Source organism: Ahaetulla prasina, chromosome 4 (genome assembly GCF_028640845.1).
Source record: "Ahaetulla prasina isolate Xishuangbanna chromosome 4, ASM2864084v1, whole genome shotgun sequence".
NCBI lineage: Eukaryota > Metazoa > Chordata > Lepidosauria > Squamata > Colubridae > Ahaetulla > Ahaetulla prasina.
The window spans coordinates 79182871-79327049 of record NC_080542.1 but is presented as its reverse complement, the minus strand read 5'-3'; the positions used below and the strand labels follow the sequence as shown (position 1 = coordinate 79327049).

The window sequence follows — 144179 nt, the reverse complement described above, 5'->3', positions numbered from 1 at the left end:
GTGAGATCTTGACTAATAAGCACTTCCAAGAATTTAAAAGAGGAAACTCTCTCCACATAGCCCCCCTCGATATACAGCGGGACGGTTTCCTCTCTGTGCTTTCGGAAATCTAGCACCATCTCCTTTCTCTTACTAGTATTTAGATGTAAGTTGTTTTTTGAGCACCATGCGAATACCTTCTGGCCTTCTTCCCTTTATGCTGATTCGTCCCCTCCAGTTATGAGACCCAGCACTGTTGTGTCGTCTGCAAACTTTATTATGATGTTGGATGGATGTGCAGTCACGTGTACATAGTGAGTACAGGTAGGGGCTGAGCACACAGCCCTGAGGGGATCCTGTGCTGAGCTTCAGGGTGGAAGATGTAAGGGAACCAACCCTTACATGGTTGGTGATCATGTTGGTGATCCTATATTTATCAGCAGCCGCACAAAAAAGTGCTGCTGAATTTTGTTTAAACCAAGCCCTTAGATTTTTTTTATTGAAAAAGTTTTACAAGGTTTTAACAAATATCCCCCCTCCTTCGCCCCTCCCCCACTCTCAGCCCCCCACCCCCCGAGACTTCCCAGAGCAAAATACAGGGTGTAGTAAACTTTTAACAATCATAAACTAAACTTATGCTAACTGTCCATAAACTCTCATCCCTCCATAGAGCCTTAATTTCCATTACACTTTGTTCATTCAAAAGCTATTTGATATTTCTTAGTCTGATATTTATTCCGAACATAGTCAATCCATCTTCTCCATTTCACTATGTATTTCTCTTGTGACCAGTCTTTCAAATATGCTGAGATTTTTGCCATTTCCGCCAGGTTAGCAACTTTTAATATCCATTCATCAATCGTAGGCAAATATTCCTTCTTCCAGTACTGCGCTACCAATAGTCTGGCTGCTGCTATTAAATTTAAGATCAGTTTAGTCTCTATTACCGTACAATCTAGAGTTATACCCAATAAAAACAATTGCGGAGTAAACTTTATCTTCTTTTTCAAAACATTTTGCATAACCCACCATATCCTTATCCAAAACAATTTAATTTTTTTACAATATATGGTAATAAGTAGCATCTTCACAGTCACATCTCCAACATTTAGCTTGCAAGTTCGGATACATGCATGCTAATTTCTTAGGGTCTAAATGCCATCTGTAAATCATTTTATAAAAATTTTCTCTTAAATTTTGAGCTTGCATAAATTTGACATTTCTAACCCAAATTTTTTCCCAAGTTTCCATCATTTTTGGTTCCTGTATATTTTGTGCCCATTTCACCATACAATTCTTAACTAATTCTGTTTCTGAATCTATTTCTAACAATGCATTATACAACCTTTTAATATGCGATTGGCCTTGATCTCTAATCTGTTTTACCAAATTTTCTTCACTTTGCATACCACCAATTTTCTGGTCTTCTTTCCATCTAGCTTGGAGCTGTCCATACTGAAACCAAGTATGAATTATCCTTTCCTCTTTCATTTATTTAAAGATTTCAATTGCAATTTGCCCTTTTCCATAAATAAAAGCTCTTTATAAGTAATCACCTCCTGCTTTTGTTCTATAGTTATATTTTCTGTTGTATGCCTAGGACTAGCCCATATAGGTATTTTGTAATTTAATTTATGTTGATATTTTTTCCACACCCGCAGCAAAGCATTTCTGAGTATATGTGCTTTAAAAGCTCTATCCACTTTTTTGTCATAAACTAAATAAGCATGCCATCCATATAACAAATCATAACCCTCTATGTTCAATATTTTTTCTTCTGTTAAATTAAACCAATCACTAATTAATAATAAGGCAGCTGCTTCATAATATAACCTTAAGTTAGGCTTTTTAGACCCCCTCTTTCACGTGTATCTTGTATTATTTTCAGTTTTACTCTAGGTCTTTTACCCATCCATATAAATTTATTAATTCCATTCTGCCATTCCTTCAAATTTGCATCTTTTTAAAATATTGGTATCGTTTGAAACAGAAATAAAAACCTAGGCAAAACATTCATTTTTATCACTGCTATTCTTCCCAGTAAGGATAACTGCAACTTTTTCCAATTCTCCATTTCCTTATAAACTTTTTGCCATGATACTTCATAATTATTTTTATATAATTTCACATTTGAAGCTGCAATATAGACTCCTAAATATTTAACCTTTTTGACTATTTCAAATCCCATTATTCTCTCTCTCTTTTTTTTTTGTAATTAGTCATATTTTTGATTATTATTTTTGTCTTTTGTTGATTTACTTTAAATCCAGATACCTTACCATATTGATTAATTATATCTATCAAATATGTAACCGATTGTGCTGGCTGAGATAGAGTAACAACCAGGTCGTCTGCAAATGCCCTTAATCTATAATCCTGATGTCTAATTTTGATTCCTTTTATTTTATCTGAGCCTCGTATTTTGGTTAATAATGGTTCTAATGTTAAAATAAACAATAATGGTGATAAAGGGCATCCCTGCCTTGTCCCTTTTTCAATTCTAACAACTTCTGTCAAGCTACCGTTAACTATTATTTGAGCTGTTTGTCGCTGATATATTGCCCTAATTGTTTGTATAAAACATTCCCCAAACTGCATTTTTTCTATTATTTTAAATAAAAGTTGCCAATTCAATCGATCAAATGCCTTCTCTGCATCCAAGAAAAAAAGCGCTGCTGGGACCTGGTTGTTTCTCTCCAAATATTTCAATAAATTCACAATTTGTCTTATATTATTTCTCAGTTGTCTCCCTTTTATAAATCCTGATTGATCGTTATGAATCTTTTTTTGCAGAACCAACATTAATCTGTTTGCTAATATTTTAGCAAAAATCTTGTAATCAGTATTCAAAAGTGATATTGGCCTATAATTTTCTGGTTTAGTACTATTTTGATCTTCCTTTGGTATCAATGAGATAAAAGCCGTTCTCCAAGAAGGAGGTACCCCTCCTCCATGTTGAACTTCATTAAATAACTCTTTAAGCGGATCCACCATTTCAAATTGTAAATTTTTATAATAAACAGCCGTTAACCCGTCTGTTCCTGGGGCTTTACCTATTTTTAATTGTTTGATTGCTAAAAGAATTTCTTCTGAGGTTATTAACTGATTCAATACTTCCCTTTGTTCTAATGTGAGTTCGGAAATATTTTCTTCCTGCAAATATTTATCTATTTCTATATCTTGAATTGTATCACTAGCATATAATTTTGTATAAAATTCTAAAAAAGCTTTTTTAATCATATTCTGTTGGTATACTTCTTTACCTTTATATTCTATCTTTCCAATAGTACAAGATTTCTGTTTTTTCCTTATTGAATATGCTAGCCACCTGCCTGGTTTATTTGTGTTACAAAATGTATTATGCTTGTAAGTTCATTGATACTTGATCTGCCATCAACATATTGAACTCTCCCTGTAATATGTTAATTGTTTCTTTAGCTTTTTTATCTTCTGGATTAAGTATAAGTAATTGCTCTTTCTTTTTCATTTCCTCTTCTAAATCCCTATGCTTCTGCTGCTGTTTAAATCTATGTTTAGTGTTCATATATATTAAAATTCCCCTCATATGCTTTATTGGCATCCCAAACAATTTCTATCGGTGTACCCTTATTTATATTCATAAAAAAAAACCTCCATTATTTGTCTTTGACATTCCTTTACATTTTCTTCACATCTAAACAAATTTTCATTTAACCTCCATGATCTCCTTTTTCCTGGTCAAATTCCACCCATACTGGACTATGATCAGACAAAGTTCTTGAACATATCTTCACCTTCTTAACCCTGGAAAGAAAATCAGTAGAGATTAGCATAAAATCAATCCTAGAGAAAGATTGGTGTCTATCAGAAAAGAAGGTAAAATCTTTTCCCTCAACATTCCGTTCTCACCCAATGTCTCTCAACTCCAGATCTTTCATCATATAAAAAAAGGCTTTAGGTAATTTCGCACGACTTGAAATAGTTTGGGAGATATTCTTTTTGTCTTTTTGAGTATCAAGTACTCCATTCCAATCCCCCATTAATACAAACGATTTATAATTCCACTGTATTAATTTGGCATGCAAAGATTTATAAAAAATTTCTTGCTGTTGATTAGGTGCATATAATCCAATTAAAAATATTTTCTTCCCATCTATTAAAAGTTCAATAGCAATATATCTTCCTTGAGCATCTGCTTCAATTAATTTGGCTGTTAATTCTTTCTTCAGGTATACAACTATACCATTCTTTTTCTCTGGAGCAGATGCAACAAAATGTTCACCTAATTTATTTATTTATTTTATTTACATTTATATCCCGCCCTTCTCCGAAGACTCAGGGCGGCTTACACTATGTTAGCAATAGTCTTCATTCTAAATATTTGTATATTTATATACAAAGTCAACTTATTGCCCTCAACAATCTGGGTCCTCATTTTACCTACCTTATAAAGGATGGAAGGCTGAGTCAACCTTGGGCCTGGTGGGACTAGAACCTGCAGTAATTGCAGGCTGCTGCTGTTAATAACATTAATAGCATTAGCAGCCTGAGCCACAGAGGCCCCTTGAGTTTATCAGATCTTTTTGGTCTGATATTTTGATATGTGTTTCCTGCAGGCAAATTACATCATTTTAAAATATCTTTTTTCTTTTTTGTGGTGAATTTAACCCATTGACATTCCAAGTTAGGAATATAGTTGCCATTCTTGGCACCTTGAAGTATTTGGAGCATCAGCTGAAAATCTTCATCATCCTTCCTCTTCGGTCTAGCCCCTCCCACAGCTTCTGTTCTAGTAGTTTCTTGAGATTTTTGAGATTGTTGCATTTTTTCTTGTTCCTTACGTTTAGTAGCTGCTCTGGTCAATCTTTGCTTTTTTGCATCTCCTGTTTTTTCTAATTCTGGAATTTGAGAGACAACCAGTGATTGCAGTAAATCTTCTTCAGTAATTACAACTTCAACTTGTGATTGTAACTGCTGTCCTTACTTCTCAGGCTTTTTTCACATCTCTATTTCTCTTCTCCTCCTGGCATCTGGGGACGGTGGACTTCCCGCCTTTAAAACATTAGTGTAAAAATCTCTTGCCTTCCAGACTGTATTAAGGTGATATCTTACTCCTGCATAAATTAATGATATTCTGGTTGGAACCTCCCATCTATATTGCAGCTGTCCAAGCCCTTAGATTTTGAAGCCATGATGTTCTTTTGCCTGGACCTCATTTGCCTTCAATTTTTCTTTGGAGGATTGTGAAGTATGCCGTATTTTTCCAGGCTATTGACTTTGCAGGCTATTTTTTTCGCTTACAAATGTCCTCTACCTTGCTGTACATTTAGAGCTAGCAGATTTCTGGATATGTATGGATATGTATACCACCTATGGAGGACATTCCTTTTATTCAGAGTTCTTTAATTCTTCATTTTTTTAAAAGATGTACTTATTTCTTAGTCTCTAGGATGACACAGGATGATCTATACTTCCTGCATATATCGCATATCCCTCCACACAATGCTCATTTTTGTTGGGAATATGACATTCTGAATTTGGACTTTTAGTGTGTCTGCTGTGTTGAAACACCACAATACCTCCAAAAGATTATTAATTTTGAATATTTGGGCCTGCTGTTTATACTGTGTTATGTTATGCATGACATTTGCCTGGTTTGAGGCTCTTCAGTTGGCATGGCCTCCCTCCTCATTTCTGCATTACTTGTAATCTATGCCCATATTAGTGTCAATGCCATTAAGATACTATCTACTGGAGTCTTCCCTGTGTCTCTAATTGCTATTTGGCCTCACACGGCCCTAGCTTTTTATCAGCAAACTTATAAGGTGTATGTGCATTCACTACTTCTGATTGTTATGTCCACTGTCATGCACAGGCTATATTTTATAATATATGTGTTGATGCCTATTTTCTTCTTCATTTTTAAAAGACATTTACTCCTTCCTAGCTATCTGTCTAATTGACACCATTTTTTGGTGTTTGTTATTGTGATTGATACATTAAGGATTTTGCTTTCTTTTTTTCCTCAGGGTGCCGGGCCAGTACAATGTGATTTTTGTGCACTGGTTTCTACCAGGCTTTTATTCCTTTTTTTCCTGAATGGACTCTTCTGCGCATTTGGTTCCTGATCCTGTTGGTCAAAACTTCCTTCTTTTTGGTGATGCTGAAAGGGCATCTTTTATTTACCCTTTAGCATCAAAGGGGGGAATATGAGAGGCAAATAATTTTGGTTTTGTTATTTGTTAACTAACATAGCCTTGCATTTTAATTTTATTTATTTTCTCTCTTTTAAAATGATGTTCATATTTATTAGCTTTTAACATTCCTAAACTGATAAACAACCTGGAAATTACCTCCAGATAAGAAAGGTTTGCTAGTACAACTTAGGGACTGGCTTATCTCTTTTGTGAACTCTAAACAACCTTTTTCCTTACAATTAAGCCCCTTCTGACGTCAGACCTCATTTTAATGAACATGTGTGCTATTATGGGATACAAATATGTAATATGTTTGACTGCATGTAAATGATTTCCTATGCAAAGAGGATGTTACTTTTATTCTGTCCAACTTTCCTCTTGCATTTTCTCTGTTATGTTAATTATAAAAAGGAGGGAAATATGGGGCTGGAGGTTCTCTTTCCCTTTTTTCATAGAGACCCACTTTATTAGGGTACCCTAATAAACAGCTTTTAAATGAGCTTCCAACTCAGTTGCTTATTGGAAAGGTAAACTGAGCCAGAATCTTGAGCCAGATTTGGCTTTCACTAGACAAATGTAGTTTTCTTGGCAAGGTTTGCCATTGCCTCACTCCTAGGGTAAAAGAGAATGACTAGCCAAGAACACCTAACTGGCTTTGTGCTTAAGGCGGGACTAGAATTCATGGTCTCCCAGTTTTTAACCTGGTGCCTTAATCACTGCACCAAACTAGTTTTTAATTCTACAGAATTAAATATAACGTTCTATCTTGATCTTTTGGAGAAGTGTGGTGTGATAGCCTCCCACTAGGACGGTTCAGAGTTCAATCCTATATAGCAGGAGATGTTTCTCTCCAAGGGTGCAAAGAAAAAATATCTGCTGTGAACTTCATGTAGGCTTCAGGAAGGGCATCCATCCAATAAACTCTCAGCTCCATCCAGTTTTCTATCCTGAATATGAACTATAGGGTCATAGAAACAGAGTTTTAATCTGTCAGAGGCAAGAAATTATAATGATATATTTTTTAAAATGTGTCTTTTTGCTATTAAATTGAGCGTTGAATATAACGGGTGGAAAGTACCTTAGAGATCATCTAATCCCTGCCCTTTGAGAAATATGCTACTCCTTGATATTAGACCACTCAAGTTTGTTTAAACCTAACAGCCCATAATCTTCTGAAGCAGTCTGTCACACAAATAGCTCTTACAATTATGAAGATATAGTTAATCTCCAAACCAATCTATTTTTTTTTGTAATTTAAACTAATTTTAAAGCTACTTTTGTAATTTAAACTAATTTTTAAGATGCCGCTAGAACAGCCTTGAACAATTCTGTTCCGTATGATGACCTTTGATCATAGATGGTCTATGTTGCTAGCTATTTGAAAACCGCTGTTATGACTCCTCATGGTTTTCTCCAGTCTAAAGGTACTCGGTATCTCCAGTTGTTCCTATGCTTTGTCTTTCAAGCCCTCCATTATCTTGCTTACACTCCCTTGAACATGTTCCATTTTGCCAAATGCCCTGAACTGGATGCAATATTTTAAGTGCGAGCTGTCCAACACACAACACAGAGAAATGACTTTTTCTGATTTTGTATCATACTTCTATTTATAGGGCCCAGGACATGTTCTAGTTCAATATTATGATAAAGAACATACTGATTTTTGCCAAGCATTTTTTTAAAAAAATGTTTGTATCCAGAGCATTTTGTTCTGTTCCAGAGTTTTGCCTGATATTGATATCAAATTAATTTGTCTGTTCCCTGTTATTCTTTTTTGACTTTTATGATAGCAGAAACAAGTATCTTTCTCCAGTTTTTTGGCCATCCCCTGCAAGTCCTCAAAAATCATGGATCACATCATTGTTCTAGCCCTGAAGAATTAAACTTCTTCATAATAACTAGGTGCTTTTTAATAATCTTTTTACTTACCTTAAATTGGCACTCCCTCTTTCTGTCAATTGTTCTATTTAGCTCTGTTGGAAGACATGGGAGAAGATAGATACAAAATAGCTAAGCATCTCTGACCTTTCCTGTTATTATCTTATCTTCTCCTAACAATAGGTTACTCTTATTACTGACAAAAAAAGGTTTTTATTGCTTTCAGTTTCTCCAGGAAGCCTAAGTTTCTTTAATTTTGGGGTTAATTTTCTGTCATAGATATTAGCTATTTGTGGCACCACATCCTGGTGATTACACCCATCTTCCATTTTCTATTTTCTTTATAAATTCCTTGTAATTATTACCCGAGTCAGGACCTTTGCAAGCTCCAAAATTATTTCTTACCTTATTCATTACTTTTTTCGCTAAAATTGCATGTCATCGTACTTCCAGCATTTTATTTTTGAGAATTTCCTAATCTTCCTGTACTTCCACTGACTGGAAAGTTTCCATCCATCCTGTATCTATCTATAGAGGAAGATTTTCTTCTGATTTCTTACACTTCATAAGAAACTAGACTAAAATTATTTTTTCATAAAATTTGAGAAAGCAATGAAGTTTTTCCTTAATAAAAGGAAGTACTAGTAAATTAAAGTTTGCAATTATGCTCTAATAGCCATACTAACTGCCTAATATATGGTTGTCTTCACTTGGAATCTACAGCTTGTTCACTTCCAGCAATTTACGTAGGAGAGGAGAGGCAGGCTGGGGAGATGAGTTAAAGCAATGGTAGTCAACCTGGTCCCTATGCCCACTAGTGGGCGTTCCAGCTTTCATGGTGGGCAGTAGGGGTTTTGCCCGATACTGAAACACTTTCTTTTTTAATTTAATTGACTTTTAAAAAAAATTTCAAAGCATTATTTAAAAACTTTTCATTAGGTTTTCATAAAATCCCCCGTGACAATTTAAATTTCTGAAAATATACTATTTGTATCACCTGCGCATAAGTTTAGTTCACATTACGTAAGTGAAAATAAATGGTGCTATAGTGCGACTGCAAACAAAAGAGCCTCATCCCAGAATAGCTCACACATCTCCCTGCACACCACCCAGCTGTAACAGACAAACAGAGCTGGTTGCTGCCCCCCCGCAAACCCAATCCACAATGCGCAAGAGGCATGCACAGATGACAATACACTTTATAAATCCCCGTTACTGTGGAACTGGTGGGCGGTTAGAAAATTTTACTACTGTGAGATTTAAAACCCAAATGTGATACTCACAACTCCAAGACAAGTCTGATTAACAAAATCAAAGATTTATTGTAAAAAAACTATGAAAATAAAAAAAAAGAAAAGCAGTTGCAAGTGCGGCCTCTTAATAATAATAATATTTTAATAATAATAATATTTTAATTTTTATACCGCCCTTCTCACGAAGGACTCAGGGCGGTGAACAGCCAGATAAAAAAACAGTACAATACACTACAATAAAATCACTATTTAAAAAACTTATTCAATATGGCCTATAAGTTAAATATAAAATACATAATATAATATAAAACCCCATTTAAAATCCAATTAAAAAACCCATTTTAAGCCAGTCCTGCTCGTAAGAATAAATACGTCTTCAGCTCGCGGCGAAAGGTCCGGAAGTCAGGAAGTTGACGAAGTCCTGGGGGAAGCTCATTCCAGAGGGTAGGTGCCCCCACCGAGAAGGGTCTCCCCCTGGGGGTCGCCAGCCGACACTGTTTGGCTGACGGCACCCTGAGGAGACCCTCTCTATGGGAGTGTACCAGTTGGTGGGAGGCATGTGGTAACAGAAGGCGGTCCCGAAGGTATCCCGGTCCTATGCCATGGAGCGCTTTAAAGGTGGTAACCAGCACCTTGAAGTGCACCCGGAAGACCACAGGCAGCCAGTGCAGCCTGTGCAGGATAGGTGTTGTATGAGAGCCACGAATGGCTCCCTCTATCACCTGCGCAGCTGCGTTCTGGACCAACTGGAGCCTCCGGGTGCTCCTCAAGGGGAGCCCCATGTAGAGAGCATTGCAGTAGTCCAGGCGAGAAGTGACGAGGGCATCTTAGACTCTTCCCAAATGGATTGAGTTCAAAGAGCGCAAGAAGCAGTTTTCAAGCTACACATTTTATATTCCTACACAGTGCACGCCACACCTAAGAAATTCCCCCCTTACCCCCTTTGTCCTTTTAGTTGTTTTACACCTTTAAGGGTCATCTTGGCAATTTCTGTCCATCCTCTGATATCTTTTCTTATTTACTTGTAATTTTCACCTTGGGCCGATGTTCCTGTCTCCTGATAGGATTTTTGGCTCAGGCGTAAATTTCTGTCTCCTGGGGAGCTCTTATCAAGTCATAATACATTGTCTCCACAGTTGACTACATTACCAATTGTAGTCACTTTGCATAGTCAGAAAACAGCAAACAGATAGTCTCACATTTTGGTATTACATTTGTTACAATTTATAAAAGAATAACCTTTATTTCCTTTAATTCCATTCTTTTTCTCTTCTACCTGAATTATTCTTTTATACTTTTAATAATTCATAACTCCCTATGTCTTCTTTAGGTTCCTGTGGAAGCAAGTTTTTATATTCTGAATCTTCTTTCCCCAACCAGTTTTTCTACCTTCATTATTAACATTGTTTCTTTCCTTCCACTCTTTATTGAAGTTGTTATTAAAGTCATACTTTTCATTATTCCTTTTATTATTATTTGTATGAGAGGAATCAAACATGGTAAAAACACAATAGCCAAGAATCCTAATATTGCAAATTTTGCTAATTCTTTCCAATTTGCAAACCATCCCCCGAACCAGTTATTTACCCCATCTAAGGTCAATCCTCTCCAGGTTTGGACTGGGATATGAGCTAATTTTATCATCTTATCTGTAATTTCCTTTACTACCTTTCCACTCTCATCTATTTCAATGCAGCAATTACTCAAATTAAAATTTCCACACACACCTCCTTCTTGGGATAATAAGTAATCCAAGGCTAACCAATTTTGCATGATGTAAGTTCGAGACTTTACACTTTCCTTGGCTAAATGTGTCATAGTACTTACAGTGTCGTTGGTAATTACTTCAAGCACTGCTTGTAGCCGAATTACCCTGTTTAAAATATAAATGGGCTGTCTGGTACCTAAAGTGCCATCTTCGGCCCATGTAGCAGGTCCATAATAGTTGATGATCTTCTCTGGAGGCCAATCATCATCCTTCCAACTTCCGATTTTTATATTGCTTGATTGTATGGCTCTTTTTGCTCAGACTTTATCTGATAAATCATCATACACAGTTAGTCCCAGCAATTGTTTCTGTTCAATGGGGAGGAGGAAAAAACTTGGCTTTATTATTCCTAGGATGCAAGATCCGTATCACCCCTTGGGTAGATACCCATAGGCATATTCCCCATATATCCAATACATACCTTCTGGGGCTACCCAGTCCAGGGTGTCGTTTTCAGGATCCTTTAAAAAAGCCATCTCAGTTATTTCACTTAATATCTCTTCCTTTGATATTCCACTTCCTCCCCACCGTCGTTGTTCCATACAGTCAAGCAAATCATGTCCCCTACTGCTATTCTCCTATTTTTCCTTTTTCTTTCATAACATACTTTCCCTACTAAATTTGTAATTAATGCCCAAGTCCACTCTTTTCCTTTAGTGAACTTGAGAGTTTTATTTTTCCACATATTTATCACAATATCATGTGATAAGCTCAATTCTTAAGCTTTCCATGGCCATTGTTCTCCCATATTTGTTCCTCCACACACAAAACAATTGCTTTTTGTTAAAGTCTTAGCAATTTCTTCAGCCAGTTGCACAAACATATTCACTGCTTTCTTAGGAAATTCAGGCAATTCTAATTTCTCGAATTCCTGGTAATATGACCAAAAGATACTTTTGTGTATTGGTTTTACCTTGGTTGTTTCTAATTTTAATACTAGCCACCTCCATGGATCCTTTCCGGTTCTGTCTATTCCTATTCCAAATTCTTTATATTGGATTCCTTATTCTAGTGACTGATTTTGTATATATACAAACAGGGTTACATTTTCCTTGAGTGCAATCAGTTCTGGTACTACCCATACTGATGTTCATTCCTTTTGGTCCTATACTTCTCTCATTTGGGACTGTAGTAGTGTACCAGTAATCATAGCTTGGAGCAAAAGCTACATATCCTGTGCTTAATGTAGACACTCTCCGAAGTAGATACTTCCTTTCTTTCATATAACTTCTTTCCCACTCCAAGTTTCCACATCTTACCCCAAACAAGTTATTGAATCCTTGTCCATTATTAATAGCTTGGCATGCACCAAAACACACAGCCACACTAGTTTCACCCCTAGTTTCATTATGAGCTTTATAACCTTGTCTACTTTGGCTTAATGAGAACATTTGAAATGCATTTTCCCCTCCTTTATAAGCATGTACCCACATTCTTACTGTTACTGGTCCTATTGCTTTTGGGTCATAACATTCTATCCCTGTACTGGTGTTGCAGCGTTTGTATTGAGTTTCATTTTGAATGCAATCTATTAAGTCAGTCTGCAAACAATCAGGAATCATAGTGTGGTATATCATTGTGTTCTCAATCTTCCCCTCTCTCTTCGTCATTTTTACGCATTGTATACACGGCTCTAATGATTGGGCAGGTTTTAAGAGTATAATAAAAAGGCTTCTCCACACGTACCACCTTGTAATGTGCCAATACATCTATGATCTTAATATCACACTCTATCTTATACCCTCTATACAGAACACAATCAATACAGTGAAAACAACAACACCCACAAAGGCACCTTCAAAACCAGCACATCCGGGAGGTAGTGGATTTTCTCACTCTTTATTTCCTTTGATTGAGGCAGAAATATAAACAACAATATAGTTCTGGATAGAAAAATTTGCAAAGTTTTGCTCCTTATGCCTCTATTACCCCTCCTTCTTTCAAGAAGCTCGACTATTGGTATGTTAAGTCCTTCGAAACTTTAACTTCAGTGGGTCTCCTTGGTGAGACTCCACCTCCCACCTTTCTCTGGGGCTGGCATGGGTCCTTTCACTCGAGTGTAGTGAGTCCAACCCTTCTCGGCTGTCTGGACTGCAGTTTCGGAAGTGAGTAGTACTTGGAATGGTCCCTCCCACTTCGGGGTTAACTTTTCTTCCTTCCAGCTCCAGATCAGCATCCAATCACCGCGGTGGAATTTGTGGACTGGAAACTCCAAAGATGGTGTTTGAGCCAATAGTCCTTTTTCCTAAGAAAATCAAAATATCTGGACAGTTTATGCACATGTTGTTTCAACACTTTGTCTCTGGTTTTCAGGGAATCCATGCATATGCTTCCTGGAGTGAAAGCTACTCCAAACAACAATTCATATGGTGATAATCCAATATTCTTTCTAGGTTCAGTGTAACAAAATTCTTGACACCACTGCTTCAGGGAAAATCTTCAACCCACCCTGTGAGGTAGTCCACTATGACCAATAAATATTTTACTCTCCCCACTTTTGGTAATTTTGTAAAATACACTTGAATACATTAAACATTTGTCTATAATTGACTTTGCTACAGGATATATTCCAATACAACCATAGCATTTTAAAAGTTCATCTATAATAGCTTGAATTCCCCAATGAGTCCCTTCATGAAGTTTTTCTATTTATTCTGGTGCTATTGGTTTACTTATTACTTGCCTCCCATCTGGGAAGAACCATTTTCCCTTCCTATTATTATTATTATATTTGGCCAAAGACACACACTATCTCAAATGCACATCTGGAATCTGTGTATATTGTCCCAATTTTCCCCTCCAAAATACATAATAGCTGTCTATCTAGACCCGTTCCAGTCCGGCTTCCGACCCGGTTATAGTACGGAGACGGCTTTGGTCGCGTTGGTGGATGACCTCTGGAGGGCCAGGGATAGGGGTTGCTCCTCTGCCCTGGTCCTATTAGATCTCTCAGCGGCTTTTGGTATCATCGACCATGGTATCCTGCTGCACCGGTTGGAGAGATTGGGAGTGGGAGGCACCGTTTATTGGTGGTTCTCCTCCTATCTCTCTGACCGGTCGCAGACGGTGTTGACAGGGGGGCAGAGGTCGTCCGCGAGGCGCCTTACTTGTGGGGTGCCTCAGGGGTCAATTCTCTCGCCTCTCCTGTTCAACATCTATATGAAGCCGCTGGGGGAGGTTATCAGTGGTTTCGCGGTGAGTTACCATCTGTACGCTGAGATACTCAGCTGTACTTTTCCACCCCGGACCACCCCAACAAAGCTGTCAAAGTGCTGTCCCGGTGCCTGGAAGCCGTACGCGTGTGGATGGAGAGAAACAGACTCAAGCTCAATCCCTCCAAGACAGAGTGGCTGTGGATGCCGGCACCCCGGTACAGTCAACTGCAACCGTGGCTGGCTGTTGGGGGCGAGTTACTGGCCCCAAGGGAGGGGGTACGCAACTTGGGCGTCCTCCTGGATGGGCGGCTGTCTTTTGATGAACACCTGGCGGCCGTCTCCAGGAGGGCTTTCTATCAAGTACGCTTGGTTCGCCAGTTGCGTCCCTTCCTTGACCGGGATGCCTTATGCACGGTCACTCACGCTCTTGTCACTTCTTGTTTGGATTATTGCAATGCTCTCTACATGGGGCTGCCCTTGAGGTGCACCCGGAGGCTGCAGTTAGTCCAGAATGTGGCTGCGCGAGTAGTAACGGGAGCCACTCGTTGCTCCCACGTAACACCACTGCTACGCAGTCTGCACTGGCTTCCTGTAGTCTTTCGGGTGCGCTTCAAGATTTTGGTTACCACCTTTAAAGCGCTCCATGGCTTAGGACCCAGGTACTTACGGGACTGCCTGCTATTACCTTATGCCTCCCACCGACCCGTACGCTCACACAGAGAGGGTCTTCTCAGGGTGCCGTCCGCCAAACAATGTCGGCTGGCGGCCCCCAGGGGCAGGGCCTTCTCTGTTGGAGCTCCTACGCTCTGGAACAAACTTCCCCCTGGCCTACGCCAAGTGCCTGATCTTCGAACCTTTCGCCGTGAGCTAAAAACATACTTATTTATTCAAGCGGGACTGGCTTAATAGTTTTATTAATTTTAATTGGGGTTTTATTGTGTTAGGGTTTTAAAATTTTTAAATTTTTAAATTTTTAATGTCGGCCTTTTTCTAATATGCTCTGTTTTAAATTTTTGTTTTAATTGTATATATATTGAGTTTTTATCTTTTTGGCTGTACACCACCCTGAGTCCTTCGGGAGAAGGGCAGTATAAAAATCTAATAAATAAATAAAATAAATAAATAAGAGTTTGATTTAGTGCATACAATTCACAAGTTTGAGCAGACCAATTTTGAGGCAAACCCCTTGCTTCCAGGATCTCTTTACTATGCCCATTTATTTCCTTTCTCCAGGGGTTTTTCCTCCAATTCAGGCATTATTTTAGTTTGTAAGTTCATTACTCCAGAACAATAATTTTCTAATCCATATTGATCCATTGATCTGGTGTTGGTTAAGAACTATGCTGGATTCAAATTGTGATCTGTAATTAAAACCCAATCTGTCTGTTGCATCACATTTTAGATGGGGTGCTCACAATGAGGGCTCTCCCAAAGGTCAATTTCCTACTTTCTTAGACCAATATTGCGGTAGCAGCAATTGTTTGAATACATATTGGCCATCCCCTTATTATTGGATCTATTATTTTTGACAAGAATGCCACAGACTTCTTTTGTCCTGCCCAGTCCTGAGCCAACACCCCTTGTGCTACTCCAAATTTGGTAAACTTAATACAGGAGCCTAGGTTAAAGCTTGTTTCAAATTTTCAAAGCTTTCTTTTTCCGTATCCCTCCCATTTCAAATTCCAAGGTTCAGATTCCATTAACTTTGCATACAGGGGTTTGGTGAGATCAGCATACCCATCAATCAATCCAGAGTCTTCTATTCTATCAGGAGTGATTTTCCTACTTCCTTCACTAATTGTGTAATCTAATGCTTTGTCCACTTAATCTCATCTCTGCAGTTAATACTGATATCAAAGCACACTGCCCCGGTGTCAATTAAAAACACCACTTCCTCTTCCTTACGTCCCACTACTAAATCTATCATGGGCTCTCCGTGGAATCCAAAAAGGAATCGCCCCTGACACCACTACTATTGACTTTCATCTTCTACCATCATATTGTACACTTATGCCTCCCTTCTTCTGATCGGGCAGTCTTACTCTGTTCTCCCTGCCCGTACCACCACGTCTTCTTCCCATTATCACTTGGTTCCACCCTCGCATTCCTTTATTCCTTCCCTGTCTGAAGGTTCCCTGTGATAGCTAGCTGGGGTTTCAGATTTCCCTCTACCACTTCCTTACCGTTGCTACCATCTACCACCTACAACATCCATAAGTTTCCAAAAACAAATCACATTGACTTATTCAACATCTGCCTTCCATCCGGTCCTACTTTCTCTAACTCCTTCTTCTCATAACATTCCTACTACTACTGCCATCCTGGCTTCCAAGTCAGCTAAGTCTATGCAGACCAACTTCCTGGCTTCCATCAAAACTTCCTCTCCTACTATTGCATATCCATTACTTTCGTTCCCCTTCTCCCACTCGGGAGGATCCATCTATAAACAAATTAGCTCTTTCTCCCAAGGAAAAATCCATTAAATCAAGTTTAACCTTAGACTATAATACAACTACCCCAACACAGTAATGTTCAAGATCCAATCCTCAACTCCTTCAGGTGTTATTTTTGTACTTCTTTCATTAATCAAATGTATTTTGATTAATGTAAGATCCTAGTATTTTATCTTTCTTTCTACATATTGTAATTGCTAACTCATGTCTGAAACAATTCCTAAAAGGGCAACAATTTGTGGTGCTAACGAACAATGCTAGTACCTAAGATGGAGGTACTTAGGATGGAGTACCTAAGCATTCAAAATCAGTGTATCCCACACAGAGACATTTGAAGTAAAAAGAACAGCTTCAAAAAGAAAACACAAAATCTAAACGAGGTATTTTGGATCAATGCTCTGAAATATATTCGGGTCAAACTTTAATATCAATCTTCTGTTTTAAGTAAAATGTGAGTCAGATTCAGATTCCATTCAGATGGAACCATATTCTCATTGAATAGGTTAAAACATTTGCAAATATAAGCAAAGTCTTTCAAAATAATTTCTTTTATATATAGGTTTAATTAAGCATTCTAAAACTCAAAAATTTCCAGAAAAGAAATAAAATCAAAATTGTATTCAGAGCAGAAAAGAAAATATATCTGCATAGTTTTTGTATGCAAATGAAAGAGACCAAAAAGAGACCAAACAGAGAAAGGTATAGCTGCACCAGCGGGTGGCCTTTCTCAGACAGGCTCTGAGGGAAGGGGGTAAGGGAAAGAAAAAAAAAGGTTTAAAAGGAGCAGAAAAACCTCACTCCCCCTTCCCCCATCTGCTGCTGTCATTGCTGTTGTTTTTTTTTCAAGGCAAAAAGTCCTTGAGTTAACAACCAGCGAGGACAAGATTTTTTTTAATTTTATTTTTAAACTACACAGAAATCTCACCCTTTTCTCCACTCAGCATTCTCTCAACAAAATAATTTTCTTCGTTTCTCACTCTCTTTCTAGCTTTAGTAAATCCCACATTTTTCCCATATTCCCATACTCACAACTCCAAGACAAGTCTGATTAACAAAATCAAAGATTTATTGTAAAAAAAATATGAAAATAAAAAAAAGAAAAGTGGTTGCAAGTTAGACTCTTTCCAAATGGATTGAGTTCAAAGAGCGCAAAAAGCAGTTTTCGAGCTACACATTTTATACTCCTACACAACGCACGCCACGCCTAAGAAATTCCCCCCTTACCCCCTTTGTCCTTTTAGTTGTTTTACACCTTTAAGGGTCATCTTGGCAATTTCCGTCCATCCTCTGATATCTTTTCTTATTTACTTGTAATTTTCACCTTGGGCCGATGTTCCTGTCTCCTGATAGGATTTTTGGCTCAGGCGTAAATTTCTGTCTCCTGGGGAGCTCTTATCAAGTCATAATACATTGTCTCCACAGTTGATTACATTACCAATTGTAGTCACTTTGCATAGTCAGAAAAGAGCAAACAGATAGTCTCACACTTTGGTATTACATTTGTTAAAATTTATAAAAGAATAACCTTTATTTATTTCCTTTACTACTAACAGAGATACAAAAGTGGGCAGTAGGTATAAAAAGGTTGACTACCCCTGATCTATATAATACAAATTAAGCTTTGCATAATTATGTATGATTCTTTTCATTTAATACTTATTCTGCAAAGTTATCATTAAGTTCTTAATAATTTGCACCACTCAGGTGACCCTGATGTCACAGATAAATCTCTAGGTGACCTTAATGACCTGCTAAAAGAATGCAAATGTCCAGCTGTCTGCAAGGAGTATAAAATCCTTCCATTCCCCACCATCCAGTCGGAGCTGAAGAAGCTTCTTGGATGAGAAGCAAAATGCCTTCGAAGAAAAACCAAAAAGTCCACTTGACTCTTGAGCTTTGGGACAACCATGACCTGGATGACTGAGAATTTCCATAGACATTCTAGTGGAAAATATGGGAAATAGAAGTTCTCCTGGAAATATTTTTTTAAAGACTAGTTTGTCAAGCAATGTTATTTTTTTTATTTGTTCACATTTTACTGACATTTAGACATTATCAAGAATATATATATTTAAATTAGGAGCATAGTATTATAATATTTAAATGTTTGCAAAGACATAATCAGAATCTGAGGAAATTCTACTGATTAATAGATTCTCTGATAAAGACCAGTATTACAACAGCGAAGCACTAAATTTAAGTTAAATGACTCCAACAGGTATTTCTAACCTGAATTTCATACTAAACCTGTTTATTGTGCACACACCCAAACTATGCTAGAACATTAACTACTACAACTGTACTACAAAAGTAGCATCATGTACTAAAATACTCAGTAAATGAGGAAAACAAATGGGAACTGCAATTCAGTAGAGTTTACTCTTAACTCCTTAAAAGAATGTACCTGTTCAGGAAAAGTTTCACAAACAGAAATGGATTAAAGCAGTGTTTATTAAAGTATGGTGCAAGTCCTTCTGTAAGTCATAGCTTGTTTTTGACAATAAGCCATTTTATGCTGAAAGCCAGCAGTGTGTGATCAAGTGAATTGATAAAAAAACAAACTAAGTTATTAACAAAATATCAAAAGGAAGAAAACCTTATTTATAAATAGATTATTTTCTGTTTTGAAAATAAATCAAAAGAGGCAGTAAACCTTTTTAAAAAAACAAGGAAAAATATTTAGTTTTAGTTTACTATTATAAATATAAATCTAGGTTGTTCACAGTAGCTGCCTGGAGGTCCCCACACCAGTCCTGACCCAATGCTGGCCTCTTGCTCATCCCTGGCTAGGAGCTGGACACAAAACAAAGGGATATGCAGCAACTGAAAGTAAAATATGTGGATCAAAGGGAGGCCCACTCCCTCATGTGAGGAGACCCAGCTTTGTAAACAAAGCATCCTCAACTATGGGATGGGAGACCACCAGGAGAGGCCAATAGGACAGGACAAAAGGATGATAAAAGAGGAGCAGGGCTGCTGGTGGCCAAGTGTTAAGACCGGATTTCCCTCAGATCCTCCCTCCTTCTCATTCCAATCTCCCTCCCTCAGATCCTCCCTCCTCCTCATTTCAATCTCCCTCTCACATCCTCCCTCCTTCTCATTCCAATCTCCTTCCCTCTTTCCTTCCATCCTTCCTTCCTCCCTCCTTCCCTTCCTCCCTCCTTCTCATTTCCATCTTCCCATTCCTATTTCCTTGCTTGCTTTCTTCCCTGCCTCTCTCCTTCTCATTTCCATCTCCTTTCTCCCTTCCTCCCTTCTTCTCATTCCCATCTCCCTCCCTCCTTCCTCCCATGCCTCCCTCCTTCTCATTCTCTTTTCCTTCCTTCCTTCCCTGCCTCCTTCCTTCTCATTCCCATCTTCCTTCCTCCCCCCTCCCATTACCATCTATCTCCTTCCTTTTTCTCATTCCCATGTCCCTCCCTCCTCCATTTTTTCCACTCTCCCCATTTCCATCTTCCTTCCTCTCTTCCTCCCTCCCACTCCCATCTCCTTCCTTCCTTCCTTCCCTCCCTCTGTGCCCAGGAAGGAATGAGGCGAGGGGTGAGGGCGACAGGGCTGGTGGTCAGGGAGGCCCCTAGGACCTATGATGGGAGACCACCAAGACAGGCCAAGGGGGAGGTGAGAGGGTGGCAGCACTGCCTGTGGCTGTGGCTTTCCCACACAGGAGCGGGGGCCATTCTGGTGGAAAGGAAGCACTTGCGGGTTACAGGTCCAGCAGGCGAGGCTGGGCCAGAGACCAGACCATGGAGGTGGTGGAGGCGCTGGTGATGGGCACGGTGCTTTACTGGGGCTCTGCACACTGCCCTACTACAACTTTGTGGTGGCCTCCTGGTGCCAGAACATGGTCAGCCTTCAGGGCAAGACAGTGCTCATCACATATATGTCAGCTGCATGCCAGCCCCCAAGGTCTTGGCACCTCCTTTGTGCATGGAGTGGGCCGGGGCCGAGATGGTGGGGGCCAGCCCCTTGCCATCTGCAGGGCCAGATCTAACCACATTATGGGCCGGAGCTCGCCAATGGTCCTTGAGTTTGACATGTCTGTATTAGAATATCAGATGTACCAATGATCAAGTAACAATGAAGATGACAAATGTTGGAAGAACATTTCAATGTATTATTTTGCTTAGTCTGGAAGAAATAATGAGTATAAGCTGGCATAACTATATGAATTAACATACTGACATGCATTTAAGCTGACAATTCCTGGACACCTACATGTCAGTATGTTTTGTTTTGTTTTTAAAGCATATATTTCATTTTTTTCCCTGACTGATCTGGAGCACCCTCTGGTGGCTTGGATAGGTATTTTTTAAAGCCTAATACAATAAACCTCTAAAAAATAAATTATGTCTCCTTCATTCTTTTTATAAATCACTCAACTCAAAGAAGGAAATAATATCTCCCTTCTGCTATTTTTTCACAACAAATCATCCAGTAATGGGAGTTGGGCTGAGAGAGATTTGGCAGCCAGTTTTCATGTCAGACGGGATGGGAACACTTTCCTAGTTTTTAGCCTGGTCACTTTACCACCAAAACAATATGGCTCTATTGCATTTAAGGGACATAATAATAATAATAGAATTAGTGGGACAAAGTAGTAGAGTCAGTAAAATTGGTTTGACTTGCTGTTTTGCTTCTGTAAGAATTACTTTGCCATGTGTTTCTACCAGTGATCTCACCTCTGTGTTATCTTGTTTTTCTGTACCACTCCATGCCTGGTGTATATCTCAAGAAGCAGGGTTGCTAAATACCAGCCCCTCTGTTGCTAGGTACTCAGCCCTCCTGTCCCTGCTCCTTGTTGCACAACCAATGCAGGGCTATAAGAAAGGTATGGGCCAGGGGGCCAGAACTGAGTACTAAGCTGAAGTCTCTGAGGGTATAAAAGGATGCCATACCTTCCCCAAGGTGTGGCTATTTTCTCACATGCATTGTATCTGTATGTTCTGGATATAGTCCCACCCAGTATTTTGTTTTGGCCATAAATAAAATCTGCTTCTTTTTGCAAACCTCTTGAGTTTGGCATTCTGGTGACTCAAGTACATTTTGGGACCTTACAGTATTAAGATACTGCTAAGCATTCATTGCACCATAATTTATTTATTTTTTGTCACAACATCATACAAAAAGATTATATAGTATATACACATATAAACATATATAGGAAGAAGAAAAGAAAAACAATAGGACAGGAACGGTAGGCACGTTTGTGCGCTTATGGTCCTCTTAGGAATGGGGTGAGGTCAATAGTAGAAAGTTTTTGGTTAAAACTTTTAGGATTATGGGAAGAGACCACAGAGTCAGGTAAAGTATTCCAAGCACTGATGATTCTGTTGCAGAAGTCATATTTTCTGCAATCTAGATTAAAGCGGTTCACATTAAGTTTAAATCTATTGGTTGCCCTTGTATTATTGCAATTAAAGCTGAAGTAGTCTTTGACAGGAAGGACATTACAATAGATGATTCTGTGAGTTAAACTTAGGTCTTGTCGAAGGCGACGGAGTTCCAAGTTTTCTAAGCCTAGGATTTCAAGTCTGGTGGGATAAGGTATTTTGTTGTTTTCAGAGGAATGGAGAACTCTTCTTGTAAAATATTTCTGGACACGTTCAATTGTATTGATGTCAGAGATGTGGTGAGGGTTCCAAACAGGTGAGCTGTATTCTAGAATTGGTCTAGCAAATGTTTTATATGCTCTGGTTAGTAGTGTGGTGTTTTTGGAAAAGAAGCTACGCAAAATTAGGTTTACAACTCTTAGAGCTTTTTAGCTATGTAGTTGCAGTGGGCTTTGGCACTTAGATCATTTGACATGAAAACTCCAAGGTCTTTAACGGGATGGGGTCGTCTGTAAGGTAATGTCCATCTAGTATGTACTTAGTTTTAGGGTTCTTTTTTCCTATATGTAAGACTGAGCATTTGCTGGTTGAAATTTGGAGCTGCCAATTTTTAGACCAAGCGGTTAGATGGTCAAGGTCCTTTTGAATGATAGAAGTGTTGTCTGTGGTGTTAAATAGTTTGACATCGTCAGCAAAGAGAACACAATTACTTGAGATATGGTCACAAAGATCATTAATGTATAGAATAAAGAGTGTTGGTCCAAGGACGCTGCCTTGAGGAACGCCACTCTTGACAGGAACAGGATTTGATAAAGCATTGCCAATTTTGACCACTTGTTGTCTGTTAGACAGAAAAGCAGATATCCATTTGTGGAGGGGTCCTGAGATGCCATAGGATGTTAGTTTAAGGAGAAGTTTATCGTGTACTACTGAGTCGAAAGCTTTGCAGAAGTCTATGTAGATTGCATCTATTGATTTCTAGAATAGCACCTTGACCCAGATGCTTTCCTAACATTTGGTATGTTGGATTTTCTATTTTTAAAAAATACTAGCTTAAATAAAAGAAATGGTCCAAGGTGGCAATACCAAAAAACTACCATTGCTGTGAATATGGAGCATGTCTGCATGTAGTTTTCTCTAAGTAACTGTTGAAATATTTTGGAATCAACCAAATCTGTAGTTGGCTGTTTTACACAGTAGAACATTAAATTGCTATTTTTAAAACACGCAAAAGAAACTATCTGAAGACAAATTATCATTCTTATTAAATTTTATTAAGTAAATTATTTATAGTTTAAGTAAGCAGTGGAGGACAATGTGAGAATTATAAAGCCAGATAATGGATTTTAGATGGCCAGCAATTGGATTGCAATGGGATCAGAATTCATGGGAATTGACACAGAATTAATTTTTCAGGGAGCTATGTATCCACTTAATTGCCATGCTATACCTGTAACCCATACATATTTTCTAGATTCTGAAAAATTCTGAGCAGAGCTATTTTGTTTGGACCTGGAGAAGCCCTGTCCCTCTTTTTCTTCTTTTTTGTCTTTTGTGAACATCCTTAATAAGCATGTTATTATTTGTAAATGAAAACTTTATATTAATAATTATTATATTAATTGAACATATATAGAACAAAGATGACTTACTGAAACATTACTGAAATTTTTTCTGAAATATATGTAAAATATTTAAAGATTGCAGGATTGCATATAAAACAGAAACATGCAACATTTTATCACATTAGATTCTAACTACATCCTAATATCAGCCAAGTACATAAGTTTCAAACACTCTATTAACAGATTCTACCCAAATGAAATATTACCAGCTTGTTTGGATCAATGTATCATATATTAATGTAATATATTGTAATATACTAAGAAAGAGATCCGCCTTTCTTAGATTGAAACAAATGTAGGAAAACTGATTAAACACTATGATATATAAGATAAAATTTTCATACAATCTCTCTTGCTGCTTCTTTTGTTCAGAAAGATTCTGAAAATCTCTAACCTGGTTTCCCTTATTATGCTTCCTATCATTCCCAAGCTTTAGTCACAGTGATTTGGATAATGGGAAATGACAATTGGGGATCATCAGATATAGGAGATCATTATGATAAGATCTGAAGAACTTGTAGCTATCAAAATATCATATAGGGCCTCTTGTGGCTCAACAGACTAATACAATCTGTTATTAACACAGCTGCCTGTCGCAATCTTAATAACTTCTGTCAGACTACCATTTATTATAATCTGAGCTGTTTGCTCTCCATAAATCGCTTTAATTATTCTAACAAAACAATCTCCAAATTGCATTTTCTCTATTAATTTAAATAAAAAATCCCAATGCAATCGATCAAAGGCCTTCTCCGCATCCAAAAAAATAAGTGCTGCTGAAGTATTCTTCTTTTCCAAATATTCCAATATATTAATAATCTGTCTAACATTATTCCTCATCTGCCTCCCTTTTATAAAACCAGACTGATCAGTATGAATTATTTGTTGTAAAACTAACATTAATCTATTTGCTATTATTTAAACAAAAATCTTATAATCATTATTTAAAAGTGAGTTCGGCCTGTAATTACCGGGTTTAGAGCAATCTTGCTCCTCTTTTGGTATCAGTGAAATAAAAGATGTTTTCCATGACGGGGGATTCCCCCTCCTAGTTGTATCTGATTAAATAATTCTTTAAGTGGGCCTAGTATTTCATCCTGTAGTTTTTTATAATAACTTGCTGTAAGACCATCTGTACCGGGGGTTTTCCCCATTTTTAATTGTTTAATTGCCTCCACTATTTCTCCAGTAGCTATCGGCCGATTCAACTCCTCCCTTTGTTTTAATGTTAGAGTATTAACCTTATAATCTTCCAAATAATCATAAATGTCCCTATTCGATATTTTATCTTTTGCATATAGTGTAGTGTAAAATTCTGAGAAGGCCTTTTTAATTTTATCCTGTTGATATATCTCTTTACCTTTATATTCTATTTTTTGTATGACACGTGCTTTCTGTTTTTTCCTTAAGTTATATGCCAGCCATCTCCCAGGTTTATTTGCATTACAGAAGGTATTATGTTTAGCATATTGTATATTCGTTGCCACCTGGTCTGCCATTAACATATTAAATTGACTCTGTAATATTCTTATAGCCTCTTTAAGTGTGTGATCTTGTGGGTTTTGAATTAATAATTGTTGTTTCTTTTGAATTTCTTCTTCCAAGTACCTACGCTGCCTTTGTTTATTATTCCTCTGCCTATTGTCCAAATATATCAATATACCTCTAATAAAAGCTTTACTCGCCTCCCACACAGTTCCTATAGGTGTCCCCTTGTGCATATTAAAAACAAAAAATTCCTTCATCTGTTTCTTACAATGATTTACATTATCTTCATATCTAAACAGATTTTCATTCAGCCTCCATGTTCTACCACCTTTTTTCCCTTGTAATAATTCCATCCCTACTGGGCTATGGTCAGTTAAACACCTCGGAAATATCTTCATTTTCTTCATCCTAGAAAGCAAGTCATTAGAAATTAAAATAAAGTCAATACGTGAGAAAGATTGATGCCTATCGGGAAAAAAAGTAAAATCTCTCTCATCTGGATTCCGTAACCTCCATATATCTCTAAACTCAAAGTCTTCCATCATTTCAAAGAAGGATTTTGGTAGTTTTGCATGTATAGGTATCTTCTTGGAAGAAGTTCTCTTATCATTTCTTGTATCAATTACTCCATTTCAGTCTCCTAATAAAATAAATGAACTGTAATCCCAGAGGATCAACCTCTCGTGTAACATTTTATAAAACTTTTCTTGTTGCTGATTAGGTGCATAAATACCTATCAGCAAAGTCTTTTTTGCATCTATCACCAGTTCAATAGCAATAAATCTTCCTTGAATATCTGCCTCAATTAACTTAGCTGGTATATTCTTCCTGATATATACAACGATTCCATTTTGCTTCTTATCCAAAGCTGATGCAACAAAATGTTTACCTAATTTTGAGTTTATTAAGTATTTTTGGTCTGATAATTTGATATGTGTCTCTTGCAGGCAAATCACATCATTTTTAAATTGTTTCAAGTAGTGAAATATTTTCCTTCTTTTCTGAGCTGAATTCAAACCATTAACATTCCATGACAAAATTCTATTTGCCATTACTGGCCTCCTGAAGCTTTGAAGCAAACAACGGAAGATCCTCCTCCGGTATCTTCCGTCTAGCTCCTCCCACAACTTCCATACTGGGGTCCTGACTTTTACTTTGAAGCTGTTGCTCTTCTTTACGCTTAAGAGCTCCTCTTCTCACCCTTTGCTTTTGTGGTTCCTCTGATGCTGGCAGCAATGAAGCCTCTTGGATCACCACGACTTCTTGGATCTCTTGAAGTTTTTCTATCACTTCTATTTCAACTTTCAAAACTGTAGAAAGAAAATCCTTTGCCTTTAAAACAGTGTCAATTCTATATCTCCTTCCTTGATAAAATACTGTCAGACCAACTGGCACCTCCCATCTGAATTGAATCTGATGTTTTTTAAGTTCTTGTGTAAAAAAAACAAATTCCTTCCTATCTCTTAACATCTTGGAAGGAATCTCTTTCAGGACCTTCAGCTCCTGTTCTCCAATTTTCAAAGTTGTCTGATATGCAACTTGCAAAATCTGATTTCTCATAGTTCTTTTCACAAAATAAACCACAATGTCCCGAGGAAGCTTTCTCTGTCTTGCGACCCAGGAATTAACTCTATATATTTTATCAATTTGGTAAGCTACCTCTTGGGGTTCCACTTCAATAAATTCAGCCAATGCTTCTGATATGATTTTTCATAGGTCCTCTCCTCTATGTTCCTGCATGCCACGGATTCTAAGAGCTCCTTCCATAAGTCTGTATTGCAATATCACAACCTGATCTTCATTTTGATCCACTTTTTTCTGAACACCTTGCATTTTGTCTTCTAAATGCTTATTTGACTGAGAGATCTGTTGCATCTCTTCTTCCAATCCCTCAATTTTTTTACTCAAACCTTGAACAGCCATCATAATATCTTCTCTTATTTTTGCATTAAAATTTTCCATCATCTCTTTTTGCCTATCTTCAGAAAGTTTTAATTGTTCTTTCAATATATCCTCAAGATTTGCTTCAGATCCCCTTCTTTCAGAAGGCTTTAAAGGTTTAACTGCCATTCTGTCTTCAAAAGAATCAAAAATTTAAACTTAAAAACTTTCCTTTACTCCTTTCAGTATAAGAGAGCTCCGTTTATAACAATCCACAAATAACGCTACTTTGTTGTACTAAAAAATTCACTTCGCTTTCAGACGCCATTTTAAAAGTCAATTAATCAGAGACAAAGAGAAGTTTCAAATTTCAAAAGGGGGAGTCAGTGTACTTGCCGTGTTGTTTCTACTTCAAAGATTGAACGCTTGTGAAATCCGCATCTGCTTAGAAAATCAATCAATTTGACAAGTCCTTTTGAGCAGAAGTGACTCCTACTCCTTTTTCCTGAAAAACAGGAGCACGTTTGAAGTCAGAGTATAATGAGGTTCGATGGGACCTGAAATCCAGAAAAATTTGCTGTTAAGAGCAAACCCCCTAGAGAGATCTACCACTCCCCCACAACTCTGCACACCCCGTTTGCCCAAGGGGCATGCTAAGGTCAGTGAACAGTGATTTATACTGTTTCACTGACTTTTACGATCTTCTAATGCGGAGCGCCCTGTTAGAGCACCCTGCAAGAGCGGTGATGTCACTGGAATAAGACAGGGATGTCCTTTATCACCATTATTGTTTTGACTCTGGAACCATTATTGGATAAAATACAAGAGTTAATGAAAATAGAGGGAATTAAAATTAGACAATATGAGTACAAAGTTAGAGCTTTTGCAGATGACGTAGTGGTTACTTTAACAAATCCTATAAATTCAAGTAGATTTTTGTTGGAAACAATTGATAAATATGGAAAGGTATCAGGATTTAAAATAAATCAGAATAAAACAAAAGTGATAATCAAAAATATGTCTATACAACAGAAACAAAAACTAGAGGAAATAATGGGATTTGAGGTGGTAAAAAAGGTTAAATACTTAGGGGTTTATATTAGTTCATTGAACAAGAAACTTTATAAGAATAATTATGGCAAAAAGTTCAGAATGATGTGAGTGTCTGGAAAAAATTGCAGTTATCGCTATTGGGGAGGATTGCGGCTATCAAAATGAATGTGTTACCTAGATTTTTGTTTCTGTTCCACATGATTCCAATAATTAAGAAATAAAAATTTGGAGGATTGGCAGATTGGGATTAATACATTTATATGGCAAGGTAAAAAGGCGAGGGTTAAAATGAAAATAATTCAGGACTCAAGGGAAAGAGGTGGCCTTAAAATGCCTAATTTTAAACTATATTATGAAGCAGTAGCCCTTTCAATAATAAGTGACTGGTTTAATTTAACGGAGGAAAGAATTTTGAATATAGAAGGTTATGACTTGTTATATGGATGGCATGCGTATTTATTTTATGAAAAAAAAGTGGATAGGGCTTTTAAGAATCATGTATTGAGAAATGCTCTTTTGCGGGTCTGGAAAAAATATTCTTATAAATTAGACTATAAGATTCCTATATGGGTGAGCCTAGACATGCAATAGAGAATATAAATATAGAACAGAAACAGGAAATGATTACTTTTGAAAAGAACTTTTGTATGCTGAAGGAGGTGGATTGCAATTAAAATCATTTCAGGTATTAAATGAAGAAGGGAGGAATTATACTTGGTTTCAATATGGGCAACTAAGTGCTAGATGGAAAGAAGATCAAAAAATTGGTATAATGCAAAGGGAGGAAAATTTAATAAAGCAAATTAGAAATCAGACCCAAGAGCATATAAAGAGATTGTATAATGTGTTGCTTGAAATAGATTCGGAAAAGGATTTGGTAAAGGACTGTATGATAAAATGGGCACAGAATATTCAGGAACCAATAATGTTGGAAACATGGGAGAAAATCTGGGTTAGAAATGTTAAGTTTACACAAGCACAGAATTTAAGGGAAAATTTTTATAAGATGTTTTATAGATGGCACTTAGATCCCAAAAAATTATCATGTATGTATCCTAATATCCAAGCGAAATGTTGGAGGTGTGACTGTGATGACGCTACATATTTTCATATTTGGTGGACTTGCAAGAAAATTAAGGCCTTTTGGATAAGAATTTGGTGGATTATTCAAAATGTCCTGAAGAAGAAGATAAAGTTCCTGCCGCAATTTTTCCTTTTGGGAATTATAACGGATTGTACAGGGATTGAGACTAAATTGATTCTGAATTTAATAACAGCAGCAAGGCTGTTGATTGGACAATATTGGAAGAAAAAAGAGTTACCTACAATAGAAGAATGGATATTGAAAGTTACTAATTTGGCTGAGATGGCTAAAATCTCAGCTTTTTTGAAAGACAATACGCAGGAAAGATATTTAATTGAATGGAAAAAATGGATTGATTATTTACAAAACAGATATTAGATTAAGAAATATCAGATTGCCTTTGAATAATTAGGAAGTATTATTTTATGTAATGGGGAGGTTGGGAAATGAAAAGATTTGGATGAGGTTAATTGGATTAGAAGCGAAAATTTTACTCTATGTTTGGTTTATGTATAACAATACCTTGTGATTGACCCGGGAAGCCGGGGGGGGGGGAAGGGAGGGGGGAAGGGGGTTTTGTGGGGGGCAGGGGAGAAAAAGGGGGGGAAATGTTTTTGTTTGTTAAAACTTTTTCAATTAAAAAAAAAACACAGCTGCTTGCAATTACTGCAGGTTCTAGTCCCACCAGGCCCAAGGTTGGCTCAGCCTTCCATCCTTTATAAGGTAGGTAAAATGAGGACCCAGATTGTTGGGGGCAATAAATTGACTTTGTATATAAATATACAAATAGGATGAAGACTATTGCTAACATAGTGTAAGCCGCCCTGAGTCTTCGGAAAAGGGCGGGATATAAATGCGAATAAAAAAAAATTGAAGAGGATGTATTCTGACTAAATTCCCCTTTAATAAGACATGACATAACAAACTGAATCTCAGCTCATACCTTCAGCAAGTATTTTAATCTTGCTGCTTAAAACACTTGAACTAATTAATGCAATGATTGAATAAAAATGTTAACTAAGCAATAAGTACCATAAATTTATAAGAATAGAACTGAATATGTTTGATGTAATCTTATTTATTTATTACGGTTTATAAGGCTATCCAACTCTTTGGGCAGTGTACAGCATGAAAAACAAGCAATAAATTAAAAAACCCACCACTTAACGTTAAACAAATATAAATTATAAATGCAATATATAATACCATTCTAGATTATCATATGCAACTAAAGATTAATTTGAAGACGTGCTCAGAACAACGTTACATAATAATCATAATTTTAACAGAAACAATCCTTCCTTACTGGATTCAAACTTGCTGATAGATTTCTAATAGATAACCATGTGACTTCTTTGAGAGAAAAGTAAGTCTGTGTGGTGTGACTGAAATAAATTTTAGGCTGACCACATTTTTTACACCAATGCTGGACAGTCTTTTGATATTCTAAGATCATCTTTATTTATTTATTTATTTATTTATTTATTTATTTATTGAATTTCTAGACCGCCCTTCTCCCGAAGGACTCAGGGCGGTGTACAGCCAGGCTAAAAACATACAATATTAAAAACTAAATTAAGACACTTATTACACAATTGGCCGAAAAATTAAAATAATTAAAATCTAAAAAACCCCAATTTAAAACATAAATAGAATTTAAAATTTAAAAGCTAAACCGTTTAAAAATGTTTAAGCTAGCCCCGCGCGAATAAACAAATATGTTTTCAATTCGCGGCGAAAGGTCCGAAGGTCAGGTATTTGACGTAATCCAGGGGGAAGTTCATTCCAAAGAGTAGGAGCCCCCACATAGAAGGATCTTCCCCTGGGGGCCGCCAGCCGACATTGTTTGGCTGATGGCACCCTGAGAAGTCCCTCTCTGTGAGAACGTACGGGACGGTGGGAGGCATGAGGTAACAGCAGGCAGTCCCGTAAGTACCCAGGTCCCAAGCCATGGAGCGCTTTAAAGGTGGTAACCAAAACCTTGAAATGCACCCGGAAGGCAACAGGTAGCCAGTGCAGCCTGCGCAGGAGAGGTGTTACATGGGAGTTACATGGAACTCCCTCTATCACCCGCGCAGCTGCATTCTGGACCAACTGAAGCCTCCGAGTGCATCTCAAGGGGAGCCCCATGTAGAGAGCATTGCAATAATCCAGGCGAGAGGTAACAAGAGCATGAGTGACGTGCATAAGGCATCCCGATCAAGGAAGGGGCGCAACTGGCGAACCAGGCGAACCTGGTGAAAGGCTCTCCTGGAGACGGCAGTCAGATGATCTTCAAACGACAGCCGTGCATCCAGAAGAACACCCAAGTTGCGCACCCTTTCCCTTGGGGCCAATAACTCGCCCCCAACAGCCAGCTGCGGCTGCAGCTGACTGTATCGGGGTGCCGGCATCCACAGCTACTCCGTCTTGGAGGGATTGAGCTTGAGCCTGTTCCTCCCCATCCAGACCCGTACGGCCTCCAAACACCGGGACAGCACTTCGACAGCTTCATTGGGGTGGCCCGGGGTGGAAAAGTACAGCTGAGTGTCATCAGCATACTGCTGATATCTCACCCCGAAGCCACTGATGATCTCACCCAACGGCTTCATATAGATGTTGAACAGGAGAGGCGAGAGAATCGACCCCTGCGGCACCCCACAAGTAAGGTGCCTCGCAGTCAACCTCTGCCCCCCTGTCAACACCGTCTGCGACAGGTCAGAGAGGTAGGAGGAGAACCACCGATAAACGGTGCCTCCCACTCCCAACCCCCCCAACCGGCGCAGCAGGATACCATGGTCGATGGTATCGAAAACCGCCGAGAGGTCTAACAGGACCAGAGCAGAGGAATAACCCCTGTCTCTGGCCCTCCAGAGATTTATTTATTTATTTATTTATTTGATTTGATTTTTATACCGCCCTTCTCCCGAAGGACTCAGGGCGGTGTACAGGCATAATAAAACCGACAATACAATATACAAGTTTAAAATACGATTTAAAAAACTTATTTAAATTAGCCCAGTGATTAAAATTTACCATACTAAAATCCCGTTTAAAATTAATAAATATAACATTAAAATCCCAATTTAAGCCAGCCCCGCGCGGATAAAAAGATGAGTCTTGAGTTCGCGACGAAATGTCCGAAGGTCAGGTATTTGGCGTAAACCCGGGGGAAGCTCGTTCCAGAGTGTGGGAGCCCCCACAGAGAAGGCCCTTCCTGGGGCCGCCAGCCGACATTGTTTGGCGGACGGCACCCTGAGAAGTCCCTCTCTGTGGGAGCGTACGGGTCGGTGGGAGGCGTGTGGTAACAGCAGGCGGTCCCGTAAGTACCCAGGTCCTAAGCCATGGAGTGCTTTAAAGGTCATAACCAACACCTTAAAGTGCACCCGGAAGGCCACAGGCAGCCAGTGCAGTCTGCGCAGGAGCGGTGTTACATAGGAGCTACGCGTAGCTCCCTCTATAAACCGCGCAGCTGCATTCTGGACTAACTGAAGCCTCCGAGCGCACTTCAAGGGGAGCCCCATGTAGAGAGCATTACAGTAATCCAAGCGAGAGGTAACGAGCGCATGAGTGACTGTGCATAAGGCATCCCGATCAAGGAAGGGGCGCAACTGCCGAACCAGGCGAACCTGGTGGAAGGCCCTCCTGGAGACGGCCGTCAAATGGTCTTCAAACGACAGCCGATCATCCAGGAGGACACCCAAGTTGCGCACCCTATCCTTTGGGGCCAGTAACTCGCCACCAACAGCCAGCCGCGGCTGCAGCTGACTGAATCGGGGTGCCGGCATCCACAGCCACTCCGTCTTGGAGGGATTAAGCTTGAGCCTGTTTCTCCCCATCCAGACCCGTACGGCTTCCAAACACCGGGACAGCACTTCAACAACTTCATTGGGGTGGCCCGGGGTGGAAAAGTACAGCTGGGTGTCGTCAGCGTACTGCTGGTATCTCACCCCGAAACCACTGATGATCTCACCCAACGGCTTCATGTAGATGTTGAACAGCAGGGTGAGAGAATCGACCCCTGTGGGACCCCACAAGTGAGGCCCCTCGCAGTCGACCTCTGCCCCCCTGTCAACACCGTCTGCGACCGGTCGGAGAGATAGGAGGAGAACCACCGATATACGGTGCCTCCCACTCCCAATCCCCCCAACCGGCGCAGCAGGATACCATGATCGATGGTATCGAACGCCGCTGAGAGGTCTAATAGGACCAGGGCAGAGGAATATCCCCTGTCCCTGGCCCTCCAGAGATCATCAACCAATGCGACCAAAGCTGTCTCCGTGCTGTATCCGGGTCGGAAGCCGGACTGGAACGGGTCTAGATAGACATCTTCATCCAGGTGTTGGGGCAGCTGTCGCCACGGCACTCTCTACAACCTTCGCAACAAAGCGAAGGTTGGAGACTGGACGATAATTACCCAAAATAGCTGGGTCCAAAGAGGGCTTCTTAAGGAGGGGTCTCACCACCGCCTCTTTCAAGGCGGCAGGGAAAACCCCGTCCAACAAAGAAGCGTTGATAATCCTCGAGCCAGCCTCGTGTCACCGCCTGAGTGGCCAGTACCAGCCAGGAAGGGCACGGGTCCAGTAAACATGTCGTGCCGTGAAGCCTCCCCAACAACCTGTCCACGTCCTCGGGAGCCACAGGGTCAAACTCATCCCAAATGTGCTCAACAACACGTGCCTCCTCTCCTCGCTTGGATCATCCCAAATTCGGTCCAGACCGTCCCTCAGCTGAGCGATTTTATCGATAGATAACCACTAAACTCCTCGGCTCGTCCCTGCAAGGGTCATCCCGCACCTCCTGATGTAGGAGAGAGCGGGTCACCAAACAGGGCGGCCGGGCGGTTATCTGCCGACGCAATGAGGGTGGAGGCGAGGAGCACCTCACTTCCTCATTGCCACTAGGTAGGTCCTAGAATAGGTCCTAACTAGTGTCCGATCAGCTCGGAGCGACTGGACCTCCAGGTGCTCTCTAGGCGTCTTCTCCGGCGTTTCATCTCCCTCAGCCTCGGAGAACCAAGGGCGGACGAGATCACGCCGGGTCAGAGGTCGCAAAGGCGCGACACGGTCCAGGGCCCGGCCGCCTGCTCCCAGGCCACGACCAGTTCCTCAGTCGTGCCGTGGGCCAGATCCTCAGGGAATGGCCCAAGCTCCGTCTGGAACCTCTCAGGGTCCATCAGGCGCCTGGGACGGAACCACCGTATAGGTTCCGTCTCCCTGCGGTGGTGAATGGCGGTTCGGAAGTCTAGGCAAAGGAGAAAATGATCCGACCATGACATTGGTTCTGTTACTAAATCATCTAATACCAGATCATTTAACCACTGTCCAGAGATATAAATCAGATCCAGCATACCTCCCCCTGTGTGCGTAGGGCCATCATTTACTCGAATCAGGTCCAAGGCCGTCATGGAAGCCTGGAACTCCCGAGCTGCCGTCGATGACAAGCCAACTGATGGCAAGTTGAAATCCCCCATGACTATAAGTTTGGGGGTCTCAACCGCCACAGCAGCCAGTACCTCCAACAGCTCGGGCAGGGCTGTGGTCACGCAGCAAGGAGCCAGGTACGCGATCACCAAGCCCAACTGATTCCTATAGCCCCAATGCACACAGAGGGATTCGCAGCCGGCAATCTGAGGAACAGTAGTCTCCCTCGGCTCTAGATCTTCCTTAATAACAACCGCCACCCCCCCACCCCTACCTTGGACCCTCGGCTGATGAAATGCTCGGAAGCCTGGAGGGCACATCTCAACAAGGGGGACCCCCCCCTCAGGGCCCAACCAGGTCTCCGTAATGCCCATGAGGTCCGCGGACCCCCCCTGAATAAGGTCACAAATCAGGGGAGCCTTATTAACCACGGACCGGGCATTACATAACATCAGCCGAAGATCCAAGCTCTGAGGATCATGGCCACCCGAGGAACGGGTAGGGACTGAGGGGCCGGAGCACGTGATCGCTCTCAGACATCGAACACGTGCCCCCACAACTCGATACGGCCCCTCCCCCCCGCCATATCTGCCTCTCCCACTTACCGTACAGATCGAACAGCCGTCTAAACCTGGAACGTCCTCCCCCCCTGCCTTCAGACAAGATGGCGTAATGTCGCGAACTAGCACAGGGGCTGGATCCCTCCCCGACGGGTCCTCCCCCCACCCGTCAAATCCCTCCCCCCCTTAAAAAACCCTTATTTAAAAAACTATTTAAAAAACCCCACAAATTCTTCTTGGCCGCATGCCACCTCTCTGGGTCCCAAGACCCTTCATTAAGGTAAGCCCTCGATAGCTTGGAGGGCCATTCCTGCGAGGCGGGGGAACCTCGCAGTCGTAGTAGTTCGGCAAATGAATATCTCATGGAGAGATAGTCCCTAAAGTCGTGGAAAAATGTCCATCCTTAGCCGCCAAGATGTTACCGTCGTATCCATCGATCGCCAGGACCCAACATTAGATAATCAGCCATGTGGGTCATAGTCCGTAGGAGTCCGTGGGATCACAAGAATAAAAAGATCTCCCTCGAGTTCCCGGCAACGCACCATCACGGGAGAGAGACCCGTGCGGTGTGATAGTTGAACCGACGCTGCAGTGCCCTTACGCCGTCCATGCCTCCACCCCTAAGTCGGCAGATTATACCTCTGGGCCCAATATGGCCCCACTTGCCGCTCTGCTGCTGTTAAAGTTGTCCAAGCCAACCACCTCTCCGTCGCTGATGGAAAGAGTGGCTCAAAGAGAGGTGAACCGCTGATGACGGTTGCGGTATGTTGGCAGGCCATATCAAAAGTCAGAGTAGGGGACAAAGCGATGTTCCAGTCCATGACCATGAAGGGGGGGGAGGGGGGGAGGGGGCGCTGTTCATGCCCATACGAGTCCCGTCCCAGCACCAAAAATTAATAGCGACCCGAACACCCGGTGTCCAGCATACCACCATTAACATCCTCCGTCGGTGTTCGGGCGCCTCAGCCATTGTTAGTGTCCTTTGTTGATGTCCAATTGGTATCTGCGGCCACAACGGCCCGAAAGCTGCTGATTCATGCCGGGCGTCTCCGCAGACCCCCCCCAACATGGCCGCCGCCGTTCGCTGCCTGAGGGCAAACTCCGGCTCCGTACTCGGCAGCCGAGAGTTCAATGAGGCCCGAAGACCTCGCTCTCGGTGGCCGAGAAGATGACAAGACCAGGGCCCGAAGACAAGCAGCTGGGCGAGCGGCTGAACAGCATCGTGGCCGAGGACTTCCAGCCGCTGTCCAACCCCCCCCAACATGGCCGCCGCCGTTCGCTGCCTGAGGGCAAACTCCGGCTCCATACTCGGCAGCTGAGAGTTCAATGAGGCCCGAAGACCTCGCTCTCGGTGGCCGAGAAGATGACAAGACCGGGGCCCGAAGACAAGCAGCTGGGCGAGCGGCTGAACGGCATCGTGGCCGAGGACTTCCAGCCGCCGACTCCACAAGATTTCAGAAAGCCGCCATAACGCGCATGCGCAGAAAAAGACATGAGATCATCCACCAACGCGACCAAAGCTGTCTCCGTGCTATATCCGGGTCAGAAGCCGGACTGGAACGGGTCTAGATAGACGGCTTCATCCAGGTACTGGGGTAGCTGCCATGCCACCGCACTCTCTACAACCTTCGCAATAAAGCAAAGGTTGGAGACTGGACGGTAATTTCCTAAAACAGCTGGGTCCAGGGACGGCTTCTTGAGGAGGGGTCTCACCACCGCCTCCTTCAAGGCGGCAGGGAAAACCCCTTCCAGCAAAGAAGTGTTAATAATCCCCTGGAGCCAGCCTCGTGTCACTTCCTGAGAGGCCAGCACCAGCCAGGAAGGGCACGGGTCCAGTAAACATGTCGTGGCATGTAGCCTCCCCAGCAACCTGTCTACGTCCTCAGGAGCCACAGGGTCAAACTCATCCCAAACAATCTCCACAAGACGCAACTCGGCCCTCTCATCCGGATCATCCCAATTTCGGTCCAAGCCATCCCGGAGCTGAACGATTTTATCGTATAGATAACCGCTAAACTCCTCGGTGCGTCCCTGTAACGGGTCATCCCGCACCTCCTGATGCAGGAGAGAGCGGATCACCCGAAACAGGGCGGCCGGGCGGTTATCTGCCGACGCAATGAGGGTGGAAGCGTAAGAACGCTTCGCCTCCCTCATTGCCACTAGGTAGGTCCTAGAATAGGACCTAACTAGTGTTCGGTCAGCTTCGGAATGGCTGGACCTCCAAACACTCTCTAGGCATCTTCTCCGGCGTTTCATCTCCCTCAGCCCCTCGGAGAACCAGGGGGCCGGTCGAGATTTACGCCAGGTCAGAGGCCACAAGGGCATGACACGGTCCAAAGCTCCAGCCGCGGCCTTCAGTCGTGCCGTGGGCCAGGTCCTCAGGAAACGGCCCAAGCTCCGTCAGGAACCTCTCCGGGTCCATCAGGCGCCTGGGACGGAACCAACGCATTGGTTCCGTCTCCCTGCAGTGGTGGGTAGCGGTCTGAAAATCTAGGCAAAGGAGAAAATGATCTGACCATGACACTGGTTCTGTTTCTAACTTATCTAGTTTCAGATCATTTAACCACTGTCCAGAGATATAAATTAAGTCCAGTGTGCCTCCCCCTATGTGCATAGGGCCATCACTTACTTGAATCAGGTCCAAGGCCATCATGGAAGCCTGGAACTCCCGAGCCGTTGTTGATGACAAGCCCGTCGATGGCAGGTTAAAGTCCCCCATGACTATAAGTCTAGGGGTCTCAACCGCCACCCCGGCAAGCACCTCCAACAACTCGGGTAGGGCTGTAGTCACGCAGCAAGGAGCCAGGTACGCGATCAACAAGCCCAACTGATTCCGGTGGCCCCACTTCACAAAGAGGGATTCACAACCAGCAATCTGAGGTACAGTGGCTTCCCTCGGCTCTAGACTTTCCCTAATAACAACCGCTACCCCCCCACCCCTACCTTGGGCTCTCGGTTGATGAAATGCTCGGAAACCTGGAGGGCACATCTCCACAAGGGGAACCCCCCCTTCTAGACCCAACCAGGTCTCCGTAATGCCCATAAGGTCCGCGGCTTCCCCCTGAATAAGATCACATATCAGGGGGGCCTTATTCACCACGGACCGGGCATTACATAACATCAACCGGAAACCCAAGCTCTGAGGACCATGACCTCCCGGGGAACGGGTGAAGACTGAGGGGCCGGAGCACATGATCGCTTTATAACAGCGAGCACGTGCTCCCAACACTCGATGCAGCCCCCCGCTTCCGCCATATCTGCCTCTCCCACTTACCGTACAGATTGAACAACTCTCTACTCTTGGAATGGACCCCTCCACCTCTGCCTTCAGACCAGATGGCGTAGTGCCGCGAACGGGCACGGGAGCTAGACCCCTCCCCGACGGGTTATTCCCCCCACCCGTTGTATCCCTCCCCCCCCTTAAAAGACCCCTCCTTAAAAACCTATTTAAAAAACCCCAAAAATTCTTCTTGGCCGCATGCCACCTCTCTGGGTCCCAAGACCCTTCGTTAAGGTAGGCTCTCGATAACCCAGAAGGCCATTCCTGCGAGGCGGGGGAACCTCGCAGTCATAATAGCTCGGTGGACGAATATCTCATGAAAGAATATCAATTAGGACAGCAAAAGTGTACATCCCAGGCCGGCGAAGATGTTAAACGTGTTCTAATAGTCCATCAAGAACCTGCAATAAGATGGTAAAATCGGGTCTTGGGAACATAGACCACCAGATTGTCCGCTTCGCTCCTGTCCTCATCACAGACGGAGAAGGGAGGCTGAATGCCAACCCATAATCCGTTGAATTCCGGGGAGTCAGAGAACCAGCCCAAGTCCAGATGATCCAGGAGACAACCAAAGGGTCCAGAGGTCTGGCCAAGTCCAATGGCCTCCCCCCAAAGATGGTACAATAATATCCACTTCGGTGCCGAGCGCTTAGATAGAAAGATCTCCCTCGGAATCCCGGGTTAACTCCATCCTGAAGAAGGAGCTCATGCCACTTGATGGTCAGATGGAATACCACACGCCCCAATACCGCCATTGCCGTCAATGCCGCCGCCGCTTCTAAGGCCGCCATTAATCTCGGTGGAACCGTATTAACTTCATGTTCCAGCTTGCCGCTGATGAAAAAACAAGCCAGACCGCCAATGTGCTGCTGATGAAAACGCGGCCCAAAGAATCCTGCCGCTGATGGAAATTGCGGCAGGGGCTAAGCCTAACCTGAAAGTCAGCTGAGGGGAGGGGGGCGATCTTCGGGCCCTCCAAAACTCCGAAACCAAACAGCCCTCCACGCTGCCACCGACCTTGTGCACAGCCGGGGATCACGCCGAGAGTCACCCTAAGGCCGAATCTTCGGGCCCTCCAACTCCAGCCCGAACGGCCCTCCACGCTGCCACCGACATCGCACACGGCCAGGAATCGCGCCAAGGCCCATCTGGAACGGCAACCCCACCCCCATAATGGCCACCGGCATCCACTGCTCACCCAAGTCTCAACCAAGACTCCGGCCCCGTTCTCAGCAGCCGAGAGCTCGTCGAGGTCCAAAGACCTCGTTCTCGGCTGCTGGCACGTTGAACAACCCGGGGCAGGAGTCCACGCAGCCCGGCGGACGGCCAAACGACATCTTGGCTGGGAGCACCAGCTGTCCTTGCCACGAGAGTCAAAACGCCACCGCCATTACGCGCATGCGCAGAAGAATCTATATATGATAAACAGAAAAATAATTATATTAGCAAATGAACTTTTAATAAGTCAGTATTTACTTATCTAAACACATGAACAGAATGACCGTGGGCAGGCAAAAAAAGCAATAGGAACTGGAGCAACTTCTGACTTCCTGCCAGCTTCCCCATTGGCTATTTCTGGGAAGCAGACAGGGAGCATTGGAAATTGCAATCACGTGACCACAATGAAGGTCAGTGGACATAATGTTACAAATAAAATATGTTTGAAATTGTGGAAATTTCAACTTGAAAAGACTATTGGGTCTTCGATTTTTATGTATTATTTAAGTCAGTGGAGTTTGGGTATATTGATTCAAAAATTGTTGCAGTATAATGTATCATTTGTACTAATTAGAGTACAAAGAGACAAACAGAATGAGAATTTTAAGACTATTACTAGACATTCAATAAGGCTACTCATTGTAACAAATGGAAGAGATGGTTGTCAATATAAAGAATATTTAGACAGAAAAATATTTTTTTAATTCTGATGAGTCATAAACTCATTCACACCCTATTTTTTTAAGCTTCTGAAGAGGATATAATCTTTGATAGAAAACAAAAACGAAGGCATTGCGAAGTAGAAGCCTTCTCTATTGATGCGCTGATGGTTTGGAACACTTTAGCCCAGAATAAAGATGTGTTTTATATTTGCACTAGCTGATTACCTGGCGTTGCCCCGGTATTTATCCCAATCTTGTATTAGACAGGAAAAGGAATGAATTATATCTTTAGTGTCAAATCAAAGCAATTTTATTTACATGGTTTTAAAAGTATAAGCACATTATACAAATTATAAAGTAAAACATTATTCAAATTAATAATATTAATTTAAGACAAAACTTGATTATAAACAACATTTTTAGTTTCAGCACCAGGAACAAGAATAAATAAATTCTGTGGTGAACCTACCCTTGAGCAAGCAACATAAAGTTATCCATGGGAGAAACATGATCATCTCAAATCTACTCCACAGTACTTAATAGACTGATCTTGTGACTTATTGATCGTGATTGAGAATGCAAGTCTCAATTTTTTTCCAAAAATTTTTCAAATTTTCAAATTTTTTTCCAGAGAGTAAGTCATCTGTGTACCAAGCTTGGTTAAAACTGCTCAAGGCGTTCCATAGTTATGGTGGAACACACACACACACACACACACACACACACACACACACAGAGAGAGAGAGAGAGAGAGAGAGAGGTGTTAGGGGTGTGTTACCCCCCACAGTATTTTTTCCAGAGAGTAAGTCATCTGTGTACCAAATTTGGAGAACTCCCCCTCTGCCCGGGAAATGTGTCTGGGACTGAAACAAGGCCGGGGGAGTGGTAAATCAGCGGCAAGTGGTGACAGGCCTGGCCAGCCAGGCTGAAAATGGCGACGGCGGCGGCCGAGGAGCTGACAGGGCAGCACCTCCGAATGGTGTTTTTCCTGCAGCCGTTCCTATTCTGCGGCCGTTTCTTTTTATCCACGGCCGTAGGGGAGGCAGAAATAACTAGCGGTGGGGTGGCAGTGGGGAGGAAGCGGGGAGGTTTCCTCACAGAACCCTACGAGTCCATCATGGGCCCCCCCCATGAAGCCCCCACGAAGATGACTGGCGTTTTTTCTGCGGTGGGGTGGCAGTGGGTGAAGAAGTGGGGAGGTTTCCCCGCGGAGTCCTACGAATCCATCATGCCCCCCCACGAAACCCCCCTCGAAGCTGACTGACGTGTTTTCTCCGGTGGGGTGGCAGTGGGTGAGGAAGCGGGGAGATTTCCCCGCGGAGCCCTACGAGTCCGTCATGCCCCCTCCACGAAACCCCCCTCGAAGCTGACTGGCATTTTTTCTGTGGTGGGGTGGCAGTGGGTGAGGAAGCGGGGAGGTTTCCCCACGGAGCCCTACGAGTCCATCATGACCCTCCCCATGAAGCCTCCATGAAGCTGACTGGCATTTTTTCTGCAGCTGTTCCTGTCTTCGGCCGTTTCTATTCATCTACGGCCGTGGTAGAGGCAGAAGTGACTAGTGGTGGGGGTGGCAGCGTTGAGGAAGCGGTGAAGTTTCCCCGCGGAGCCCTACGGATCCATCATGCCCCCCCCACAAAGCCCCCATGAAGCCCCCACGAATGACCAAGTCCTCCCACGAAGCCCCACGGAACCACCATGGAGCCTTACAAACATCAGGGCCCCCCAAAGACACCATAGACCTCATCCCAAAGTCATCGCAGACCCCCCACAGAGCCCTACAAAGCCCCACAGAGCCCTATGAAGCTCCACAGAGATCTTGGGGGGCTATTACATCTGGGCGGTGGCGATGACTGGTGATATTCCTCTAGAATGAAGGCCTCGCCTCCACCTCCCTGGGGCCTGCGGGGGCTTTCTTCTTTTTTGGAGGCCCTTGGAGCCCTTTGGAGACTTGGAGACCTCAAAGCCCATTGGAGACCACCTGGAGCTCCCCCCCCCGGGAGTTATGAGGGGCTTGGTCTGAATGGAAATACAGCTGCTGTGATGGCGTTGGCGACGTCTTCTGATGACGGCAGCATCATGCAGCGGCGACGGCGGTGACATTGGCTGCGATGTTTTCTCCTTTGAGGGTTTGCTGAACATTGTTGACCCCAACATCATTTTCCATCGTGGACTGACTTCTTCCATCTGTTCCTAGTCGGAAACTTGTCTGTATAACATCTGGATTGGCCGGGAGGAGACCACTCTCCATACTCTGCAATATACATGTATTCCCTAGCGACTCTTCTTGGTCTGCAAGATTCCCCCCTCTCGCAGAAGTGGCCCTCCACTCTATCGAGGGCCTACCTCGATGACGGATTTTGGAATCCCAAGAGGTGGCATGCAGCTAAGAAAGATCTTAGGGGTTTTTTAAAAGAGTGTTTTAATCGGTTTTAAGGGGAGGGAGGGTTAGGGTGGGTTTGGGGGAAAACCCACCAGGGGGAGGGACGGGGATACGGCCAGATCCTGCGAAGGCTCACATCGTTACTAGCTTGGGTTCAGGGATGGGGGTGGAGGCGGACGCTCGGTTCCATGAGGGTCATTTCATTAGCACGGTAACTGGGAGGGGCAGATATGGCAGAAGCAAGGGACCATATCATGTTAGGGGAGTGCATGAGCGTTATCTGCGAATGATCTCGCGCTCTGGTCCCTCTGTCTTTTCCCGTTCCCCGAATGGTCAGGATCCTCAGAGTCTGGACCTTCAGCTGATGTTGTGCAATGCCAGGTCCATTGTGAATAAAGCCCCCCTTATTCACGATCTTAAATGGGAGGAGGGTGTGGACCTGTTAGGCATTTCGGAGACCTGGCTGGGCACGGAAGGGGGGATGCCCCTGGTTGAAATGTGCCCACCAGGTTTCCATGCATTTCATCAGCTGAGGGCCCAGGGTAGGGGTGGTGGGGTGGCGGTTATTATTAACAAAGGTCTTCGACCGAGGGAGGTCACTGTTCCACAGATAGCCCGATGTGAATCCCTCTTTCTGAGGTGGGGTCAGGGGATACAGGTGAGTTTGCTGATTACATACCTGGCTCCCTGCGGCGTGACAGCAGCCCTGCCTGAGCTGTTGGAGGTGATAGCCGAGTTGGCGGTTGATACCCCCAGACTTATGGTTATGGGGGACTTCAATCTACCATCGCTCGGTGAGTCATCTGCTGTAGCTCGGGAGTTCATGGCTTCCATGACGGCCTTGGACCTGACCCAGTTAGTTGATGGTCCCACTCACATTGGGGAAAACACCCTGGACTTAATTTTTATCTCTGGACAGTGGTTGAATGATCTAGAATCAAGGGACTTAGTCACTCTACCCTTGTCATGGTCGGATCATTCTCTACTTCGGTTGGACGTTCGAACCACTATCCCGCACCGCAGAGAGATGGAACCGACACGTTGGTTCCATCCCAGGCGCCTGATGGACCCGGAGAGGTTTCTGACAGAGCTTTGGCCACTTCCTGAGGACCTAGCCCATGACTCGGCTGAAGAACTCGTCGCCGCCTGGGAAAGGGTGGCGGCGGGGGCCTTGGACCACGTCGTGCCTTTGCAGCCTCTAACCCAGCACCAATCTCGACTGGCTCCTTGGTATTCCGAGGAGTTGAGAGAGATGAAGCTCCGGAAAAGACGCCTAGAGAGTAATTGGAGGGCCAGCCGTTCTGAACCTGATCAAACACTAGTAAGGTCTCATATTCAGACCTATCTAGTGGCGATAGGAGCGGCGAAATGTATTACTCCGCTCTTATTGCATCGGCAGATAACCGCCAAGCAGCCTTGTTTAGGGTGACCCGCTCCCTTCTTGCTCAGGGAGTTAGGGAAGACCCCTTGCAAGGCCATGCTGAGGACTTTGGACAATATCTGCACGATAAAATCGCTCAGATTCGGGATGTGTTGGACACAGATTGGGTAGTCTCAGATGGGATGATGGAGGCAGTTCTTGAGGCTGTCATCTGGGAGGAGTTTGACACTGTGGCTCCCAATGACATTGACAGTATACTGAGGAAGCTGAATGCAACCACATGTTTATTGGACCCGTGTCCCTCCTGGCTGGTACTGGCCACACAGGAGGTTACACGAGGCTGGCTCCAGGGAATTGTTAATGCTTCTCTGAGAGAGGGTGTCTTCCCTACAGCCTTCAAAGAGGCTGTGGTGAGACCCCTCCTCAAGAAGCCCTCCCTGGATCCAGCTGTTTTATCGAACTACCGTCCGGTCTCCAACCTTCGTTTTGTGGCGATGGTTGTTGAGAGTGTGGTAGCGCATCAGCTCCCTCAGTACCTGGATGAAACTATCTATCTGAACCCATTCCAGTCCAGCTTCCGGCCTGGGTACAGCACTGAAACAGCTTTGGTCATGTTGGTGGATGATCTCTGGAGGGCCCGGGACAGAGGCTGTTCTTCAGTCCTGGTCCTGTTAGATCTTTCAGCGGCTTTTGATACCATCGACCATGGTATCTTGCTGGGCGGCTAGAGGGGCTGGGAGTGGGGGAGCACCGTTTTTCGGTGGTTCTCCTCCTTCCTCTCTGACCAGTCGCAGACGGTGTTAGCAGGGGGGCAGAGATCGACTGCGAGGCGCCTCTTATGTGGGGTGCCCCAGGGGTCGGTTCTCTCGCCTCTCCTGTTCAATATCTATATGAAGCTGCTGGGCAAGATCATCCGTGATTTTGGGGTGCGATGTCATCTGTACGCTGATGATATGCAGTTGTACCCCTAACCATCCCAGGGAAGCCATTGAGGTGATGTCCCGTTGTCTGGAGGCCGTGCGGGTCTGGATGGGGAAAACAGGCTCCGACTCAACCCCTCCAAGACTGAGTGGCTGTGGATGCCAGCGTCCCGATATAATCAGCTGAGGCCATCACTGTCTGTGGAGGATGAGTCATTGGCCCCCACAGAGAAGGTCTGCAATCTGGGCGTCCTTCTGGATACAGGACTGTCATTGGAAGAGCATTTGACGGCCGTCGCCAGGGGAGCTTTTTATCAGGTCCGCCTGATACGCCAGTTGCGTCCCTTCTTACACCGGGATTCCTTGTGCACAGTCACTCACGCCCTCGTCACTTCCTGTCTGGACTACTGCAATGCTCTCTATATGGGGCTTCCCTTGAAGAGCACCCAAAGACTCCAATTAGTTAAGAATGCGGCCGCGCAGGTGATAGAGGGAGCAACTCATTGCTCCCATATAACACCTCTCCTGTGCAGGCTGCACTGGATTCCAGTGGTCTTTTGGGTGCAATTCAAGGTGTTAGTTACCACCTTTAAAGAGCTCCATGGCATAGGACCGGGTTACTTACAGGACCGCCTGCTGCTACCGGCGACCTCCCATCGACCAGTGCACTCCCATAGGGAGGGTCTCCTCAGGGTGCCGTCGGCCAGTCAATGTCGGCTGGCGGCGCCCAGGGGGAGGGCCTTCTCTGTGGGGGTACCAACCCTCTGGAACAAGTTACCACCAGGTATCCATCAACTCCCTGATCTTCAGACCTTTCGACGCGAGCTGAAAACATTTCTGTTTCACCATGCAGGACTGGCCTAGTGGGGTTTTAATAAGGGGTTTTATTGGTTTTAAGTTCTTCAACCAACTCTAAATTTTCCTTTTAAACTGGTTTTAAAGATTGTACTAATTGTTTTTACTTTGGCTGTAAACCGCCCTGAGTCCTTTGGGAGAAGGGCAGTATAGAAATTGAAACAATAAATATACATATCATATATACATATTCCAATTCTGAGGTTTTCACGGGTGTTTGTATGTAGGTCTTTGGTTATTCGGGTTTTCTCCCGCGTAAAATTGGAAGTGTCTTGGCAACGTTTCAACGAAGTCTCATTCGTCATCTTCAGGCTTCAGCTTCGTGCTTCTGGGAGCAATGTGTGATTGCAGCTGTTTCTTCCTTTTTAACTGTTACTGGGGTTTGAACTGATTGGGTGGGAGTTTTGTCCGTTATAGATGAGGTATGTGTTGGATAGGCAGTGGTTGGTCAGATCTAGGATCTTGGGGGTGTTATTTTTGTTTTGGATGGCTGTTAAGGCTTCTTTGATTGGCACTTGGGTGAAGAGAGATATGACATCGAAGCTCACGAGTAGATCGCTGGGCTGTAAGTTTTGTTTCTTTATGATCTCTATGAACTCGAATGAGTTTTTTACGTGTGAGGTGATGGATACATAGGGCTGTAGTTGTTTGGCAAGAAATTTGGCTAGGTTTTGTAGAGGTGAGCCTATGGAGCTGACTATGGGTCTAAGTGGGATTCCTTCTTTGTGTATCTTGGGGAGACCATAGAGCTTAGGGCATCTGGAGGATTTCTCTCTGGGAATGATTCTTTGCTGGATTTCTTCGCTGATGGGGGAGGCTTTTATTTTGGATCTAGTGGTTTTTTCTAGGTAGGTGGTGGGGTCTGTGTTTAGGGGTTTGTATGTGGAGTCTTGGAGTAGGTTGGTTAATTTGGTTTGGTAGTCAGATGTGTTCATAACCACCGTGGTGTCCCTTGTCTGCTGGTAGGATTATTATGCTGGTGTCTTCTTTCAGATTAAGTAGTCTGTTCCTCTTTGGGTAAGTTGTTTTTAGGTGGCTTGTTGGTGCAGAGGATGTTGGTTATTTTGAGTCTGATTCCAGGCTGGTTTCAAGTCCACATATAATGGTTTCAGTGGGGATGTGTTTGGGAGTGACTGCAAAGTTGAATCCTTTGGAAAGGACATTGGTTTCGGCTTTGGTGAGGATCCTATCTGAGATGTTAAACCCCTCCAATCCATAGATGCAGCAGACTGACACCCACCATGAAGATGTAGCACGACCACAAACACGAAGCCAAACAACAGCAATGCAGCTTACCAACTCAAATCCTCCTGCATCTCGGACCAACCTGAGCACAACCAAGCCCCCCCCAAACAGAACACACCCCCATCCAATCAGAGCATAGCCAACCCCACCATCCAATCAGAGCACAGCCAAACCCCCAACCAATCAGAACATACCTCCACCCAATCAGAACACAGCCAAGCTCCCAACCAATCAGTTCAAACCCCCATTAGCAGTTAAAAGGAAGAAACAGCTGCGATCACACATTTCTCCTAGAAGCACAAAGCTGTAAATACCTAGCCTGAAGATGACAAATGAGATTTCATCGAAACGTCGCCAAGACACTTCCAATTTTACGTGGGAGAAAACCCAAATAACCAAAGACCTACATATATATATATATATATATATATATATATATATATATATATGCACACACACATATATATATACCTATATATATCCTTTTTTAGATAGATAGATGAAGATATAAGATATATAAGATAGATAGATGAAGATATGATATATATAAACCACCTGAATTCTGATGATGGTGCGAATAGACAAATGCTGTTAACAAAACAGAAAATTGTAGCCAAATTGTTACCAATCTCAACATTATTTTTTGAGACGTTTTATTTTGCAGTTGTATTTGTTGCTTATAATTATCCATTGTCTTTTCCTCTGAATTCTGGCTTAACCCTTTTCATTTAGAATGGAAACCAATAAAAATAAATAATAAAAATAGACCAAACAAGTAGAAAAATATATAATATTCATAATATAAGAAATTCATAAGACACACTTCTACATACTGGTGGTGTATACAACATTTTGTCCCACAGCCTAAGGAAAATTAAAATGTAATCCTAGATTTTTTTCCCCATTTGCCCCCAAGCATGATATGAATACATCACAGTCACATTTTTTTTCTATTTGCATTTCCTTAACATTATTTTTATCTTGCCCCATAATATAAGGGACCTTAATTTATTGTTAACAATACTGGTGTTAAAGTGTTTTCTTCCTAAAGCTGAAATAATTCAACAGTTGCACAAGGTACAAAATCATGAATGGGATCGGAATAGGCTTATTAATATATACTCCCCTCCAGGCCCTGTTCAGTTATACATTCACTCTTCTTCAATTTTTCTTATGTAGTGGAGCAAGATGAGCTGGTAGCATTTTAGAATTGTGCAATAGCTATAAATAGCTCACTCAGCAGCACAGTAAGTACTTTGCGGTCTTTCCTAGCTTAGTGCAAAAGAGAATAATGAAAAGCAGAATAGTAGTAGAATACAAGTAGACTAGTTACAACCATAATAGAAACTGCCCATCATTGTCATAACTCATGACAGTCATAATTTGGGTCACCCATGTGGGAAGCCCCCCCCCCCGAATGAAATATTTTGAGGAATATTAAAAAAGGCAGAAATTATATTTTCCTAAATGAAATGAGAAATGGAGAAATATGTTTTTAGAGGCAGGAAGCAGCCCCCAAGTCTTTCTTAATAGCCCATAGGAGATGCTTAAGAGCTTATTGAAAGAAGCCATCTATCTAGATGGCTCTATTTATAACAAACCAAATACTATAGGCAGAAATCCATTCAAAACAGGATATTTCGAAACTGTTTGCTGCAAAGGGTTGACAGCTAACAAAAGTAGAATGATAGGATTAAAAGCAGCCCCTCACCCAAGATCCAATACAAGACAAAAGCCATTAACCACAATAGGAATTGCCCAAAACCCTTTTAGAACACAAGCCCCTTCACTGCACCCCCAGAGCAGTTCAAACTTCAAAGTCACAGAAACTTGGGAGCTCAGATAAACAATAAACCAGAGGTTGATCATATTAGATCAGACAAGCACCTAAGATTTGCATTTCCTCTTTTGCCTATAGAGCCAGCTATGACCCCCATAGGAATCTGGTAACAGCTAATAGAATATTAAAAGACATTGTTCTTGTAAAGGAACCTCAAATACAAAGAAGGTATAAAACCCACCCACTCTCAACTATTTTGTTAGCTGCCTAGAATCAATCACATGTGGTTCTGCTTTATCAATAAACCATCTTTCCAACCAGCCTCCATGTTTCCAGTGTCTTTCTCCCAGCTTGGAACTGAACCAGATGGATATTATTATTATTATTATTATTATTATTATTATTATTATTATTATTATTATTATTAATTAATTAATTAATTAATTAAATTTTTATACCGCCCTTCTCCCGAAGGACTCAGGGCGGTTTACAGCCATAATAAAAAACAACAGCAATATACACATAAAACCAAAATTAAAAAACTTATTATACAAATGGCCGAATTAAAACATTTAGAATAAAACCTCCGATTATAAAATGTTAAAACATTAAAACTAATTAAAATCCTATTAAAATCCTATGCCAGTCCTGCGTGAACAAACAGATAGGTCTTCAGCTCTCGGCGGAAAGTCCGAAGGTCCGGCAGTTGCTGAAGTCCAGGGGGAAGTTCGTTCCAAAGGGTGGGAGCCCCCACAGTGAAGGCCCTCCCCCTGGGGGCCGCCAGCCGACATTGCTTGGCGGACGGCACCCTAAGGAGTCCCTCTCTGTGCGAGCATACAGGTCGGTGGGAGGCATTCGGTAACAGCAGGCGGTCCCGTAAGTACCCTGGCCCTAAGCCATGGAGCGCTTTAAAGGTAGTCACCAACACCTTGAAGTGCACCCGAAAGACCACAGGTAGCCAGTGCAGACTGCGCAGGAGAGGTGTTACATGGGAGCAACGTGTGGCTCCCACTATCACCCGCGCAGCTGCATTCTGAACCAACTGGAGCCTCCGGGTACTCTTCAAGGGGAGCCCCATGTAGAGAGCATTGCAGTAGTCCAAGCGAGAGGTAACCAGAGCATGAGTGACCGTGCATAAGGCATCCCGGTCAAGGAAGGGGTGCAACTGGTGAACCAGGCGAACCTGGTAAAAAGCCCTCCTGGCGACGGTTGTCAAATGATCTTCGAAAGACAACCATCCATCCAGGAGGATGCCCAAGTTGCGCACCCTTTCCACTGGGGCCAATGATTCGCCCCCAACAGTCAGCCGCGGTTGCAGCTGACTGTACCGGGGTGCCAGCATCCACAGCCACTCCGTCTTGGAGGGATTGAGTTTGAGCCTGTTTCTCCCCATCCAGACCCGTACAGCTTCCAAACACCGGGACAGCACTTCGATGGCTTGGTTGGGATGGCCTGGGGTGGAAAAGTACAGCTGCGTATCGTCAGCGTACAGTTGGTACCTCACCCCAAAGCCACTGGATATATTTTCTTCCAACACCCACACAGCCAATTTGATTCTATTGTCGTTACGGTTAAGTGAACCAATGTTTGCTATGATTAAGGCTCTGCTGAAAAGTAGAAATGCCAGTTTTCAGCAAAACCATCACGGGTTCTGCAAAACTATCATGGGATTGCAGGATGCTTGTGGCCACAAATGCGAATTCAGGCAATTGCCAGGACTCATCATTGATTGGCTCAATCAATTCATCAATAACAAGAACCTCAAGGTACAAACTATAATGGCACATCTTACCTAGTTATAATATATAGAGAGACTATTTCATCGAATGTGTACATTGGAAAAAATGAGCATGCCAGTTACAATAAAGCAGCTGTGCAATCCTTTCTGTAATCATTCCAAAGCCCCATCCATAAGATTTCTTCCTGGATTAATAGATGTAACATAGTAGTCTTATTTACTCTCTTTAAGATAAGACAGTATGCGGTTGCTTACTCAATAAATCAATAGAGATGTGCTATGTTCCTTCTTGCTTCAAACGCTCTATCATCATCCCAGTGCCGAAGAAGCCCACCATCAAGGAACTGAATGACTACAGACCAGTTGCTTTAAACTTATTTATTCCACCTTGCTGGACTGGCTTGAATTTTTAAAATTTTAAATTGATTTTATGGGTTTTAAATTTTTGTAAATTTTATAGGGTGATATTGTATTTTAAATGTGGCCAATTGAATATGTTTTTAAGGGTTGTTCTTAGTATTGTATGTGTTGTTTTTTGTATTTTATTCTGGCTGTACACCGCCCTGAGTCCTTCGGGAGAAGGGCGGTATACAAATTAAATAATAATAATAACTATTATTATTATTATTATTATTATTATTATTATTATTATTATTATTATTATTATTATTATTATTATTATTATTAACATCTGTAGTCATGAAAACCTTTGAAAGACTAGTGCTTTCCTACTTAAAAACCATCACGGATCCTCTGTTAGACCCCTTGCAATTTGCATATTGAGCAAATAGATCAACAGATAATGCTGTTAATATGGCTCTGCACTACATCCTACAACATCTTGAGACCTATGCAAGAGTCCTCTTTGTAGACTTTAGTTCAGCATTCAATACCATCATTTCAGACACTCTTCTAACTAAGCTAAACCAGCTACAGGTACCGAAACAGACTTGTAAGAGGATCACAAGCTTCCTAACAAACAGGAAGCAGCAGGTGAAGCTAAGCAAGATCACATCAAATACCTGTACAATTAGCATAGGGCCCCCCCAAGGCTGTGTGCTCTCCCCACTTCTCTTCTCTCTGTATACCAATGACTGCATCTCCAACAATCCATCTGTTAAGCTACTGAAGTTCGCAGATGACACAACAGTGATTGGTCTCATTCAAGACGATGATGAATCCGCATATAGACGAGAGATCGACCGACTAGCCTTGTGGTGGAACCAAAACAATCTGGAACTGAGCACACTCAAAACCGTAGAAATGGTGGTAGACTTTAGGATGTAGGAATTTAGCACCCACCCCCCTCCTAGAAGAATGAAATATTCTAGGAAATATTTTAAAAAGCAGAATATTATACCTTCCTGGATGAGAAAAGGAGAAACATGCTCTTGGAAAGCGGCCCCCACCTTTGTTAATAGCCCCAGAAAGACAAAAGACATCTTATCTACAACACAGAAGACCTTCAGCTCCAGGGTGATGGGATTAAGACATGGCCCTCAGGACATGATAGGATTAGCCTCTACCCATCTCACCACATGGCACCTGGGAAGATTACATCAGCCAGCAAGACTCAGGCAAGCTTGAGGGACAACCTACTATGTTAGCTAAGACCCCCACCCCATGGGAGTCTGACAACCAATCAGGATACTCTTCCTGTGCCCCAGAAAGTTCAGAGCTCAGAAAAAGCATAAAGCCAGGGAGCACACAGGATCTCGGCCCTTTTTCTGTTCAGGAACTCAAGCCATGTGATCCTGACCACCATTAAACCATCTTTCCAAGCAGCCTCCATGTTTCCAGTGTCTTTGTCCCCACTTGGAACTGAACCCAGATGGATATTTCTTCCAACAATTGGCACCCACAGATGGGACTCCAAGCTAACCTAACCAATGGACCTGGCCCAGGTAAGCCTCCCTTGCTAGCAACAGACCCATTGAGTCTGTGGGTAAGTTTTCCTGGACCTTGGCCATTTGGAACTAGGTTTTAAAGGGGTTTTGAGTGTTGAGCTCAAAGACTGCTTGGAAAGAAGGTGAGTACCTCTAAATTTTAATTTTAAGCATGGAAAAGTATGGGAAATATGTGTATGCCTGCATGTGTGTGAATGAGAGAGCCAATCATAGCTGGATCTTGCATCCTCTGTGCATTTCCTAACCGCAGAAAGACCAAATGTCTGGAGAGCATGGGGGGTTTGCCAGAGCACAGGACCTTCTGTTAGGGAAGGAAGAAGTGTGTGATAGTGGGATTCCACCTAAGGAAACAGTCTGATTCCACCTCTTTGAGCAACCTCTAGCCGCACCTCTGCCTACTGCTAGCTCCACCGAGCCGTGACCAGTAGGATAGAGAAAGCAAGGGGGGGAAGCCAAACGTGGAACTTTGTGTTTATTGGGAACGGAAGCCGAGCGAGAGGAAAGTAAGTGTGAATGAAGCAATTAAGAGAGTAAAAAAGGAGAAAAGGAGAAAAAAAAAGGAAGCAGGAAATCTGCTTGGGGCCCTGGATGCCCGGAGGCTGCCAGCTCTGCCTGGTATGCTAAAAAGGAAGCAGGAAGCAGTGTTGAAGAGGTGCTCGTACCTACTGGCAGGGCAGTAGGTCCTCTGGGATCACCTTTTGATCCAAAACGAAGCTCCCTTAACAGGAAGGTGCTCATACTTGACAGAAGGAGTCAAGTCCTTCCCAGAACTTTTTTCTGAAAACTGTAGGAGGATCCACCGGCTAAGCCAAAGTGAAAATAAAACCTCACATCGGAGAGGAAACATGGGAAGCAGTAGCTCGAGGGTGGAGGGAAATCCCTGGAAAACCTGCTGGGGCCTGGAGTGCCCGGAGGCTGCCAGTTTTACCTGGTATGCGGAAAAGAAATTGAGGAAATTGTGTAATAAAGATGAGAATAGGAAACAAATTTGGCTAAATAAAGGTACTTAAAAGAAAAGGAAATATATAAATAGGAATGTTTGGGTTTTGTTTTGTTTTGTTTTGTTTTGTTTGTCTCTTTCTCTGTCTTCTATGGAACCACGTGGTCTGTCTGTTAAGATTTGTGCCTTCCTAATTTAACTGAGATTTATGGCGGAATGATCAGTGTGTGTAAATCTCAGAGTTTTGTTTTCCTCTCTGTCCTCCTTGTTTTTATGTGTGTATGTCTGTCTTTGTGGGCCCTTGAAGTAATTGTAACTGTAAAATGTATCTGATCTCTAGAGACAAGAATTTTAAATTGTTAGGAAAAACAAAACAAAAGGTTGAAGCAATAAAATAGGGAAAAGAGAGAGAGAGAAAAAGAAAGAAAGCCTTTGCCCTATTTTCGTGTGGCCACCGAATAGGGTACAGAACTTTTCATTTCTGCTTTTTTCTCCTCCTCTTTATCTTAAAGTAACAACTCAAGTTTATAAGGAAACATTTTAAGTTCACTTACAAGATAAGTTTATGAGGAAACGTTTTAAGTTCACTTACAAGAGAAAAAAAAAATTCAGTCTTGCATTTACTGTGTGTTTAAATGATTTTACCTGTTCCTGAAGCATGTGAATCCAGTTTTTTCTTTCTCATCAGTTGTTGAAACTGCATTTTGTTGAAACTGCATTATCTTTTAGTAACTGCAATATTGATGTGTTGTTTCTTTTCAAACTCTGCCTGCAAGATATCTACCCCCCTCCTTTTTTAATCCTGTTACAATGCCTTTCCTGAGATTACCCACAAAAGTGGGGAGGAGATCCTGTTCTAATGTCTTTCAGCCCTGAAAAGATGACTCTGCAACTGTGGAAGCAGAGCACATGGTTCCAGATGCTGCCCCCAGAGGAGACCTTCTATTTGTTGGAGCCAGGAACTGAGTTTGAATCCAGCCCCCACTGAAAGTCATCACAGCAATCAGATTGGAGCAGACCTTTCCAAACCTGACTGGCCAACAAGCATGCCACCCAAAAGATATGAAAGAAAGGACCCTGAGTTGTACAAGTAAAGACTAAAAGACTCTTTTCAATTCCCAGAAGACAACTGGAAAGACTATGGGGGAGGTGGAAAATTCATTGTAAGGTTTTCTGTCTTGTCTCATTTACATTGTAATCAGTCTAAAGTACTCATGTAAGGATTGTATTTGAGTGGCTACCACAGCAAGTTCTGAACACCTTAGATTTCTGTCTAATGGTAGGGAAATTTGTCCAGCATGTTTGTATTGTTTGTATTGCCTGTATTGTAAAGGTAGCTGCATACACACACACACACAGAGAGACACACCATTCAGAATTAGTCTATTCCCTTCACTTACCTCCACACAAGACTCCTAAGTTGATTTTGCTCTGTGGCACTAAAAGCCCAAGGAATCAGATCTCCCTGCTAATTCCATGGGGGAGGGGCATTCCCCTCAGGCAATTCCTCACTTGAAGAGATAGCAGAAAAAGTGATATCCAAAACCCAAGCCCTGACTGACTCACAAATGATGCTGCCCAGTTGCCCAGTAAAGCAAGATATATTGCACTGGTGGTCTCATGAGTAGAAGTCCCAGGGCTCATTGTGTAATTTATTTTGTTAAGAAAGGAAAAAGCCTGGATTGCACACTGATTAACCTCAATTTGGACTGGAAAAAAAATCTTGGATAGACTAAAGTAAGAGCTAGGGCAGGTTTAGTAACCAACCCTTGGAAATGGGCAGCCTGTAATTTAAAGGAAAACCATGGCTGTGAAAATTTTGGGATGTGTGCTTGCTTGACCTGATTGGAAGCTCTCAGAAAGTGATATCTAACAGCTGAAATTAATTGGCATAGAAAATTGGATACTGTAAAATTCTTACCAGAACTTTTCCCCTGGCTGCTAGACCTTCATGGTTGAAAGCTTTTGGGAGCCACTGAAGGAATCTTTTTTTTCTGTTGTCTCTATCAATGGCTTCCTTTGCATCAGGAAAATTAAAAGCACCCACTGATTTGATCAATTTTAATTTTTGCCAAGAGCATGTTCCAAAACTCACATTTTGAAAAAAAAAAAAAAGTAGGGATTGTAGGAATTTAGCACCCACCCCCCTCCTAGAAGAATGAAATATTCTAGGAAATATTTTAAAAAGCAGAATATTATACCTTCCTGGATGAGAAAAGGAGAAACATGCTCTTGGAAAGCGGCCCCCACCTTTGTTAATAGCCCCAGAAAGACAAAAGACATCTTATCTACAATACAGAAGACCTTCAGCTCCAGGGTGATGGGATTAAGACATGGCCCTCAGGACATGATAGGATTAGCCTCTACCCATCTCACCACATGGCACCTGGGAAGATTACATCAGCCAGCAAGACTCAGGCAAGCTTGAGGGACAACCTACTATGTTAGCTAAGACCCCCACCCCATGGGAGTCTGACAACCAATCAGGATACTCTTCCTGTGCCCCAGAAAGTTCAGAGCTCAGAAAAAGCATAAAGCCAGGGAGCACACAGGATCTCGGCCCTTTTTTCTGTTCAGGAACTCAAGCCATGTGATCCTGACCACCATTAAACCATCTTTCCAAGCAGCCTCCATGTTTCCAGTGTCTTTGTCCCCACTTGGAACTGAACCCAGATGGATATTTCTTCCAACAAGGAGAAACTCTTCCATACTTCCATCCCTCACAATACTAGACAATACAGTATCAACAGTAGAAACCTTTAAATTTCTAGGTTCTATCATATCGCAAGATCTAAAATGAACAGCTAACATCAAAAAAGGACAACAAAGAATGTTCTTTCTGTGCCAACTCAGTAAGCTCAAACTGCCAAAGGAGCTGCTGATTCAGTTCTGCAGAGGAATTATTAAGTCTGTCATTTGCACCTCTATAACTGTCTGGTTCGGTTCTGCAACCCAAAAGAAACACAGACTTCAGAGGATAATTAGAACTGCAGAAAAAATAATGGCTACCAACCTGCCTTCCATTGAGGACCTGTATACTGCACAAATCAAGAAGAGGGCCATGAAAATATTTAGAGATCCCTCACTTCCAGGACATAAACTGTTTTTACTCCTACCCTCAAAACGACGCTATAGAGCACTGCACAACAGAACAATTAGATACAAGAACAGTTTTTTCCCAAAGGCCATCACTCTGCTAAACAAATAATTCCCTCAACACTGTCAAACTATTTACTAAATCTGCACTACTATTAATCTTCTCATTGTCCCCATCACCAATCTCTTTCCACTTATGACTGTAACTTTGTTGCTGGCAATCCTTATGATTTATATTGATATATTGACCATCATTTGTGTTGTAAATGTTGTACCTTGATGAACGTATATTTTCTTTTATGTACACTGAGAGCATATGCACCAAAACAAATTCCTTGTGTGTCCAATCACACTTGGCCAATAAAAATTCTATTCTATTCTATTCTATTCTATTCGCAAACTTTCCTCGGCTTTACAGATTATATGAAATAGGTCACCAACAGCGTTATTTGCAAGAGAAACATCTTTCCTTTATCTGCTTCCTACACCTCCTTGCATTTATAAGTACCAGGAAGTTTCACAAAGTGAAACATTTCGAAATACTGGGCAAATCCGGAGAAATAAGTAAAAGGAGACTGGGTGGAGCTACGGTAAAAACCTTCAGAATAGGCGGAGCCAGGTCACTGCGACTGCGGGCGCGTGAGCATGACGTAGATGATCCGAGAGTACCATAGAGACTCGGAACTTTTACGTAGAATCAGGAAGTGAGTTGCGGACAACGGTTAGGCAGTATCTGGTGCAGCGTCGAATCGAGGTAGAAAATAAATAGTGGGGGGTGGGAACGAGAAGTGAACGAAGAAGATGGCGTCATTCATTACCGTGCAACTAAAGAAAACATCGGAGGTAGACTTGGCAAAGCCTCTCTGCAAGTTCATCCAGCAGACCTACCCGGGTGGAGAATCTCAGGCCGAACATTGCCGAGCCGCCGAAGAACTCAGTAAGCTGCGCAAGATCGCGCTCGGGCGCTCGCTCGACAAGCACGAGAGCTCGCTGGAGACCCTCCTTAGGTGAGGCACGCGGATGACGGGAGGGGGAGGGCGCGCGCGCTGGCAAGCCCGCAATGAGGCTGCGCGTGGGCCGCACCCTTGCCTGCTGAGTTGCAAGCAAGTAAACCGAGCCAGCTGGCGGCGAAGAACTGACCATCACGCTACCAGTGGGTGGGTGAATGTAGAGGTGATGGCTTGGATGTTTTCCAAACAGCCCTCTTATCTGCCTTTAAAAAGAAAAATGACAACAACGAGAATTACATCGGTTTTGTGTAGTTGAGTGTGGATTAGTAGACTGAGAGTTAATATAAAGGAGCCGACGCTCTACCTGCCATCCTTGAGCGTCTTCACTGGACATCTTGAATAAAAGAGACGAGCTCATTCCTGGTGCTTTGGCGATCCTTAGGGCAGTAGAGGCAGATGCTGGCAGCGTGACACCCCCCCCCTTCTTCTAGGTTATGTTTTCTTCCTCCTGTTTATTTTGTGACATGGACACAACCTTCTCCCGCCCCCTTCTCCCCACACATATATTGGGCATTCCGGGAACCAGTTCATTCTTGATTCTTCGCAGTTGGATTATGTACATAAATTTGTTGAAGGATATATGAGTTCGCCAAAAGACTTAAAGATGAATAGAGAACTGGAGTGGCCCTCTTATACTACAATGTAGGGAAACTGAGCTGGAAATTTATGCGATTGTAGATTTCTTTATGATATTTATATCATAAAGAAATTTGCACATATGTGTTTTCCATATGTGCAAATTTCCTTTATCTTTAATGGCTGTTCTGTGAAATTTTAGATTGTAGTTCCATTTATTAGTTTATCTTGTTTGAAAGCATTCACAGGACATGTAGTTTATAGAATTACATGGTATATTTAATGAACCAGAAATTAAATCTGTTTTTGAAATTGTTACTCCAATTTCTTGAATTGTCTTTAATTTGGCAAATGTTAGTTTCCTGGATGATGATTTTACAAGGAGGCCAAGTATAATGTTTCTGCAATTGTATAGTATGTGTAATATATTTACTTCTTGTAACTTGACATCCACATTGTAATCCTCAGATGTGGACAAGAAGAGCTTTTATGCCTTATATTGCCTTTATGTTACAGCCAAAAAAGTGAAATAATTTCTGTAGTAGCACTTCCTGGTTGTATTCCATATAATCATGGATAAGTTTCATCTCTTTCTTTCTCTTTCTCCCTTGGTGGATAAACTGGTTGCACATTACAAATCAAGCTTCATTTTTTAAAAAAAATATTTAAAAAAAAATTAACAAAATGCAAGAGGTTCAGTGTGGAAAAAAATAATTATTGAACTGTTCAAACCATGATGTATGTATATATGTATATATATGTGTATATATGTATATATGTATACATATATATATATATATATATATATATGTATATGTATATGTATATATGTAGGTCTTTGGTTATTCGGGTTTTCTCCCGCGTAAAATTGGAAGTGTCTTGGCGACGTTTCGACGAAGTCTCATTCGTCATCTTCAGGCTTCAGCTTTGTGCTTCTGGGAGCAATGTGTTCACGAAGCTGAAGCCTGAAGATGACGAATGAGACTTCGTCGAAACGTCGCCAAGACACTTCCAATTTTACACGGGAGAAAACCTGAATAACCAAAGACCTACATACAAACACCCGCGAAAACCTCAGAAAACAAATATGTATATATATATATATATACATATACATGTATATGTATATGTGTATATACATACATACACACACAGAGAGAGAGAGAGAGAGAGGTGGGGAGAGGAAAGGAAAGTCAAACTATATGTTCATATAGAGATAGAGAGCCATCTCATTTCTGGGTTTGTGGTATATTTACAAACATCTGGTACATTTGCAACAACATATACACTTACAGTGGTATTTGTTTATTTCAGATACTATGATCAACTGTGTTCCATAGAACCAAAATTTCCATTTTCTGAAAACCAGGTAATATATTAAAACTTTTAAATATTGTTTTAAAATGCAGTATATTGTGTAAGAGCAGTCTTTTGTATATTGTATATTTTTTATATTGGAAAATATATTATTGGAATAAAAAGTTGCTTTTGAATGAATTCCACACTTTTAAGTCATACTTTTCTAATTAAGTGAGGTCGTGAAGACATCCTTGGACAGGCATCTATTATACAGCGTGACAATACTCTTTTGGATCACAAGGATATATATCAAACACAGTTTTGGAATATATTAGTTTCCCAAGAAAATTTCAATATGTACTTAACGCAACAAATATTAAGAATAGTCTAATTAATTAAAAACAAAGACTGTACATCCAATTCTGGTTATAATAATAAAATAAAAATATAACATTTTTCGTATTTTTCAGAGTATAAGACACACCTTTTCCCCCTGAAAAAGAGGGTGAAAATCTGGGTGCATCTTATACTCCAAATGTAGCCCCATCCATCCTCTCAAACGGAGGTTTCAGAGGTTCAGGAACTAAGTTTCAGAGAGGTTTTTTTTTTTTTGGAAAAAAAGCCTTCGGAGGCTTTTTTTCTGAAGCTCTGTTTCAGAGGCAGAAAAAAAGTTTTTTCTGAAACACAGTTCCAGAAGTTTCAGAGGCAGAAAAAAAAAAAAAACAAGGCACAGAGCTCACAACCAACCGCCAATCAGCTTTTTTCTTATTTTCATCCCCAAAAACTAAGGTGCGTCTTATACTCCAGTGCGTCTTATACTCCAGTGCATCACTGCGAAAAATATGGTAATTGATATAAAAGGAACTTTAAATATGCCCATTTCTTTATCATATATCAAATTTTCTCATAAAACTTCCTTGTATCTATACGTATTATCAGATAATGATAAGGTGCAGATTTTTATTGTTTTTGACATTTGTATTTCTGCTTAAAGAATATTTTTGGAATATTTACATCTATCTTAAGGCTAAAAAAATTTTTTTTTTTTTATTGAAAGAGTTTTAAAAAAACAAAAACATTTTTCCCCCTTTTTTCCCCCTCCCTCCCAAAAAAAAACAAAAAACACCCCCCTCCCTCCCCCACCCCCCCGGCTTCCCGGGTCAATCACAAGGTAAAGTTATACATAAACCAAACATAGAATAAAATTTTCCCTTCCAATCCAAATAACCACATCCAAAGCTTTTCGTCTCCCAACCCCCTCCCCATTACATAAAATAACTTTCTAATTATTCAAAGGCAATCTGATATTTCTTAATCTGATATCTGTTTTGTAGATAATCAATCCATTTTTTCCATTCAATTAAATATCTTTCCTGCGTATTGTCTTTTAAAAACGCTGAGATTTTAGCCATCTCAGCCAAATTAATAACTTTCAATATCCATTCTTCTATTGTAGGTATCTCTTCTTTCTTCCAGTATTGTCCAATCAACAGTCTTGCTGCTGTTATTAAGTTCAGAATCAATTTAGTCTCAATCCCTGTACAATCCGTTATAATTCCCAAAAGGAAAAATTGTGGCAGGAACTTTATCTTCTTCTTCAGTACATTTTGAATAATCCACCAGATTCTTATCCAAAAGACCTTAATTTTCTTGCAAGTCCACCAAATATGAAAATACGTAGCGTCATCACAGTCACACCTCCAACATTTCGCTTGGATATTAGGATACATACATGATAATTTTTTGGGATCTAAGTGCCATCTATAAAACATCTTATAAAAATTTTCCCTTAAATTCTGTGCTTGTGTAAACTTAACATTTCTAACCCAGATTTTCTCCCATGTTTCCAACATTATTGGTTCCTGAATATTCTGTGCCCATTTTATCATACAATCCTTTACCAAATCCTTTTCCGAATCTATTTCAAGCAACACATTATACAATCTCTATATGCTCCTGGGTCTGATTTCTAATTTGCTTTATTAAATTTTCCTCCCTTTGCATTATACCAATTTTTTGATCTTCTTTCCATCTAGCACTTATTTGCCCATATTGAAACCAAGTATAATTCCTCCCTTCTTCATTTAATACCTGTAATGATTTTAATTGCAATCTACCTCCTTCAGCATACAAAAGTTCTTTATATGTAATCATTTCCTGTTTCTGTTCTATATTTATATTCTCTATTGCATGTCTAGGGCTCACCCATATAGGAATCTTGTAATCTAATTTATAGGAATATTTTTTCCAGACCATAAAGAGCACTTCTCAACACATGATTCTTAAAAGCCCTATCCACTTTTTTCCCATAAAATAAGTACGCATGCCATCCATATAACAAGTCATAACCTTCTATATTCAAAATTCTTTCCTCTGTTAAGTTAAACCAGTCACTTATTACTGAAAGGGTTACTGCTTCATAATATAGTTTAAAGTTAGGCATTCTTAAACCACCTCTTTCCCGTGAGTCCTGTATTATTTTCATTTTAACCCTCGCCTTTTTACCCTGCCATATAAATTTATTAATCCCACTCTGCCAATCTTCCAAATTTTTATCCTTTTTAATTATAGGTATCATCTGGAACAGAAACAAAAATCTAGGTAACACATTCATTTTAATAGCCGCAATCCTTCCCAATAGGGATAACTGCAATTTCTTCCAGCCACTCATATCATTCTGAACTTTTTGCCATAGCAAGTCATAATTATTCTTATAAAGTTTCTTGTTCGATGAGCTAATATAGACCCCTAAATATTTAACCTTTTTTACTACCTCAAATCCTGTCATTTCCTCTAGTTTTTGTTTCTGTTGTATAGACATATTTTTAATTATCACTTTTGTTTTATTCTGATTTATTTTAAATCCTGATACCTTTCCATATTTATCAATTACTTCCAACAAAAATCTACTTGAATTTATAGGATTCGTTAACGTAACCACTACATCATCTGCAAAAGCTCTAACTTTGTACTCATATTGTCTAATCTTAATTCCTCTATTTTCATTAATTCTCGTATTTTATCTAATAATGGTTCCAGAGTCAAAACAAACAATAATGGTGATAAGGGACATCCCTGTCTTGTTCCTTTCGCAATCTTAATAACTTCTGTCAAACTACCATTTACTATAATCTGTGCTGTTTGCTCTCCATAAATCGCTTTAATTATTCTAATAAAACAGTCTCCAAATTGCATTTTCTATTAATTTAAATAAAAAATCCCAATGCAATCGATCAAAGGCTTTCTCTGCATCCAAAAAAATAAGTGAAGTATTCTTCTTTTCCAAATATTCCAATATATTAATAAACTGTCTAACATTATTCCTCATCTGCCTCCCTTTTATAAAACCAGATTGATCAGTATGAATGCTTTGTTGTAAAACTAACATTAATCTATTTGCTATTATTTTACAAAATCTTATAATCATTATTTAAAAGTGAAATCGGCCTGTAGTTACCAGGTTTAGAGCAGTCTTGCTCCTCTTCGGTATCAGTGAAATAAAAGATGTTTTCCATGACGGGGTATTCCCACCCTAATTGTATCTGATTAAATAATTCTTTAAGTGGGCCTAATATTTCATCCTGTGTTTTTATAATAAGTTGCTGTAAGACCATCTGTACCAGGGTTTTCCCATTTTAATTGTTTAATTGCCTCCACTATTTCTCCAGTAGCTATCGGCCGATTCAGCTCCTCCCTCTGTTCTAATGTTAGAATATTAACCTTATAATCTTTCAAATAATCATAAATGTCCCTATCCAATATCTTGTCTTTTGCATATAGTGCAGTATAAAATTCTGAGAATGCCTTTTAATTTTATCCTGTTGATATCTCTTTACCTTTATATTCTATTTTTGTATGACACGTGCTTTCTGTTTCTTCCTTAAATTATATGCGAACCATCTCCCAGGTTTATTTGCATTACAAAAGGTATTATGTTTAGCATATTGTATATTCGTTGCCACCTGATCTGCCATTAACATATTAAATTGACTCTGTAATATTTTTATAGCCTCTTTAAGTTTATGATCTTGTGGGTTTTGAATTAATAACTGTTGCTTCCTTGAATTTCTTCTTCCAAATATCTACGCTGCCTTTGTTTATTATTCCTTTGCCTGTTGTCCAAATAAAATCAATATCCTCTAATAAACGCTTTGCTCGCTTCCCACACAGTTCCTATAGGTGTCCCTTTGTACATATTAAAATCAAAAAATTCTTTTAACTGTTTCTTACAATAAGTTACATTATCCTCATATCTAAACAGATTTTCATTCAACCTCCATGTTCTACCACCTTTTTTCCCTTGTAATAATTCCATCCATACTGGGCTATGGTCAGTTAAACACCTCGGAAATATCTTCGTTTTCTTCACCCTAGAAAGCAAGTCATTAGAAATTAAAATAAAATCAATGCGTGAAAAAGATTGATGCCTATCAGAAAAAAGTAAAATCTCTCTCATCTGGATTCCGTAACCTCCATATATCTCTAAACTCAAAGTCTTCCATCATTTCAAAAAGGATTTTGGTAATTTTGCATGTATAGGTATCTTCTTGGAGGAGGTTCTCTTATCCTTCTTGTATCAATTACTCCATTCCAGTCTCCTAATAAAATAAACGAACTATAATCCCAGAGGGTCAACCTCTCATGTAACATTTTGTAAAACTTTTCTTGTTGCTGATTAGGTGCATAAATACCTATCAACAAAGTCTTTTTTGCATCTATCACCAGTTCAATAGCAATAAATCTTCCTTGAATATCTGCCTCAATTAACTTAGCTGGTATATCCTTCCTGATATATACAACAATTCCATGCTTCTTTTCCAAAGCTGATGCAACAAAATGGTTACCCAATTTTGAATTAATTAAATATTTTTGGTCTGATAATTTTATATGTGTCTCTTGCAAACAAATCACATCATTTTTAAATTGTTTCAAGTAGTGAAATATTTTCCTTCTTTTCTGAGCTGAATTCAAGCCATTAACATTCCATGACAAGATTCTATTTGCCATTACTGGCCTCCTGAAGCTTTGAAGCAGACAACGGAAGCTCCTCCTCCGTATCTTCCGTCTAGCTCCTCCCACAGCTTCCATAATGGGATCCTGACTTTTACTTTGAGACTGTTGCTCTTCTTTACGCTTAAGGGCTCCTCTTGTCACCCTTTGCTCTTGTGGTTCCTCTAATACTGGCAGCAATAAAGGCTCTTGGATCACCACGCCTTCTTGAGTCTCTTGAAGTTTTCTATCACTTCTATTTCGACTTTCAAAACTGTAGAAAGAAAATCCTTTGCCTTTAAAACAGTGTCAATTCTATATCTCCTTCCTTGATAGAATAGTGTCAGTCCAACTGGCACCTCCCATCTGAATTGAATCTGATGTTTTTTAAGTTCTTGTGTAAAAAAAGCAAATTCCTTCCTGTCTCTTAACATCTTTGAAGGAATCTCTTTCAACACCTTCAACTCCTGTTCTCCAATTTTTAAAGTTGTCTGATATGAAACTTGCAGAATTTGATTTCTCATAGTCCTTTTCACAAAATAAACCACAATGTCCCGAGGAAGCTTTCTCCGTCTTGCAATCCAAGAATTAACTCTATATATTTTATCAATTTGGTAAGCTACCTCTTGGGGGTCCACTTCAATAAATTCAGCCAATGCTTCTGATATAATTTTTCTTAAGTCTTCTCCACGCTCTTCTTGCATACCACGAATTCTAAGAGCTCCTTCCATAAGTTTATATTGTAATATCACAACCTGATCTTCATTTTGATCCACTTTTTTCTGAACACCTTGCATTTTGTCTTGTAAATGCTTATTTGACTGAGAGATCTGTTGCATCTCTTCTTCCAATCCCTCAATTTTTTTACTCAAACCTTGAACAGCCATCATAATATCTTCTCTTATTTTTGCATTAAAATTTTCCATCATCTCTTTTTGCCTATCTTCAGAAAGTTTTAATTGTTCTTTCAATATATTGAATAATATATTCCTAATATATTGAATATATTGATTGATATTCCAAGCAGACGGGAATTTCACAAGCGTTCGATCTTTGATGCAGAATCAGCACGGCAAGTACCGACTCCCTTTTTGAAACTTGAAACCTTTCTTTGTCTTTGATTAATTGACTTTTAAAATGGCGTCTAAAAGTGAAAGTAAAAATTTTTTAGTACGATGAAGCAGCGTTATTTGTGGATTGTTACAAACGGAGTTTTTTTATACTGAAAGGAGGGAAGGAGAGTTATTAAGTCTGAATTCCTGATTCTTTTGAAGACAGAATGGCAGCTAAACCTTTAAAGCCTTCTGGAAGAAGGGGATCTGAACCAAGTCTTGAGGAAATATTGAAAGAACAATTAAAACTTTCTGAAGATAGGCAAAAAGAGATGATGGAGAATTTTAATGCAAAAATAAGAGAAGATATTCTTATGGCAGTTCAAGGACTGAGTAAAAAAATTGAAGGATTGGAAGTGGAAATGCAACAGATCTCTCAGTCAAATAAGCATTTAGAAGACGAAATGAAAGGTGTTAAGGCTAAAAATTAATTCACTGTTTTTATTTTTATTTTTAGATCTGTGTAACTTTTACCTGGAAAGATGCCTTTGACAAGGGGTCACTGTTTGGAGGATCTGTTAAACTTGGTAATTAATTATTACAGAATTCAAAATATATGATATCTAACCTTTTCATAAGTATTCTAACTTACTATATTGCTTATTTATTTATTTATTAAATTTCAACACTGCTCATCTCACTTATGTGACTTTAATTTAAAAGTCACTTTAACTGATTCTGCAGAAGAGGCATGTCTCTTCCTTCATGAATTTGAGCATAATTTTTGTTTTGATCCTTAGAAACAAGCAGTGTTGGAATGGAATAATATACTTGTTGGTAAAAGATTGCTTAGTTTTACTAAAATTTTCATTGGACTGATACTTACGAAATTGATTTGTGCTAAGAAGGCTTCTTTCTATTGATTTTGCAACTATATTCTTTATGTTCACAAACCCTAAAGGTGTTGAGTTGTTGAGGCACCTTGTGGTTATCTATCTGTGTAAATATTGTATATCCTATCAGGTTTTTCTTTTCATTACCTACTTTCTATGCTTTGTCAGTTGAAAGAAACTAGAATCAGGCCAGAACCAGAATTGAACCATGTTATCATTTTGTATTTTAATAGTCAGATTGGTGTTTATTCCAATTGACATATATCCCAAAAGCAAAAAGTATAAATATTGAATGTTTATAAAGAACGTACCGTTTTCCCAACAATATGACCTACTCAGAAAGTAAGTCCTACCTTGATTTTTACACATGCACCCAATATAAGCCCTACCCCCAAAATAAGCCCTAATTAAGATCCCGCCCACTCCAGGGTATACAGGTTAAGCTAGGGTGGGGATGAGGGAATGGAGCTGCCCTACTACCTATCTTTGGATAGTTGCAGCCAGGCCTTGCACACCAGTTCCAGCAATTTCTGGAACTGATTACAAAATCCAAGTATGCAAATACAGGTAGTCCTCAAATTATGAATATAATGGAGCCTACCCATGCCGTTTGAAACCCAAGGATTCATGGGAATGAATCTCATATCTTAAACAAGATCACTCCCTCCTTTAGCCAAGGCATTCACTAATCAAATGTGAGACTCTTTAAGTGCACATAGGGTATTTCACGGGGGAAGGCCATTGATGGCCTACTGATGAAACAGGGTACTTGCCTAAAACCACCCAAGGCTTCCCCAATCCACTGAAATGCCTCATGCTCCCCAAATTGCTCCCCCCTCCCCCCGCTATGTGCCTCATTGGGTCACTTATTTTGTGAAGATCTAGCATGCAGTCTCCTCTAACCTCATGCCAATGCTCCTTTTGACCCTCTGGGGGCCATCCTGGCCCATTGCAGGCAAAAATGGAGGATCCCTGGAGGCTCTATTTTAGCCTGCAACGGACCAGGACAGGCCCAAGGAGGGCCAAACGGGGCCTTGGTGTGCCAGATCTGACCCCCGGAGGCTCCATTTCGGTCTGCAACGAGCCGGCCAAGGCCTCTGATAGCTGAACAGGGTTTCTGAGGGGCACATCCACCCCTTAGAAGCTCCATTTCAGCAGACAACATTCAGGATGAATGTTGCAGAGCCTCTGTGCTTGTTCCAAGGGCAAGATTTGTTGTGGCAAGATTTGTAGTTTCGGGCCTTTTTTGTAAACGCTAGGGGGTGCTGGTCACATAACTTTGAATGTTCGCTAAGGGAACTCTCGTAACCCAGGGATTATAGACTCCTTGCTCTGAACAACAACTTTGTCAGCGAAAGCTTTCACTTGGAGAACTCCAAAATCTATTGGAAACACTATGTTTTTATCTCATTTTGGGGAACAATTATATAGAGTGCTTTTGGCCAATACCACAATGTCCTTGATCCGGAATTCTGAGAATCCAACCCATTCTCTGGCTCCTCATTTTGCTGTGGTTGTCAGCTCCACTGAAAATGAAGCTATCTTCATTATTTTTTAAGAAATCAAGCTAATTGTGTTTACCCAGAACCCATAAAGGCAAACAGCACAATGATATGACTACAATAACAATTATTTAAATACTTTCATTTCAAATCTTAAAAGTTTAAGGTTAGTTATTAGCAACTAGATAACCTGGAAATCAACTAATATTTATTTTGCTTTTTTTAAAAAAAGAATTGTGTATAACTTACTTAATGAATTCCATAGATCTGCAGATTCATTGATATATACTTATTATTGTTTTTACTTTTATTAATTACTACAGGCTCCATTATTGTCTGACTTATAGATAAGAATGTTGATTTGTATGCACTTTGTTTCAGCTCTGGCAAGTTTAGGCTATGAGAAAACATGTGTGTTATTTAATTGTGGAGCATTGGCCAGTCAAATAGCATCAGAACAGAATCTTGATAGTGATGAAGGGATGAAAGCTGCCGCTAAATATTATCAGGTATAATTCTTCTCTATGATTAACTAATTATTAGAATTTAGAAATTGTTTTGTTCAAACATTAGGAATGTATCTTTAAAAAATCAGTACTATGTTTTCCCTAAAATATGACTGAAAATAAGTGCTCCCCTGATTTTTTTTGGGTGGGCCTAATATAAGGCCTACCCCAAAAATAAGCCCTAGTGAAGGGGTGGGCATGGCCAACCCAGAAGGCAGCCCTTCCTTGGTCCATTAACTGCAGCCTGCGGATCTGCTGATCCAGCGAGGGCCAAAAGTTCTGTCTCTCCAGGTGCCAGGAGATGTTTCTGGCGATGTGGCAGAAAGCCATGTGACACATTGGAATCAGCTCTCCCCTCCACTCCTGCCTCTACCTGGTGGCTGCTGCTTGAGAAAAGGATGAAAAGGCAGGCAATTCTGAAAGATTGTGGGATGCATGTGCTTATGGTAGAAGCAAAGTGCAGCCTGTCCCTTTCAAGCAACCAAAGGTCTCTTTGTGTGTGTGAGAGAGACAGAGAGAGAGCGAAAGAAAGAGAAATGACAGAGGGGAATAAAAAGAATTGCATACAACGCTGTTTGAAAGGGTTTCCTCTCATCTCATCTCTGGTAATCTCTGTCTCTTTCTCTCTCTCACACACACACATACACAAAGACATTTGTTGAGAAATGGCAGAGGACAAACAACCAAGTAAGGGTACTGACCCTCCCCTGCCTCCAGCTCAGCATCTGCTCATGGTGGTGCCCTGAGGCCCGCACCTGTGTGGGCAACCGCTACCTGGTCGATTTGACAAATGGACTCCCTCGTAGTGCCTCCTCTCTCAGGTGAAGCAGCAGCTGATGCAGGTTCATCTGCGTGGCCATGAAGTGGGATCAGCATGGCTGGTTCTTGTCCACAGCATTGGCAGCCAGGATTGGGTCACAGCCACCGGCAGTTGAGATCTGCAGGCCAGACTTGGTGAGCTGGAGGTGCTGCGCACACAACTACCACCCAGAAAGAGAAAAGTGCATCGGAGCCCAAACACTAAGCCTTGCTGTTGTGACCCAGGTCCAAGTAAGTAGTAATAAACTTAGTCCATGGAAAAACAAACTTTACTCGAACAGTTGGGAATTACTTCATTCCCAGCGTCGTTCAACTCAAAGCCTCCCAACACAAATTCCTCAGTTATCTCACAAACCTTAGTCCAATTAGGCAAACTGCCAAAGGCACTTCCTGTCAAACATCCAGAAGCCACAAAAACAAAGACATATACGAAGCAGAAGGCTACAATGTTGTTTTCCGGCAAAGCTCAAATGCCAGTGCTAGTCTGTTTTAAGACTTATGGGAGGGACCAATAATCTCTTGGCCCTACTCCCAAGTTGTCCTCTCTGCTTGAGCTGCTCTTGCCTTGTGGCAGCTCTTCTCATGCATGCATTAGGAACAGGCTCCTCCTGTTCCTGACAGGGTTCCAGAAAAACCTCTTCTGCATAAAAAAAAACCTCTGAAGCCATTGTCTTTCAAAGTTCTTTACTAGCATAAGGAAACTGGCACACGATGAGTGAAATTCCAAAACTGAAACTTCCGGATTCTTTTCTCAGTTATACAAACCCCAAGAGTCCCACCCCCCTAATCCTTTGCCAATCACATGGTCCAACGTTCTTCCACTTTATTCGAAACCTCCTCTTGCCACTCCTTCTGCAGATGCGAACACAATCCGACCATGACTGTTTGAAGAATGTAACCATACCCATCACCCCCCCTTCTTCCCCTCAGGAGAGAAATGTGGCAGTGTCTGGAAACCTACGGCCTAGTATGGTTTCCAGGCCTGACAGGCATCCCCCTTGCAAAAGAAGTTATATCCTAGGAAAGAAAACAAAGAATTAATAAAGAAGAGTGTTGGTATTCCGCACGTTCCCTTCTAACCCCCTCTCCCCCCTCCAAGAGGTTTTTTAGGTTTGTCAGGGAAAGTGTCGTGAAATTGTTTAATCAAATTGTCAGCATTTACTTTCCAACTTTTGACCCAAGTAGATTCTGATAATGGATATCCTTTCCAGTGGAATATTGTAATTGACCTCTGTATAGTCTAGAGTATAGTCTAGAGTATAGTCTAGAATCAAGGATTTTCTTGATCTCATAGTGGGTTTCACCTTGGATTATCAAGGGTGTTGTGGGGGGGGGGGCGGGAGGTAGAGGTCTCAGTCCAGATTGTCTAGCAGGTTTTAATAAGCTTCTATGAAATGCCGGGTGTATTTTTCCCAATATTTGAGGGAGTTTAAGTTGGACGGTAACGGGATTAATAATCTTTACAATGGGGAAAGGGCCCAAAATTTTGGCCCCAATTTTTTGCTTGGTATTCTCAATCTCAGATACTTAGTAGATAAAAAGACTTTATCCCCAAGGGGGTTGAAGGAATGGTGTTTGTCAGCTTGGGCTTTATATTTTTGAGCTGCTACAGCTAAGGCTTTTTTTGTATTTTCCCACCCTTTTTTCAATGAATTCATCCAGTCCGTTAGGGAAACGGAAGTGGGGGTTTGCACGGGGAGTTCAGGCATTGGAACGAAGTCCATGCAGGTGATTTTCTGAAAAGGCGTTAACCCCTTGCTGCTGTGTACAGCATTATTATATGCAGTCTCTGCAAATGCCAACAAATCCGACCAGTTCTCTTGTTAGTAATTTACATAACACCGTATGTATTGTTCCACCATTGAGTTCAATTTCTCAGCCGCGCCATTAGTCTCAGGATGGAACCCAGAACTAAGTTCTTGAGACGACCCAATGGACCGTAGGAATTCCCTCCAGAACTTGGCCATGAATTGAACACCCCTGTCGAATATTATCCTTTTAGGAACCCCATGTAGTCTGTAGTTGTGTTTCACGAAGAGCTTCGACATCTGATTTCATTTTTGGCCACCAGAATTGCCTTCTAGCCAAGTGGAGAGTTTTCAAAAACCCTAAGTGACCTCCTAGGCGACAGTCGTGGCTTCTCTGTAGTACAGCCAGCCGCATAGTGATGGGTAAATCTTGGTTCCCTTCCAGGGTAGTCAATCACCTTAAGGTGAGGTTCGGCAAGTTTTCTTTAAACCAAGTTTCGTCAGCGAGTGCTGATTTTAATTCCGCTAGTAGTTTATTTGGTGGAATGTTAGCACCACGGCGCGATCACAGTCGAGTAAGTGCTTTGAAAGACAATGGCTTCAGAGTTTTTTTCATGCAGAAGAGGTTTTTCTGGAACCTTGACAGACAGGGTTCCAGAAAAACCTCTTTTGCATAAAAACAAACACTCTGAAGCCATTGTTTTTCAAAGTTCTTTACTAGCATAAGGAAACTGGCACATGATGAGTGAAATTCCAAAACTGAAACTTCCGGATTCTTTTCTCAGTTATACAAACCCCAAGAGTCCCACCCCCCTAACCCCTTTGCCGGTCACATGGTCCAACGTTCTTCCACTTTATTCGAAACCTTCTCTTGCCACTCCTTTTGCAGATGTGAACACAATCCAACCTTGACCACTTGAAGAATGTAACCATACTTATCACCACCACCCCTTCTTCCCCTCAGGGAAGAAATGTGGCAGCGTCTGGAAACCTACAGCCTAGTATGGTTTCCAGGCCTGACAGTTCTTCTGCCTCACTACTATCAGGCTTGGAGGCTCTGGAGTCCGCACCTCACTTCCCGATGGCCCTGGCCTCACCTCAGCCTCATCGTTGTCTGACTCCATTGCCAGCTTCATAGGCTGCTGACGGACCACAACACTCGCCAGCCTCGGAAACCAGGGATCTTGCAGTCATACTGGCCATGTAAAGGCCATCCAAATCTCCAGGTTGTTTGCAACTCGAGCGAGCCATGTAGCCGTCCACCCCAAATCAAGAGGTGGGGAGGCTTCGGGAGTACAGGCTGGAAAAGGAGTACAGGCAGGAAAATCCCTTTCCCAGTTTTCCTGCCGATCACAGAAAAGGCTCCCCCCACAAGTCTTCAGCAGGTCTCAGGATTGCAACACTGAAGATTCGGCAGGAAAATGGGTAGGGGAATTTTCTTATCTTTTCTTAAGCTCAGCACAGACTGAGAAAAGGAGGACCAGCAGGAAAAAAACCCTCTCCATTTTCCTGCGGATCGTCAAAAAGGCTCCATCCCGAGCCTTCAGCGTTGCAATCCTGGGATACCCCCAGCTTCCCAGCACTGCTCCGGGGCTTACACAGTACTGGGGGTTGGGAGGCCATTGAAGGATCCCCATGCGGCCCGTGCCTGCTTCCGCTTCACCTTTGCCAGGGATGCAGGCACTACAAGGGTGCTCTCCTTGGCTGGGCAGTCCTGAGCATTATCCCGAAGCCTCCCTGCTGCTTGGTTTGGGGTGGACGGCTACGCGGCTTACTCGAGTTGCAAAAAAACCAGGGATTTGGGCAGTCATTACATGGCCAATATGCCTGCAAGATCCCTGGTTTCAGAGGCTGGTGAAGCTTAGCGTTTGGACTCTGGCACACACTTCTCGAGTCTAGCCTGCAGATATCAGCTGGTAGCAGCTGTGACCAGATTCTGGCCACCAACGCTGTGGGCAAGAATCAACCATGCTGATCCCACTTCATGTTCGTGCAGATGGAGCCTGCACTGGCCACTGCTTTACATGGGAGAGGAGGCACTACAAGGGAGCCCATTTGTCGCATTGGCCGGGTGGGGATTACCCACGCAGGTGCCGGGTTTCAGGGCACCACCCTGAGCAGCTTGAACCTGGGTAGGGTCAGTTCCCTTACCCAGTTTCCTGCCATCTGCCGTTTCTCAACAAATCGTGTGTGTGTGAGAGAGAGTAGGGGGAAAGAGAGAGAGACAGAGAATGAAAGAGAAAAGGTGAAGAGAAAACTCTTTCAAACAACATTGCCTGCAATTCTTGTTACTCCCCTCCATTGTTTCTCTTTCTCTCTGTCTCTGTCTCTCTCACTCACACAGAGACTTTTGCTTGAAAGGGACAGGCTGCGCTTCTACTGTATGGCTCCCATCCCCCCAGCCTTCAGTGTATCCCCGGATTGAAATGCTGAATCATCAGGAAAATGATCAGCAGGAAAATGGGTAGGGGCATTTTCCTCCCTATCTTCCTTTTCTCAGTCTGTGCTCAGTTTAAGAAAAGGAGGACTGGTAAGAAAAACCCCTCCCCATTTTCCTGCTGATCGCCGAAAAGGCTCTCCACCCCAAGCCTTCCCAGGATTGCGCGCTGAAGGCTTGGCAAGAAAATGCTGTTTAGAGAAGACATGCAGGTTCAGATCAGCAGAGCTGCTGCCCTTTTTGAAGCCTGAACATTGTCCGCAAAACGGCTGAGCTGAGCCTGCATGCCTTCGCTAAACAGCTGATTTTGTTTTGCGGAGCTGTTTAGCGAAGACATGCAGGCTTAGCTCAGCTGTTTTGCAGACGACATTCAGGCTTTGAAAGTGGGGCAGATCAGCTGTTTAATGAGGCCATGGAGGTGCTAAGCAGGAGGTTAGCTTGCCGCTCCCATCCTTCCCGGTATGGGGAAAAAATGAGGAAAAATATAAGACCTCCCCAAAACTAAGACCTGGTGCCTTTTTTGGCGCTCCAAAAAATATAAGACCTGGTTTTATTTTTGGGGAAACACAGTATTATAAACTTAGGAAAACTAGTTAAGATAGGGTGGGCAATTAATTTTTCAAAAGGGCCACATGAGAAACTGGGACCGTTGTGCGTGGCTGAACCAATAGAGCTGTGATGGTGAGCAGGCATGCATGTACATACATAAATTGCAAAACAGGTCTTCAAAATAAAAACAATGCAGTTGTATTGCGTGCATCATATACATGTATTTACATTTTATTTCTAATTTCCTATTATTGCCACATAGGCCAGATAGTGACAGCCTAATGGCCAATGAGGCCCAGGGGCCATAAAATGCCTAGGTCTGATCTGAGATGAATATGCTGTATCAAAGAGAAGTATGGTAACAATGATTTCCTTTGAAGTCACCAGCATCCCTGTCCTGCTTGACTGTTCATATTAAAATAAATTTGGCATGTCACGAAAGAAAGCCCCAGTCTTCAGGTTAATTTATATTTCTGTGGTATCATTAAACCCATTTTTGTTTACATGCTCAATTTGGAATTGTGCCCCTTAGACTGAAACAGGATTTAGGCTAGAAGGGTTAATAGGGAATGCTAAATAGGTAATAGGAATAATAAAAGAATTGCAATATTGTATTCTAATATGTCCTATATGAATAGTAATATCCTAATGATACTGTGTTTCCCCGAAAATAAGACCCTGCCTTATATTTTTTTGAACCCTGAAATAAGCGCTTGACCTTATTGCCCAATTGGGCTTATTATCAGGGGATGTCTTATTTTGGGGAAAACAGGGTAATTATTCTTGAGTTGATAAATCCTTAGTAACCATTTTAAAGGAGCATCAACTTTAAAAGTCAACTTTAAAAAGTCCTCAAAATTCCAAATATACCATCAACTTGAAAAGGTTAAGACCTACTTCCTCTTCTCGGCTAATTTAAATTGTATTTACATCAATAAGGTTCCAACCACCTTGGATCCAGAAATACAGTAAAAACCTGTTACAGTAGCCTAAGTCTTTCTCATCCAATTCTCATCCAATTAAATTAAATGTAATATGAACAGTTCCTTAAATGGAATGTCTAAGTTTGTAGTGTTTTTCATTATAGTATTTAGCATGCTTCTATAATAAAATGTATTATTTTCTTAAGTTTGCTAGTGGTGCTTTCCAGCATATTAAAGATACCGTCCTCTCTTCATTAAATCGAGAACCTACAGTCGATATTTCTCCAGATACAATTGGCACACTAAGTCTTATCATGCTGGCTCAAGGTCAAGAAGTTTTTTTCCTGAAAGCTACCAGAGGTATGTAATATAAAGTGGAAATATATAGATTTTATAACCTTATTTTTACCAGAAATTAAAATCATTGGGAGTATTAGTATATTTATTCAAATTGGACATATTCAATTTAAAGTTTTAAGTGAGCACTTTCAATTATATTGAATGCTAGAAAAATTAATGTAATTTTAAAAAGTCAAAACCAAAATATCGTATGAGGATTCAAGGAATTTGTATTTATTCATTCATTTATTTAAGGAATTTAAAGATTACCTCTCTCTTACTACTTAGTTGGTGTATAACAATAAGAGTTAAATTTAATATATATATATGTTTTCTGAGGTTTTCACGGGTGTTTATATGTAGGTCTTTGGTTGTTCGGGTTTTGTCCTGTGTAAAATTGGAAGTGTCTTGGCGACGTTTCGACAAAGTCTCATTCGTCATCTTCAGGCTTCAACCCCGATGACGCTAACAAAATCAGACTCGAAATCACCAACATCCTCTGCACCAGCAAGCCACCCAAAAGCAACTTACCCAAAGAGGAACAGACAGTACTACTTAACCTGAAAAAGGACACCAGCATAATAATCCTACCAGCAGACAAGGGCAACACCACGGTGGTTATGAACACATCTGACTACGAAACCAAATTAACCAACCTACTCCAAGACCCTGTATACAAGCCCCTAAAAACAGACCCCACCACCTACCTAAAAAAAATCACTAGATCCAAAATAAAAGCCTCCCCCATCAGCGAAGAAACCCAACAAAGAATCATTCCCAGAGAGAAATCCTCCAGACGCCCTAAGCGCTATGGACTCCCCAAGATACACAAAGAAGGAATCCCACTTAGACCCATAGTCAGCTCCATAGGCTCACCTCTACAAAATCTAGCCAAATTTCTTGCCAAACAGCTACAGCCCTATGCAAAATCCATCACCTCACACATAAAAAACTCATTCCAGTTCATAGAGATCATAAAGAAACAAAACTTACAGCCCAGCAACCTACTTGTGAGCTTTGATGTCATATCCCTCTTCACCCAAGTGCCAATCAAAGAAGCCTTGACAGCTATCCAAAACAAATATAATCCCCCCCAAGCACATCCTAGATCTGACCAATCACTGCCTATCCAACACATACCTCATCTATAACGGACAAAAATACAAACAAATAGGAGGAGCACCCATGGGATCACCCCTCTCACCTGTCATTGCAAACCTCTACATGGAACACTTTGAAACCCAAGCTCTAGAAAAATCTGATCTCAAACCCAAACTCTGGCTCAGATACGTAGACGACACCTTCATTACTCTGGCCACACGGGAAAGAAAAACTTGACAACTTCCTCACACACCTCAATAGCCTACACCCCAAAATACAGTTCACTATGGAAACAGAAGTTAACAACCAACTTCCCTTCCTAGATGTCTTCGTCTACAGGAAACCCAATGGCTCCCTAGGACACACCATCTACCAGAAGAAAATACACACAAACCGCTAACTGCATGCACTCTCACACTACCACCCAGCACAGATCAACTCCGTAGCCAAGACACTCATCTCCAGAACAAAACGCTTAGCTGACGAACAACACCTAAAAACTGAACTATACAATCTCACTAACGTACTAACATCCAATGGATTCCAGAGAAATAAGATTACCAAGCTAATCCAAAAAGAACCCCCCACTAAAATCCAAGACAGAGAACAAGAAAACGGTACAGCCCTCCTCCCATATATAAAAGGTACCACAGACAGAATCAGCAAGATCCTCCACAAACATAACATCAAGACAGCATTCTGTATAAACCGAAAAATATCCACCATCCTAAGAAACCCCAAAGACAAAATTGAGTTAGAAATCCCATGCACCATATACATCAGACAAACCAACAGAAGAATAAGTGCACGCATTGAAGAACACAAGAACTCAGTCAAAAAAGAGGAACCAACTTCTTCCCTGGTCCAACACCTTAAAGCCAATTGCTTCCAGAAGCACCACACTGAAGCCTGAAGATGACGAATGAGACTTCGTCGAAACGTCGCCAAGACACTTCCAATTTTACATGGGAGAAAACCCGAACAACCAAAGACCTACACATATACATATACATATACATATACATATACTGTAGTTAAGGCTGGACATATCACCATAACAAATTCAAATACCATCTTTGACCGATGTATAGGATTTATTTTTATCTACATAAAATAGTTTTTACTTTGATAAAAAATAGTTTATTTTCATAGAACATTTTCATACGGATAGATTGTACCTATCCACATAAAAATACCTGCCAACACCATTTCTCAAATTGGCAATCAAAGTTTTCAAGTGTAGTTTATCAAATTCTTATAGTTGCTTATCTAATTTGTAAGTAACTGGGTGACATACCATAGACAATACACATATAAAAAGAAACATTTAAAAACAGAAGAATCAACATTAAAATGAAAATAATTTAAATAATTTTTAAAGATTAAAGATTTAAAGATACAGATAATACTGATACATATCAGTATTGTATATGATTAACTTAGCATACTATGCATTTCTGGATGGCCATCAGGTGATACAGTCAATAACATCTAAAATCTTTGCTTTTATAGTTTATTTATTCCTTTATTTTATGAATAATATAGAAGCCTATTTTGTTGCTTGAAATGCATTTTTTAAAAAATACAATAGACATTTATTTGCATCCTGCCTTTAATATTGTCACAAAAATCTAAAGCAGCGAATATATCCAATAAATTTTCCTTTCCCCACAGCAACAACCTTATGAGATGAATTGAGCTGAGACAGAGTGACTGGCCCAAGTCACCCAGCTGCCTTTTACAGCTGAGGCACTTTCTAGCCTGGTGTTTTAACCACTAGACCAAACTGCCTCTGGTGTTGGTAGCTAACTTTTAAAAAATGTTATTAAGTACTTAACAACAGTAAAATGTAGAATATATTTTGTGAAATCTGAGGACAATATAACAGTAACATGTTTTAGAGCAGGGGTCTCCAGCCTTGGTCCCTTGAAGACTTGTGGACTTCAACTCCCAGAGTCCCTCAGCCAGCAAAGTCATTTGAATAAAGTTCCTTTCTCTATTTCTGTCTGTCTGTAAATATATAAAATAACATTAAGGCTGGTTTTAAAAACAGTACTTTTATGGAGCCTGCAATATCAGTGTCTAGCACAGAAGATTTAGGGATATTCACTTGATGTAATTTCAAATTCCTATACTGCAGTTCAGAATTCATACCAATACTGGATGTATTATTTCAATGTATTAATTTAAGGTGTATGGTTCATAACAGTACAAAAGTTAAAAGTTTGCAAATCTTGAAAGAACTTTACTATTAAGATTGCTTCATAGAAGGAAAATCTCTGTTCTTTGAGCTTCATTCAATAATTTATTGTCTGAGGGAAGCTTTTAAGAAATAATTTAGCTTTATGCATTTTCTAGAAGACTTGTTTTCAACTAAATCTAAGTACTATTTTTATTGTATACAGTTCTATATTGTTGCTGTTTGATTTACAAAAATAATGGAGAACTTTAAATTCTGGTGATAGTATGTAGCTCACTGATTTTGCACATTAAAAATACTGGATCAATTTTTCAAAACTGACATATGTTCTTTTTTATTTAGATAAAATGAAAGATGCAATCATAGCTAAACTTGCAAATCAAGCTGCTGATTACTATGGTGATGCATTCAAACAGTGCCAGTACAAGGATACCTTACCCAAGGTTGGTAATTTCATGCTGAAGACAGCAGAAAAGAAATACAAATATGATACATGTTGAGATAGTTATTGACTTGAAGCTATCAGTGACATTTTCAAATATGCTTGACATTTGGCTTGTGGAATGAGATAAAGAGATGCAGTTAATTTTGAATTACAGTATGTGAAACCAATACATAATTCCTAGTACCTCTTAGAAAACACGTAAATCCATTCCCAGCTTACCATATTTAACATAAAAGTATATTGTATAAGAAATATAAGTATTGTAATTAAATATAACATGGGATATTTGTGATTATTTTTCTAGATACATTGTTTTTCTCTTCCTTTTGTAAATGTGTACATGTGTAAATGTGGTTTCAACTCAAACTTCTCAGTTCTTAACGTGACCAAGGAAACTAATATTGAATTGGCCCAAATTAATATGAGGACGACACTGCTTGATTTTATTGCTTTTAGAAACACAGCAGAAAACAGAATGCTAAATGAGCTATTTCACATTCTGAGTTACTTGAATGCTTGAGTTTGTGTGAGTGTTTGCATATAAGTGTATACTTATTTATATGTGCTACTTTTATATATCTCATTTAATTTGAGATATAATTAATTAATTATGGGTTTTTTAAGCAATAATATCCTGTGAACATTGACCAGGAGATTGATTCTTCTGCTACATCCTTTTGGATGTTGGGAAATACACCAGGCCTGATTTGACCTTTAAAGATGCAATTGGGAAGAGTGAAGAAAATTTCTCAGCATCTTGTAGTCTTGCATAATATAATACTTTGGTTAAGACAGTTTATTGTATTTAATTTTGGAAAAGCTCTAGTGAGCTATCAGAGTGCTTCATTTGGCAACACTTTTTAAAAACTTAATTATCAGGAGATTGAGAAGTTATTTTATGCAGTTATATGTCATAATAAGCATAACTGCTGAGAGCAGAGACTATCAGGACCAATAGCACAGGTTTGAACTTGGAATATGTATCTTTGAAGATATATATCTTTCTGATTAAAATAGCTATTGGGACATGTGTATAAGCAGCACTGCTTTGAAGTTCAGTTGAAAATATTATCGTTAGGAATTTACTAACACTCTTCTTTCACAATGTATCAATATTGCAATATAGAGTCACCTTGTGAAATGGGAGGGAATAAGTTTTAATAATAATAATATGGCTTTTCACTGCTGATCAGCTGTGGATATATTTATGCAGTTTAAATATCTTTTGCTTTTTATAATATATTAAGTAATGATTCTCAATCATTTCTTATCTTATTTTACAGCAAAAGTATGCAAAGTGTAAAATTTAGTAGCAATCAAACTTGTACCTGCTTAAGGCAAAAGGCTAGAAAGAAGAAACCATGAGTTCAAGCGCCATCTTAACTATAAAAGCCAGCTGAGTAATCTTGGTCCAGTCACTATCTTTCTTTTTTCCCCACTGTGAAATAAAACTGTTGATTAAAATCTGTGGGGAATGAAGTTTACCAATTTCTTCCAATTTAACATTTTTATTGAGTTATAAGATAAAATAAGATACAATATATGAAAATAAATTGGAAAGCGGTGGGGAGGATGAGGGGTAAGAGAAGTGAGGAAGGAGTAGGAAAAAGAAAAAGAAGCATTGACTTCTGATTCTCTGTTGCAGTAAAATAAGGCCTTAACATCAAATCACATATTTTTGTTTTTTCATAATAAAATAAACTAGCCATTACTATAAAGATCTATCAGCCTAATCAGTAAAACCCAAAATCAAAGTTTCATTCTTTTCCACATCAAGCACAAAGTTCAGAAGTGGTCTCCATCTGGAAAAAAAAGTACTTATATTCTTTTCTTTAATCAAAATATCAATTTTGCCATTTCAGCCAACTCCATCAACTTCTGCAACCATTCGTCCATGGTAGGAATTGAAGTGTCCTTCCATTTTTGTGCATACAATAGTTGTCCTGCTATCAACATATATAGTAACAAAGTTCTAATTTTTTTCTCTAGGTCTTTTTCCATTAGACTCAAAAGGAAAACAAATATTATTCTTTTTTATCTATGTCTATGTCTATTATATTTTCATCTATGTCTACCATAGATGATAAAAAGTCCATTCTTTACTTTTACACTTCCAACATTCATTTGACATACCTTTATACATCTTAGATAACTTATCTGGTGTTAAATACCAGTGATAATCATCTTATAATTTTTTTCTTTTAGATTATAATTTAATGTAAATTTTAAACCTTTCATCCACATATTTTCCCATTGTTCAAGCATAACATTACATCCAAAATTCCTTGTCCACTGAATCAGACAATATTTTTACATGTTCCTTTTCCAAATTCAATTTCAAAAACATTTTATAGATCTTAGCGATAATATGTTCATTGTTTTCCACATAATAAAGTTTCCAATTTATTTTTAACAAAGTCAAAGTCACTTTTTATCCAGCTTAAATCTTTTTTTCAGTTGTTGATAAGTAAACCAATGGCAAACATAACCTTCTGATTCAAGTTCTTCCCTCGGTTTTAATATTATGTCACCAGAGTTGAAAGATAAAATTTTACCATATATCGATCAGTTTGGCTTTGTCATTTTGCCATTTCTTTACCATTTCTTTTCTAAAGAAAGTTTCCTGGGGTGACACCCAAAGAGACAACTTCGTAGAGAACCTTGTTTTATATTTATTCCAAACTCTTCATATGGCACGTCTAACAAAATGATTATTAAAATCAACATTAACTTTACTTTTATCATACCATAAGTAACCATGCCATCCAAATTGATTTATGACTCTCAAATTCAAGTAACAAAAAGTATGCAAAGTGTAAGATATACTAGCAATCAAACTTGTACCTGCTTAAGGCACAAGGCTAGAAAGAAGAGACCATGAGTTCAAGTACCAACTTATAAAAGCCAGTTGGCAAACTTTGATCCAGTCACACTCTTTCAGCCCAACTCACCTTACAGGGTTGTTGTCAAGAAATTGGAAGAGGAAATTGTACTGGATATGTTCACCACATTGAGTTATTTGTAAAAATAATAAAGATAGGATATAAACAAATAAGTTAGCCTATTAGGGGTTAAATTGATTGTAGAATTGACCTTCAGGATGCCAGTAGAAATTCAAGTTTGAAATGGATGTGCATGTTTAAAGAAAAAGTTTTATTGGAAAACGGACCAAAGGCAGAAGTACACTCAACCTCAGTGGTGGGATTCAGCTAGTTCTCCCGAAGTGGTGGGATTCAGCTAGTTCACACCACTTCGGGAGAACCGGTTGTTAACTTTCTGAGCTGTTTGGCAAACTGGTTGTTGGAAGAAATCATTAGGGCAGAGAACCGGTTGTTAAATTACTTGAATCCCATCACTGCTCAACCCCTTTTCTTCACTATTAGCTGGCAGTTTTATTAATATTTATATGGTATATTCTCTTTTTAGTTATATCTTTTGCAGTACTATATGAATAGACAAGCCAAAGATATTCTGATGATAAGTACTTCACTTTAATGTTCTTTTTTTTATTAAAAAAGTTTTACAAAAAATTTTCTCCCCCCATATATCCCACCCTACCTCCCACCCTAACCCCCCTCCCTCACTCCCCCAAACCCTCCCCCCCAACTTCCCAGAGCAAATACAGGGAATATCACATACAATCCAGCAACAATCCAGTCCAACAATCACATACTAAATTATACTAATTATCCATAACTCCCCCCTCTCTAAAACCTTAACTCCCCTTCCAGAAACAAGAAATGAAAAAAAGAAAAGTACATTCTTCTTCCAGTCCATTATATATCAGTCCAATCCATTCGTAGAGTCTTCAGAATCTTCCGATTAAATTGGTATTTCCAGTTCATCGATAAAATACATAGTTTTTAATATCCAGTCTTCATTGATCAAAACCAAGACAACGTTCCATCTTTCAGTATTCATCAAAAGTTCTTCTATAATATACCTTTCTTCGTTAAACAGTCTCTCAAATATAATTCATATTTCCAGCTTAAATTCTTAGATTTTACTGTCCAATCTCCAAAAATAAACAATATACTATCTTCTCATATCTTTGATATCACTTACATACATCAAATAGCATTGCTAATATTGATATTAAACCTATATTGTGTCCAAAATATGTCAATTATAATAATTAAAATCTTCAACTTACCTTACATATATCAAATAACATTATTAAAATTACACCTGTAACTTATATCCAAAATATATCAATTTTAACAATTAAATTCTGTTTAACCAAATAACAACATTACATCCATAAACAATCTCTCAAATATAATATTTAATCCAAATTCATAAATTTTACTATCTATCCTCCAAAATTAAACAATATTCCATCTTCCCATTTCTTTATACCTTACATATATCAAATAATACCACTAAAATTACACCTATAATTTATATCTAAAATAAATCAGTTATAAAAATTAACCATAATCAAATAACATTATTAGAATTACACCTATAATTTATATCCAAAATATATCAATTATAACAATAACACTACTAATGTACTCCTATAACTTATACCCAAAATAAATCAGTTATAAAAATTAAACCCTATATAAAAAAAATACCATCACAATCACATCTTAAGCATTCTCCCTCTCCTTGTCTTCTATCTTACACATTTTCCACCATCTGCTCACCAATCAACTTAGCATCTAGCAATAAAGGATTTCCAATCTTTAATACATTGGTGTAAAAATCTCTTGCTTTAAAAACTGTGTTAAGAAAATACTTTCTTCCTTTATAATTCACTGTTAAGCCAGCTGGAACCTCCCATCTAAAATATATCTGATGCTTCTTAAGCTCATCCACTAAAAAGGCAAATTCTTTTCTCTTTCTTAACATTTTAGGAGGAATTTCCTTCATCATTATTATATCTTGTCCTAATATTTGAAATTTATTTTTATAAAATGCTTGTAAAATTCCATACCTAATCTTCTTAGTTGTAAAATAAATAACCACATCTCTCGGTAATCGCTTCTGCCTTGCCAACCAAGAATTAACACGATAGATTTTTTCAATATTAAGTTAAAAATCTTCTGGTTCCACTCCATTTATCTGAGCAAAAGCCTAAGTAAAAGTCTCTTTTAAATTTTCCTGCCGCATTCCTTTAATCCCCTCACCCTTATAGCATATTCCATTAATCTATATTATAATATAACCCTTTCTTCATCTGCCCTATCCACCTTAACCTGAATATCATCTATTTTATTTTCTAACTTCAAATTAATTTCATTTGTTTGAACTTTCTCTATTTTCCTTAGCAAATCTAGATTAATTTGGCTAAGTTCTCCCAGTCTTTCCTCCATCTGAATACTAGATACCAATAACGGCGTAATTGTATCCTTTACCCTTTTCATATCCCTCTTCTGCTCTTCCACCATATCTTTAAAATCCGATATTTCTTTCTCCATTTCATTAAATTTTTGATCTATTTCTAAAAGATGAGCCTCCAAAAGCTCCTGTAAAAAATTCCTTAAACCTTCCTTGATATCTTCTTTTAATTTCTGTATCTGAACTGAAGAAATTTCAAAGATTTTAGTAGTAGTTAATTCTGTTTGCTTAAAAGCCATTTTTAAACTGTATAATCTACCAAACAAAAAAAGAAGAGGAAAAAAAATTCAATAAACGTTTCTTCTTAAACACTGTAATAGAAAAAGGTAAAAAAAAATCATAAACAGTTCTTATTATTCCATTTAGAGAATATCTTCTTATGTTCTTCTTATAGGTTCCACGCCAGCAGTTGTAATAAGCATTTCCTTAACTTTCGCTTCTAATACACAAAATGCCATTTGCTTTCATTTCACAAAACGCCATTTCCTTTCTTCGTCTCCAATCTTTGCTACAAATATATCCTCTGATAGGGAGTTAAAATCATCTTACTAGCAAATGCCAGCCCTCCTTTTTCTGCTCTGTCCGCGTTAGCAATCTATCACAAATCCATTTCAATCGCGGAGATGGACGCTGCGTTTTGTTCCACCATTAGGCAGAAGCGTTCCAGATCCGGAGCTTTTTTCGGGCTATAGAAGGAGCGTTCCCATCAAGCCTCCAGAAATTTTCCTGGGGCTTTCCTGGGGACTCTACTTCAGCCCGAATGCTCACCTCTCCCTCTTTGCCCAAGGGAGAGATTTTCAAGCCTCCAAACAGCCAGTTTGCGCTGTCTGAGCAGCTCTACGGAATCTCGGAGCTAGCGGTCTAAAGATCGCCATCAACGAAGAGGAGCCACCGGAATTCTTCACTTTAATGTTCTTGAAGGGCAATAAAATAGCAAATAGAAATATTTTAGATAGTTTATTTATTTATTTATTTATTTTATTTTATTCAATTTTTATACCGCCCTTCTCCCGAAGGACTCAGGGCGGTGTACAGCCAAGTAAAAAATCACAGTATCAATATTAAAAGAAATTAAAACAAACATATTATAAAGTGGCCAGATTTAAAACGAATTAAAATATTAAAATATAAATAACCCAATAAAATTTTAACCCAATAAAATTTTAGGCCAGTCCCGCTTGAATAAATAAGTGCGTTTTCAGCTCACGGCGAAAGGTCCGAAGATCAGGCACTTGACGTAAACCAGGGGGAAGCTCATTCCAGAGCATGGGAGCTCCCACAGAGAAGGCCCTGCCCCTGGGGGCCGCTAGCCGACATTGTTTGGCGGATGGCACCCTGAGAAGGCCCTCTCTGTGAGAGCGTACGGGTCGGTGGGAGGCAAACGGTAACAGCAGGTGGTCCCGTAAGTACCCGGGTCCTAAGCCATGGAGCGCTTTAAAGGTGGTGACCAAAATCTTAAAGCGCACCCGGAAGACCACAGGAAGCCAGTGCAGACTGCGCAGGAGTGGTGTTACATGGGAGCAACGAGTTGCTCCCACTATTACCCGCGCAGCTGCATTCTGGACTAACTGCAGCCTCCGGGTGCACTTCAAGGGCAGCCCCATGTAGAGAGCATTGCAATAATCCAGGCGGGAAGTTAGGAGGGCATGAGTGACCATGCATAAGGCATCCCGGTCAAGGAAGGGGCGCAACTGGCGCACCAAGCGTACTTGGTGGAAGGCCCTCTTGGAGACGGCCGCCAAATGATCGTCAAACAACAGCCGCCCATCCAAGAGGACACCCAAGTTGCGCACCCTCTCCGTTGGGGCCAATAACTCGCCTCCCACAGCCAGCTGCGGCTGCAGCTGGCTGAACTGCGGTGCCGGCATCCACAGCCACTCCGTCTTGGAGGGATTGAGCTTGAGTCTGTTTCTCCCCATCCAGACCCGTACGGCTTCCAGACACCGGGACAGCACTTCGACAGCTTCGTTGGGGTGGTCCGGGGTGGAAAAGTACAGCTGCGTATCATCAGCGTACAGATGATAACTCACCCCAAAACCACTGATGACCTCACCCAGCGGCTTCATGTAGATGTTGAACAGGAGGGGCGATAGAATCGACCCCTGAGACACCCCACAAGTGAGGCGCCTCGCGGTCGACCTCTGCCTCCCTGTCAACACCGTCTGCAACTGGTCGGAGAGATAGGAGGAGAACCACCGATAAACGGTGCCTCCCACTCCCAATCCCTCCAACCGGTGCAGCAGGATACCATGATCGATGGTATCGAAAGCCGCTGAGAGATCTAATAGGACCAGGGCAGAGGAACACCCCCTGTCCCTGGCCCTCCAGAGGTCATCCACCAACGCGACCAAAGCTGTCTCCGTGCTATGACCGGACCGGAAGCCGGACTGGAACGGGTCTAGATAGACAGCTTCATCCAGGTACTGGGGAAGCTGCCATGCAACCACACTCTCTACAACCTTCGCCACAAAGTGAAGATTGGAGACTGGACGATAGTTACCCAAAATAGCTGGGTCCAGGGAAGGCTTCTTGAGGAGGGGTCTCACCACCGCCTCTTTCAAGGCGGCGGGGAAAACCCCTTCCAACAATGAAGCATTTATAATTCCCTGGAGCCAGCCTCGTGTCACTTCCTGAGTAGCCAGCACCAGCCAGGAAGGACACGGGTCCAGTAAACATGTGGTTGCATGTAACCTTCCCAGCAACCTGTCCACGTCCTCGAGAGCCACAGACTCAAACTCATCCCAAACTACCTCAACAAGACGTGCCTCCTCCATCCCATCTGAATCCTCACAATTTTGGTCTAAACTATCCCGAAGCTGAACGATTTTATCGTATAGATAACCGTTAAACTCCTCAGCCCGTCCCTGTAGGGGGTCATCCCGCCCCTCCTGACGAAGGAGGGAGCGGGTCACCCGGAACAGGGCGGCTGGGCGGTTATCTGCCGATGCAATGAGGGAGGAAACGTAGGAACGTTTCGTCTCCCTCATTGCCACTAGATAGGTGTTAGTAAAAGACCTCACTAGTGTCCGATCGGCCTCGGAACGGCTAGACCTCCAGGTGCTCTCTAGGCGTCTTCTCCGGCGTTTCATCTCCCTTAGCTCCTCAGAGAACCAAGGAGCCAAGTGAGATCTACGCCGGGTCAGAGGCCGCAAAGGCACGACACGGTCCAAAGCCCCAGCCGCGGCCCGTTCCCAGGCCGCAACTAGTTCTTCAGTCGTGCCGTGGGCAAGATCCTCAGGAAACGGCCCAAGCTCCATCTGGAACCTCTCCGGGTCCATCAGACGCCTGGGACGGAACCAACGCATTGAAAGTAAATTGAAAGTAAAGTTATTGAAAGTAAAGTAATTTTAAAAAAATTTAGTAACTTTATTAAGATTGAACTATATGGCACTTGTACATAATCTCTTCTTGATCTATGCAAATTAGCATTTTTCCTATATATCTGTACCATAAGGATCATGTTACCCTTTTATAGATAGTCATGTGTTTAAGCTCATTTAGTGACCCCATTTCTTTTTTTTTTTTTAAGTTTTTATTTTTTTTATAACCCCATTTCTCTTTGGACTGAATTCATCATTTTTTTCTCAAGAATGTTAACTGGGTGATTTACATAAACTAGTTTTTCATAATTTAAGGTCTAGATAATTTGTGTAACTTGGATTCATAAATGTAATGTGTAAGCTACTGTATCCTTGCCCTAGTTCCTTAGGCATATTCAAATTCTTAATCCTTCCTAAACTAACCTGAATGATGGAAGGGATGATTTAGAAAAATTCTAAATCAAATTAACATTTCCTAAATTTACTGTTCAGATTAATATTCATAATTCCACTAAATATAATCCCTGCCTGTTGGTATCTTTCATCTCCCAGGCCTTATCTAAAACATTAATTGGGTGTGTCTAATGTCATGTTCTTCTTCCTTTTCTTCCTGCATCCCATGTTGTCTGTGATGGTTTATGTGGTTGGACTTTTCCCTTGGTCAGTATTTTTATTTCCAGGAGGTGTTCCCTCTTCTGGCTGCAAAACACTGCATAATGCAAGCCCATGCAGAGTACCATCAGTCTGTACTGGCAAAGCAACAGAAGAAATTTGGTGAAGAAATTGCAAGATTGCAAGTGAGTAACATTTTTCATAGGAAAGAAATAATACACTCTTCAATTATAATTGCACTAATAAAATCTTAATTTGTTTACTGAGACCTTCTCAGTGTAGATTAGTTTATAATTTTACCAGCATTATTGTTTAATAGAAGCAATTGATAGCACCTAAAATAAGTAGGACGTCTCAGAAAAATGAAGCATCCTGTATGAAAAATGCTGACACTTGGAAATGGGCAGAAAAAGATCTCTAGATATTTCACCAGACTCAGAGTGTCTGTAAGAAATTTCTAAACAAAGGAATTGGTTGTTAATCATATTTTTTTGTTGCTTAGGACCTGAATCACTCATTAGTAACTTACTTCTTCAAATAACACTTGGAACATTCAAAAAGCCACTACAAATATTTTGTCACACAAGAGAAACAATTGCTCTATACTTGCTAATATAAATATTAGATACTCCAAACAGTGACATGAGTGGCACAAATAAATAAACTGCACAACAGCACAAAACAGATTTGGGCTCCCTTAAATATACAAGTATTTGTATATTTATACAAATATACGATACAGTAAAATTATCCTCCAAGACTACTGATTTAAGTACTGATTACTTATTTAAGGCATCAAAGCACTTAGATACAAAAGATATCTGGACAAAGGAAAAAGTTAGGTTTTCCTGCAGTCTAATAATTTAATCAAATATTGTAGATGCTCATAACCCAGAGTCCTTTGTCTTATGGTTTGCTTTTTCAAGTTTCATAATTAATAAGGCATTTAAAGAAAATGAGATGAAACTAATCAGGATTCCCCAGGGGTGAAATGCTCCCGGTTCAGACCAGATCGCCTGGTCTGGTAGCAATGGCAGTGGGTGGTTCGGAGAACCGGTAGCAAAATCCCTGGCCACCCCCAATGCCCAGCTGACCCACACAATCATCAGAGGTTTTTTTTTACTTTTAAAAGCATTTTTCTTTGGCCGAAAAAATGCTGTTAAAAGTAAAAAAGGAAAAACCTGATGATCTCGCGGCTCAGCTGAGTGCTAGCCAAAAAACGGGGGGGGGGTGTCCGTTTTCCAGCAGGCTCCCCCCCCCCATTTTTTGGTTTGGCTAGCAGGCTTCAGGCAGGCTGGGAAGAAAAACGGGGTGTGGGGGTTTTGTTTTTGAGAGAGAGAGAGAAAGAAAGGAGGGAGGCAGGAAAGGAAGGAAGGAAGGGGGAGAGGAAGAAAGGAGTACAAACCTGGCACTAGATGCAGCTTCAGAGGATAATCCAAGTGTCAACTTGCCTCAGATCAGTGTTTAAGAAAATAAAGACCCTGGATTGAATATATTCAAAGTAGATATCAGACTAAGAGTTATCAGACTGCCTTTGAATGATTATGATGTATTATTTCTGATTGTTTTGGGGGAGTTTAGGAATTGATGGGAATTGTAGAAGTATAATTGAGTTAGGAGGGAAAATTTTTTAGCATATGTTTCTTTTATTTTTAACTATACCTTGTGTTTGTTCCTGGAAGTCGGGGGGGAGGGGGGGTTTGTGAAGGGGGGAGGGGGGAAAGGGGGGAAAAGCTTTGTAAAACTTTTTCAATAAAAAAAAAAGAAAATAAAGATCCAACTCCATCATTTTGAAGAAATTGGTAATTCATACTAAACAAGTCTGAATGCAATACAAGCAAAGCCAGAACTGGAAGTAAATTATTATTATTATTATTATTATTATTATTATTATTATTATTATTATTATTATTATTATTATTATTATTATTATTATTATTATTATTATTATTATTATTATTTAATTTGTATACCGCCCTTCTCCCGAAGGACTCAGGGCGGTTTACAGCCAAAATAAAAATACAGCAATACATACAATATTAAAAACACACATTAAAAAACTTATTAAATTTGGCCCAATATTAAAATACAAGTAATCCTAAAAATTAATAAAAATTAAAACCCCATAAAATCAGCTAAAAAATTAAAATTAAAATTCAAGCCAGTCCAGCAAGACGAAACAAATAAGTCTTAAGTTCGCGGCGAAAGGTCCGGAGGTCAGGTATTTGTCAGAGTCCAGGGGGAAGCTCGTTCCACAGGGTAGGAGCCCCCACAGAGAAGGCTCTTCCCCTGGGGGCCGCCAGTTGACATTGCTTGGCTGACGGCACCCTAAGGAGTCCCTCTGTGAGAACGCACAGGTCGCTGGGAGATACAAGATGGCAGTAGGCGGTCCCGTAAATATCCCGGTCCTAAGCCATGGAGTGCTTTAAAGGTGGTAACCAATATCTTGAAGCGCACCCGGAAGGCAACAGGCAGCCAGTGCAGTCTGCGCAGGATGGGTGTTACATGGGAGCTCCAAACCGCTCCCTCTATCACCCGCGCAGCTGCATTCTGGACTAACTGGAGCCTCTGAGTGCTCTTCAAGGGGAGCCCCATGTAGAGAGCATTGCAGTAATCCAAGCGAGAGGTAACAAGAGCATGAGTGACCGTGCATAGGGCATCCCGGTCCAGGAAGGAGCGCAACTGGCGAATCAGGCGAACCTGATAAAAAGCTCTCCTGGAGACGGTCGTCAGGTGATCTTCAAATGACAACCACCCATCCAGGAGAATGCCCAAGTTGCGCACCCTTTCCATCGGGGCCAATGACTCGCCCTCAACAGTCAGCCGCGGCTGTAGCTGACTGTACTGGGGTGCCGGGATCCACAGCCACTCCGTCTTGGAGGGATTGAGCTTGAGCCTGTTCCTCGCCATCCAGACCCGTACGCCTTCCAGGCACTGGGACAGTACTTCGATAGCTTCATTGGGGTGGCCTGGGGTGGAAAAGTACAGCTGCGTATCATCAGTGTACAGTTGGTATCTCATCCCAAAACCACTGATGATCTCACCCAGCGGCTTCATATAGATGTTGAACAGGAGAGGCGAGAGAATCGATCCCTGCGGCACCCCACACACGAGGTGCCTCGGGGTCGATCTCTGCCCCCCTGTCAACACCGTCTGTGTCCGGTCAGAGAGGTAGGAGGAGAACCACCGATAAACTGTCCCTCCCACTCCCAAACCCTCCAACTGGCGCAGCAGGATACCATGGTCGATGGTATCGAAAGCCGCTGAGAGGTCTAATAGGACCAGGGCAGAGGAGTAACCCTTATCCCTGGCCCTCCAGAGATCATCCACCAACGCGACCAAAGCCGTCTCCGTACTGTATCCGGGCCGGAAGCCAGACTGGAGCAGGTCTAGATAGACAGTTTCATCCAGGTACTGGGGTAGTTGACGTGCCACCGCACTCTCTACAACCTTCGCCGTAAAATGAAGGTTGGAGACTGGACGATAATTCCCTAAAACAGCTGGGTCCAGGGAAGGCTTCTTGAGGAGAGGTCTCACCACCGCCTCTTTCAAGGCAGTGGGAAAGACCCCCTCCCGCAAAGAAGCATTTGTAATCCCCCGGAGCCAGCCTCATGTCACCTCCTGCGTGGCCAGCACCAACCAGGAGGGGCACGGGTCCAGTAAACATGGTGGCATTCAACCTTCCCAGCAACCTGTCCATGTCCTCGGGAGTCACAGGGTCAAAACTATCCCAAACAGTCTCAACAAGACGCGTCTCGAAACTCTTGCCTGGATCTACCCAATTTTGATCCAATCCATCCCGAAGCTGAACAATTTTATTGTGTAGATAACCATTAAACTCCTCGGCACACCCTTGTAATGGGTCTTCCCACCCCTCCTGTTGAAGGAGAGAGCGGGTGACCCGAAACAGGGCGGCCGGGCGGTTATCTGCCGACGCAATGAGGGAGGAAACGTAAGAACGCTTCGCATCCCTCAATGCCACTAGGTAGGTCCTACTATAGGACCTAACTAGTGTCCGGTCAGCCTCAGAACGGCTGGATCTCCAGGCACTCTCTAAGCATTTTCTCCGGCGTTTCATCTCCCTCAGCTCCTCGGAGAACCAAGGAGCTGGTTGAGACCTGCACCAGGTCAGAGGCCGCAAAGGCACGACACGGTCCAAAGCTCCAGCCACGGCCTGTCCCCAGACCGCAACTAGTTCTTCAATCGTGCCGCGGGCCAGGTTCTCGGGAAACGGCCCAAGCTCCGTCAGGAACCTCTCTGGGTCCATCAGGCACCTGGGATGGAACCAACACATTGGTTCCGTCTCCCTGCGGTGGTGAGTAGCGGTCCGAAAGTCCAGACGAAGAAGAGAATGATCTGACCATGACAAAGGCTTGATAACTAAATCGTTTAAAATCAGATCATTCGCCCACTGGCCAGTGACAAAAATCAGATCTAGAGTGCCTCCCCCGATGTGGGTAGGGCTGTCCACTAATTGAGTCATGTCCATGGCCGTCATGGAAGCCATGAACTCCCGAGCCGTCGAGGATGCCACGCCAGTTGAAGGCAGGTTGAAATCCCCCATGACCAACAGTCTAGGGGTTTCAACTGCCAACCCGGCCAGCAACTCCAACAGCTCGGGCAGGGCTGTTGTCACGCAGGAAGGAGCCAGGTACGTGATCAACAAGCCCACCTGAGTCCTACGACCCCACTTCACATAGAGGGATTCACAACCAGCTATCTGAGGCACAGTGGTCTCCCTCGGTTCCAGGCTTTCCTTGATAATGACCGCCACCCCCCCTACCCCTACCTTGGGCCCTTGGCTGATGGAATGCTCGGAAACCTGGTGGGCACATCTCCACTAGGGGGACCCCCCCTTCCGTGCCCAACCAGGTCTCCGTAATGCCCATAACGTCTGTGGTCCCCTCCTGAATTAGATCTGAAATCAGGGAGGCTTTGTTAACCACGGACCTTGCATTGCATAACATCAGCCAGAGGCCCAAGTCCTTAGTACTCTGACCACTCGGGGAACGGGAAAAATCTGGGGGGCCGGAGAACGCGATCCTCAATGCCACTAGGTAGGTCCTACTATAGGACCTAACTAGTGTCCGGTCAGCCTCAGAACGGCTGGATCTCCAGGCACTCTCTAAGCATTTTCTCCGGCGTTTCATCTCCCTCAGCTCCTCGGAGAACCAAGGAGCTGGTTGAGACCTGCACCAGGTCAGAGGCCGCAAAGGCACGACACGGTCCAAAGCTCCAGCCACGGCCTGTCCCCAGACCGCAACTAGTTCTTCAATCGTGCCGCGGGCCAGGTTCTCGGGAAACGGCCCAAGCTCCGTCAGGAACCTCTCTGGGTCCATCAGGCACCTGGGATGGAACCAACACATTGGTTCCGTCTCCCTGCGGTGGTGAGTAGCGGTCCGAAAGTCCAGACGAAGAAGAGAATGATCTGACCATGACAAAGGCTTGATAACTAAATCGTTTAAAATCAGATCATTCGCCCACTGGCCAGTGACAAAAATCAGATCTAGAGTGCCTCCCCCGATGTGGGTAGGGCTGTCCACTAATTGAGTCATGTCCATGGCCGTCATGGAAGCCATGAACTCCCGAGCCGTCGAGGATGCCACGCCAGTTGAAGGCAGGTTGAAATCCCCCATGACCAACAGTCTAGGGGTTTCAACTGCCAACCCGGCCAGCAACTCCAACAGCTCGGGCAGGGCTGTTGTCACGCAGGAAGGAGCCAGGTACGTGATCAACAAGCCCACCTGAGTCCTACGACCCCACTTCACATAGAGGGATTCACAACCAGCTATCTGAGGCACAGTGGTCTCCCTCGGTTCCAGGCTTTCCTTGATAATGACCGCCACCCCCCCTACCCCTACCTTGGGCCCTTGGCTGATGGAATGCTCGGAAACCTGGTGGGCACATCTCCACTAGGGGGACCCCCCCTTCCGTGCCCAACCAGGTCTCCGTAATGCCCATAACGTCTGTGGTCCCCTCCTGAATTAGATCTGAAATCAGGGAGGCTTTGTTAACCACGGACCTTGCATTGCATAACATCAGCCAGAGGCCCAAGTCCTTAGTACTCTGACCACTCGGGGAACGGGAAAAATCTGGGGGGCCGGAGAACGCGATCGCTCTCAAATAGCAAGGGCGTACCCCCGAAACCTGATATGCCCCCCCTTTCTGCCATATCTGCCTCTCCCACTTACCATATTGATAGAACAACCCTGATGGACTGGAACAGAACCCTCCCCCGTCACCTTCGGACCTGTTACCTTAACGCCGCGAACACACACTGGACTTGGCACCCTCCCCGACGGGTATCCCCCCCTACCCATCCTTACCCTCCCCCCCTTTAAAAAACCCTTAGTTAAAAACTTATTTAAAAGCCCCCAAAAATTCTTCTTAGACGCATGCTACCTCTCTGGGTCCAAGACCCTTCATTAAAGCAGGCCTTCGATAACGTAGAGGGCCATTCTTGCGAGGCGGGGGAATCTCGCAAGCAAAGAAGTTCAAAAGGTGAATATCTCATAGAAAATAGGCGGCAAAAGGTGGCATTGACCCTGCTCAATAAAGATGACAAAGAAAACTATCTCAGCTTAATTGAGTCCATTTAGGGCCTGGTGCAGGATGGAAAAAAGTTCGACAATCAGTCCTCCAAGGCAAAGCCCTGGCAATAGTCGAATAAAATAAATAGTCTGATAGATGACAATCACAGACCACTTCAAAGCACACAGGACCACGACGACCCGGACCATAATAGGGGTTGACGTAGCCCGTAGAATATATCTCCCTCGTCCCTCCAGTTCCGTTGTCACCTCCATCACTTTGTCCCTCCACATGGCACAGCCCCATCTTAGGCATTCCGGCACATTCCAGCCAGATTTCATCCCAGAGGATTACATCCACCTCTGTCCTCCCCACCAACGTCCTCAGGCAAGGTCGGAATTGTCCGGGCAGCCAAGAATTCCAAAAATCAACAGAGAACGGCCAAGGCGGCAAGAAACGCTGCAGAAGGAACCGCCGTCGCTGGAGAATCGTAGCCGTTGCCATTGGAAAATCCCAGCTGGTGATGGAAGACCTTATCGGCTGTAGGAGAAACCCCCCCCCCCCGCCGATAGAGTCATATCCTCTCACAGAGTCATATCCTCTCCTGAACCCTCCCCCTACTAGAGGTCATACAGTAATAATCCAATGTCGTCTTCCTCCTTGGCCACGTGTAGTTTCACTTCCGATATTCTCCCTCTTTCAACCTTCTGGATGGAATGTGAAGCAAGCAGCTGCCATTACATTCACGCGCCAAAACAGTTCAAACGTCTGTTTAAAAAGGCTGTCTCCCTCCCCCACACATGCAATGTCAAGCCGAATGCTGGGAACAGTAAAAACCTCCCCCCCTCCTCCATAAATCATGTAAGACACTCAGTAAGAGCAAACTTTTAATGAGGTAATAAAACAGTAAAACAGTCTAGTAGGAGAAATACACTTAATTAAAGTGGAGGCTGACACAGGGCTGGAAGGGACCTGGAGGCCATCTAGTCCAACCCTGCTCCAGCAGGATATTGTTAGTGAGTTTCTGTCTTTTGATCCCCCAGTCACATGGTTACATAGCCATACCCACCCAATCATATGACCCCACCACCAACAAGCCACGCTCACAGAACCGGTAGCAAAAAAAATTAGATTTCACCCCTGGGATTTCCTATTTCTGTGCCAGTTGGATTGATCAAGCACAATGTTTTGAGAGATGCTAAAATAACTTGAAGGTATTTCTTTTTATTAAATTTATTATAGTCACCTATTCTAGCAGATTTTGGATGGCTTTAAAAAAAATTGATACTAAGTTAACACTATTAAAAACAAAAACAAAAGAGCCTGAACTAAAAATATCCATTAAAAACATAGTGCAACTGCACAATGCCCATTCTCTATAAACAAAATAACCCCCAGGCTTGAGACCAAAACCCTATGACCCTATGTAAAAAAACAGGCTTTGATCTGTACCTAAATCAGGTTTGCTGCTAACTATAATGCTGACAACTTGGTAAAATTGGAGTAAGTAGACTTGGGAACCATCAGCCATTAGATCAGAGCTTTAGTCTCAAAAACTTTGATGCAGGGATGAAATGTAAAATTTGATTCTGTGGGCATGGCTTGGGGGGGTAATGTGACTGGGTGGGCATGGCCAACTTTTTTTTTTTTACTTTTAAAAGCATTTTTTCTACAACCTCTTCAGCCAAAGAGGCTGTAAACAAATGGTTTTAAAAGCCTGTAATGATCAGGCAACTCAGCTGGGATTGGTAGAGGAAAAAAAGCTTTTTAAAGGGTTCTGGCGATCCCAGCTGAGTTGCCTAATCGCCAAAAACTTTTAAAAGCATTTTTTTAAAACCTCTTTATCCGAAGAGCTTGTCGAAAAAGTGCTTTTAAAGGGTTCTGGCGATCAGGCAATTCAGCTGGGATCACCAGAAGAGCCTTTTAAAAGCTTTTTTTAAACAACCTCTTCAGCCGAAGAGGTTGTAGAAAAAATGCTTTTAAAGGATTCTGACAATCCCAGCTGAGCCGCGCGATCATCAGAGGCTTTTTTTTTTAATTTTTAAAAGCATTTTTTCGGCTGAAGAAAAATGCTTTTAAAAGTAAAAAAAACAACCTTAGAATATTTTACTGCCACTATGAAAGGCATATGATGTCCAAGTAATAATTGATTATTAAATAATGAAAATAATTGGTTGTTGTGAAGCTTATATATAAAAATCTTTAGTACTTGGCCATTTACCATAGCTGGCATTTGGAAAACCAAAATAAAATCCAACAAAACAAAGCAGTTATGCTATGAAATTCTGAGTAAAATATAAATGTCAATTCATGAACAAAGCACTACTTGTTATGCATACCCGCTTCATAATTTGACAACTAGTGATGTTAATATGCAGAAATATTACAGAACTTTGCATCCAGTTATTACAAAACTGTTAGTTTCAGATTGTTTTGTTTTTAATTTAGCATGCTGCTGATCTTGTAAAAACAGTGACATCTCGTTATGATGAATATATAAATGTTAAAGACTTGTCTGACAAAATCAACCGTGCACTTACTGCTGCAAAAAAGGATAATGACTTCATCTATCATGATAGAGTCCCTGATCTTAAAGATCTTGAGCCAATAGGAAAAGTCAGTCTTGTGAAAGCAACTCCCGTTACTCTCCCTCTGAGTCAGAAATTTACAGGTAAGTGTGATTATCACTTCATTCTAATATTGGGCACATGACTTCAGCAATCCAATTCTGATTTTGGAATTTAAAGTTGTGTTGTCTTTGTTTTGAATGTCAACCCAGTGGGAATGGGATTAGCTTTACTTTTACTTGTATTTTTCAAATGGGGATTGGTTTTATTGTCCATATCAGTTCGGCAGTATATTATTTGATATCATTAAAAATTTTAAACTACCAAGGTTTCCCTGGAAATAAGACGGGGTCTTATTTTCTTTTGGGCCCCAAAATAAGCACTAGGGCTTATTTTCGGAGGGTGTCTTATTTCTTTTTCATGTAGTGGAGGCCACACTTCTATTTGTTCACAGCAGAGCAGGAGGCTGCTCAATGTGCTAGTGCTGCCAATGCAAGGCAGGGAGAGTGGAGCTGGCCAATGTGTCCTGCGCCACCTTACCTCAGGGCCCTTACAGCCAAGCCATCCATCCCCAACACCTGCTTCACCTCACAGCCGTGGCACCATCACACTGCTCAGCCTTCTGCTCTGTTGCGGCTGTGAGCAAGCAAAAGAAGTGGACCAGTGGCTAAGTGTGCTCCTGCTGTACATGACTGCTGGTTCTGCCACCACGAAGCAGGTATCAGAGCATGAATGCCCTGGCTGCAGAGACCCTAATGTAAGCTGGTGCAGCTTCACCACCACCCTGCCTCACCTCATTGCTGTGGCACTGTGAGCAACCAGGCAGAATGGGTGACTGGCCAGCTGCGCAGGTTCTTAAGTAGAACTTATTTTGGGGGTAGAGCTTATATTAGACGCACATGTAAAAACATGCTAGGCAGTGATGGGATTCAGCCAGTTCGCACCACTTCGGGAGAACCAGTTGTTAACTTTCTGAGCAGTTTGGCAAACTGGTTGTTGGAATAAATCATTAGAGCAGAGAAACGGTTGTTAAATTACTTGAATCCCACCACTGAAGCTACGGCTTATTTTTTTGGATAGGTCTTATTTTCAGGGAAACGGTATCTGTACAAGTTTGAATGTTTGAAGCATTTGGTATGTTCTTAATGAATTCTAACTTGGTTTTAAGTATATATGTTAAGTATACTTCAAAGAATATACAATATACAAATGAAATATATAATCTGGTGTCTTCTACAAAGTTTTAGTAATCCTTTTGTTTTAAAAACTCAATGTGAAATATTATCAAGCAGGCTCCAAGTCTTCTGAAAACAGGTATGTAAGGTTTGTATTCTTGTTGATACAAAATCACTGTTACATGTCTAGCTTACAATACATGAGTTACTTTGGTGACATTGCCTTCACATTAAAAGTATTGTAGGTTTCAAGACATGCACATTAAAAAAACCTTGGCTTTACTCTATAATACCATAGTTTAAATGTTTCATAGGGTAAGAATAAAATTAGCTCATCTTTAAATTATATCACTTAGAATTTTAGGTGGGAGTATCTTGTTCATTAGTGCAGACCTCTTCATGTTTTTGGGTATAAATCCAACTACTAACAAGTTCACATGTTGATTCTTTGTTCTTGTTTTGGAAAAAAAGATAATGGGGAGCATAAAGTCCAGTAATTTCAGATAAATAATGGTGAGAGGGCAAGAATATGAATCTGTTTTGCTAATTGTAGTGTTTTGCTTTATAGATTTGTTTGAGAAGATGGTTCCTATGGCAGTACAGCAAGCTCTTGCTGTCTACAACCAAAGAAAGGCAGACTTGGTTAATAGATCAATAGGCCAGATGAGAGAGGCCACCAATTTGGCAAATGGGTGAGATGATTATTTTGATGTCTGCTAGGTTCTAGAAAAATTTTGCATTAGCAGAAAAGTATTTGGTGGTGCAGACCTATTGAAGTTGATAAGCAGGGGTAGTCAACCTTTTTATACCTACCGCCCACTTTTGTATCTCTGTTAGTAGTAAAATTTTCTAACCGCCCACCAGTTCCATAGTAATGGTGATTTATAAAGTAGGGAAGTAACTTTACTTTATACAATTTATAAAGCAGAGTTAGAGCAAGTTAAAGCATATGATAATAATTACTTACCAAATAGTTTATCCCAGACTTTTGCTAAATTTGGCAGAATAAATATTTATAAAACAACTTACTGTAGTTAAATCTATCTTTTTATTTATACTTTGCATACATAGAAGCATGAAGTCTGATGAAATTACATTTAATTAATTAAATTATTAATGAGATCCCTGAGGCTGATGCTGTGAAACTAAATACTGGATATCTGGCTCAATTTTTGTAAGGAACAAATGAAGGTCTCCTCTTTCGGAAATATTCAGGCGGTTTCTTTCTTTGGTCATAATATGATTAACAGCACTAAAGCCTGATTCCACAAGATATGCGGTAGGGAAAGGTATCAATAAACTAAATATCATTTTCCACATATTTGGATATAAGACAGACATTTTTTTATTTTGCTATAGGTTTTCATATCCACCACTATCAAATTTATATTTACTTGCTTCATCATATCTAATTTCTAACAGTTCTTCTTGGCAAGTTGTATCAGCCTCTTCAATATTTGCAGTAAAAGGATTTTTCATCCAGTCATACTACTTCAATTTCAAAATATCTTCAAATCATTTTTCCATGTCCAATTTAAGTTCGTTGAGGTGGCTACTGAATCTGTCAATATCCTCTGGAGTTACATCATCTTTTATAGATGATAATTCAGGAAACTGATGAAATTCTCTCTTCAATAGATTATAACGAAGTAGTTCAAGTTAATAATGACACAATACTTTGGCAACCTATAAGAATTATATTAGCTCCTTGAAGCTGCAAATTGACATCATTAAAGCTCTTGAAAATATCTGCCAAATAAAAGGCATCATTCTTTACTGTTTTTAACTGTTGACTCAGATTGGTCTCATTATTACTTTCAAAAAATTGTATGACACTATCATATAATGCTACAAAACGAGCCAAAGATGTACCCTTTGACAGCCACCGAACTTCTGTGTGCAAAAGTAACATAATAAAATCATTATTATCCTGGCAAAGCTGTCAAAATATTCTATCATTTTTTGCATTGGATTTGATCTTGTTTACGGGTCAAATTATTATAGTTAATGATGAATGGAGACTTGTACTTAGATGTTTTCCTACAAGATGTCTGTGCACCACACAATGAATACATAAAAAATTTGGCACTTCTTTCTTCAAATAAGCAGCAAATCCACATAGCGACCTACTACTGATGGTGCTCCATCAGTAGTGCATGCAACAATATTATTCAAAGGAATATTATTTTTTGTAAAGTATGGTTTCACAGTATTAAATATAGATAATCCTCTTGTATCTGTAATGAGATTTATTGCAAATAGTATTTCTTCTCGTAATGTATTGTTTTCATCAAAATAACGTACATATGCCATCAATAAAGCATTATTATCTGCAATGGTAGACTTGTTCAATTGCATGGAAAATGAGGAGTTTTGGAGAATACTTATAAGTTTTTTTTTCAACCTTAACTGCCATTTCTTCAATTCGTCGCTTTACTGTGCTATCGTTTAGGGGCAACGTTTTTAAAATTTCAGGTATATCCTAATGCATTACTGTTGAGATAAATTCTTTTATAGAAGGTATTATTACAGTTTCTCCAATATTATAACTTTTACCACTTTTTGCAATTAATTGTGAAATGTGATAAGCGGCAATTAATCCATCTTCATTTGCTGCATGTTGTTTCTTAAATGATGCAACGATTGTTGAACGATTTTGAATTTTTTTATATATTTCCTGAAAATATTCAATGGGCTTGTCCTTATCATTTGGATGCTTTGTAGAAAGATGTTCTCGCAATCGACTTGGCTTCATTGCCTCATTGGATAATGTTTTATGACACAATAAACAGATTGGATATTTATTTACAACAGATTCTATGAAACCCATCTTCAGCTATTCTGGCAAATAGCCACAAGCGTATTTCTTTTTTTGAGACATGGACTCACAATATTTCACAATATTTTGTTTGAAGCTGTAGGCACGTGCTCACTCTCACAAATCTAACTGCGTACTGACCAGTGCGACCGCAAACAAAAGAGCCTGCACCTTGTATCGTCGTCTGTGCATGCCTCTTGCATATCATGGATTGGGTTTTGAGGGGGCTTGTCTGTTACAGCTGGGTGGTGTGGGGGGAGATGCATGAGCTATTCTGGGACGAGGCTCTTTTGTTTGCAGTTGCACTATAGCGCCATTTAGTTTTACTTATGTAACGTGAACTAAACTTATGCGTGGGTGATACAAATAGTATATTTTCAGAAATTTAAATTGTCATGGGGAATTTTATGAAAACCTAATGAAAATGTTTTTTTTTTAATTTACATTTATATCCCGCTCTTCTCCGAAGACTCAGGGCGGCTTACAGTGTATAAGGCAATAGTCTCATTCTATTTGTATATTTTACAAAGTCAACTTATTGCCCCCCCAACAATCTGGGTCCTCATTTTACCTACCTTATAAAGGATGGAAGGCTGAGTCAACCTTGGGCCGGGCTTGAACCTGCAGTAATTGCAGGCTACTGTGTTCTAATAACAGGCTCCTTACAGCCTGAGCTATTACGGCCCCTTTTAAATAATGCTATGAATTTTTTTTAAAAAGTCAATTAAATTTAAAAAAAGAAAAGTACTTCAGTATCGGACAAAACCCCTACTGCCCACCATGAAAGCTGGAACGCCCACTAGTGGGCAGTAGGAACCAGGTTGACCACCACTGTTGATAAAAGTTGATATACTGTATTAATACCATATTAAAGACCCTTTGATTTCAGACATTGGATTGAGAACGAGACTCTGATGGCCATTTGATCCCCTCTCCAGATAGTTGCTCCTTCTTTTGTGTATGCCACTTTGAATTCAAACAAGAAAATCAATTTATAAAATAAAAGTCCAGTTTTTTGATTGGTATGCAATTGAAACTTCATATATCGTTGAATTCCTTATACTCCCAGTCAAAACAAGTCTTTCTTAACAGTAAAGATCCCAGATAATGTTTTGTTGATGTAAAAATTAGCATCAGCATAAAGCACTATATTGACTTGTTTAAACTGTATGTTTCTTGTGAAGTGACTGCAAGATGGTAAACTGAAATAATGTAATCTCATCTAGAGTGCTAGCATCCCTTAATCTTCCTGCTGCTATTGAAGATGTTTCTGGAGATAGTATTCCTCAATCCATTCTACAGAAGTCTAAGTCAGTGATTGAACAGGGAGGCGTTGAAGCAATAGATCAGTTGATGAAAGATCTTCCTGAATTGTTGCAGAGAAATAGAGAGATTCTGGATGAGGTATGTTTGCCGTAATAATTGCAGTATTAAGAAATCACATGCCTTTTTCTTGGTAGAATGAGTAAATTTTCACCTTTTATTGAGTTAAATGTTTCTAATTTAATTGATGGAAATTGCAATATTTATTTAGTAGGAGAGGGAACCAGTTTAAGAAGTTTTAACCCTGATATTTTATTGTTCAAATAATACCTGGCTGATATAATTGCATAGCATGGTATCTAATTTAGATATACATTATTTAGGTTTTAAGTTAATTCTTTGTTAAATCACCAGTTTAAGTCATAACTATTAATGGGAGATAATTTAAGCCAACATGCTGGCAACAGTCCATTAAAATGTGAACTAAAGTTATTTTAATTGCTTTTTTAAAAACAATGAAAGTCACTAAGGATATTGGATGAAGAAGAAGCAACAGACAATGAGTTGAAAAACAAATTCAAGGAACGCTGGCAAAGAACACCATCAAATGATTTATATAAGTCTTTGAGGGCAGGTAATGTATTATTGTGTATTTGATCTTTACACTAGGTTACTTACTACATAGAAATTGGCATGAATCTCTTCCTGTCATGATTTTTATCCCCAGATATATTGCTACAACATTTAAGCAGGTAGGTAAGAGCATAGTAGAAGAAACAGTCTGAGAACAGGAACAAACTTATATTAGGCTTGAATTTAATAGAAGATATGTTTCAGTTCCAATCTGAATTGATTACGTTGAGTCAGCATACAGATTATAGATATTGACAGTACAAGATATTGATTAATTATTAGTTTATATAATAAATTGATACTAATGCTTTTGCTTTTATATTTCAGATAGCTAGATATTAATTTATTTTGATCCTTGAGTATTTGTAATGTAAGGATAGACAATAAAGACTTGCCTTAGTAAATGATTATTACAATATTTTAATATTGATTAATTTCAATTTTAGAAAAAATTAAATATTGCCCACTTTTATGCTATCATTTCCAGGAAGTATTTATAATTCAAGAGCAAACAGGGCTTGAATAAATAAAACATCAACTCAGAATAAGTGGATTAAATATCTTTGCCTTCATTGGGTTCCAATTTTCTAATTTTTCTCAATACTATTCAAATGTTTAATAGTTTTTCAGTATTTTAACAAGCACATATTTTTAAAAATATTATGCTTCCAATAACTTCTTGTGGGATTTGATTTTAAAAATGTTTATTTATAAAACAACATACCATTGGCCAGTTTTTGGCAGATGGTGCTCAGTATGGATTAGGATCCTGAGATGAAAAATGAGGATGGAGGTTTTTGTTTCAAGTTCTCTTATGCAATCTCAAATGTTTTGTTTTCATGACAAGAAAAATACAATTTAGAAAATAGAAGTACCATCACCCCGAAACTGGGTTATATGTCTCTAAATAAATTTGGATTTCAAATAACCATTCTTGGGAACATTCAGTTGGTGGAAGGAATTTCACATTTTCTAGTGTAGAATTTTAATTTTTGAGCAAGCAACTGAATAGAAACTTTGTGTCTTTATATTGATTGCTAGAAGGCGGCACAGGTTATATGACATCTGTCATAATTTAATAAAGCCTTTAAAATTAACCACAAAGATATGTGAAACCGTGTTTTCCAACACTGGGAAGAATATACTACAACTGACTGACCCAAACAGATTCTATGGAACTACCGATTTAACAATGTATTAATAACCAATTCACACAATCAGTTTCCCAGAATCTGGGAATGTATGTTTTAAAACTAATGGAGGGCAAGAACAGAAGCGTATTCCCCCTTAGCAGGTGAATTGTAGCAACATTTTTGCGTCAAGAGACTAATAGGAAGAAATGTAAAGACATCAAGGAAGTGTTACCTTAAAATAGATACAAGTCGATAAAGTAAAATAATTCAAATTCTAAGATGCTGTAGCCATTTTTCCTTTTACCTGACTAAAGAGACTGTGAGAATATTGCTTTCTTGGTTGTAAGTGGTTGATAAGGGCTTAACAATTCACTATATTGCTAATTAGTAAGATGTCATATTTTAGCTGCAGTTTTTCTTTTGGCTTTTTTTGTAGAAGGAACCAATTTCCGTAATGTACTGGATAAAGCAGTACAAGCTGACAAACAGGTTAAGGAACGGTACCAATCTCATCGAGATACAATTTCATTGTTATGTAAATCAGAACAAGAACTTAATGCAGCTATTCCATCAGCAAATCCAGCAAAAACAATACAAGGGAGTGAGGTATGAAATAAAAATTTTAATGATTACAATTTGTTGTGGAAAAATGCCAATTTAAATAAGAAATCAAAGCATTTGGAGACATATGCAACACTAATTCTTGGCCAACAGAATGCAAAAGAATCCTGTTCTAAGCAAGGCTATAGGCTATATATCTTATATATTAGGTAGGAATACTAAAGAAAGCAATATAAATCATATAGTGACAGCCAAATTGTCGCATCTGATAATATGGGATGACTCTACTTTGAAACACTTTGAAATTCCATTTTACAACCTGGATACCATGCTTTCCTCCCCCCCCTAAAGATACTAGGACTATGTAACATAAATATGTCTTTTTTGTATTATACCTATGTACTGGCTCCACCGAAGAAAAGGCAACAGTCTAGATCCTCTTATCTGTTTCCTCTTTCTGCACGCTCACCACTTGCCTGCTCCTTTCACTGTTTTTAAACCATGCATATATTTAACATATTATTAACTTCACACAGTGAGTAATCAGATACTCTAGCTGGTTTGTAATTATCATGGTTCAATTTACAGTAGTTTAATCTATTAAAAATGAGTTTTAAATATCAGAACCACACTTTATGAATACTGCTTTTATAGATTCATCTTACAATGATTTTGTAATGTGTAACCAGAAGTCAACAGTGATTGAAGAATGCACATGCACATGTACACGTGCACACACACTCTAATGGAGATGTTCTTTATTAGTTTTATAGCTTGTCTTCTCAACTTGCAGTTACACACTAGCATCCCTGCCTCCCAAAAAAACAATCCTATTAGGTATGCTGGTGTGAGCCATCATCCCCAAAGCCATCATCCAGTAAACTTTTGAGGTTTACAGGGGGAACTTTAAGTTAGAAGTTACATCACACTGGTTCTGTTTACTCTAGTTCTTTTCATCCTGTAATTGCTTCTGATTATAGTTAGGCATTAGTTTCATGGTAATATGAGACTGATATATACAATTGGTTTTTATGTAGGAAGATGAGTTATTTATTTAACCAACTACTTGTGTATCATCATACTCAAAAAGTATTCTAAACAGTTTATGCATTTAAATTTTCCCTTATTGCTAAAAAGCACCTAAATAACTTCCAAAAATTGTGTAAAACAGTTCTATTTAATCAAATTGACTTTGATTTTACAAAGTTGACTTTGTAAAATATACAAATAGAATGAGACTATTGCCTTATACACTGTAAGCCGCCCTGAGTCTTCGGAGAAGGGCGGGATATAAATGTAAATAAAAAAAATAAAAAAAAATAGGGATGGCACAATAGGTATTCCATATAAAATTCTCTGTTTTTATGCAGAATAAATCAATTTCTGAGATTCAACAGTCTTAATCTTTGTTTCATTTAAGTTGCAGATAAGAACTCCCAAGGTTTTAATTTGAATTGTATTTAGGCTCAGCATTGCTATCATATTCTTAAGCAATATAGATATAATAAAAAGTATTAATATGAAAAATTATGTCTAATTTTATTTCTAATTTATTTTCTTTTATTAGGTAGTTAACATCCTAAAATCGTTGCTAGCTAGTCTGGATGAAGTAAAAAAGCAGAGAGAACAACTCGAGAATGCTCTCAAGTCGGTAAACTTTGACATGACATCTAAATTTCTAACAGCACTAGGACAGGATGGTGCTTTAAATGAAGAAGCCATTTCTGTCACAGAATTGGATAATCTTTATGGTGGTCTTACTCATAAAGTACAGGAGACCCTGAAAAAACAGGAGGAGTTGCTCAATACAATTCAGGTAATTATTTAAGTGTTTTAGAGCAAAAATCTGGCATAATCTGATGTCGTTTTTTACTGAGATAGTAATAATAAATTATTATTCCAACAGAGAATCTTTAGGTCCAGGTTGAGGGAACAAAATATCGTGCACTGGTTTCTTATATCTTGTCCTGTTTCATGTTTAGAATTCTCATCAGGAATTTTCTAAGATGAAGCAGTCAAATAATGAATCCAATTTAAGGGAAGAAGTTCTGAAGAATTTAGCTATAGCTAATGACAACTTTGTGGAACTTACAGCCAACTTAAAAGAAGGCACAAAGGTATGGTAACAGAAGAGTCCACAAGACTAATAACATCTCAATAGGTGTGTTTTATTTCCGGTTTTCAAAAATTTAATAGAGCATAATGTTCAATAAACAATTTGGAAAAGCCCTTGAATAAATATATGGATCATGTATTGCAAGAATACCAGTTTTGAATTGCAGATTTTGCTAGATGTTAAACAGTTAAAGGATATTTTATAGCATCACACTTTTATCAGACAGAAACTAGAGCAAAATAGAACAAAAGTATAATAGGAAAAATTAAGCAAAGATAGTAAGATAGATTAATAAAAATCTGTCTACCTATTAGAGGATATAAGAAGATAATAGACAATTTGTGAGATTAACAAATTTTAGGAGCCAGTTCTAGAAAATGGTTTTGTCATTATGGAATGCATAGTTTGATGGTACCTTCCTGTTTTTCAGTTATTTCATACATCAAGATACACCATCTGTGTCATACAGTATTTTTGTAAGGTTTCTTTCTGGAAAATAGAAATCCCATTTCAGCAAGGTTAGCATGTCATGTCCTTGGCATTAAACATACATTCATTCATTCATTCATTCATACATACATACATACATAATTATTGCAATGACTGGGGCTTTTTTACAGTAAATGGGAATATAATGTAGTTTTAAAAAGATATTATATTTAGTATCTATTAAAATTATAATATTGGTTGATGAATGATGGAGAGAAATGCAATGATGGAGAGAAATGCAATAACAGTGTTACTTCGGATAGTATTACAAAGATTACATACCATGATTTATTCTGTCTCCCATGACCAGTTAAAATTCCGACTAAATTTAAAACACTCTGCATGGTAGGAGGTAATGTCTAGAAGAGACAATACATTTTATTTGAACCATTTTATTTGGTTATTTTGTACATTGGCTTGGTATTTGTTCCATCAAATTATCTATTTCATAGATTGATAAAACTATTATATAAAATGTTTTCACCAATATATTTTTCTGCCATTAAAATAAGTTTCTATCTATGTATGTCTATACATAAATTTATACATCTATGTATACACACACACACACGTGTGTGTATGTGTGTGTGTGTGTGTGTGTGTGTGTGTGTGTGTGTGTGTGTGTGGTGCATATGAATATATGCATCTTTTTTCCTTTCCAGTTCTATAATGAATTGACTGAAATCCTTTTGAAATTCCAAAACAAATGCAGTGACATTGTGTTTGCCCGCAAAACAGAAAGAGATGAACTTCTGAAGTAAGCCTTTTCAAGTACTGTAAAAAAATATTTGCATCTGGCTGCTGCTTTTAAGGAAAGAGAGCTTTGTAATTAAAACAGCTTAAACTGAATGTTCTTTCACATAATACAGATTTGTCAATAATAGCTGAGCTGGAAAATAATAGGTAATGCTTCTTTTTTACAATTATCAAGATGTTGGTTAATTATAGAATTATTATTTATGTTTTTGTAATATATAGAAATATAGAATGTTTTCTAAGTTAGGTCAGGTATTTTCTTGGTTATTCTCGAGATAAAAGCACTAATGTGCAATTAATCCAATTAAGTTGATTAAACAGTATATGTATCTTTGTCTGACAGATCTGGAGGACAATTGTGACCCTGTTTAGTCATTGATATTTGTACACAATGTTTGCTTGTTTTGGGGGGGGGGTTTGAATGTATGTTTTATTGATACATTTATTCTATAAAAATATAATAAATTCCATGTCTATCTGAACAGTGTGTTGTCTGGGCACAATTAATTTTAGGTAGAGATACAACAATAACCATAATCCTAACCTCTGTTTCTGTTAGTTAACAATTGGTATAATAAATCCCATGTTAAAAATATTCTGTTTCTTCCTTTTCTTTTATCTTAACTGCCAATCTATCCATCTCAGCATATTCTAATATTTTTTATTACACTTTCATCTGTCGGAACCTCATCATTTTTCCATTATTGCGCAAACACTATTCTTGCTGCCATTAATACATGCAGAATTAAGTATGTATTCCCTTTATTATACTGTTCTGGTAATATCCCCAGCAGAAATATTTCTGGCTTCAAATTATGTGTTGCTTTATCATTTTTTCTAACCAAGTATGTATTTTAGTCCAATATTTTTTTGCCTTTGGGCATGTCCACCACATATGATAATATGAACCTGGTGTCTGATTACACTTCCATTCATTTAGCTGATAAGTTTCCAAATATCTTGGCTAACCTCACTGGTGGTAAATGCCACCTATAAAACATTTTGTATTCATTTTCCTTATAGGCCATTAACATTGTTAGTTGACAGTTTCTATCCCACAATTTCTGCCATTTATCTAATTGTATTGAATAACCAAAGTTTTCAACCCATCTTATTGTTTCTTTCACTTGCTTTCCTTCCATTTTAATTCTCAATAAGTAGCTATACTTTTTTAAATTAATTTTTCGTCTGTCCCTAGTAATATCTGGTCTAGTTCTGCTGGTTCTTTATAGAAACCATACATTCTTGCATCTTTCTCATATCTTGATTGTATTTGCACGTGTGGCCACCAATCCATCTCTTGATTAGTCAGTTCTTGTTTAGATTTAAGTTCCCCTTTATCACTCAAAATGTCCTTATACCTTACAATTTTTCAATATTAATCACATTCGGATGTATCAGTGCCTCCATCGTGGAGAGCCAGACTGGTATTTTCATGTAATGTCTTTCTTTACTTTTCCCCGATACTAACAACAGTGCATTTCTAACAAGGTGTCTGAAAATATCCATGTATTTTATTTTTCCCATACCATAAAAAGGCCTGCCACTCCAGTTGGAGATCATGTCCCTCCAGAGTTAATAGTCTTTTATATCTCAAATTTATCCATTCTTTCACCCAGACAAATACAGAGGCCTGGTAATATAGCTCTCAATCTGGCAACCCAAAGCCCCCTTTAAGTTTACTATTTTGTAGTAGTTTCAATCTTATTCTTGCTTTTTTCCCTTGCCAGATATATTTTAGTATTGTTTTGTTTAGTTCTTCAAAGAAATTTTGTTCTAATTTTATCGGAATTGTTTGAAATAAGAATAACAGTCTCAGCAAAATGTTCATTTTTATTGTAGCTATCCTTCCTATCAAGGATACCATGTTTCTCCAAAAAGAAGGCTGGGTCTTATTTTCTTTTGATCCCCAAAAAAACAGCTAGGCCTTCTTTTTGGAGGGGTCTAATTATTGACTCACTTCACAGCGTTGGAGCCCCACCCAGCAGGAGCCCGCCACTGCACCACTTCTGCGGTTGCTTTCCGCCACTCACACACATCACCCCAACCTCCATTTCGCTTTCAGATGCTTTCTGGAAGGCATCTGAAGGAGAAATGGAGGCCAGGACAATGTGTGCATATGGTGATAAGCGGCCGCAGAAGAAGGCAAGGCAGGTGTTGGGGTGTGCAAGGCCTGGTAAGTATGGCAGCAACACTCCCCATCCTCACCCTATGTTCTGTTTCCCTCCCCCAATACTCCCAACAAAGCGTCAGTCAAAGGCCTCCTCTTCTACTTTATTTACATAGATAAATGTCTTGGCCACGTCTACCGACGGGCCTGCCAAGTTTCTTGGCAGGTAATAGGATAACGAGGAAATTATAGATAAGGCCAGAATTACTCACGAATATATTCTTCCCTCCATTGATACAGTTTGCCCGCGCAAATTCATTGCTTTGTCCAAGACAAAAAACCAGGAAGTCCCGCCTCCTATTTATAGTCTCTGCAGATGTCACTGTGGCATGACCATAATTCCTTGGCTTTATCCCAACTGCTGCGCGCGCCGGTCAAGTCTGCGCAGTCTTGCATCACTCCAAAACTGTTCTTGGGGCGTTGCCAAATCAAAAGAAGACTCGAGAGAATCAGGCCTTGCCGGCCCCTCCTCCTCCCTTTGAGTGGGTGCCAGGGAGGGAGAGGGCCCAAGAAAAGCAGGGCTTGCCAGGTCTTCTCCCTCACTTTCTGAATCATCCGAGTCCAGGAGTCCGGGTCCAGGAACCTGGGTCACAACACCCTAGCTTATTTTTTACCTGTGTGCCTTGTCCCATCCTTTGCACCCCAGGGTGGGTGCAGTCTTAATTAGGGCTAATTTTATGGGTGGGGCTTAATTTGATTGCATGCACTCAAAAACGTGATAAGGCTTCTTTTCAAGGTGGCTCGTCTTTTTGGAGCAACACGGTAGCTGTAGGTTTCTCCATTTCTCCAAATCTAATTTGTTTCAGGGTTCTGACTGATGCCCTAATTAAATCATAAGCCTCAAGCCAAGCTTCAAAAGAAATCCAATTATTTATTAGAACCTTCATGTCAGCATGGACCAAGTGAAGCCAATTCTGACTTCACTTAATTCACGTCCCAGCTCTGACCCTGTTTCCCCCTCCCCACAAGGTGTATCATCAGTCACATTCTCCAACAAAGCAATTTTGTGGGTTGTAGAGAACCCTTTCTCCAGCCACTGTGGATCTGTGTGGATATGACCTTGACATGGCCAGCTGGAATGTGCTTTGTTTTGATTGAAGTGCAAGTTCCTTAATGCAGGTGCAATGTTCGATTCCCTATCCTCCTGCCTACGGGAACTCGAGAAAAATCAGGAATCCTTCACGAATTGACACCCGGTTTCCCTCATTTCCTGAAGGTGACCTGTGCAAGGCAAAAACAGCTTGAGTACAGGTATAGATTTTAGGGGTGCCCCCCCCAGGCTTTGTTGGATTGTCTTCATGAACTTTATGAGGCGGTTTGCTTGGATGTTTCTGCTTTTACCCAAGATGCCTCTGATAAGGGGTAGTCCTTCCACTTGATTATGTATTGGAGCTGTCTCCTGTGCCACCTCAAGTCAAGGATCCATTGCACCTCATAATGGGTTTGACCCCCTATGACCACTGGGTCTGGGAGCTCACAGGGTATTGGCCTCGGGGTCGGCCCAACCACGGGTTTTAAAAGTCTGCTATGGAATACTGGGTGTATTTTTCCTGGCAGTCAGAGCAATTTAATTGCACCGTGACCGGATTGATAAGCTTCACTATGGGGAATGGCCCCATGAACTTGGGTTTCAGCTTCTTGCTTGGGGAGTTTTAACCTCAAGTATTTTGTGGAGAGGAAGACCATTTCCCCCAACTGGAATGGCTGTTGTAGGGCTCGGTATTTGCCTGCCTGTTTCTTGTATGTCTGCGCCGCTTTAGCTACCACTTTCTTGACATTTTCCCATGCTGCTTTCAGCGTTGACAGCCAGTCTGTCAAGCTGACTTGAGGAGGAGGTATCCCTTGGATATTCTTGCATTGGGACAATGTCCATGCTGCTCACTACTTTGAACGAAGTTAGTCCCATGCTACTGTGAACAGCATTATTGTATGCGACCTCAACGAAAGGCAAGAGGTCCGCCCAGTTGGACTGCTGATAGTTCACGTAACACCTCAGTTACTGTTCTACCATGGCATTCATTCTCTCTGCCCCCCCTCCATTAGTGTTCAGATGAAAGGCTGAGCTAAGGCCCTGGGATGACCCAATGGACTGCAGGAACTCCTTCCAGAACTAAACCATGAACTGGACCCCTCTGTCTGAGATAATTCTTCATGGCACTCCATAGAGGCAGTAGATGTGCTTCAGGAACAGTTTGGCTAGCTGGTGGGCTGAGGATAGTCAGCTGCAGGGTATGAAGCAGGGGTGAAATGCTCCCAGTTCGGACCGGATCACCCGATCCGGTAGTGATGGCGGCAGGTGGTTTGGAGAACCAGTAGCAAAAATCCCTGCCCCCACCCCACATGCCCAGCTGAGCCGGGCAATCATCAGAGGGTTTTTTTTTACTTTTAAAAGCATTTTTTCTTTCGCTGAAAAAATGATTTTAAAAGTAAAAAAAATAGCCTTTAATGATCCCAGCTCAGCTGGGATCATCAGAACCATTTAAAAGCATTTTTTCGGCCGAAGAGGTTGTAAAAAAGTGCTTTTAAAAGCCTCTGATGATCAGGCAACTCAGCTGGGATCATCAGAACCCTTTAAAAAAGGGGTCTCCAACCTTGGCAACTTTAAGCCTGGAGGATTTCAATTCTCAGAATTCCCCAGCCAGTTTTGCTGGCTGGAGAATTCTGGGAGTTGAAGTCCTCCAGGCTTAAGGTTGCCAAGGTTGGAGACCCCGACTTTAAAAGCATTTTTTCTACAATCTTTTCAGCCGAAGAGGTTGTAAAAAAAAAATGCTTTTAAAAGACACTTCTGGTGATCCCAGCTGAGTTGCCTGATCATCAGAGGCTTTTAAAAGCATCCTTTTACAACCTCTTTGGCCAAAGAGGTTGTAGAAAAACACTTTTAAAAGCTTAAAAAAAATAGAATTAGATAAATGGCAGAAACTATAGGATAGTAATATTAAATTGACTAGGGCAACTGCATATAAGGAAAATTTGTATAAAATGTTTTATAGATGGCATTTTGCACTGGCAAGATTGGCAAAAATGTACAAAGACAGCTCTACTAAATGTTGGAAGTGTAATCAGTCACCTGGTTCAGATCTGTGGTGGACATGGCCAAAAGCTAAAAAATATTAGACGAAAATACATACTTGATTGGAAAAAAATGACAAAGCAACATATAGACTTAAAACCAGAGATATTTTTAATGGGCATTCTACTGGAAAAATATGATAAAAAGATTATATATCTGGTCTTACATATATTAACTGCAACTAGAATTGTATTTACCCAACAATGGAAAAATTATGAGATTCTGTCTGAGAGGAATGTAATTAAGAAAATATTAGAATGTGCAAAAATAGATAGATTAACACTATTAAGGATTAAGTAGAAACTGAATATTTTTTGATATGGGATATATTTCTAGCGTCGTTTTGAGGGTAGGAGTTGAACCAGTTTATGTCCAGGATGTGAGGAGTCTGTAAATATTTTCCCAGCCCTCTTTTTGGCTCGTGTAGTAACAATGGAAGGCAAGTTGGTAGCCATCATGTTTTTTCTGGAGTTCTAATTATCTCTGAAGTCTGTATCTGTCTTGTTAGGTTGCAGAACCAAACCAGACAGTTATAAAGGTTATAGAGACAGTTATAGTGACAGTTATAAGTCTTTCCATTTCTCCAGGTCTAATTTAGTTTGCCTCATCAATTTCATGTAATTATCCTCTTTAATTGTTGCACATTTTGCTGTTAGTTGTATTCCTAAGTACTTCATTTTTTTTAACTATCTGTATTTTAATTCTTTCCATCAGCACTCCTTTTTTTTATATCTGTAAAGTTCTTAACTAGAATCTTTGTCTTATCCCTATTTATTTTCAGTCCTGCTACGTCCCCGTATTCTTCTATTTTTCTGATTCGTTTTGGTCCAGTTTCTAGGGGGTCTTCTAGTATGAAGACCAAGTCATCTGTGAATGCCTGTAGTTTGTAATTCTCTTTTTTTATTTCCATTCCTTTTATTTCTTCATCTTGCCAAATTTTCCTGGTTAACACTTCCAAAATCAGTGTGAATAGCAGTGGAGACAGTGGGCATCCCTGTCTGCTGCCTTTCTTGATATCAAAGTTCTCTGTTATGTCTCCATTTACTATTACTTTGGCTGATCATTTACAATATATTGCTTTAATCATATTAATAAATCTCTCCCCAAAATCCATATATTTTATTTGTTCTATTATGAATTGCCAGTTAACATTGTCAAATGCTTTCTATGCATCTAGGGACATCAACGCCATTTATTTTCCAGGGTGTCTCATAATACTCCAATGTATTTAAAGTCATTCTCATATTATTTTTAATCTGTCTCTTTGGGAGAAATCCATTCTGATCTGGATATATAAATTCATTCAGATATTTTTTAATCTCTCTGCTATTATTGGAGCATATATGTTATAGTCTGCATTCAATAAGGATATTGGCCTATAATTCTTTATCTGTGTTAAATCTGAGTCATTTTTCGGTATGAAGGTAATATTTGCTTCCATCCATGAGTTTCTTATTTTTGCTTCTACTAATACTTCGTTATAAACTTCCACCATCACTGGGCTTAATACCCCTTCTACTTGTTTGTAGAATTCTGCTGGTAGCCCATTGGGGCCTTGTGGTGGGGGGTTTTTTTTTGGTCTCTTAATCGCTTCTGTTTCTTCCATCATATTCTGCTACCATTTTTATTAACTTGGGTCCATATTCTTGTTGTTCTTCAAAATTCAAGATCATGTTCCTCCAGGGTCAATAATTTTTTATTGCTCAAGCCAATCCATTCTTTCACCCAAGTAAGTATTGAAACCTGGTAGTAAAATTCCCAATCTGGTAGCCCAAAACCACCTCCATTGTTGGTATTATTGGTATTGTTTGAAATAAATATTGGTATTGTTTGAAATAAGATATTTATTTTTATAGTGGCTACTCTTCCCAACAATGATAATTGTAGATTTTCCCCCACTCCAAATCAGTTTTAATTTGTTGCACCAATTTATAATTATCTTCTTCAATTTTTACACATCTTACCATTAATTGAATTCATAAATATTTAACTTTCTTGACTATCTGCATATCTGTTTTCCTCATTAGTTCTTTTTTCTGTATGTCTGTAATATTTTTAACTATTGTTTTGCTTTTTTCTTTATTTATTTTCAGTCCTGCAACTTCACCATATTCTTCTATTTTCGTAATGAGTTTAAGTCCATTTCTTGTGGATCTTCCAAGATAAAAACCAAATCATCTATGAATGCCTGTAGTTTATATTGTTCCTTTTTTATTTCCATACCTTTAATTCAGTGGTGGAATCCAAATAATTTAACAACCAGTTCTGTGCCTTAATGATTTCTTCCAACAACCAGTTCACCAAACTGCTCAGAAAGTTAACAACCGGTTCTCCCGAAGTGGTGCAAACTGGCTGAATCCCACCACTGCTTTAATTTCTATATTTTGCCTAATATTTCTATTTAACACTTCCACTGTCAATATAAATAGTGAAGGAGATAGTGGACATCCTTGTGCCTTTTTTTATGTTAAAATTTTCTATCATATCTCCATTTACCATCAGCTTTGCCGTTTGCTTATTGTATATTGTCTTTATCATGTTAATAAATCTCTTACCATGGATCTTGAAGTGATAGTTCTTCTGTCATTTTAAAGAAAATCCTTATTTTTCCATACCTTTTAACCTATTTTTCTGCTTCTATAATCCAATTTTGCATCCACAATTGCATTGAAATCCACTAACACAAAAATGTTCATAATCCATTTCATAATCCATTTCAGTTATTTCCATGTGAAGTTTTTTTAATAGAATTCTTCTTGTTTATTATTTGGCACTAAAATTGCTATCAACAGTACTTGTTTTTGGTTTATTATTACCACCACCATCAAAATTCTCCATTTTTCATCTGTGTATATTTGTTTGGTATTTATTGTTTCCTTTATATATAAAATCACCCCCCCTTTTCTTTTGTTGTGCTATAGTATTTTTTAATATCAACTTCTTGAAGACAAATTAAATAAAATTTTAATTTTTGTAATTTTGTGAAAGGTTTTTTCCTTTTCATTGGTGAATTCAATCCATTTATATTAATTGATAGCATCTTTAATTCTTCATCAATCTTCTCACTTATATATAGGTTGTATTTTCCTAGTTGATCTTATTTCTCTCTGATCCTTTGCTTTTGCTCCTTCTCGTTCTACATATTCTCCACATTCTATTTTCTCGGCCTCACTTTCTTCTTTCCATAGTCTTTTCCACATTTACTGGTTCTTTTTGTCCCAAAAGAACACACTTTTCTGTTCCAATTTCCCACCAGTATCACAATCTTAATTGTAGTGGCATCAAATGTTTCTTTACAATAATTATTTTTCTTTCTTCTCCTTCTCTCAGTAATTAGTATCTATAATCCACAAGGCCCACCAATTCCTCAAGACATTGTAACTCTCAGTTCATTGTTCAAAGTTCACAGCTGCTTCTCTGTTTTACTTTGTTAATTATATCTGTAGTAAACAGTTTACAGCAGGGGTGAAATCCACTTACCTTTGCTCTTGGTTCGCAAAGGGGAGCATGCACATGCTTTGCTCACGTGCAATACCTCTGCATATGCGCAGAACCTTCTGCGCATGTGCAGAGCGTCAAAAATGGGACATGATGACGTCTGGGCAGGTGGGTGGAGCCTCCTCCTACCAGCAGTACAATTCGCCCGAGCTGGATAGAACCAGCTGCATTTCCCCACTGATTTATAGGTATTCTTCTCTCAATAGTAGATATTTGTAATCCACAAGGCCCACCAATTCCCCAAAACTTTATATATCTAAGTTCACTGTTGAATATATTTATAATCTCAAAGAGGGCGAAAGCACAAAACACACTATTTGCAGTATCTAGCCAGTCCAGGAATGAAAAAAGAGGAAAAAGAATAAACGAAAGAGAAATTATCCACTTGGTCTCAAAAAATTCCAAGCTGTTTCTCTTCACCACTTTGCTAGTTCAATTTGTAATCCACAATAGTTCAAAGCATAGTTCAAAGCATGTCAATATTTTCACTACTTAGAATCTTAGTCGCCGCTAAACTTTGTGGAGTAGAATGCCCTGCCTCCCCTTCTTAAGTCGCACTCTCAAAAAAGAAAAAAAATTGGGAAAATTCTACACAGGGGTTAGAAAAGAAAAAAAAAAAGCTCACCTACTCACTCATGCTGCTGCTCAGTCTTTCTCAGTCACTTTTTCCAGCTTGGTCTGGCCATAATGTCCGTCTTCTCCTGCCAGTTTGAGGGCTCCTCACGATCCATGCAGTGTCAGCTCTTCTTTGTCACCTGTCCGGGGGGGGGGGGGGGGGGTCCTGACAGTAGAATTCAGCTGGCTTAGCCGAGCTCCGCTAAATCACCACTGTATTGCCACAACATCAGCCCCGCCCATCCATGTTTGCTTGTTCTTAAAGGTAAAGGTTCCCCTCATATATATGGGTGAGTCATTCCTGACACTAGGGGGTAGTGCTCATCTCCGTTTCAAAGCTGAAGAGCCAGTGCTGTCCAAAGACATCTCCGTGGTCATGTGGCTGGCATGACTGAATGCCAAAGGCGCATGGAGCATTGTTACCTTCCCACCAATGTGGTCCCTGTTTTTTTACTTGCATATTTTACATGCTTTTGAACTGCTAGGTTGGCAGACTAAGTTACTTCTTCTTAAACCTCAACAATTGGAGGATCACAATTTTTCCATCTCTGGTCTTGAATACATTAGTGTTACCATTACATGATTTTTTTAACTGAATTTCCCCCATATTTTGTGACCTACCAGTTTGCATATATTTAATGTATGCTGCCATTCCTGAAATATATATTGTTAGCTATCAGATTTTACGAATATAGATTGAGAAGCCTAGTTCTCTAGATTCAACATGAAACTTTCCTTTTCTGCATTCCTCTACTATGCCTACTACCGTGTTTCCCCGAAAATAAGACCTGTCTTATATTTTTTTGAACCCTGAAATAAGTGCTTGGCCTTATTGTCATGTGCTCAAAAGCCTGATTGGACTTATTATCAGGGAATGTCTTATTTTGGGAGAAACAGGGTATTTAGGCTTATAAATAAACTGTATTCCATTTTGAGAGTTGGGGAACATAAACAGAACATCTTTTGTAGGGGCAAAAGCAGTGCTTGAAACAAAACCTAATGTTTTAAGTCTTCAGTATTGCTTTAATATTATTTTATAGAATTATTAAAATTCCTTTAAAAAGTTCTATTTTTGTATCTCTTACATACCTTTTCATCCAAGAAAAACACTTTTCTGTGAGACTATAAATCTAATTACACATTAGACTGAGGATCTGTATACTGCACGAATCAAAAAGAGGGCTGTGAAAATATTTACAGACCCCTAACATCCTGGACATAAACTGTTACAACTCCTACCCTCAAAACGACGCTATAGAGCACTGCACACCAGAACAACTAGACACAACTAGACACAAGAACACCATCACTCTGCTAAACAAAAATTACCTCAACATTGTCAAACTGTTACTAAATCTGCACTACTATTAATCTTCTCATTGTTCCCGTCACCCATCTCCTTCCAATTATGACTGTAACTTTGTTGCTTGTATCCTTACGATTTATACTGATATTGTTTCCTGATTGCTTATTTGTAGCCTATGACTATCATTAAGTGTTGTAAGTGTTGTACCTTGATGAAGGTATCTTTTCTTTTATGTACACTGAGAGCATATGCACCAAGACAAATTCCTTGTGTGTCCAATCACACTTGGCCAATAAAAAATTCTATTCTATTCTATTCTAACTATGCTAGGCTGTGGCTAAATGAAGATGGATTTAATTAGAACTTGATTTGGAGTGAATATTAATTTGTAGTTTTCCCTCTTGGACACTGAAACCAAGATCTCAGTACAAAATATATCTCAGGTGTTCGATAGTAGGCTAAAGTTCACCTTCCATTTTTATTATGTTTTTCTTTTAAGAGATTTGCAACAGACTATTGCCAGGGAACCCAGTGCTCCTTCTTTTCCTTCTGTGCCTGCATATCAAACTGTTCCCTCTGGGGGAAACAAGCCCTCTGCATCCTCTATTCCAACTCCAGCTCCCCGAACAAATGTGGTAAGTAAATCAACAGTAAAGTTATTTTTTGGGCTTCCTCTGTTTCAGTAAATTCAGAGGATTAGAAGAGCAGCCTTGTATACTGAATACTATATATTGAAAAATTGCAGTGCAGAGCACAGATAAAAAAGAACCTATTCATAGCCCAGGTAGATGAGAGACAGAAAAAGAGAAAGAAAGATAATGTCCTATTTCTCTTTAATCAAAATAGCATTTGAAAACTATTCTTGATAACTGATAATTTTGAGATTTGAGTTTTGGTTTTTCTAATGAAATTCTAGGCTACATAAAATTGTTCTGTGATTATATGGTGATGGCAGAGGTGGTCCAGGCGAAAGAGAAAGGATGATTGAAAGGACAAAGAAACAGTGAAGTGGTTAACTAATATTGCCATTATATCAACAGCTTGATAACAATTGTGAATATTATGTATCATTTTGTAGATTAAAGCTACTATATTTGCAATTTACAATATAATCTATTTTGTGATGCTATAAATTGCTCTCAGTTATAAATATATTTTCTCAGATTTACTAATTAGATAAGAAAAATGAAGGATCATCTTCAGCAAACTTGATTTAAGTAATTTAAGAAAGGCTTCTTTTGGATATTTAAAAGGAATCAATTTAAATAATTTTTTCTCATTGTGTGGCAATTACATAATGCTGTTTGTGTTTTTAGTCAGCCTTTCATGACTACAATTGCCATAAATATAAAATATAAAGAATGTAACTGTACTTCTTAGATTATGTATAATTTTGTTGTTTAGTTTAGTAAACCACAGCCACCAGCACGTCCTCCTCCACCAGCAATTTCTACAGCATCTGCAGTCACTACTCCTGGTTCAACAACTACTGGGATATCACCTGCTCCTGTGGGTTCTGCAGCTAATGTAACACCTTCACAAGCCCAGGGGCCACCTTATCCAACCTATCCAGGATATCCTGGGTAAGTTTGCAAAGATGTGAACTAATTAATGTCATTGTAATGGAATGTGTGAATGACCTTGAGGAACAAAGGGAAGCTGCCTAAGAAACAATCAGACAAGAGGTGGAGGAGAACCCAACAAATTAACAGTCAGTGGAAGAAACGTTTATCCTAATTGATCAGGTGGTTAAAAATGGCAGTGAAAAATTTGTATCTTCAGACGTGCAAAACACGGTTAATGTAGCCTTACAATGAAGCAGAATTAGCTCACATGGTCTTACTTCCTATCTGTCTACTTGGGAGTTCTTTTTTTTTTTTTTTTAATTCAAAAAGTTTTACAAATTTTTTTCCCCTTTCCCCCCCTCCCCTCCCCCTCCCTTCACAACCCCCCCTCCCCCCCCGACTTCCCGGAACGAGCACAAGGTATAGTTAAAAATAAAACAAACATATGCTAAAAAATTTTCATCCCAACTTAATTATACCCCTAGAATCATCAATTCCTAACTTCCCCCGAGAACAATCAAAAATAATACATCATAATCATTCAAAAACAGTCTGATAACTCTTAGTCTGATATCTACGTTGAATATAGTCAATCCATTTTTTCCATTCCTTTAAGTATCTTTCTTGCGTATTATCTTTCAAAAAGGCTGATATCTTCGCCATCTCAGCCAAATTGGCAACCTTCAATATCCATTCTTCTATCAAACGACAGCCGTTTATCCAGGAGAACACCCAAGTTGCGCACCCTATCCTTTGGGGCCAATAACTCGCCTCCAACAGTCAGCCGCAGCTGCAGCTGACTGAATCGGGGTGCCGGCATCCACAGCCACTCCATCTTGGAGGGATTAAGCTTGAGCCTGTTCCTCCACATCCAGACCCGTACGGCTTCCAAACACCGGGACAGCACTTCAACAGCTTCGTTGGGTTGGCCTGGGGTGGAAAAGTACAGCTGAGTGTCGTCAGCGTACAGCTGGTATCTCACCCCAAAGCCACTGATGATCTCACCCAGCGGCTTCATATAGATGTTGAACAGAAGGGGTGAGAGAATCGACCCCTGTAGCACCCCACAAGTGAGGCACCTCGCGGCCGACCTCTGCCCCCCTGTCAACACCGTCTGCGACCGTTCGGAGAGATAGGAGGAGAACCACCGATAAACGGTGCCTCCCACGCCCAATCCCCCAGCCGGCGCAGCAAGATACCATGGTCGATGGTATCAAAAGCCACTGAGAGATCTAATAGGACCAGGGCAGAGGAGTAACCCCTGTCCCTGGCCCTCCAGAGATCATCCACCAACGCGACCAAAGCTGTCTCCGTGCTGTATCCGGGTCGGAAGCCAGACTGGAACGGGTCTAGATAGGCATCTTCATCCAGGTATTGGGGTAGCTGCCGCGCCACAGCACTCTCTACAACCTTCGCAACGAAGACCGGATGATAATTATCCAAAATAGCTGGGTCCAGGGAGGGCTTCTTGAGGAGGGGTCTCACCACCGCCTCTTTCAAGGCGGCAGGGAAAACCCCTTCCAACAAAGAAGCATTGATGATCCCCTGGAGCCAGCCTTGTGTCACCTCCTGAGTGGCCAGCACCAGCCAGGAAGGACACGGGTCCAGTAAACATGTGGTGGCGTGGAGCCTCCCCAACAACCTGTCCACGTCCTCGGGAGTCACAAGATCAAACTCATCCCAAACAGACTCAACAAGACGTGCCTCCTCCCTCTCGCTTAGATCATCCCAATTTTGGTCCAGACCATCCTGGAGCTGAGTGATTTTATCGTATAGATAACCACTAAACTCCTCGGCACGTCCCTGCAAAGGGTCATCCCGCACCTCCTGATGAAGGAGAGAGCGGGTCACCCGAAACAGGGCGGCCGGGCGGTTATCTGCCGATGCAATGAGGGTGGAAGCGTAGGAACGCCTTGCCTCCCTCATTGCCACTAGGTAGGTCCTAGAATAGGACCTAACTAGTGTCCGATCAGCTTCGGAACGACTGGACCTCCAAGTACTCTCTAGGCGTCTTCTCCGGCATTTCATCTCCCTCAGCCCCTCGGAGAACCAAGGGGCTGGACATCTCAATAAACAATCAAGTACCCAACATCCAAACACTCACCTCCCAAAACATCCATCCAACCATCCAACCATCTATACAACCACCTGTTGTACACAACCCCCAACCTACCAACATCCAAAATTAGGTATGCACGCCCCTTACCTCTTCAACACCAATTACTACAGATCTCAAATGCAAATTGATAAATGCGAGAAGCATTGTTAACAAATTACCTAAATTTATCCTCTTGTTAAGCAGTGGTACATTCAATATCATTTTTGTTTGTGAAACATGGCTGAACTCATCCCTTCCTGACTCCATTATCTCAAACAAAGAATATCAAGTTCATCGATCAGATTGTGAAAACCGAAGAGGTGGTGGAGTGGCTATCTTTTACAAAAAGTCACTGAATCTAAAAAATATTCAAGTTTCACACAAACTTTCTCTCCCTGAAACTATTGTATGCGACCTATCCCTTAACACTACTCTTCGATTCTTACTATGCTACAGAGCCCCTGACTATGACATTACCCATGCAAATATGCTAACCTCACTGCTAACATGGGCTACCTCTTGCCCATACCCTCCCATCTTCCTGGGCCACCTAAATCTACCTCTCATTAACTGGATAACTAATGAATGTACAACTGATCCAATCCATACTACACTATACAACGCTGTTACAAACCTAGGTCTTGAACAACTTGTAACTAACAATACAAGACTCAACAACTGCCTTGATCTTATCTTCTGCAACAACCCAAACTCAATTTATGGACTACAAATTAAAGAACCTTTTTCCAACAGTGACCACTGCATGATTGATTTTTGTCTCAATATACGTCCATACTCAAATCGTCATAACAATAGTATCCCCATCTACAACTTCAAAAAAGCCAACTACAACCTTATAAACAACGATCTTTCATTTCTGGACTGGCAAAATCTGTTTGCAAACTGCATAACTGCTGAAGACCACTATAGAGTTTTCCTATTTGAAATCAATAGAGTCATCAAACTATACCTACCACAAACTACCACCATGATCAGGAAAATCAAACTACCCATATCAATAAAAAAGCTTCAATCAAAAAAAAATCCCTCTGGAAAAGAAACAAAAAAGGCTTTGTAGCAAATTTCAAAAACCGCTACAGAAATATATGCAACCAAATAAAAACTGAATGCACAAATTACCACACCAAACAAGAAGAGGACCTTCTGCGCACAAATTCCAATCGTGCCTTTTATAATTTTGTTAACAATAAACTTAAAGACACAAGATCCATCCCACCACTAAAAGATTCTAACAACAAAGAATGCAATGACGAAACAGTTAAAGCCAACCTCTTCAACATATTTTTTGGCTCAGTTTTTGTTAACAGCGATGACACATATCCGACATTCCACAAACGTACCAGCAATGAACATGATGACTTAACTCATATAGACTTCACAGAAGAAAATGTTGGAAAAGCTCTTCATAACATAAAACCATCACTATCTATTGGACCCAATGGACTATGGCCTACTTCTTAAAAAAACTTTCCACTAATATAGCAGAACTCCTAAACATAATCTTTGATAAAGCTTTCACTACCAGTTCCCTTCCCAAACTGTGGTCACTGGCCACAGTCATCCCCATCTTCAAAAAAGGAGACCCCTTAGTCGAAAATTACAGACCAATCTCTCTATGCTGCGTCACCTGCAAAGTCATGGAATCAATCATCAACCAATCCATTACCTCACACTTAGAAGCAAACAACCTACTCTCCAATAAACAATTTGGTTTCAGGAAAAAATTATCATGCAACTTACAACTTCTTCACTGTAAAAACATGGACTCTTGATCAAGGCAAAACAATAGATGCAGTCTACATAGACTTCTGCAAAGCTTTTGACTCAGTAGTACATGATAAACTTCTCCTAAAACTAAAATCCTACGGCATTTCAGGACCCCTTCACAAATGGATATCTGCTTTTCTATCTAACAGACAACAAGTGGTCAAAATTGGCAATGCTCTATCAAATCCTGTTCCTGTCAAGAGTGGCGTTCCTCAAGGCAGCGTCCTTGGACCAACACTATTTATACTATACATTAATGATCTTTGTGACCATATCTCAAGTTATTGTGTTCTCTTTGCTGACAATGTCAAACTATTTTAACACCACTGATAATACATCTATCATTCAAAAAGACCTTGATCATCTAACCGCTTGGTCTAAAACTTGGCAACTCCAAATCTCAACTAGCAAATGCTCAGTCTTACATATAGGAAAGAAGAACCCAAACACTAAGTGCCAAGCTTGCTTGATGGACATTACCTTAAAGATGACCCTCATCCCGTTAAAGACCTTGGAGTTTTCATGTCAAATGATCTAAGTGTCAAAGCCCACTGCAAATACATAGCAAAAAAGGCTCTAAGAGTTGTAAACCTAATCTTGCGTAGCTTCTTTTTCAAAAACACTACACTACTAACCAGAGCATATAAAACATTTGCTAGACCAATTCTAGAATACAGCTCACCTGTTTGGAACCCTCACCATATCTCTGACATCAATACAATTGAATTATGTATTGTGTATTTTTTTTATCTGGCTGTGAACCGCCCTGAGTCCTTCGGGAGAAGGGCGGTATAAAAAAATTTAAATAATAAATAAATAAATAAATAAATAAATATTGTAGGTACCGTATATACTCGAATATAAGCCGATCCGAGTATAAGCCGAGGTCCCCAATTTTACCCCAAAAACTGGGGTAAACTGGGGACTCGAGTATAAGCCGAGGGTGGGAAATGAGGCACCTACCGGTTGGGGAAACCCTCCCTCCCTCAGCTGAGAAGGCTGGCGGCCCCCGCCCGCCTCTCACTGCACCGGCAGGGCTTCCCCGCGCCGTCCGGTAAAATGTGAAAAAAAGAAAAAAAAAAAAACTCGAGTATAAGCCGTATATACTCGAGTATAAGCCGAGGGGCTTAAAAAAAAAAAACTCGAGTATAAGCCGTATAGACCCGAGGATAAGCCGTATAGACCCGAGTATAAGCCGTATATACTCGAGTATAAGCCGTATATACTCGAGTATAAGCCGTATATACTCGAGTATAAGCCGTATATACTCGAGTATATACGGTACTTCTTTTTTCTTCCAATATTGTCCTATTAGTAATCTTGCTGCTGTTAATAGATTTAAAATCAATTTAGTCTCAATTACTGTACAATCCGTAATAATTCCCAACAGAAAAAATTGCGGCAGGAACTTTATCTTCTTTTTCAAAACATTTTGTAAAATCCACCAAATTTTTATCCAAAAGGCCTTTATATCCTTACAAGTCCACCAAATGTGAAAATATGTAGCATCATCACAATTACATCTCCAACATTTTGCTTGCATATCTGGATACATACATGATAATTTCTTAGGATCTAAATGCCATCTATAAAACATTTTATAAAAATTTTCCCTCAGATTCTGTGCCTGCGTGAATTTAACATTTCTAACCCAAATTTTTTCCCACGTTTCCAATAATATTGGCTCCTGAAAGTTTTGTGCCCACTTTATCATACAGTCCTTTACCAAGTCCCTTTCAGAATCTATTTCAAGTACCACATTATATAATCTCTTTATATGCTCCTGAGACTGATTTCTAATTTGCTTTACCAAATTTCCCTCGTTCTGCTCTATACCAATTTTCTGATCTTCCTTCCATCTAGCACGTAATTGCTCATATTGAAACCAAGTATAATTTTTCCCTTCTTCTTTTAATACGTGCAGAGATTTTAATTGCAAATTACCTCTTTCAGTATACAAAAGATCTTTATATGTAATCATTTCCTGATTCTGTTCTATATTTATATTTATATTCTCTATTATATGTCTAGGACTTGCCCATATAGGAACCTTATAATTTAGTTTATAAGAGTATTTTTTCCAAACACGCAGAAGAGCAGTTCTTAGCACATGATTTAGCCTTATCCACTTTTTTGTCATAAATTAAATATGCATGCCATCCATATAGCAAGTCATAACCTTCTATATTCAAAATTCTTTCCTCCGTTAAATTAAACCAATCACTTATTGCAGAGAGAGCAGCTGCTTCATAGTATAATTTAAAATTGGACATTTTGAAACCTCCCCTTTCCCGAGAATCTTGAATTATTTTCATTTTAACCCTAGCTTTTTTACCTTCCCATATAAATTTGTTAATTCCCTTCTGCCATTCCTCAAGATTCTTATCTTTCTTAATTATTGGTATCATCTGAAAGAGGAATAAAAATCTAGGTAAAACATTCATTTTAATAGCAGCAATTCTCCCCAGCAAAGATAATTGCAATTTTTTCCAAACAATCAACTCCTGAACTTTTTGCCATAAAACCTCATAGTTATTCTTATACAATTTCACATTTGACGATGTAATATAAACCCCTAAGTATTTAACCTTCTTTACAATTTCAAATCCTGTTATTTCCTCTAGTTTTTCTTTCTGTTGTCTAGCCATATTTTTTATTATCACTTTTGTCTTTTTCTAATTTACCTTAAACCCTGAAACCTTCCCATATTGATCAATTATTTCCAACAAAGATTTACTAGAATTTATAGGGTTTGTTAAAGTAATCACCAGGTCATCTGCAAAAGCTCTTAGCTTATATTCATGTTGTCTAACTCTAATTCCCTCTATCTCCTTTACTTCTCGTATTTTATCCAATAATGGTTCTAGAGTTAAAATAAACAATAATGGTGATAAAGGACATCCCTGTCTTGCTCCTTTCGCAATCTTAAAAGTTTCTATTAAACTACCATTAATTATAATCTGTGCTGTTTGCTCTCCATAAATTGCCCTAATTATTCTTGTAAAACCATCTCCAAATTGCATCTTTTCTATTAATTTAAATAAAAAATCCCAATGCAATCGATCAAAAGCTTTCTCTGCATCGAGAAAAATAAATGCTGCTGGAATAAAATTTTTCTTTTCTAAATACTCCAGTAAATTAACAATCTGCCTAACATTATTCCTCATCTGTCTCCCTTTTATAAATCCAGATTGATCATTATGAATTCTTCGCTGCAAAATCAACATTAATCTATTAGCTATTATTTTAACAAAAATCTTATAATCATTAATTAAAAGCGAGATTGGCCTATAGTTCCCAGGTTTAGAACAATCCTGTTCCTCTTTTGGTATCAATGAAATAAAAGAGGTTCTCCATGAGGGGGGAATCCTAATTGTATCTGATTAAATAATTCCTTAAGTGGACCTAACATCTCATCCTGTAAATTCCTATAATAACTAACTGTGAGCCCATCCGTACCAGGAGTTTTCCCCATTTTTAATTGTTTAATTACCAAAATAATTTCTTCAGAGGTTATAGGCCGATTCAGTTCATCCATTTGTTCTAAAGTTAAGTTTTTAACCTTATATTCCTTCAAATAATTATCAATATCTCTGTTCAATATATTATCTTTAAGATATAAATTTGTATAATATTCTAAAAAAGCTTTTTTAATTTTATCCTGTTGATATCTCTCTTTACCTTTATATTCTATTTTTTCTATAGTACGTTGTTTTTGTCTTTTCCTTAAGGTGTATGCTAACCACCTACCAGGTCTATTTGCATTACAAAAAGTATTATGTTTGGCATATTGTATATTTGTTGCCACCTGATCAGCCATTATCATATTAAATTGATTCTGTAATAACTTTATTGCATCTTTAAGTTTTTGATCATGCGGGTTATGTATTAATAATTGTTGTTTCTTATAAATTTCCTCTTCTAGATACCTACGCTGTCTTTGTTGCTTATTTCTCTGTCTATTATTAATATATATTAATACACCTCTCATAAAAGCTTTACTGGCGTCCCAAACCATTTCTATCGATGTTTCGTTATTCAAATTATAATCAAAAAATTCTTTCATCTGCTTTTTACATTGATTTACATTATCCTGATATCTAAACAAATTTTCATTTAATCTCCAAGTTCTTCTACCTTCTTTTCCATATTGCAATTCCATCCAAACAGGACTATGATCAGACAAACATCTTGGAAATATCTTAGTTTTCTTCACCCTAAAAAGCAAATCATTAGAAATTAAAATAAAATCAATACGTGAGAAGGATTGATGCCTATCAGAGAAAAAAGTATAGTCTCTTTCCTCCAAATTCCGCAGTCTCCATACATCTCTCAACTCAAAATCTTCTATCATGTCAAAAAAGGATTTAGGCAGCTTTGCATGTGCAGGTATCTTCTTAGAAAAAATTCTCTTGTCCTTTCGTGTATCTATTACTCCATTCCAATCTCCCAATATAATACACGATTTATAATCCCATAGAATCAACTTATCATACAACATTCTATAAAATTTTTCTTGTTGCTGATTGGGTGCATATATACCAAACAAAAGGGTCCTTTTTGTTTCTATTGTAAGTTCAATAGCAATATATCTTCCGTGAATATCTGCCTCTGTTAACTTGGCTGGTATATCTTTTCTCAAATAAACCACTATGCCATGTTTTTTCTCCAAAGCTGAAGCAACAAAATGTTTACCTAACTTTGAGTTTATTAAGTACTTTTGATCTGATAGTTTAATATGTGTTTTTTGTAAGCAAATCACATCATTTTTAAATTGTTTCAAATAATGAAATATTTTTCTTCTCTTCTGAGCTGAATTCAAACCATTGACATTCCAGGTCAAGATTTTATTTGCCATTACTGGCCTGCTGAAGCTTTTGAGCGATCAGCTGAAGATCGTCCTCCCATGTCTTCGGCTGTGCTCCTCCCACCGCTTCTGTAGCAGAATCCTGAACTTTACTTTGAGTTTGTTGCTCCTTTTCTTTACGCTTAAGGGCTCCCCTCGTCAGTCTTTGTTCTTGTGGTTGTTCCTCAGATGGTAACATCACTGGAATCACCTCAGCTTCCACACCCATTTGAGTCTCTTGAATTCTTTTTTCTATTATTTCTACTTCAAGTTTCAGCACAGTAGAAAGAAAATCTTTGGCCTTAAGCACTGTATCAATACGATATCTCCTTCCTTGATAATACACTGTCAAACCAACTGGAACCTCCCTTCTAAATTGAATCTGGTATTTCTTAAGTTCTTGTGTAAAAAATGTAAAGTCCTTTCTATCCCTTAACATCTTGGGAGGAATCTCTTTCAAACCTTCAGCTCCTGTTCTCCTATTTTCAAGTTTTTCTGAAAAGCAACTTGCAAAATTTGATTTCTCACTGTTCTTTTCAAAAAATAAACCACAATGTCTCTAGGAAGTTTCTTCTGCCTAGCAATCCAGGAATTAACTCTATAAATTTTGTCAATTTGATAAGCAACCTCTTGTGGATCAAGTTCAATAAGTTCAGCCAGAGCTTCTGATAAAATTTTTTTTAAATCTTCCCCTTTCTCCTCATTCAAGCCCCTAATTCTCAGAGCTCCTTCCATCATTCTATACTGCATCACCACCACTTGATCTTCATTTTTGTCCAATTTGATTTGCATTCCCCCCATTCTATTTTCTATTTGCTGTCCTCCTCCACCACCTCCAGTCTTTTTGCCAAACGTTGGAAAGCCATCAAAATATCTTCTCTTATTTTTTTATTATTCTCTTTTATTTCTTCTCTTATTTTCTCATTATTATCCATAATCTCCTTAAACCTTTCTTCAAACACTTTCCCTTTCAAAACTTCTAAAGCTGGTTCAGAACCCCTTCTACCCCCAGTCTTTGGTGGTTTAGTAGCCATTTCAGTTGTTTTTTTTTAAATTCACAAAATAAAAATCTAGAGACTTCTCTTTTCCCCTTTAAGTATAGGAGAGCTCACTTCACTTCATTAAAATCCACACATAACGTTTCTTAGCTTCTTAGTTACACAGGCTGTTTACAATTCCATTCTTCACCTTCACTTCCTTTCAGGCGCCATCTTAAACAGTCAGTTAAAACAAAGGAAAAAAAGTTTCTCTTTTTAAAAGGGTAGAAGTCAGGAAATCAAAAATACTTGCAATCCAGTAGTTATTCACTCGTGCTTATTCCATCTGCTTATAGAAATCCATAAAGATAAGACAATTAGCAGAGATGGACACTTTCTTCTTTTCCTGCTTTTGCAGGAGCGCACTGAAGTCGGAGCTTGTGGCAGGGTGATTTATGGGACTCGACCCTCAGGGCTCTGTTTAATAAAAAACAAAGCCACTGGGGAGGTCTACCATACCCCCTCTACTTGGGAGTTCTAACATATACAGTTCTTCTGAAATTAGTACCACTAACATAACAGATTTATACATTAAATAGTTTTAGTCCCAATAATAGTTTGGAAGAAAGAGCCGGTTTGATTTAGTGTTAAGGCACCAAGACACTGAGTTCTATCAAAGGGACTCTTTCCCAGCTCACAACATCAGGTTTGAGAAACAAGCCAGTTGGTTAATTCCTATGGCAACCAGTGGATTAATGCTTAGCTGATCCAAAAAATAAAAGTGGGACCTGGTCTTATGGGAAAATATAAGAGAAAAAATGTTTTGAAGAAAATAAATGGGACCTATAATGCAATATGCTGATTAATAAGCATTTCTTTAAAAGAATACAATACTAGTCCTCAACTTAAAACAATTTGTTTAATGACCATTCAAAGTTACATCAGCACTGAAAAAAGTGACTTACGACTGATTTTCACATGACCTTTGTAACATCCCCATGGTCACATGATCAAGATTTGGGTGCTTGGCAGCTGACTCATATTAATGATAATTGCAATGTGCCAGGGTTATGTGATCCTCTTTTTGTGACCTTCTGAAAACTAAGTCAATGAGGAAACCAGATTCACTTAACAACTGTGTTACTAACTTAACAATTTGAATAATTCACTTAACAACTGTGGCAAGACGGGTTGTAAAATTGGCCAAAACTCAGTTAACAACTGCCTGGCTTAGCAGCAGAAATTTTGGGATCAATTGTGGTCATATGTTGAGAACTACCTGTATTCTTTTTCATATTTCTTGCCAGATATTAAGATTGTATGAATTCCAAAGTTCTAAAACAATACAGGTGATCTTCAATTTATTTTTTATTTCTTAGCAACCCTTTGAAGTTATGACTGGATGCTCTGAAAGCTAATTAGGATATGGTTTCAAAATTACAACCACGGTATCACATTCACACTGATTCACCCATATGACTGACTGTTCAGATGTTGCAACAACCCCCCGCCCCAGCTTATTTCCCTCTTTTCTCATCCTGTTGGATCTTGGATCTGTTTTCCCCCTGCTGGGTCTCCACAGCCCTTGGGCCTGCTTCCCACCCTACCAGGTCCAATTCCTACTTCCCATTCCTGTTACTGATTATGGACTAAAATGCTCCAGAAATTACATTAGGGAAGTAGAGGGGGTGCTGTATTCCTCGACTGTGTGTGTCTATCCCAGAAGTGGACACCATTTTCAGACTGACTGCCTAATGGGGCCTACTTCCACAAAGGAGCCACATGGCCCAGGAACACCAAGGAGCAGAGCTGCCTGCCCTCCTTCCCTAACGAAAGGTTGGGGGTTCTGCCAAAAATGTGTGTGTTATCAGTGAATGGAGATGGGGAAAGTGTAGGACCCAACTGGAATGGAAAGCAGGTTCAAGGCTTGTGGGGACTCAGACAGGGGAGGAATATCTTGGGAGGCTTAGGGCTTGTGGGCTTGAGCCTGCACTAAGGGCTTCCCCCTCCCCTGAGATATCCTGTACTTCACTTAATGACCTGTGTGGCAACTTAACCTATTAAAGAGAGCAGGGGTCAAGGTCATTAAGCGAGGTGATCATATTCAAAAATTTGTGGCTATCAATTCACTAATTCACTCTGCTGTTCATCTTAGATTATTTTTTATATTTAAAAAAATTACATAAATGTTTATGTAAATTATGAATAACAGGTAAATTATGAATAACATTTTCCACAATGTATTTCCCTCTCACTATCTATATTGTTAAAAATAGTGTTTGGCTTAGTAACTTACAAATGTCTTGTATGATATAAGCCAGAAATAAAGTTCTGTAGGTAGTTCTCAATTATTCTTGGTGACTGGTTGAAGTTACATCAAATCCCCAAAAGATATTTATGACCCAGTTCTAAAGTTCTAATGACGTTCTCCCTACCCCCAATCACGTGACAATGTTTTGGCTGCTCAGCAACTGTTCTGTATTTATGTCTGTTTGCAGTGTCCTGCTGTCACTTGACCATTTATGTGGTCTCCAGTTGTTGTTGTTTTTTTTTGGGGGGGGGAAGTGCCCATAGTAAACAATGGATTTGCTTAATGATTGCTGCAAAAAAAATAGGTTGGCCATGTGATGATCTGCTTTACAACTATCACACCTGTAATTGGCAGACTCCACTATGGTTATAAGTAAAGCCTACTTGTATTTGTAAAAATCCATATGAAAATGTTTAAATTATATTTTGCCCATATGCATATTGTTTTGATTAATGTAAGATAGATGATCTTTCATTGCTAAGTTTGGTAATAGAGGTTCATTTACCTAGTTCTTGCATGATGATTATATTAGATACTTTCATATGTAGATTGTTCAGTGTTTAGTTTAATAGCTTTATGCTATGGAAATTTCTTCATTCTAATAAAATACGCTTTTTTGTTTTGTTTTCACAGATATTGCCAGATGCCTTTGCCATTGACCTATAATCCTTATATGTATGGTCAATACAATCTTCCATATGCACCATCACCTGGGTACCAAAATCCTGGACAAGCTTCTTATCCAGGACCACAGCAACCTGGATACCCTTATCCACAACAGCCATATTATCCACAGCAATAACATATCACAAAAGAAACATTGCTTGTTATAACTAAGAGTAATTTGCAATAATCATACTAAACTTCTAGTTCAGCTAATGTACCTCACTGTATTGGAATGGTTGATAACTTCCTTTCCTATTAATGCTCCAATACACACACACACACACACACACACACACACACACACACACACACACATTTTCAATTGAATTTTGGCTATATCACACTTATTGAGAAAGTGGCAAGCTACTACAACATTAAATTAACAGAATTAGATTTTAGTAAAATTCAATTTATGTACTAATTAACCTACACCAAATATTTCCCTCCTATAAATAAATACTAAATAATTGATCTAAAACAAAATGGCACAAGCCATTATATAGTCTGATATAAACTATAAGAGTAAATAGAATTTCTATATTATATTGGTTTGTTTTTAGTTACCAATACGTTTTCTTTAAAGCATTGTAAATTGTAAGTGGAAAATAAACTGCATAAGATAGTTTGAAAATTATACTTAGATATTTTATATTTCGCTATAACTAATGTATGTTTTTGAAGCTAGAGCACCTTCTTTGACACTGCTTTTGAAGCTGAGATTTCAGCAAACCAATCATAGTTTCTTATATTAAGTTCCTATAATATACAAACAATCTCAAAAATCAATATGTTATTCCAGAATACAATAAAATAAATCAGCATATTTTTATTGAATCATTCAAAACCTAGCTTGTAAGGTATTCATTGGGAATGTACATTTGACATTTTGATATTTTACTTCTGGCTTACCTAATTGTGTTGTTTTTTGAAATGCTAAAAGTTCAGTTGTCCCCTGCAACTTGCCTTTATCCTACCTCATTACATGTGCCTCTGTATATACAAAGATGATCCTGCGCAACCTACTTTTCTTGGGATGTCTAAAGAAAGCTTAAGCTACAAACATGGATAAATAAAATAATTACATTTATTTAACCAATTTACTCCGTATTGAAAGTTTTGAAAAGAACAAGAACCTCATGCTGCAATTAAAATAATATTCTACTAGAGTTGTTTGTCTTAAATCAATAACAAACATCCTGCATTTAAATATAGTTCATGCCTGCATGACATATAGGAGGCATGTGCCCAACCAAGAAGCCTTGTGCAGCCCACCAGTATTTTTTAAAAGTAATAAATGTACTACTGCCACCAAAAGATACTCTAGATTTCTCTATGTCACTGCTAATATTGTCAGCTCCAATGCTATTGCCACTTTGCTAACTGCAAAACAGCTGTTACGCCTGCCTGGTATTCATTTGCAGCCTGCAAGAAATTTTAATTTATTGATCCAGTCAGTCAGTCAGTTTCTATAGCTGCCATATTAACCAAGTGAGTGGCTTAACAATTCTAAAACAGTTAAAACATTTAAAAACTATAGAATAGGTGATCTGAATAAATAAATCTCATTTTTATAATAGCAGCCTAGAGTATAATTTTACCATTAAAAAAACTGGAAGAACAAGAAATAAATATATTTTATGTTTCTTACAATATATCAGTTATCCTAAGACAGGAATACAAAAGTGTTAATACATTAAAGCTTAGACTGAAGGCATAGTATATAGAACAGTGGGAATGTGCTTCTGAATAGCGAATAAAAACAATTCCATGTTATAGTTTTTAAAAAGTCCAGTGGAGGGCAGACTGAAACCATGCTATCAAGCTTTTTCACACAAATATTGTATAAACTTATTCTTCTTCTTCTGATATTACCAGGGGAGCTAATGATAAAAAAATGAAAATAAAATCAGATTGGTATAAATTATAAAAACTGAAACATTATGCAGGAACATATCAGAATTAATAAAGCCTGGTGAATAAATGAATAAATGAATGAAGGCTGTACAAATGAAAGTTATAATGCAGTTACACTTTTAACTGCATTATTTCAGCCTTGCTAAGGAGCAGATTCCTCTAATTGCACCCAAAATACTTCCTTAGTTTCTCACCTTGTTTTTTATCACAGTGACTGAAGAGAGGAACCTGCCCCACTTTACATTGAGGGGGGCTGTGTAGAGAGAGTTTCCTCCTTTAAATTTGTGGGAGTCCATCTCAAGGAAGACCTCACCTGGAAAAACAACATGATCCAGGTGGCCAGGAAGGCCCAACAGAGACTCCATTTCTTTAGGGTCTTGCGTAAAAACAGGGTGGAACAACAACTGATGACCTCCTTTTACCAGTCCACAATACTCATTTTATTGCATCACAGTATGGCATGCTGGTCTCACAGCCGCGGATAGAAAAACATTACAGAGGGTGATGAGCACAGCACAAAACATGGTTGGCTGTCCCCTGATACCACTAGATGAGATCTCTAAGGCTCGTTGCCTTAGAAGAATGAGGAGAAAACTCAGGGATGATTCTCACCCTGATCATCACTTCTTCGCCCTCTTACCATCGAGAAGGAGACATATTTTGTGGCAGTCACACAAACAGGCCGAAGAACAGTTTTTATCCGTGGGCTGTTAGACTCCTGAATGAGAAATAACATCATAACTATGTAGTTACGTTGGTATAGTTAGGCCAGTGCAATGTGTAACATGTTCACACTGGTGCAACAGGACTGGGTGTTTTGTTAATATGGTTTATTGGGTTAGGGATTTTCTGTCTTCACTGAGGGAATTTAACCAATCTCATTGTACTTACCTTGTGCACTGATAATAAAGATTTGAATTTGAATTTGAAGAACAGGCAGAAAAAGGCCACTGAAGGGCTGAAATTCTTGAGCAAATTATTTAAGAGTAAGATGTTTTGAAATTATAACTTCAGTTCTCAAAAACTTGAGCAGGCAATCGGGTTTTTTTTTAACTTTTAGTCAGCTGTAAGTATACATTGCACAGAATACAGTCATCACATGATTTGTTATATATGGATAAACCAGATCAGATAAAATAAATATTTTCCTTTAACTATTTTTCATTCTTCTTTGTTTCTATTAAAATGTGAAACTATTGCTCAAGAATAGAAGTTTATCTGTCTATCTAATATCTAAGAAGGAAGCTAAGAATGCTTTTTCTTAAACTGTTCTGCCTGCAATATAATCTAATAATTGGGTTTTTATGTAAACTAGTTTTTATGTAACTACTTATTTTAATTTCACTGATTTTGTTTCAAATTTTCTTTGTGTGATTGCTATCTTTCCTTGTCATCCTTATTTTTACTTTCCCATTCCTCAAAGCAAAACTTCATTCCTACAGATTTAGCTGCACTGCTTCAAAAGACAATTTCTCATAACAACTTTTCCAGATTGCAAGGTTGCACAACTACCCCCTTATATTTGCAAAGTTTTCAAAACATTTATTAAGTTCTGTATTTCTGGACTTTAGGAAACAAAATCCAAATCCCCTTTTTATGTTTTTTATTTTAACTAGGAGAGGGCCAAAGGGAAAGGCCCTTCACAAGAAATAAAACCTGTCATTCTCTGTCTAGTAACTGCTGATCAGCTACATAATTCTGGGAAGATGATGTAGACTAGCTGGATAATTATTCATCTCTCAGATTGGAGACATGCATCAAACAAGATTTAAGATCAATCCAGGATTTTATATGTAAAGTAACATCTATGTTCAGCATCCATCCCCTATATTATCATTAGCTTTGCTGTATCAGTCTCTGTTTCTTTATGATTTGCTTGCATCAGTATCTAGTAAAGCATGATTGAAGGTTTTCTTGGTAGAGCTTAACAAACTTAACACAAAATTTGGAAAACTTCAGTTTGTGTTAAAAAAATGTATAACGGAATCAGTAAGCGATTATGATAGATTTTTCTGCTGCTCTGCCATAGCTGAGATGATATTGGTAATATGTTTTTGTATTTTATTTTGAACTGGCTTTTGGAGAACATTTTAATGTAAATATATTGAAAATGTCAATAATGATGAAATGTATGAAAGAAGTGCCAGTTTTTAAAGTGCCAACTGACATGAAGGGTCAAGAGGAGAAAACATTTATGTACACCAGGTGAAATTACGAGAGATTGATTTCACACAAGGTAGGAATAGAAAGATTAATACAAAGGAGATTAAGAGAAGCAAAACAAAGCTAGAACTGAGATGAAAAAGTAATAAGCAAATTTTAGACTTAATATAAAGATAATTTCAAAACTGAAAACTAACAATATCTTCACCTTGCATGCATTTCTCAAGAAATTAAGTCTTCCTTAAATAACTTCAAAAATTCACTTTTTCTATTCCTTGGACAATAGGGTTTATCTAAGTATCCAAACTGGGGGAAATGAGAGGTTAAAAAAAGAAAAATGGAAAGCCAGGCATGTGGTGAAGGAATGTGATTCTGCCAGTATCATAAACAATGAAAGTATGTGATGGGGAGACACAAATAAAATGTGTGTAATGCTATACTATAAACCACATTGAAAATCATATAATATATACCTGACTACTAAAATTGAGATAGGAACTTCAGTTGCTAAGGGATGCAATCATTAACTGAGTCATCATGTGACTCCCACCTGATGTTACAACCTTTTTTGGCCAAAGCCATTTAACAAATTCACTGTAATTAAGTGAATCCAGCTTCATCTATTGACTTTGGTTGGAAGCCAACTGGAAAGATTTTAAATGGCAATCACAGACTCTATGATGCTGCAACTATAGTAAATACAGTTGTCAAGAGCCCAAATTATGTGACCATGGGGGCACTGCAACAAATGTAAGTGCGAGGATTGATAGTAACTTTTTTCAGCATTGTTGTAACTTTGAATGGTACTAAATAAATACACATAACTCAAGGAGAAAGTCTATATAAACAAAGGTATACACCACCTCTTAATGGCAACAATCTTATGTTTTGCCCAAACCCACACAATTTTGTTTCCATTGCAACTCTCCTCTGAGAAACTAGCTGAAACTTGCTCAAAAATCAAACAGGATATTCTGATTTTAAATGACAATGCAGTTCTGGAGCAATGGGCAAGGGTAGCTTTCCCAAGAATGAAAAAATTCCATTACCATATTACTGCTTAAGTTGCTTTTTAAAGCATAGCCATTTCAAATCCCAGTGAGAAAAGTAGAACTTCAGTCCATCCTTTCTCTGTTCTTTTTCTTCATCTAAGTATCAATATTCAATGCATATGTGTGAGAGAAAAATATACATTTCTCAATTTACAAACGTAATTGAACTTAAAATTTATTTTGCTAAGTGAGACAATTGTTAAGTGATTTTTTAATCTATTTTATGACATTTCTTGTCAGTTAAATGAATCACTGCAGTTGTTAAATTAGTAACATGGTTGTTAAGTGAATCTGCTTTCCCATTGGCATTGCTTGTCAGAAGATCACAAAGGGTGATCACATGACACTGGAACACAGCAACTATCATAAATCTATGATAATTGCCAAGCATCCAATTTTATCACATGACTAGGAATGCTGCAATGGTCTTAAATATGAAAAACAATCATAATCACTTTTTTCAGTGCCACTGTAACTTTGAACTGTCACTAAATGACAATTGTAACTCAAGGACTACCTGTGTTTAGAATGTCCCAGATAAAATTCTGGCATCTTTAACTGCATCTTTGGGAAATGCTTTCCTTAGGGAAAGCTCAGATCTATAAAGTATGATTTGGGCTTTATAGATTTAAGAAAAAAAGATCTTTTTTTGCAAATCTGAGCTCAGTGTCAAAAGTGAAGATTTCTTGAATTGAGTCCTTTTGCCAATTCTGAGAAATGCCTTGGTCTAACTCGTTAGGGAAAGCTCAAAACTGAAAGTTGTGATTTCGGCTTTCCGGAGATGGGGAACATGGATACGTGTTTCTTTTGCAAATCTGAGCAAAGTGTCAAAAATGAAGATTTTCTGATTGAGTCTTACTTCCAATTCTGAGATATGCCTTGATCTAACTTCTTTCGGAAAGCTCAGATCTGTAAAGTGTGATTTGCGCTTTCCAGACCCTGGAGAACATGCACATGTGTTTCTTTTGCAAATCTGAGCTCTGTGCCAAAAGTGAAGTTTCTGGCTGAAATGAGTCGTTCTGCCAATGTTGATTTATTCCTAGGTTAACTCCTTAGGAAAAGCTCAAAACTGAAAATTGTGATTTGGACTTTCCAGACTTTAGGAAATATGGATGTGTTTCTTTTGGGAAACTCGTTAGGGAAAGGTCCGATCTGTAAAGTATGATTTGGGGTTTTAAAACTTTAGGGAACATGGATATGTCTCTTTTTTACAAATCTGAGCGTGTCAAAAGTGAAGATTTCTTTCACTTTCACTTTCTTGAATTTCTTGAATTGTGCTACTGCCAATTCTGAGATATGCCTTGGTCTAATTCGTTAGGGAAAGCTCAAAACTGAAAATTGTGATTTCGGCTTTCCAGACCCTGGAGAACATGCACATGTGTTTCTTTTGCAAATCTGAGTTCTGTATCAAAAGTGAAGTTTCTGGCTGAAATGAGTCGTTCTGCCAATGTTGATTTATTCCTAGGTTAACTCCTTAGTTAAAAAGTTCAAAACTGAAAATTGTGATTTGGGCTTTCTGGACATGGGGAATATGGATACGGGTTTCTTTTGCAAATCTGAGCAAAGTGTCAAAAGTATCATTTCTGGCTGAATTGAGTCCTACTTCCAATTCTGAGATATGCCTTGGTCTAATTCCTTAGAGAAAGCTCAAAACTGAAAATTGTGATTTGGGCTTTCCAGACTTTAGGAAATATGGATGTGTTTCTTTTGGGAAATTCTTTAGGGAAAGCTCAGATTTGTAAAGTATGATTTAGGGTTTTAAAACATTAGGGAACATGGATATGTCTTTCTTTTACAAGTCTGTGCTCTGTGTCAAAAGTGACGACTTCTTGAATAGAGTCTTACTGCCAATTCTGAAATATTCCTTGGTGTATATTCCTTAGGAAAAGCGTGATTTGGGGTTTCCAGAACCTGGAGAACATGGATACTTGTTTCTTTTGCAAATCTGAGCTCAGTGTCAAAAGTGAAAATTTCTTGAATTGAGTCCTACTTCCAATTCTGAGATATGCCTTGGTCTAACTGCATAGGGAAAGCTCTGACTTGAATGTTGTGATTTGGGCTTTATAGATTTAGGAGAAAAAGATATTTTTTTGCAAATCTGAGTTCTGTGTCAAAAGTGAAGATTTCTTGAATTGAGTCCTACTTCCAATTCTGAGATATGCCTTGTCTAACTCCTTAGGGAAAGCTCAAAACTGAAATTTTGATTTGGTTTTCCAGATTTTAGGTAACATGGATATGTCTTTCTTTTGGAAATCTGAGCTCAGTGCCAAAGTGAAGATTTCTTGAATTGAGTCCTATTGCCAATTCAGAGAAATGCCTTGGTCTAACGCCTTACGTAAAGCACAAAACTGAAATTTTGATTTGGGCTTTCCAGACTAGGGAAAATGGATATGTGTTTCTTTTAAAAGTCTCAGCTCCATGTCAAAAGTGAAAATTTCTTGAATTGAGTCCCACTGCCAATTATGAGATATCCTTTTTCTAACTCCTTAGGAAAAACTCAAAACTGAAAATTGTGATTTGGGGTTTCCGGACATGGGGAAGATTTATTGAATAGAGTCCTACTTCCAATTCTGAGATATGCCTTGGTCTAATTCCTTAGGGAAATCACAAAACTGAAATTTTGATTTTGATGTTCCAGACTTTAGGAAAAAATATGTTCTTTGGCAAGTCTGAGCTCATTGTCAAAAGTGAAGATTTGTTGAATTGAATGGTACCTCCAATTCTGAGATATGCCTTGGTCTAACTCCTTAGGGAAAGCTCAAAACTGAAAATTGTGATTTGGTGTTTCCAGAGTTTAGGAAATGATGTGTTTCTTTTGGGAAACTCCTTCGGAAAAGCTCGGATCTGTAAAGTATGATTTGAGGTTTTAAGGTTTTAAGGTTGAGGTTTTAGGGAACATGGGAATGTCTCTCTTTTACAAATCTGAGCTCCGTGTCAAAAGTGAAGATTTCTTGAATTGTGCTACTGCCAATTCTGAAATATTCCATGGTGTAACTCCTTAGGGCAAGCTCAGATCTCTAAAGTGTGATTTGGGCTTTCCTTTGCAAATTTGAGCTCTGTGTCAGAAGTGAAGTTTCTGGCTGAAATGAGTGGTTCTGCCTAGGAGTAACTCCTTAGGAAAAGTTCAAAACTGAAAATTGTGATTTCGGCTTTCCAGACATGGGGAACATGGATACGTGTTTCTTTTGCAAATCTGAGCAAAGTGTCAAAAATGAAGATTTCTTGAATTGAGTCCTACTTCCAATTCTGAGATATGCCTTGGTCTAACTTCTTAGGGAAAGCTCAGATCTGTAAAGAGTGATTTGGGCTTTCGAGACCCTGGATAACATAGATACATGTTTTTTTTGCAAATCTGAGTTCTGTGTCAAAAGTGAAGTTCCTGGCTGAAATGTCATTCTGCCAAAGTTGATATATTCCTAGGTCTAACTCTTAAGGAAAAGCTCAAAACTAAAAATTGTGATTTTGGCTTTCTGGACATGGAGAATACGTGTTTCTTTTGCAAATCTGAGCAAAGTGTCAAAAATGAAGATTTCTTGAATTGAGTCCTACTTCCAATTCTGAGATATGCCTTGGTCTAACTAGGGCAAGCTCAGATCTGTAAAGTGTGATTTCGGGTTTTCCAGACCCTGTACAACATGGACGTGTTTCTTTTGCAAATTTGAGCTCTGTGTCAAAAGTGAAGATTTCTTGAATTGAGTCCTGCTTCCAATTCTGAGATATGCCTTGGTCTAACTCCTTAGGGAAAGCTCTGACTTGAATGTTGTGATTTGGGCTTTATAGATTTAAGAAAAAAAGATCTTTTTTTGCAAGTCTGAGCTCAGTGTCAAAAGTGAACATTTCTTGAATTGAGTCCTATTGCCAATGTTGATTTATTCCTAGGTTAACTCCTTAGAAAGCTCAAATTGTGATTTGCTTTCCAGACCCTGGAAACATGGATATGTCTTTCTTTTACAAGTCTGAGCTCTCTGTCAAAAGTGAAGTCGTCTGGCTCAATTGAGTCCTGCTTCCAATCCTGAAATATGCCTTGGTCTAATTCATTAGGGAAAGCTCAAAACTGAAAATTGTGATTTGGGGTTTCCAGACCCTGGAAACATGGATATGTTTCTTTTGCAAATCTGAGTGTCAAAAGTGTAGTTTCTGGCTGAAATGAGTCATTCTGCCAATTCTGAAATATTCCTTGGTCTAACTCTTAGGAAAGCTCTGACTTGAATGTTGTGATTTGCGCTTTCCAGACCCTGGAGAACATGCACATGTGTTTCTTTTGCAAATCTGAGCTCAGTGTCAAAAGTGAAGATTTCTTGAATTGAGTCCTGCTTCCAATTCTGAGATATGCCTTGGTCTAACTCCTTAGGGAAAGCTCAAAACTGAAAATTGTGATTTGGGCTTTCCAGACTTTAGGAAATATGGATATGTCTTTCTTTTGCAAGTCTGAGCTCAGTGTCAAAAGTGAACATTTCTTGAATTGAGTCCTATTGCCAATTCTGAGAAATGCCTTGGTCTAACTCGTTAGGGAAAGCTCAGATCTCTAAAGTGTGATTTGGTTTTCCAGACCCTGGAAAATGGATATGTGTTTTTTTACAAGTCTCAGCTTCGTGTCAAAAGTGAAAATTTCTTGAATTGAGTCCTACTGCCAATTATGAGATATTCCTTGGTGTAACTCCTTAGGGCAAGCTCAGATCTCTAAAGGGTGATTTGGGCTTTCTAGACATGGGGAACATGGATATGTCTTTCTTTTACAAGTCTGTGCTCTGTGTCAAAAGTGATTTCTTGAATTGAGTCTACTTCCAATTCTGAAATATTCCATGGTGTAACTCCTTAGAAAGCTCAGATCTGTAAAGTATGATTTGAGGTTTTAGGGAACATGGATATGTTTCTTTTGCAAATCTGAGCTCCGTGTCAAAAGTGATTTGGGCTTTCAGACCCTGGAAACATGGATATGTCTTTCTTTTACAAATCTGAGCTCTGTCAAAAGTGAAGTTTCTGGCTGAAATGAGTGGTTCTGCCTAGAGTAACTCCTTAGTTAAAAGTTCAAAACTGAAAATTGTGATTTGGCTTTCAGACATGGGGAACATGGATACTTGTTTCTTTTGCAAATTTGAGCTCTGTGTCAAAAGTGATTTCTTGAATTGAGTCTTCTGCCAATTCTGAGATAAGCCTTGGTGTAACTCCTTAGGGAAAGCTCAGATCTGGAAATTTTGTGATTTGGCATTTCCAGACTTTGGGAAACATGGATATGTGTTTCTTTTGCAAATCTGAGCTCAGTGTCAAAAGTGAAGTTTTCTGGCTGAATTGAGTCCAGCTGCCAATTCTGAGAAATGCCTTGGTCTAACTCTTAGGAAAGCTCAAAACTAAAATTGTGATTTGGTTTTCCAGACCCTGGAGAACATGCACATGTGTTTCTTTTGCAAATCTGAGTGTCAAAAGTGATTTGGGCTTTCCAGACCCTGGAAACATGGATATGTGTTTCTTTACATCCATTCCATATTCCAAGTCCTGATTACTTTGGTTAATTTCCTCCAAACTCTCATCCAAAACGCCATTTTTTCCAATTCGTATTGTTGAATAATTAAATACATTCTTTCTGTATAATCCTGTATAAAGTCACGAATCCATTCTTCTGAAAAACCTTCATGGCAAAGTTCTTGCTGAAAATCCCTTATGAAATACTTAAACAAACTAAAATAATCCAACAATCCACAGTCCAGTACAATAAGATAAAATCTCCATTCAGTTTCACTTTCTCAACAAGTAAACGCCATTTTATTTCATTGTGTTGATTGTAGATGAGAGAAAAAAAAATTTATTATTTTTTTAAAAGAAAAAAATAGAAGTCAGATTTAATACTTGCAATTTAAATGACTGATCTCCTGTGTTTTATTCCGTCTGCTTATAAATATCCATAACAATCAATTGAAGCAGAAGTGGTCGCTCTCTTCTCTGTCTGC

At 39.8% G+C, this 144179-nt stretch overlaps 1 protein-coding gene across 3 annotated transcripts; it reads left to right on the top strand.

Annotated features, from left to right (window-relative positions):
* The first annotated feature begins 57153 nt into the window (after positions 1-57153).
* On the top strand, positions 57154-134271 carry PDCD6IP (programmed cell death 6 interacting protein). Of its 3 annotated transcripts, none has more exons than XM_058184365.1 (18): positions 57156-57494; positions 59388-59442; positions 65931-66000; positions 68190-68317; positions 74997-75150; positions 78773-78873; positions 88222-88338; positions 97133-97355; positions 98995-99118; positions 102471-102648; positions 103030-103141; positions 104710-104879; positions 106402-106650; positions 106817-106951; positions 108102-108196; positions 119354-119489; positions 120259-120437; positions 133073-134271. In XM_058184365.1, the coding sequence occupies exons 1-18, from the start codon at positions 57289-57291 to the stop codon at positions 133239-133241; spliced, it is 2601 nt and encodes an 866-aa protein (XP_058040348.1). In that variant the 5' UTR covers positions 57156-57288; the 3' UTR covers positions 133242-134271. The 3 variants fall into 3 exon arrangements, with proteins under 3 accessions (XP_058040349.1, XP_058040348.1, XP_058040347.1); XM_058184364.1 differs by having other exon boundaries at positions 88207-88338; XM_058184366.1 differs by lacking the exon at positions 106402-106650 and having other exon boundaries at positions 57154-57494; positions 88207-88338.
* The last annotated feature ends 9908 nt before the right edge of the window (positions 134272-144179 follow it).

Coding starts and splice junctions, on each gene's coding strand:
- PDCD6IP (XM_058184364.1), top strand. CDS start 57,289: ATGGCGTCATTCATTACCGTGCAACTAAAGAAAACATCGGAGGTAGAC. Junction 59,443..65,930: donor TTCCATTTTCTGAAAACCAG/GTAATATATTAA, acceptor TTTTATTTTTAG/ATCTGTGTAACTTTTACCTG. Junction 75,151..78,772: donor TTTCCTGAAAGCTACCAGAG/GTATGTAATATA, acceptor TTTTTTATTTAG/ATAAAATGAAAGATGCAATC.